The sequence below is a fragment of the Scardinius erythrophthalmus genome (assembly GCF_964197995.2).
Source record: "Scardinius erythrophthalmus genome assembly, chromosome: 4".
In the NCBI taxonomy this organism is placed as follows: domain Eukaryota; kingdom Metazoa; phylum Chordata; class Actinopteri; order Cypriniformes; family Leuciscidae; genus Scardinius; species Scardinius erythrophthalmus.
The window spans coordinates 28,330,327-28,474,505 of record NC_138224.1 but is presented as its reverse complement, the minus strand read 5'-3'; the positions used below and the strand labels follow the sequence as shown (position 1 = coordinate 28,474,505).

Below are 144,179 nucleotides of genomic sequence, written 5' to 3'. Positions count from 1 at the left end.
GTTGGTCCGATCGATTGTGCAATCGATTTTCGAACGTAAAGTGACAGCCCTAACAGTTACTGTAGTTTTTTCTAAGTAACAGTTACAAGAAACACACTTTCTGCGTAGAGGGTCCGTTTATGTTGGAAACAGCTCCCATTCATAAAATCGTTCAGTTTTCACGTGTTGTTTGTGCACCCAACAACGGTACAAGTTGAGCCACATGGAGCCATTGCTTAATCTGTCAGCATTACTACTTGTCAGTAATCAGTTTCACCCGTTTGTACCGCGACGCGAGTATCCCTTGTGTGCTAGCTTCATTAAGCGTTAGGCTAAACCGGAACTGAGATACCGTCAACAGGAAGTATCGAGTGTCATGGCGACGCCCAGTAAGACTTGCAGGAAAGTTGTGGATAGGTACTGAAGATTAACATGAGATTGACTGAAACTGAGTGTTTCACCCCCCCTTTAACACACACAGTACTGTCCCTTTACTTAACAGACACTTAAATTGTAAAAATAAGAGTAATAGTAAAGACTACTAATAAATAAACAATAGGCCTATGCTAAAGCCATTAAATAGCAGTCCCAAACTTTGTTAATACTAGGGATGTAAACGGTTAATCGAATATCGATTAATTGTCAACAAGAATTTACTCGATTAAATTAAATGTCGGCTAATTGAACATTGCGACGTGACACGAGATTCTCGCGGGCGGCGAGAGACCCGACACAAACTTGAGGGGGCAAAAAAGAAACCAAACATGAGGTGGTCAAAACGGAGTGGAGTGTGCTGCCAACTCTCACGCATTCACCGTGAGACACGCGCAATTGACACTTTTCACACGCCACACATCCATTTTCTCACGCACAGAAAAAAAAAAAAAAAAAAATCTCAGCTCTCAGATTCTGTCACTTTTATTACGAAATTCAAACAATAAATACCGTTTTGGCACTTGTAAATGTTACGTGACAGATCCCTAGCGCACGTGAACCGATCATCTCTAGCTAATAGTAAAAAAAGTCAGTGATATAAGTATTTGAAATGAACATGATTTCTTAATGTCTAGTGACATATCAGGGCCATTTTATGATTAATTGAAATACATTTCTTACATACAGCTCCTTTAAATAATAGCCTACTACCAGCTGATAGGGCTTTCTGTTTACAGCATTAGGTGAGTTGTTTTTTTTTTCTTGAGAAAAATTAACGCCTATGAAATGAAACCAAGGGGCAACATTCTAATCTGAAAAATGAAGCCTACCCGGAAGTGCGAAAAACTACAATACATTGAAAATCCGCTAGGGGCAGGTCCCAAAAGGGAGCAAATGTCCATAGACCCCATGTTAAAATGTCCGTTTTCACAGCATAAATTCATGTCTTTACAGGTTGGTCCCATGGACTTTTATTGTATTTTTCGATAGGTTCCGAGTGCCTGACAACTGTGAGGGGAGTGAATTTTTTTATAACTCGTTAGTTTAGATCGTATTTAGATATAAAATATATGAAAAATAAGGGCGTGGTTAACTTTGATTGACAGCTTGATTGACAGCTGAGCATAGGCTGCGCCGAGTGGAATTCCTGAAATTTGACGTCTCGGCCATGATCTGACACAACACATCATACCACCTCTGTATCTTTCTGAACATTTGTATTGAAATATCGTACATAAAATGGGTTGCTCTGCTATAAACTGCACTAACCGACACTGTAGGAGGACTTCGCTCCAGTTTTTCCGGTAAGTGACAATCCACAACTATTTCACATAACTAGTGAGCACTATTTAGCATCAATGTTTGTGGGCAGTGGCACTGCAACAGTTAGCATGTATTTTAACTTTTCATATACTAGTATTTAACCGAAGCTATAGTTTGTGAAATTAAACATTTCTCGTTGTTAGTGTGTTTTTTAGTTAGCTTAGACAGCCATTATGAAAGTATAAGTAGCCTAAAGGTATAAAAAGCCTTAAAACGATTTGCCAGAGGAACAAATTATAGTTTAATGAGATCAAAGATCGTCCGTTAGATATAGCCTACACAAGACAAATTATATCCCATGTTTAACCACTCCATTAGACTAGAGACATCCATCAGCGGCAAACGTAAGCAGCACTAGCCGAGGTAAGGCTGTTCCAGGCGGGATACATGAGCGCCCGGTGATCCCTTGGATCTCACAACTCCGCAAACGTCAGATAAAAATTTTAAATAGGCACTATCTGTATAAACAAACAACATATTTGAGATTAAAACAACTACAATCTCGACTGAAAAACTCATAAAACTACATTTCGTGACACAATAACAGTAGTATTTTTAAATTCCGCGGTCTTTCTCCTCTGCTGATATAACATAGCACATATAACGGCTGACATGAAAGTCCATTTTTCTGAGGTGAAAGACTTGATTGCAGCTTGATTATTTACTGGAAAGACTTGATTATTTCAGCGTACACTTACGTCACTGCCTGGTAGTTCCTATTTGTGCAGGGTTTTCTGAAGTCGTGATTTGCCTCTCATAACATAACATGCTCTAAATGCACGCATAGTGGATTTTCTTTTGTAAACGCGGCTTTGAACGATTACGTAATTGTGACATCCGTAATCGTGATTAGAAATTCGATTAATTATGCAGCCCTAACTTAAAGTGTTTACTCTTAAACACAAAAGGCATGTCCACTTTAATAAAAAATAATATTTATTAACGAATGCGGCAAAACTGATGAAACAAATGTGGAACTTTTGAAATGAACACGGCAAAACTGATGAAATGAATGCAGCAAAAAAACTGACCAATCAAAATTTTGGTCGAGCCAGAACGTATCGACCAAATAATCGACTGGGAGATTACAGCCCTAATTTAAAGCGAGCCGAAGCAAGCCGTACCGTACCGTGCAACGTTTTGGCACACTGCTATTTTACTTAGTTTTAGTCTATTTTGCGATTTAAACTTCTTGTCGGTTTTGCTTTTCCACAGTAGAGTGCCACAATGAAGGGTGCAAAATCATGGAAACTGCACAGGATTGGCCACATTTGCAGGCTTGATGATTTAAATAATGGAATGCCATCAATGTTAAAGCACAGATCTATTCGGTCTTCATGGAAAACAGGATTCTGGGATAAAACCTTCAGTACTCCTGATGCAATACCAAAGTAGGCATATTGTCCACCACACAGATCAACTACTTCCACTCTTTTAGGGGTTTTCAGCAGGGTTCTGGCATCCTTGGGGAGGCGATGTCCTTGGCGCCTTAGAATATCTAGTAGTTCATTTAGTCCAGATCGCTTACATTTGTTGGTAGCTGCCCATGCTGCAATTTCCTCTCCCAGATCAGGAGCAGTTTCCTCTGCAGAATCATCACACAAATTGTCAGCAACCTCAGAGTCAGTGTCAGAAGACAGCACTAACGCATCAGAGTCATAATCTGAAATGTTGCCATCGGCTGAAGGTGGCAAAGAGTCAGTTTCATCCTCACTGAACCGAGCCCTCAGTAACCCATCTGCATCACTGCTATTTGAATCATCATCTGCAAGAGACAGCACTTCAGCATGACGTTTCCTCCAGTTTCTGTGGTATGCCATAATTTAGCGTCACAAGTAGCTGCAAAATAAGAGGAATCCATATAGATCTCTAAAACATTTATATTTACAAAGATGTTGTGTAATAGTGACAATGCATGGGCCTTTGTTATATTTTTAAACATTGAAACAAATTATCATGCATTTCAGCAGTAAGGAATACCATCATTAATTAACAGACAAATAATAAATAAAATCTATACTGAACTTTTTGCTTCAACCTCAGTCAAAACCAGATACTTCCTTGTTAGTATTTTAATACGTTAGTTGTATTATCCATCTATAGACACTTAGGCCTAAACGATAAATTAAATTTAGCATATAGAGGTGCTAAAATAAATATTTTTACGATGCATTGCAATGCAGACATGGACACTTCACCAGTAACAGACCATAATCGATTATAGTCTACTGCTGGTTTTCTTATGGCATTCATCGATATATTGCTGTGGTTTTTTGGTGTTTACCAAAAAATAATTTACATTAAATAAAAATCTGAACACACTGCCTATGTAGCTCTGCCCTGTCTCTGTAAGTCAAGAGCCGGACTCATGCATTACTTTGTATGTATTATTATATTATCAAATATCAATATGTAATTAGTAGGGCTGGGGGAATTAACGTAAAAAAAAAAAAAAAACGCATTTAACGCAGCACTTTTTTTTTTGCCTCGTTTTAATGATTTCCTGTTGCGGCTGCTATTGAAAAGCCGAAAATATGTGCATCGGGTTTCATTCTCGCGCAGCTTTCATGAGCGGGTCTTTTCCGCTCCGTGTGCGCCGCCGCACTCTCCGTTCCGTGTGTCTGTGTGTGTGTGTCGGCCATAGGTGTAGGCGGCTGCGCTCTCTGCTCAATGTTCGACTCCGTGTTTGCGCTGCGCGTTCTGCTCTGTCGTTCACGGCCCAAACGTTTCAATGTACCGAGCACTGGAAAAGCAAAGTCCGCTCAAATAAGGTGAAATTTCTCTTTAGACTTCTGTTTGCTGAGCTGGTATAGTAGGATATTGCTGGCCAACAATGTTAAAGGGATAGTTCACCCAAAAATTTAAATTCTGTCATTTACTCTCCCTCAAGTTGTTCCAAACCTGTATGATTTCCTTTCTTCTGCTAAACACAAAAGAAGATATTTTAAAGAAGGTTGGTAATTAAACAGTTGCTGGTCCCCATTGACTTCCATAGTATTTTTTTTCCTACTATGGAATCAATGGGGTCCATCAGTCGTTTGGTTACCGACTTTCTTCAAAATATCTTCTTTTGTGTTCAGCAGACGAAAGAAAGATATAAAGGTTTGGAACAACTTGAGGGAGAGTAAATGATAATCATACATGCTCTGGTAATAATAGCTTTTTTAGGACTATAGTTTATTTTTATAATTAGTTAAAAAAATTGAAAAAAAAAAATCTTAAATTGATTGTTGATTGATTATTGAAAAAAAATAATACATTGATATATTGATGTTTAATATTATTTTAATATAGGGCTATTTTCTGTTCCTTTTTTTCCGGTGATTCGAAGTTTAATTATTGATGATTACAAGCTTGGAGGAAATGCAATTAATTGCAATTAATTACAGCAAATTGTGCAATTAATTAGTTAATTTTTTTTTATCGATTCCCAGCCCTAGTAATTAGTCACATAAAATAATATAAGATCTGTGGCAGCGCATTGTGAAATCGAATCGAATACATGAGAATCGTAATAGTATTTATGTGTTTGGTGAGGGGAAATATGTGGAACTCGGTCCATTGTTACACCAAACAGCACATAGGCTATAGGCTGATAACATTGGATCTGTGTTTTATGTGTTTTTATTTTGGCGATAACGGTCTGTGCTGTTTAGCTTGTTGCGTTTTATGGGAAATAACAGTAGACATTAGCCTACCTAATGAGGCGGAGGTGGTGTCATCCTGATCTTGACTTGTACACACACGTAACCAACCGTACCTTTAAGTGGCTTAACCAAAGTGACTTCAACTTATTATTTCTAATAAAATTAGATGAAAATGACAATTATTAAGTTATAAGTTATATAAACATTGCTTATTCAACCAAACAGGATTTATTTATTTTTTTTATTAAATAAAGCTTTTTATCATCTTCAACTAACTTTTCAGCCCACAATGGCCAACTGAATTAACCAGTCTTACTAAATGATCAAAGCTCAATCACATCTTGCATTCTCTGTGATTCATTTTAAATGACTCTCTCTCTTATATTCCCTATAGGGATCTCCCAGTCACGTGACCCCTAGCCGCGTGTCTGTCAGCCATTTTGACGGAATACTTCAGCGCACCTAACGTACATACATGAGAATGCGGATTATCACGTTTTATGGCTGCGAATTGATGAGAATAGTGAAAAGATTGAGAATTAAAAATGACACAGAACGATTAAAATGTAATATTTAAATATTTAATCCAAATAAATAAATGTTCGTGGTTCGCACTTATGTTATTCATTTGTTCTCACACACTTCAGCGTCACGGTCACTGGTTTAGACGAACACTGACCACTATCTAGCGCAGCGGCCGTCAGCTAGGCAACTCTTCACGTCATGTCATCACAAAAAGAAATATACAAGAGTAAGATAAAGGAATTAGGAATCATAGATCCTTATGAAGCTCCACAAGTTCTTTTTACAGGCATTAACTGTGTAGAAAAACTTACTGACATTGAGTTCGGTGACATTTACAGCTACCTTATTCACTTGCCATCACGCTACACCGGAGCTTCATTAAGCATACAAAAGCTTAGCAGGCTATCGGTATCACGAGTCCGGATGGGTCAGCAACTCTTTGATTTGGACGCCAGCGTCCAGAATAGGTGAATATTTCGCGACGACCTGTATTATCACCGGCGGTTTAGTATTTTCTATACCGTCAAAATGGCTGCTCCAAATGGCGTGACGTCACGCGAGACGTCCCTATAGTGACTGAAAAGTTCAATAGCTTAAATGAAGCGGTTCAAATGAGTCATTCGTGTTGCAAGTCGTCGTTCTGAACGCAATGTGTTACTGGCGAACTCGTTGTGTAAGTTACAGTATACGACGATTCAACGATCCAACTGCACTGATAAAGACATAACAATGATGTACGTCATGTTAATTTCGCATATAGTGGACACAATTTTGAATTATAATTGGTTATGTTGCGTTTTGTCGAATCGCATCGGGAAAGAGATTCAAACGTTAGGGCATTTTTATTAGTACGAACAAAAATAGTAAAACTAACATTACTCGTGACATTTCAAAATAGACATTAAAAAAAAAAAACAATAGTTACCTGCTTAATGGATCTAACTCTGTTAAATTACCTCAGAATCCTTCACAGTAACGTACATTAACTGGCGGGAAATTTCAATTAACCAAAAAGAACAAAATACTCATTGCAACGTCAAATATTTAATCAAAAAACAATCTTCTAAGTTTTCAAAGTTACCCAATTATGATTTATTTAATGAGATGTTTATTACTCACCTGATAAAAGCGCCAACCTCGTCGAGCTGCTTCGACTTCACGACTTCAGCGCGCAGCCGCGCACTGCCACTAGCCTCTGTGTTCGCAAGACGTGATGACGTGCATTTCAACGGTCATCAACGTCGTAAATCCTCCAAATATTTTTTTCTTTTCTTTTTTTTCCCGTGTATACATGTATAACATTATGTCATACTAGGTTTGCATCAAATTGCACACAAAAATAAATTAATTAATTGTAGTCCATTCTTCAGCTGCAGAAAAACCCGAGAATGTGAAAAAGGCGCCATCAACAGGTGGTATTAGGAATAGAGAATATGAATGGGCATTGTAGGCCCTACATTTTTCATAATAAAAAGAAAATAGAATTTCTGAAAAATAAATATGATTTTTTTAAGAACCTTGCATCTATCAGTTGAAGACAAGAAAATCGAAATAATTTTAAAATGTTCACTATGAAAACATTAATAAAAAATGTAAATTTTCCATAAATTAACATGTAGTTGTAACTTGTAATATGTATATACTTGGTATTACAATTTCATTATCAATTATGGCAAATGTATTTTAATTTTAAAGTATATAAAAAATAAGGATATACACATGTCACATACTTTATGTGGGGTTACAGCAAAAATGCTGCATATTTATTTTATTTTTACTTTACTTTTTTTTTTTACTGATTTTAAGCAAATCAGTATATTTTTTGTAAAATATAATACTATTCACCTCTTTCATTATCAGTAATTTACATAGGCCTACATGTTTATTTATAAATAGTTTTTTTTGTTTTTGTTTATATGTTTTTAACCACAGAAGTTACAAAAGTCCACTTTCATGCAGAAATCAAACAACATATGATTCAAAACATGTGCCGAATGGATGCATTTTGAGGCCTAAAGAAAAAAAATTGCTATTTACATTGATATCAATGTGATGTCAATATGACATCAACTGAACGCCTATAACACGACGTTGATTTGACGTCAACTCAATGTCAAACATGTTGGCCCATATACCTACATAATCAATTTCAGTATGGGATAAACCTAATATTTTCACCAATTAACCACTAGAAGGACTTGATGTATAATCTGACTTTGAAATTATGTTTTGCAGCATCTTGATCAAATTTTGTCTAATATTTGACGTCAAATTGACATCAAGGTGCCCGCTGGGTAGTCTTTACTATTAGTCATATTCTTACAATTTATGTTAAGTAAAGGGGGGAAGTACTTGTGTGTTTTAACAAATTTTGTGTAAACGTGTTATAATTTGCCTATATATGTGTGTGTGTGTGTGTGTGTGTGTGTGTGTGTGTGTATGTGTGTGTGTGTGTGTGTGTGTGTGTGTGTGTGTGTATGTATGTATATATATATATATATATAGGCAAATTAAAACATGTTTACACAAAATTTGTTTATATTAAATGTAAACTTTGATAATCATAATTAATAAATCACAATTACAATTCAAAGGGAATAATCGGCAATTATGATTTTTGTCATAATCGTGCAGCTCTAACTTAGGTGAAGAAACCTGTTTATTATTTATTCATTTGATTTTGCAACTGTTCACTGATACGCCTACTGGCAATATTAAAGCGGTTTAAAACGTCTCCCCTTAAAACGCTATTGGTCTCGACTATTTAAAAAGGTAAAGGAATATGACTTGGCCTAAAAAAAAAATTCAGTCAGAAGAATTTTTTTCACTTTAATCCCTGCATACATTTATTATCAATGTACTTATAGTGCACTTGTTAGAAATATATTAAAAGTATGCTTGTTTTAAGCATATTTCTTAAAAGTGTAATTAAGCATATATTTATTACCAATGTACTTATAGTGCACTTGTTAGAAATATATTAAAAGTATGCTTGTTTTAAGCATATTTCTTAAAAGTGTAATTAAGCATATATTTATTACCAATGTACTTATAGTGCACTTGTTAGAAATATATTGAAAGTATGCTTGATTTTAGCATATTTCTTAAAAATGTAATTAAGCATATATTTATTACCAATGTACTTATAGTGCACTTGTTAGAAATATATTAAAAGTATGCTTGTTTTTAGCATATTTCTTAAAAGTGTAATTAAGCATATATTTATTACCAATGTACTTATAGTGCACTTGTTAGAAATATGTTAAAAGTATGCTTGCTTTTAAATATATTTTTAGAAAATATACTAAAGTACTATTATTTTAAAGTGTGTTAAAAGTTGTATTATAAAAATAGATAAAAAGCATGATGCTAATATACTTTTAATATATTTAAAGATAGTATATTTTTTTTAAATATATTTGCAATGTACTATTGAAAAAGGGAATATATTTCAAATATAATAAAGTATACTTTTTTTTCACCAGGGTTATCTGAAGAAAATATTGTGAATGGCTTATTTGCTGCATGCATTTTCGTGTTGGATAGCCGCAAATGTGGAACTTCATCGCCGAGGAAGCACGCAGATAACTGTGGTAACAAAGCAATCAGTTCTATCGAACAGTATTTTTAAAATTTAACACTGTTAAGTATGTGTGGTGTGCAGGGCGTGTTTGAACCCAAAATTGTCAGATGTAGGCTAGACGAAATTGCATGGCATGTTGTAGCCGCATCTGTTCGATTGGTAAAATGTTACAAATGTATAAATGTGTCTATAATGTGATTGGCTAAACTGATTTTATTTCGGGTGCGGGTCGGGTGTCGGTTCTATTTTAAGCGGGTCGGGTCGGGTCGGGTGCGGATTTTAAGTAGTGCTGCTGTCGGAAAACGGGTCGGATGCGGTTTTAAGCACTGCGGGTACGGGCGGGTGCGGATTTACAAAATCGGACCCGTGCAGGACTCTGACATGAGAGTTCACACTGGAGAGAGGCCTTTCACATGCAAGCAATGTGGAAAGACTTATACACATAAAAAAAGACTTGATTCCCATACGAAAGTTCACAATGGAGAGAAGCCTTTCACCTGCCAATATTGTGGAAAAAGTTTCATTAGAAAAGAAAGCCTTAAAAGCCACATAAGACTTCACACTGGAGAGAAGCCTTACACCTGCAAACTGTGTGGAAATACTTTTACAAATAAAAAACCCTTGATTCCCACATTAGACTTCACACTGGAGAGAGGCCTTTCACATGCAAGCAATGTGAAAAGACTTTTACACATAAAAAAAAACTTAATTCCCACATGAGAGTCCACACTGGAGAGAAGCCTTACACCTGCAAACTGTGTGGAAAGAGCTTCTCACAAAAATGAAATCTTATGGATCACATTAGAAGTCACACTGGAGAGAAGCCATTTGTATGTGCTCAGTGTGGAAAGAGTTTTACACATAAATCAACCATGGATTGCCACATGAGAATTCACACTGGAGAGAAGCCTCACACCTGCAAATTGAGTGGGAAGAGCTTCTCACAAAAAGAATATCTTCGTAATCACATGAGAATTCACACTGGAGAAAAGCCATTTGCATGTGTTCAGTGTGGAAAGAGTTTCAGTTGTAAAGTTAACCTTACCTGCCATGAGAAGATTCACTCTAGAGAACTGTTGTAAATGTCATCAGTTTGGAAGGAGTTTTAAAGGGGGGGTACAATGGTGTTTCATGTATTCAGAGTTGTTTACAGTGTTAAAGAGATGGATTCTCATGCTAAACATGGGCAAAGTTTAAAAAAAATATTTTGGACGAATAACGGAGAATTTCTGTGCCGAAAATCTTACTTCCGGGTTGGTACAAGTTTCGGCTGTTTTTTTTCGATCGTGGATCTAATGACGTAGATGAGAGTGGAACTCCTTATATGAGCATTTCTCTCGGAAAAGCTCGCCCGCGCACACGTCAACCAGAGGAGAGCGAGACCGCGCACATCAACGCGCTTCAACAGGAAATCATCGGCAGCCAGCGCTGCATAGGATTTGTTCAAGAATGTCTCCAAAAAAGTGGGTTTTTGGATGTGAGGGAAAGCTTACCGTGTTCAGCTTTCTAAAGAACCCGGCGTTACAGGAACAGTGGATGCAGTTTGTTTTTCCGAGTGTACCAAGTGCGGTTGTGTGTTCTGGTCATTTCAGTGACGAATGTTTTATTAAAAAGGCTCAGGTCGACGCTGGATTTGCAAATCGTTTGCTATTAAAACGTGGAGCGGTCCCAGTGATAAAAGACCTTATTCATGTAAGTACAACTGGATCAGATTTCTGTCTTTTGCTGGAAATCAAGCACTACCGCTTGACTCTATAGCTCCGCCTCCAGGACCTCGGCTTTTTCCGGAGAGAATTGGAAAGCTGTATTTTTCTTTTATAAATATAATAAAACTAAACACTTTTTGGAGATATTAAGGATGCACTACTACTCTATAGGTACTCAAGATTAACATGAGATTAGGTGAAACTGTGCATGTTATGTACCCTTTAAAGATTGGAATCATGTAAATCAGTTAAAAATCATGTAATTCATTTAAAAATCATGTAATAACTCAAACTGGAGAAGTATTTCATCTGCCCTCAATGTAAAGTTTTACACTTAAAGGAAACCTTTTAAATATGTATCCGTGGAATTAAGGCAATGTTCACACTGCCACTGATTGTGGGCCAAATCTGATCATCAGTTTGGAATCGTTAATAGCATGAAAATAGACATATTTTAAAATTTGCCGATGACTCTGCTATTGTCAGTCTCCTCTCCAATGAGGAAAGTGACCATGGTCCTGTTGTGGATGATTTTGCACTTTGGTGTGATAGGGCATTCCTTCAACTAAATGTTGAAAAGACAAAAGATATGCAGATTGATTTTAGGCGTAAGTCATCAACTCCACAGACCACTATTATAAATGGGAAGATGGTGGAATTAGTAGAAACATACAAGTATCTAGGCAGTTTGATCGACAATAAGTTAACTTTTACCTCTAACACTGAAATGCTTTGCAAAAGAGGCCAACAAAGACTGTTTTGTCTTCGCAAACTGTCAAAATTTCGTGTTGATAAGACTCTCATGACCCTTTTTTATAAATCATACATTGAGTCTGTTTTAACATTTTCATTAATTTGCTGGTATGGTAGTCTCACTGTCAAGGCCAAAACTGCCCTCTCTAATATAGTGAAGGTTAGTAGTAAAATTATAGGTGTTCAGCAGAGTAGCCTTTCTGTCCTGTATGATAGACGGGTAGTTAGGAAGGCCAACGCAGTTATCTCTGATAGCTCCCATCCCCTTCATTCTGAGTTCCAGATATTGCCTTCCGGGTCTCGGTACAGATTACCTCCAGTGAAGAATAACAGATATAAGCATTCATTCGTCCCGAGAGCCATCTTGTCTATGAATTCAGCCCAGAGGAGTAGACAGACTATAACTATTAAATAGTGATGGGGTTATTATTATTATAATATGTATAGTATTGCTTGTTTTTGATGATGTTGTCGCGGAAATGGGGATGGTTATGGAAATGTTGCTATACTATGAATTGTCAGATGTTACTTTAACAAGGGCCTGTTACATTAAGTACTTCTTATGTGTTTTTTGTCTTGTATTTGTGCATCTGTGACTGTCCTGTGTTTATCTTGCTGCAAAACCAATTGCCCTATGGGGACAAATAAAAGTCTAAAGTAAAAGTAAAAGTCATCCATGTTCTGTAACACTACTCTTATTTGCTTTCCTGTGTTCTTTATACTTTGATTTTAAGCTTTGTTTTCTTGTCATGTATATATAAACTCCTGTATCTAGACTTAACCATCTTTTTTGCTAAAGTTTCTAATATTTAGCAGTTGCCTTCTAATTTCAGTAGTATTGAGCCAACGCTCCATTCTGTATATTAACAACTCAAAATATTAGTTAGTAGTATTAGTAACTTCTGTTTGCTATGAAATACCACAATATGAATGAAAGATTGAACTTAAAAGGACAAACTAAAGATGAATTAAAAAATGCAGGGCAATGTTCATTATTTAATTGAGCGGTAGATTGAACAGGTAATCATATGTTGTCAATCTGAACTTGATTATGGCTACTTTTGGGGCTCATTCTGTGAAATCTGGGGTCCATTCTTTGTATGTGGATTACTCAACTAGCTGGATTTCATTGTTGAAGATTTGCACACATTTTTTTCACTTTATTAGTTCCTTTTGTCCTGCACCTGCCAGAAGGTGGGATGTGCACACAATTACTTTTTTAATTAAAGATTTGACATGATCCAGGATTTTTAGGCTTAAAAGGTTTTTATTTATTATTATTAACACAAGTAATAACAATCAACAACAAAATAAAAAAGGGGGCATAATAACATTTTTACATATTGAATCAACCACACGGACTGGAGGGCTCAGAGAATAGTACACCAGCATGACAGTTATCACACAATTCTTTTATTAAGGGTTAAAACACAGCACAATCTCATAAAACGTTACCACCCTTTATCAGTTTGTAGAATCACACGTATTAGATGAGCCCACATCAGCAGGGAAGATATCCTTTGTCAGTGAGGCACTCGAAATACTCAGTCCATCAGTGGGAAAAATACCCTTTGTCGAATAGTCAACTCAGTTCTTTAGGTGCAGCATAATCTCTCTGCTCAATTCCGGGGTTCTTAGGTCTCTTGCCACTTTTATTCGCACCAATCAGAAGCTCACCTAACAAGAGTTATACTAACACATTTAGTATAAATGTGCTGCAGAAAAAGCAGCCAATTACAATACATTACATACTAATGGATGTCTGACAATTTCGTTGCTTTTTAAAGTTTTTAGACTTAAAAATGTCTAAAAATGTGGAGGCTACAGTCGTTCTGCGGTACCGTTGCTCTCACGGAACAGATAGACTTGATATGATTATTTAACTTTTAGTGTTAAAAAAACTTATGTGCGTAGTGAAATCCTGCAGGTGTCAGTGCTTTCTCCGTTCATGCAATAAATACACGTCCTTGAATGAGCACGGATTTCTAGCGCATTTACTTGAACTTCTTAGGTAATATCTATGGTTTGACCCATTTGAGAGGCAGCCAAAATCAGAATTTAAAATGGACTGAATAAAGCTCTTGTAATGGCTGAGCCAATCAGACACAATTATTTGTTATATTTAATATACAACAAATATCCCATCCCTCAACTAGGGCAAGAACGGCCTCAGTTACCATGACTACTCACTGATAAGAAGTTTTATTGCTCTAAAAAATGTGGTCGCGTGTAAAAAGCAGAGGCCATAGAAAAGACCCACAGCCCTAAAAACAAGACTTTCCTGCATTCATTTATAGACAACCTGATCTATAAATGAACATTCACCCCAGGACACTGAGTGAATGATTTACTGTCTTGTGTAGTGTATCTTTTGATACTATTATGTTTTTAATAGTATGTATTATGATAGTACTGTTAGGGGATAACAGCTTAAAGACCCAGGACCAGATACAATGAAAGAAGACCTGGGGCCTCATTTATAAAACTTTGCGTAGGATTTGCGTCAGAAGTGGCGTACGGATGAAACATAGGACGTACGTACGCACAGAAATATTCAGATTTATAAAACCGTGCGCACGCACATCCTACGCAGTTTTCCCTTAATAAATCACAATCAATTCTAAATGTAGCGCAGCTTTTGCGGCTTCATGTCACGCCCATAGTTGCCCATAAATAGTCCATGAAACACCCACAAGTTAATATTCATCGATTGCGAAATCATGGCAAACACAGAGGAAAACCAAGAAACGTAACTTCATGTGAAGTAGAAATTATCGTTGGCGAGGTGGAAAAGAGGAGTAAAATGTTGTTTGGAGGGCACAGTGTGGGCTGGCAAAAGGGTGCAGACGCCGTTAAAGCTGCAGCCTCACAACCTCGGACCGTGGCCGAAAAAAAAAGAAATGGTCGGACATCAAAGTCGATGCAAAAAAGCGTCTAGCGCTCCATCGCCAGAGTGTGTCTGCCACGGGTGGGGGAAAGGCGACACCGGAGCTGACCCCTCTTGATGAGAGACTGGTGGCAATTATTGGGGAATCCCTATTAAGTGGAGTGGTGACTGAGGCGGAGGGGGACACTGACGCACCAGATGCACCGGATGACACAGGTAAGTGAAATTAAAATTAATGCAGTCAAGTCACATGTATGTAGGCTACATGATTACAGTTTATTCATATAGAACAATCTTTATTTCAGTCGCTGGGTGTTCCAGCGGGGCCAGTGGTTCCGATGCTGCAGCTGAGCAGCCGTCTGGGCCCAGCGTCTCCACCCTCCAGCAGCGGCCGTGTCCTCAGCGATGCAGTCCTTGAAATGCAGAGGGAAGTCATTAACTCAATCAGAGAGGTGGCCAAGGAGTTGGGCGAAATCAAGACTGTCCTAACTGAAATAAACTGCACAATGAGGGAATTCTTGAATAAATAATATAATGGTTCCACACCTTTTGTTGTTCTTCACAAGCGACGCATCACTTCCAAACCCTGGCGCACAGCAGCAGCATTTGGCTCAAATGCCTGGGGATGGGGGTCAGGGTCGGGGCCAACACAGCCATCGGCGTCAGGGGGTAGAGGCACGTTTTGAAACTGTGCCACATTGGGTAGCACAGCACATGCCAGCACGATTTGGCACACCTTTTCAGGAGTGTACAGTAACCTCCCTCCAGTGCAGTCGAGGCAGCGCCATCTGCCCTTAAACAGGCCGATGGTGCACTCCACTATAGCGCGAGCTCGGCTGTGGCACATGTTGTAGTGCCTGAGGGGATATCCACTGTCCCCTGCAAGGATAGTGAAAGGGTTAAGACATTGAAGTACAGTAAAATGTGAAATGTCTATTAATCAAACGTACCTAGAAGCCAGCCATCACGCACAGCACCAGCCTCGAGTCTGCACCCAACACTGCTGTGTCTTAAAATGAATGAGTCATGGGTTGACCCAGGCCACCGAGCTACTACATTAGTGAGCAACATGTCTGCATCACAAATAATTTGGACATTGATCGAATAGAAATGCTTTCAATTAATGAAAGAATTTTCATTAACATTCGGTGCCCTTATGGCAACATGAGTGCAGTCAATAGCACCAATTACATTTGGGAAACCGTACATAGCTGCAAATTGAGCTTTCTTGTTTGCCTGTTCACCCGCCGTGTATGGAAACTTTATGCAATCATGGGACAAAGCTATTATGCCTTTTAACACGTCTAGCATTACCCGGCTAAGGGTCGGCTGAGATATACCTGACCTGTCAGCCAATTCCCTCTGAAAAGTGCCAGTCGCCAGGAATCCTAGTGTTGTCAGGACTTGAAGTGGGACTGGCACGGCATGGTTCCTCCGAGTGCTCCTCTGTAACGCTGGGCCCAAAAGACCGCAGAGGTCCACTCGTCCTCGTTTGCCAGCAAGTCTTCTTGCTGTCTGAAGATGCGTTCACTCCGAATCCTTCCATTTGCCACATCTTCTAAGAGTCTTTTTGCTTTGTGAAGTCTTTATGTTATTTATGAGAGGCAGTATTTCCATTTCTTTTACACAACGGTCTACAGTTTCACACACTTTCATGTGTTTCTTCCATCTGCTGACGGTTTCGCCATTTCTCATTTCACCCGTTTTTGTGTGTACGCCTGGGTCAGAGTTTGCGTGAAGGGCCGCACATTTCCCTTTTTTGCTTAAAAGTTTGCTTTTTATAAATACCAATTATTGCGTAGAGAGCGGCGTACACCGTCTTTTGTGCGTACCACTGATCTATATAATGACTGAATAGCTCATGACGTTCTAAACTGCCAGTAGGCAGTGAAGCCACCGGAAGTGTTCGAGCGGCCATCTTACGATTCCCTACCAGCAGAGGGCTCCAACGCCCGTTATACAGAGATTGGTAGCTCCGACGGCACTTTTAAGATGACCCGTTGTGCAGTAAACAAGTGTAAAACGACGTTCACAAAAGGATGTAGAAAAACTGCCCACAGGTTGTAATTCAAGCCCTATAAGTAATAATTTATATGCAAAATTGTCGCTATGCCCGTGTTGTTTTCTCCAAGGCAAGAGTAATTCTGCTGCTTCTTCAAAAAACAGCGATAAAACAGTCAACAGTAGCCTATAAGAAATCTCAGGGCAGTAATAATTACAATTACGGTAAGTGTCCAATAGCGACACCATTTGATAGCTTCAAAAGAGCTTCGTGCAGACTCCATTTACCGTTACATTAACCCGGGGGTCGGCAACCCGCGGCTCCAGAGCCGCATGCGGCTCTTAAGCGCCGCCCTAGTGGCTCCCTGGGACTTTTTCAAAAATATGAAAATGGAAAAAATATTTTTTGTTTTAATATAATTTCTGTAGGAGGAAAAACATGACAAACATTCTTAAAACCCTTTCGCACGTACGATCGTACCGGTGTGATTAGAACGGTCAGTGCATGACGTGATCAACTGCTAAATTCAAATGTGCTCTCGCGCATTGGCTGGTGCTGAGCCAGAGCAGAGAATGTCTAATAAGGGGAGAAGTTTCACTCTCAGTACACTTCCGGCTTCTGAACTGGTTGCAGTTCCACTCTGATTCCATATGAGGGCGCTCACAGGACGAGTGCAGAATGAATGGAGGTCTATGGCGCTATACACATCAAAATCCACTTTTCTCAGGATATAATTTTTTGTCTAGTAATTTGAATGTTGTATTCGAAAAGAGATGCAAAGAAATTACACATTGCTGGGTGTTAGATTTTTTAGAGTCACTTATTTGCTTTAAAAAGTCTTTTAAAGTGCCAATGACGTCATACACATCGTACGACCAAAGATACTGCTTTACGGCAGTCCTTCAGTCGCTTTGGTGCTTTCGCGCTCTGCACTTTCTTTTCTCTCGAGGCATTGACAACACAGCTGACACAGGTAAATACACGTGCTAGAAGAGTTTTTGTTTTGTTTGTTTCTGGTCCCACTTCGGATGACACGATGCCATCAAGCGGTATCTCTGGTCGTAATCAGTCCTTCACTGACCAATCAGCGTTCATTAGCAGAATGCTAGCGTGTTATGGGCAACAACAACTCAACCTGTAAGAAATCAAAAGGACTTAAGTACTCGTTGATTCAAATTTCGACCTATAACCTATGTTGAACTTGCAAAACCTACAATCAAATCTGAGATTTCTCAACGGCAATCAGGTGAAAGAGAGCAATCCAGTGGAACTACAACTAAAATTCGGTACAATAGGACTTAATAGGGAGTGGGCAGGCTCTCCGTAGACGGGCTCTGGCCAGAGACAGGCGCGCTCAGAGCTGTCATATATCACAACTTTTCAGTGTTTTCAACCACATAATGTTTATTTTAGGTTTCAGACATATAAGTACTAAAAAAACAATACATTTAGAGTTTGTAAAATACACACTGATGTTAAAGGAAGAGGCAATAATAATCCTTTCCATTATAATTAGACACGTTTTATTCATATCAGATACACATTGTGTAAGTAACTTTAAAGTTTACTCTATTCTCCTCCCAGTTCACCAGCCACTTACTTTGATGTATTTCGGGAGAAGTGGATGAATTCACGTGTTGTAAATCCAACAGATCCGATTCTCTGAACTGCGTCTGCGGCACAAACTAAGATGGCGGCGCCCATCGCGCATACAGCTCAACTAACTCGATCATTATAAAGGTGTTTAAACAACAAAACACTTCCACTTGCATATATTTGACAATCGGAATATCAGATATTTCATGCCATATCTAACAAATTTGTGAATATTTTGAATAAAAAAGGAAAATGACATTAAAGCAGATCATCATTCATTCAGCTCTGTTGTTGCTGCGGTGTGTCACGTGACACGCAATGACGCGTCACCATGGAAACCATAAAGTGACACATTCTAAATAACGGTCGCCTTGAAAAACTCACGCTGGGGGGTCAGCCAGAATATTTTAAACTTACGTGTGAAAGGGTTAAAGTTTTTCAACGTTGTAAAAATGTGTATAATAAATATTTAATTTCAACATTTCTGTCAACGAACATTTAATCATGAATGCTCATTGTAGCCAGGGCCGGCCCTGACCAATTTGCTGCCCTAGGCAAGATTTTACCTGGTGCCCCATGCATCACAGCCCATTTCACCTCGTCATTGTGTTCATGATTATTTAGCCTATATATATATATATATATTAGGGCTTGCATAGGCTAGTCGAGTAGTCGATAGATCGACTACTTCAACCACTAGTCGACGCTGTCGGAAACAATCGACTACTCGAGCGTCCATTAACCATAAATGAATTAAAAATGGCGAATGTCACCAACAGACACCACACGTCAGATGTGTGGAAGTATTTCATCAAGCATGACAAAAATATAGTAATTGGCCAACTCTGCAAGAGGCCGTTCACATATTGCGTCTAAAAACGTGCGGAAAGCGCGGCCGTGCCGCTGTGTCCTACAAGCGCTTGCGCTCCCATGGCGTCTGTCGTTGCTATGCAACCAAACATGAACTGCGCTCTCCATGATGACAACGAAGAAGTATCAGCAAAGGATTAATTGATTTCTAGCCCTTGCATTAGCTTTACTACTAGATATATTTCTGGAGATGAGAAGGAAAAACCCGCCTGGAAAAACTAGCGCACCACGTTGCTTCCATTATGAGCGCGCTCGCTGCGTGCCTACATTTGAAATGTCGACCTTGAGCGCGAAAAAGACGCGATATGTGAACGGCCCCGTCTGAAATGAAAGGCAAGAACGGCTATTTATTTGGCTTTAGACTGTTACATGAAAAATCTAAAATGAAATGTCATAATTATAATGTTTTGAGAGTTTACTTATGTAATTGTTGCATTAGGCTATGAATTAAAAATGTCTATTGATAAGATCTAGATATTTCATGTCTTTTCATTTACAGTAGCATGAACCACGAGTAGTCGAGTAACTCGAGTATTGTTTTGATAAGAAATCGACTAGCAGAAATCAGTAGTCGTGCAACCCCTAATATATATATATATATACACTCACCTAAAGGATTATTAGGAACACCATACTAATACTGTGTTTGACCCCTTTTGCCTTCAGAACTGCCTTAATTCTATGTGGCATTGATTCAGCAAGGTGCTGAAAGCATTCTTTAGAAATGTTGGCCCATATTGATAGGATAGCATCTTGCAGTTGATGGAGATTTGTGGGATGCACATCCAGGGCACAAAGCTCCCATTCCACCACATCCCAAAGATGCTCTATTGGGTTGAGATCTGGTGACTGTGAGGGCCATTTTAGTACGGTGTCTTTAGTACAGTGACTACCAAAACATGACTCATTGTCATGTTCAAGAAACCAATTTGAAATGATTCGAGCTTTGTGACATGGTGCATTATCCTGCTGGAAGTAGCCATCAGAGGATGGGTACATGGTGGTCATAAAGGGATGGACATGGTCAGAAACAATGCTCAGGTAGGCCGTGGCATTTAAACGATGCCCAATTGGCACTAAGGGGCCTTAAGTGTGCCAAGAAAACATCCCCCACACCATTACACCACCACCACCAGCCTGCACAGTGGTAACAAGGCATGATGGATCCATGTTCTGATTCTGTTTACGCCAAATTCTGACTCTACCATCTGAATGTCTCAACAGAAATCGAGACTCATCAGATCAGGCAACATTTTTCCAGTCTTCAACTGTCCAATTTTGGTGAGCTCATGCAAATTGTAGCCTCTTTTTCCTATTTGTAGTGGAGATGAGTGGTACCCGGTGGGGTCTTCTGCTGTTGTAGCCCAACCGCCTCAAGGTTGTGCGTGTTGTGGCTTCACAAATGCTTTGCTGCATACCTTGGTCGTAACGAGTGGTTATTTCAGTCAAAGTTGCTCTTCTATCAGCTTGAATCAGTCGGCCCATTCTCCTCTGACCTCTAGCATCAACAAGGCATTTTCGCCCACAGGACTGCCGCATACTGGATGTTTTTCCCTTTTCACACCATTCTTTGTAAACCCTAGAAATGGTTGTGCGTGAAAATCCCAGTTACTGAGCAGGGGTGCGTTTCCCGAAAGCATCGTTAGCCAACTATGGTCGCAAGTTCCATTGTTATCAGCATAGTTCAACGATTTGGTGTTTCCCGAAACCATCGTTCCAACGAACGTTTGCAAACAGCATCGCAAACTTGGTGGTTGGAACGACAGCTCTCGAGCTGTGGTTAGAAGCATAGTTTCTAGATTTAGATTGAGAGTTTCTAGATTTAGACTGAATAAATCCTTATCTTTAGCAAAATAAGCAAGCTGACATTCAGTACAACCCGTGTTATTTATTTAGAATACATACAAATGTAATTTACGTCTTTTAGTTTGTCAAGAGATTTAAAGCACCGTTTTTGAGGACTGCGCATGTGCGAACGTGCTCTACTATGTAAGAACGAGCCAAATATTGAGTCTGGTAATAAAGCAAAATAACTGAGAAAAATTAGAAACGGTCTTCAGATGCCATGTCTGTAATTTAGGCTATATGACAAAATCTAGCATTAATTCGATCTCAAACAGATTAATTAAAATAAGTTATTAGTCCACCACGTGCGAGACGTCATAAACCAACGTGGTTGAACGATACTTTGCGACATACGGTTTCGGGAAACAGTCGTGACTAGCTAGTTGATTTCTCCAACGATGCATCGTACTATGGTAGTTAAGCAGCAAGCTATATAGTTGTACGGGAAACGCACCCCAGATTGTGAAATACTCAGACCGGCCCGTCTGGCACCAACAACCATGCCACGCTCAAAATTGCTTAAATCACCTTTCTTTCCCATTCTGACATTCAGTTTGGAGTTCAGGAGATTGTCTTGACCAGGACCACACCCCTAAATGCATTGAAGCAACTGCCATGTGATTGGTTGATTAGATAATTGCATAAATGAGAAATTGAACAGGTGTTCCTAAAAATCCTTTAGGTGAGTGTATATATATATATACAGCCTAAACACAAGAGCAAGAGCATTACATCTAGCATTCAAGTCACCTTTATTTATATAGCGCTTTTTATAATACAGATTATTTCAAGGCAGCTTTACAGTGATAACAGAAAAATAACGCAAAAAAGTTTGCTTCTCACAGCAGATCTAGAAGAAAATAGTGTCATAGTCCAGCTTAAGTAAGTTCAGTGATGGTTTATTTTTGTTGTAAATAAGTTGTTAATTTAGTTCATTTAAATATAGCCACTCTGGATAAAATAGTGATGTCATCGTCCAAATGTCATTCATACACAAACTATTCATTGAGCACTAGCAAAAGTGTTTGTTTTCCAGTTGATGGTAGCAATCTTCCACTAAACTATGGCACGTTTCATGTTTTCACCATGAATGAAACTGAGAAATGTCTTCTTTAATGAGAATTTTACATAAAACATTGCTATTTTAATAAACATGTGTATAAATATCATTACTAATTAAAAAAAAGAAAGAAAAAAAAAGCCATTCACAAAAGTAATCCATCCGGCTCCAGGGGGATAAACGACGGCCTTCTGAGGGTAATCCGTGCGGTTTTGTCGTAAAAATATACATATTTAAAACTTTATAAATGAAAATATCTTGCTTCCGGCAACGGTCGACGCGCGTTCACGGGAGATGGATGCCGGTGTATGACATAGGACGTAGCGTTTGATTTAGCTGTACTTCGTTCTACGTCACGACGCTTCCTACGCTATTTGTTAATAAAAATTTGTTTTCTCTACCATACACAAAATCTCACACCAGTTATACCATTTCCAAGAGCACAAATGACATCAGTACACACATGTTAGCTACTCCTGATTGGCTAAGAGAACATAAAGTCTAAACAATTCTACACATATAGATAGATAGGAAGATGAGTCAACATTAATCAAGCTAGGTGTTGTCCAATTCCAAGATTAGTCCGGAGGTGACCTCGGAGGTCGTAGAAAGGCGTCTCGGGTCTGTTGTCGCATACCACAGTGTTCCCTAACTCCTGGACAGAACAGTCAACGCACATACAAAAGCACTACGGAATCGCAGTTCCTCCAAGGTTGAAGAGGGCCTGAGCTCACTCTTATCAGGAGAGACTACCAAAACATACTGATAAAACATTCCCTCCTCAGAAAACAGTACTTTCATTAAAGAAATACACATAAAGGAAGTACAATTCTGTGAATCAGATCACGTAAGCCACGTAGTGTTTGACCCCTGTAACCTTAACATGGTCAGCTAGAAACAGATATATATATATATATTCTACATATGGTGAGGGTCTTCTTCAGGCTTGACCCCTTCTGGTGGCTGGTTTACCAATACAAAGAGCGCGTTCTTTCAAGGTCCTCTTTAAGGTCAACAAAGATTAGTCACAGACATAAGAATGCACTTATGACGCTCGACGCAAAACGCTCACAGCAACATATGGCTAAAAGTACATGTGAATCACTCATTGAATATAGAAATGATGCTTAGACTTGATTATTAATTTTATAGGAATAATGTAAGCATTTAAAAGAATATATAGATCCCTCCTCCCTCTCTTGGCCTTCTTGGTACCTTCGCGTAGCTGCACCAGGGTAGCAGGCCTTGACTCACAACCAGTCATGTGCTCATTCAGAGGGACTCTCTCAACCACAGAGTCAATGACAACATCAGGAGTTTGGCACAATTTCTTCATTCAATGCAGAAGTCGTCAATCGCAAATCCAACCATCAACTCTTCCTCCCTTCTCCTGTTTTTTCATTCAATGCAGAAGAAATCGATTGCGACTCATGGAACCATAAAGATCCTTCTTCAGGAACTTCACAATGCTTTGAGGTGATTTGAAAATAATAAGCTGATGGTTATTTTCATAATTAAAGGTATCTTTTTCATATTTCCATTTCCTGCTTCCGGTTTTATTCAGTCACTCACCATTTTACCCATGTATGTATGATTGTGTGTATGTGTATTTAAATTAGTTATGTTTGTGATTTACTTAATAAAACTTAACAATACGTACACAATACATATTTGGTTCTGATTCTCTGCTTGCAATAAAGTTCAGTTTACAATTTTTACATTTTGACTACCTATTCTGAGTAGTACTGTATAGTAAGAAAAATATTTCTCTCACCCTGCAAATGAAAATTTCTTAGAATTAATAAACAATTAACACTGAGTGTTCATGGGACATACAGGTCAATTGATTGTACTATAAATTTTACTACACAGTGGGTCCAATATTGCATCATCATAATCATTTTAAAAAATCTCTAAGTTGTGCATCACAAACATAAATATATATGGTATTGTTTGAAAGCTTAGAACCTCAGCTTTCAGGAAAACCCCATCACTTTTGCATTTATGTTACATAGAAGAAGATAATAAGGTCTAAATTCGACCCCTCCTGCAACGACCCCCCCTTGAAAAAATGGTATGAGCGATATTAAATTTAATATTTATATCACATAAACTCACCAAAAATAGACAAGTCATATATCAAATGAAAGCTCTCACTCTCAAGAATATCACTGTGTAGTTTATTTCATCGATCCAACAATTACAGTAACATTATTATCAAAAGATTTACAAAAACTGAATCGATTCTTTTGAACAAGCAAACACATGAGTCATATTCCTGCTCGGATCACTTACTCCGTGTGGAGTTACTAGCCACAAACGCTATATCAGCTCGTTCCTTAGGTTGTTTTCTTCAAAATGAGAATATTTTCACATGTCTGTGAGCATGCATGGCCAACTGACACTGTAATATGTCACCGATGTCCAGATCAAAACATGCGATGCAGATAAATACTTTTAGTGGATCGTCTCTATCAGGCGCAATGTCTGATGACGTCATCACGTATTGCGTCATACGTCAAAAAAGCTGAGCTTTTTAGTGATCGATAGACATGCCGATCATGATTGTAGACCAATCAGAGCCCGAGATCTCCCTTTGCAAAGTTTAGGAGGCGGGTCGTCTTTATGAATTTCCAGCGGCTGGCAGCAATCAGAGCAGAAGAGTTTGGCGTGGTTAGTGACAGTTTGGATATTGGTTTTTCGAGTTATTGCGTGCTTTTTAGGACTGATTGGAGTGTTTGTTTTTGAACAATGGCTTCAAGAAAGTTTTTTGTCGGTGTGGAGGCTGTTTTGGCAGAGCTTGATCGAGAGAGCGATACTGAAACTTGCAGTGATGGAAGTTTTGACTCTGTTAGACAAGCAACGTACAATGCGGGCGAAGATCCTGAATTGAGTAAGTACCCATTTCGAACTTATAAACGTTGTATTTGTGTATTTCATGAACAAATGCATGCAACAATACAAAATATGCATGCAACAGTAGAAAATATGCATGCAACAGACATCGAGAAATATTATAACCCATGCACGCGATGATTCAGAATCGCATGGGTGGTTTAGTTAGCAAGCACATGCAGATTTTTTTTTGTGTCGCGTGTTTGTGCATGAGTATTTGAGAATTTTTTTTCACCTAAAAACATATGCATGCATTGCGTAAGTACCCATTTCGAACTTATAAACATTGTATTTGTGTATTTCATGAACAAATGCATGCAACAATACAAAATATGCATGCAACAGACATCGAGAAATATTATAACCCATGCACGCGCTAATTCAGAATAGCATGGGTGGTTTTGCTAACTAAGCACGTGCGTTGTTTTTTCACCTAAAAACATATGCATGCAATGATAAAATAAGCTTGGGAGCTTTTGCAAGCATTTTGTGCTGTTTTGCACCCACATGTGCTAAAATAATTTGACATGCATATTTTTAGTTTTGCACGCGTTTGTTCATCACTTGCATTGATGCATGTGTGTATGTCAAAAGCAAATACTCCCAAGCTTATTTGAACTATGGCATGCATATGTGCAGCTTTTTTATTTACATTTTTTTTGTAATCTATACATAAAATGCATTCTACATGTTTCTGTTGCATTCATATTTGAATGCACATTTATTTGTGTATCTTATGTGGATATGCAAATTATATTCTTGTATCTGTTATGTGCATATGTGAATTATTTTTGTGCATGTAATATCAGCATGCATTTCTAAATAGCAATGTGGATTTATAAATTTGTTTTGTTTTGCAGTCTGGACAGTGAGGAAGAGTGGCAGCCAGATTTGCCATGCACCAGCAGCAAGGAGGTTGTTTCCCCACCTCATACCTCCAAGACCCCCACATCCTCTGTTAGTGATTCTGTGAGGCCACAAAGAGCTGGAACTGCCAGCAAGCAAACCAGAGGGAGGTCTCATGTACAGGGGACAAAAAGGTCAGCAAGTACGATGTCTGAGCATGATGGCACAGAAAGGTGGAATGACTGCAGTGTGGAGGATGAGGTTCCAGCGCTGCCAAATTTCCTCCCAAAAAGAAACCCAGGAGCGCAGCTTGTAATGGACAGGATCTATTCCCCTCTGCAGCTCTTTCAGCTCTTCTTTACAAGCTCTGTGGTGGAAACCATTGTGAAAAACACCAACACCTTTGCACAAATGCGGGCGGAGGCTGGAAAACGTTTCCTTTGGTTGCCTTTGAATGCACACGAACTGTATCAGTACATCGCACTTGTCATCTACATGGGGCTCCTCGGTGCAAAAAACATTGTTGATTACTGGTCTGGTAAAGAAATTTCTCGCCTACCATTCCCAAAATCGGTCATGTCAAGGTCCAGATTTCAGGCCATTTCTTGGAACCTGCATCTTAGCAATCCCGAGGATGATCGAGACAACTCAAGAAAAGTGGGAACTGAAGCCTACGACAGACTTCACAAGATCAAGCCCCTGTACAATGACATCGTCTTGGCATGCAAAACCTATTTCCATCCAGACAGACAGCTAGCAGTGGATGAGAGGATGGTGGCTTCAAGGGCGCGAATCGGCATCAAGCAGTACATGAAAGACAAGCCGACCAAGTGGGGCTACAAACTCTTCGTGCTGTCTGATTCTGCCTGTGGTTACACATGGAACTTCTTCGTTTATGAAGGCAAAACTTCCCTGGCCACTGGAAAAGGGCTCAGTTATGATTCTGTAATGCAGCTTCTGGATCTGTCACTTCTCGGCAAAGGCTACCAGCTTTTTATGGACAATTTCTATACGAGCCCATGCCTTTTTACAGACTTGCTTGCCAAGAAGACTCTGGCATGTGGCACTATACGGACCAACCGGCGGGGCTTCCCCAAAACCAAGGCGAATGACATCAGCCGCAGAGCCCAAAGGGGAACCATTCGATGGCTTCGAGACGGGAAGCTTCTCTTTGTAAAGTGGATGGACACAAGAGAGGTGACTATGTGTTCAACAATGCACAAGGCATATGACGGTGATGAGGTCCTCAGGCGTGTCAAGAGTCCCGAAGGTGTATGGGAAAGGCACAGTGTCCCGATTCCAGCAGCAGTGAAAGACTACAATAAACACATGGGAGGTGTGAATCTGTCGGATGCCCTCATCGGGTACTATAATGTCCTGCACAAAACGAAGAAATGGTACAAGACTTTTTTTTTCCATTTTGTCGACATTGCAGTAGTAAACTGTTTCATTCTGCACCAGCACCACTGCAAATCCCAGAACAAAAGTCCTCTCAGCCAGAAGGAATTTAGGGAGAGGCTTGTGTCTGAGCTGGCTACACAATCCAGCACCTCAGATGCCCCGGAGCCGTCCACATCGCATGCCCCGGAGCCGTCCACATCGCATGCCCCGGAGCCGTCCACATCTGCCGCAGCAGGTGAGCAATGTTGTCCGGAGTACTTTGGGTCAGATGCCGCAAGTGGGAGGAGAATTTGTGCTTTGTGCAAACTTTCAGGCCTCAAAGTAACGACTCCATTGTACTGTACAAAGAGCAATGTATCATTGTGCTTGGTGCCATCTAGAAACTGTTTTAGAAAATGGCACACTGATGGACACTCGTCTGGATAATGTGCAGTTCCGTCAACTATTGCAATATTTCAACGTTTGCAAAAAACAAAAACTACATGTTGTCCTTTTTTCTTTTTCTTCTATAGTAAATTGTTGACTCTTTATAGTTACTATGTGCTGTATATAGTTATTTTATATCTTAGATTTGTATATTGTGTTTTTGCACTGTTTTTTGCATATTTTTCTCTTAAACATTTAATTTATTTTCTTGGAGTTTATTATCTTTATGTATAATAAAATACAAGAACTGCTACTTTCTGCTACTTTTCATTATTTTGTTAATATATTACATGACATGGGTTAAGTTAGGTGATAAAGTGATTATTCTCTTGTCAAATGTAACATGGTAAAAATAGTATTTTACAGGTAATAAGCCTGTTTTTGCACTTTGAATAATTTGGGTTTATGGAGTAAACGTGGAGACTTCAGAGAAGACATTGCCTTTCTTCAATTAAAGCTAAATAACTTTTGTTAAAGGTCCCATGACATGAAATTTGCACTTTCTGAGGTTTTTTAACATTAATATGAGTTCCCCTAGCCTGTATATGGTCCCCAATTTTCTAGAAATTTCAATCGGTGTAAATCGAGCTTTTGCTATATTTCTCTGCCTTTGAGAAAATGGAAGCTCAATCGCGCTGATCTTGAATCTCCTCCTTGTGACGTTATAAGGAGGAATGTTACCTCCCCTTTCTCTGCTTTGCCCGCCCAGGCGCCCAGAGAATATTTTCCGCCCATGAGAAAATGCGATAGGAAGTAGGAACGCGCGCGCGCGATTTTAGTTTGTCTACAAGAGATAACATGGCTTTTGAGCGATCGAAGCATAACAATTGCTCAATAATTGGATGTACAAATGAACACCGAAGGGTTAATACAGAGCTGGGCTTGCTGAACGTCTGAAACTGAAGTCTGGATCACTCTCTTTGGCTCAGCTACACACCTCGGACAAGTAAGTCAACTAATGATATACAAGTGTGTTGCTTTACTGTTTATGTTTGCCTAGATTGTTACAAGTAGAATGTGGCTGTAACATTAGCTATGCAGCTATGCAGTTTATGTGTGTGAATACACACACTGTAACGCGAGTGTTGTACACTTCTTTGTTATTTGGATAACCGTTTTCCTGTTGGTTATACGGCGCGCGCGATATTCGCATTTCAAGATCGCAGAGCTTGATGATGTAATTGTAATAAGATAAATTACAGATGTTACAGATCTCTCATGAAAAGGCAACAGTAGGTTAGCGTTAGCTACATGATAATAACTGTTAACCATCCGAATAAAGTATCATATCCAGACATAATATTTTAAACTAACCATTCGGAAACGTCCTGCTGGAGCTGCTGAGTTGCAACTTCTTCATCCGTTGCTTCTCCATCCGGATCAGATTCTGGGTCAAACTGAAATGCTTGAAAGACTGCGTGTCTTCGTGCCATTGCTATATCCAACGTAAACATGCACGCCACGGTACCGTTGCGCAAGATGGTCAAGGCCACACCCAGCCTCCACCTTGCGCCGCCTTTCTCCTCCTTATTAGTATTTAAAGCTACAGACACCGAAACGGCCTGTCTGAAGGAAGCTCATTCTGGGACTGGCTTGTAGTGGCTATAATTCTGCACCGAGGCTGTATTTTTTGGAAAGAGATTTCAGATACCGTACTAGGGACCATTAAGGCCTATATTAAAGCCTACAAAAAGTAGCATGTCATGGGACCTTTAAGAAGATGATAGAAAGATATTTCTTTTTTTGTCTATTCACTGCCACCTAGATGATTCAAAAGAAACCTTCCGCAGGGACATACACCAAACGGGTCCTAAATTACAGACTCTCAAATAAAAACTTTTTTTTTTAAATTAATCAATATCTGACTTTTCATCCTTGTTTATCATAGAATTGTGAATAAATACAATAAAATATATGACATTATCCACCACTGGGTTAAACTTTAGAGTGTTTTCTGTAAAATGAGACCATTTTTATCCATTTACTCCAATGTATGTGGGTAGGACGCTCTTTTAAATTCAGGTATGCCCAATTCTTTTAACAATCAAAAATGGAGACTGTAAATGTAGACTTGGAGACGCTAGTGACTCCTTTCAGTTAAATCTCAATAACTTTTGTTAAGAAGGGGATAGAAAGATCATTCTTTTTTTGTCTATTCACTACCACCTAGATGATTCAAAAGAAACCTTCCGCAGGGACATACACCAAACAGGTCCTAAATTACAGACTCAAATAAAAACTTTTTATTTAAAATCAATCAAAATCTGACTTTTTATCCTTGTTTATCATAAAATTTTGAATAAATACAATAAATATATATGCAATATTCCACCACTGTGTTAAAATTTAGAGTGTTTCCTGTAAAATGAGACCATTTTTTTCCATTTACTCCAATGTATGTGGGTAGGACGCTCTTTTAAATTCAGGTATGCTCTATTGTTTCAGAAATAAAAAATGTACACCGTAAAAGTAGACTTGGAGACACCAGTGACTCCTTTCAGATAAATCTCAATAACTTTTTTTTAGAAGGTGATATCAAGAAAAATATTTTTCCCCTGTTTACTGCCACCTAGTGGAATCAAAAGAAACTTTCTAAAGGGACATAGAAAAAACAGTATCAAAAAATGACTTTTTATATGTGTTTATCATAAAATTGTGAATTTATACAATATAATATATGCAATATTCCACCACTGTGTTAAAATTCAGAGTGTTTTCTGTAAAATGAGACCATTTTTATCTATTTACTCCAATGGATGTGGGAAGGGCACTCTTTTAAATTCAGATATGCCAAATCCTCTAAAAAATTCAAAATATGCTGCAGAGTTTAAGTGGTTAAGTTAATTCTATTGACTGATCCAAATATTCATAATTAATTATAACAAGTTATGATTGATTTAATATTTATTTACTGTATATATATTATATTTATTTGCTACACTCTCTACGAACTTGACGTGCAATGCCACGCTGACTGACATATATGCGCATGAATCACTGTCACATGCTCAGAGCAATATTGTAAGTTACTGCATAATACATTTTTAACTAGCAGAATAATACAGCATCACGACACACACAGTCTCGCTGTTAGCTATGTATTTGAACTATTATAGTATTTCGAAGGGCAAAAACATAAACTTTAACTATTGGCTTTACATCAAGTCAGCTGTCATTTTAGCGTGAGACACTTAGCACAGTGCATATACCATTAGCTCCTTAGCCTGAGCTAGGGCTGTAGTACTCGAGTCCGGTCTTGGACTCGAGTCCGGACTCGAGACCGTTTTTCTATGGTCTCGGATTCGCTGGTATTCGGACTCGGACTTGTCTCGGTCTCGGCCACTGGTCTTGCCAAATATGGCTTTTGGTCTCGACTGAGTCTAGAATAAATGCATATTTGGCTTGCTGTCCGAGGAGAGGGCCCCGGGCTCGGTATTCGGCCCGAACCCAAAGTACTCCCCCCGTATTCCAGGCTGTGGAAGAACAAGCCGAGAGTGAGTGTAGGGATGCTGAAAACTGTCAAGGAATGTTATGTGAGTTGACAGAGTGAATAAATATATGCTTCCTCTCATGCTGATAGGGTAGACATGGTAATTGTTTTATGACAAGTTGATTGGATTGATTATTTGAATTATTATTTGATTATTTGCTCCTCCCGAACTTTGTTTATAAAACATAATGTGTAGATTCCGCCATTGCGTCTGTTATAGAACAGTGGTTCTCAACTCCAGTCCTCGGGACCTGCTGCTCTGCACATTTTGTATGTCTCTCTTATCTGACACACTCAAATCAGTTCATGGAGTCTCTCCTAACGAGCTGATGATCTGGTTCAGGTGTGTTAAATAAGGGAGACATACAAAATGTGCAGAGCAGTGGGTCCCGAGGACTGGAGTTGAGAACCACTGTTATAGAAGATATTGACCACGATCAAGGCATTTGTCGATCGGAAACATGATGGTGTTCCAGTTCAAATTAATTGGTTCGATTTTTAAGGAAATGAAAAGCATTTTTATATTTTATTCACTCAATAACCTACGAATACGAATTAAGCTATACAAATTAAGCTAAAAAAAAACATAGCACAATAAAAAAAAATGTATAAAAAATGCAGCAGAGGTTTCTATGGTTGGTTGCTTAGTCGACTTTCATGATTGGCCAAAATAGCTGCAGTTGCAACCAATGTTTTTCTATCAGTGCGGGTTCACAGAACCGATCATCAGAACAAACCACTCCAGGCAAATAAACTGTGATGAATAAAGATTTTAGCAGAACATCTGAAAAGAAACCAATACTTTAATATATGTGACAACAGAAAATGTGATAAAACATGAGACTTGCGTTTGCGTTAATGAGACACACAGAGCTGCATGATTAATCATTAAAAGATCGCTATGTTGAGTCAAACACCCCATCAAACTAATTCCTAAATTACAGGAAAAATTCCATTATTGAAACAAGTGAAGTCTTTATGAGCAAGTCATTAAATCATTAATTCAAGCAGATTTTTTTTAAAAAAGGAGAATTTGAATCAATCAAATATTTATTTCGACTGCAGCAACTAACATTTTGTCAGAACCTAGTAAACTACATTTTATTTAGTTTAGTTTTGTTTGTGATCTCTGTGAAAAAAATATGAATTTCAATTATCAGAATTGTGCTGCTCATTGAGTAAACACAGTATCATATCATAATCTCATGTGATGAAAGGTGGGGGAGATAAACTCATTAATAATGTATAAATTCTTCTAAAAAAATACAATCAGTTAAAATTATTTCTGAGAATTCTTTCTTTCTAGAATACAACTATGTTTTTTTTTTTTGTTTTTTGTTTTTTTGTGTGTTACTCCAATGTTTATATGCTAACAGCATTAAAACAAAAAGTTTGCACATTATAGTCGGGGAGCCAAAGTCTCAAAAGCTCAATAAAATGGGTTGAACCTGACATGGTCTGCCATACTTTTTATTCGTGTTTTTTTCTGTTAACTTTGACCCTAAGAACCAATAATTGGAGGGTCTGCCGGAAATATCGCAAAAATTTGTTTTGACCATTTTAGTGTAAGCACCCCTTATTTTTTATCAGAAAAATGTGAAAAATTATTTTTTTCCTCAAATCCTCAGTGGGTTGGGTAGGCTGTCAATAAATGCATTCCAGATACACAGAACACATGTCCTGACAACATCCACTGAAAAAATAACTCTTAAAACACATTTCTACATGATTTTGCATCAATTTAATGCAAAAAAATTGCCCCAAGTTATGACATCAGTCAATAGGTCATTCTTTTCACCAAACAGTATACTCATTCCACAGAAAAAAATCATAAAAATCCAACCAAAATCAATGGATCTGTGATGATTTCACTACTAGTTGATCAACAGGCTCAGAACCTCAATAAAATTTTAGGCTACTCTCAGAATTCTGAAAAACATGCTGGATATTTAACTGGATATATGGTTTTTAATGTCCACATTATTAAGCATCATGGCCTAGGCATATTTTTAATTTCAACATAACCCTGTTCTCCCAATGGAAATGTGTCACACAAGAAATATAATACAGCAAAATGACTTTCATTATTTTATTGCCTCAGATGACAACTATTACAACTTTAACGGAACAAAATAATTTAACATAACTTAATTAACTAGGTGCAGGTCCCTGTGAGGTGGGATAATCAGGAGGGTGGCAAACTGCAGATACTGCTCTGGGGACAGACCTTCACCCTCACCACCTGAGGAGACAGCAAACAAGACTGGCAGGGTGGGTTATACAGCAGCACGTTAAAAGATGCACCCCTTGGCGCATCTCGCCGAAGGTGTAATAGGAAGGCATCTTCAGTTGGTGGAAGGCAACACGTCTCCTTTGATGCTCACAAAGAGATGGGCTCGCTCCTGTCAAAGAGTGACACCATGTATCGCCGTGCTGCTGTTATAACCTCTTCCTGAACATCCAGGCTTTCCTCAGGGTCACCGTACCTGCACAGCGGCAGAAGGTCTGTCAGGTGTTTAATAGCAGTTGTGTAGGCCCGCCTTTTTCCTCTTCTGTACAATTAGCTTACTGTGTCACATCCGGTAAGTATGTAGGTGCTGAGGAGAAGGGATGTAAGATCTGAAGCTGCAACATCATACTTCCCCGCCAGAGTTTCTGTGATGGCATGAACAGGTAGGAAGATATCCATCGTCTTCACCCACAGCTCCTGCAGCCCATCCATGTGTTTGATGTAGTACATGCACATCATGATCACATCTGTGTCAGTTGCAACCGCTACAGCCCGTTTGTGGTGTAGAATTTGTACTGAGTATGCAATATGAGCAAACATCCTGGTATCTGCCTCTTCATGTTTCTCACAGGAAAGTTCTGGCAGCTCAACCTGACAATCCACTGACAAGAGGACAGTGCGACCAGGATCACAAAAGATTCCACCAAGAATAAGTGTGCATCCTGCAGGAAGTGACTTGTTCTAAGCTTCCCATACTTCCCCCATGTAGTTCAACAGATTAGCTTTATTCAGTGGATTGTGAATGAAGCCTTTCCATTCAGGCATAGGGAGAGTATCATGTGGCTTGTACTCCTTCATTTTGCTGGGGCAGGTCTTCATCCTGTTCTCTCGTTCCTCACCTTTCAGACTTTCAGCAGGGGAGACATCATATCGATCACCAACAAAGTGGATGCAGTCACACTAGTCTGGGAGGATTCCAAGGAGCTGCCTCAGGTACTTTCCTTGCAGTTCATGGAAGGTGCTGCTCCCAAGATGATGGTAACGTTGAATGAACACCATGGCATCTACTACCAATACAACAGGCTTGTCAGATGGCGGTAGTTTGTCCACTTCCCCCCATGAGCAGCCAAGGGCTGTCTTGATTCCAGCCAGGTAGTCTGCATTGTTTCCTTTATGCATTGCGTAACTTTGGTCAAGGGACGGATCTGGCTCAAACAGGTAGGCTGGGCAACTTGTCCATTCATGGCCAAACACTTCCACCTTCCTGTCTTCCTCTAAGTCCTGAACAAAGTACAGGTTCCGCACAACTGCACTCTCCTCCTCATAGACGTACAGTGAACTTCCCATCCTTGAATTCCCTATAGACGTTTGATGCCAGTGTAGGCAAGCTTCTCATAGCTTCTAGGTAGTGGGGCAGGCAGGATACGTACTTGTAGTGGCCAGCAGCTACAAGGTATGGTAACATCTTTTCCACTTCAGCCAGGTGTTCCTCCCACAGACCTGCACACTCAGCATGGATGAACTGTCTAAGAATCATCACCATATCCATGTACATTAGCCATAGCTCTGTGGTAGGTGAGGTACGTGCTTCATCAAACTCAGCCATCAAACATGTCAGCTTTTTCAGTTGGTCAGTTGCATCAGCACACGCAGAAGTTTCCTTCTCTACATCCTCTTCTGACAGGGCATCTAGGAGAAGCTGGACTTTGTTGCTAAGCACACACATGTACTCCAGGTCTGGCAAATGCTTCCCAGTGTAGGGCAAACATGGCTGTGTAGCGACTGGGCTATTTGAATCATTCGTTCGTTTTGTTCTGAATTAACAAATTCGGACTCTCTGTGTTCTTTTCGGTATATTCCTTCACAATTACAAATCATACGCCGGCTCCAGAGAGACTGGAGCAAATGGACTTTTCTGACACTTATGGCATCTCAGAGATACTCCAGAAACCTGAAACCAACATTCTTCTTCCCTGTGGGGAGCTTCAAAAGGACCCACAGAGAGATAACGAAACTTTCTATGTGACATACACACACACACACACACACACACACACAAACATCCCTTTGTGTTTTGAATTAGGATAGAATATCCTTTAATATAAGTACAATTACATTATGCATGTGTGATTAGTTTTGCTTTATAATAGAGGTGTGGTTTTGAAATGTATTCTTTAATCAATAGTGTTTTAGTTAGAGAATGTTCACCAACATTCTCTGGCAATTGCCTTTCCCCCCCTACCCCCCATGTAATTTCCCATCTCATAATTTTTCTTTTACGTGGTGTAGTTTGTGTATCCTGGTAAACTTTGGTAATAAGGTTAGACAAATCAGGTGTGTACCGTGTTTAGTTCCTTAAGCTTCATCTCCATTTGTAGCCTAGGGTACAACACATTTTGGGTAAATCTTATTTCTAGCCATGTAACGAACTTACAAATGTTTGTAAATATGCATATCTTATGTAACTTGATATTCTTAAAATCTTCATATGACGTGTGGGATATCGTTGAAATTCTCTCAATCTAACGGAGTTGAATTTCGATAACCAACTGCAGTAATTTGTATCATTTGACACATTTCATATTTCTGGAGCCGAAAGGCTCAAGTCAAACATCACTGTAATTCGAGCCAAGAGGCTGTTCCAAACAAACAAAGGAATCTTCCCGCTCGAAAAATCTCGACAGATGATTTGCCCTTCCCGTAAAATGGGGCGGGGATGGGATTCCCTCAAAAGACGGAACTTGCCTGTTTCTCTCTCTCTCTCCCCTTCGGAAAACTCTCTCCTGCACTTGTCCGAACCCACTTCTTCAGAAGACCCATGGCTCCCTTTTAGGGAGCATTCTCCATTCTCCGTTTTCTCTTTTATTTCCTTTAAGTCTTTTCTTTATTTTCATCTTTTGACTCTACCTACGTTCAGTGAAGCGAACGTAGCCGGCAACTTCAACCTTAAAGAGATTTGAACCTCCCGCGACCGCGCTCCTCTTCCTTAAGGACGTGCACGAGCACTGCGTCTGAGAGAATTCCTGGCTCCATGGCTCCTTAGGGAGTCCTCATCTCCGTTGTATTTTCTTTACTAAGTTTTATTTTCATATTCGCCTCTCCCTCCAGAAAGGGAGATGAACTCTGAATCATTTAGTTGGTAACTTCACGTTCTGTGAACCTTTAAACCTTCGCGCGTCTGCTCGCACCGGAAGACACGAAAGACCGCACAGATCCAAAAGGACGACCCACGCACTCGTCTTTCACAAATACAAGAACCATACGCAAGTATTGATTGGCTTTGATTGATGTGATTCCTTGTTGTCTCTCTCAAAAAGGTTACATACGTGATTTTTACCACACTATGATCATTTCATATGATCTCTTTCCTTCCTCTCTCATCCTGACCTTTAGTTTCACTTTCTCCCTTTCATCCTCTCCCTTTCTCATCTGTTATTCATTTAGTCTTGTATTTGTTTACGTGTTCTGTATATACATACATATTTACTCTGTGTGTATCGTAGTTATGTATTCATTAGTTCAATTATTAAATTCCATATATTCCTGATTGTCTCAATGCTCATTTTACGAAGTCAATGATTTGTTGATCCAAGCTACATGCTTTATCTTGTTACGATTTAAGTAACCTAATTTTATAAACACAGCGAGTTGGTTTTTTTTTTCAAGGCCAGAAAAAATACTCTTTCTTGCGTTTGTAAGAAGGATAATTTTACTTGAGATTTGTTAAGTTAATCTTACGTTAATGTTTGCTGGACAAACAGATTGTTTGATAACTAAATTAATTTCATGGAAAGTTATCCCATAACTTTGATTTGAAATAAGATTATTGATATATGAATGAGGAATTATAATTCGTTGTGATTGGTTATTCATATATACATATCGATCTAGTTTCAGTTTCGATAAATTAATTTAACTGTAATATGCAAAATATTAATCATATTCATGATTAACCCTCTGGAGTATGAGCTGTTTTCTGGGCCCTGGAGGTGTTCTGACATGCTCTGACATTTGTGCTTTTTTCAGTTATTTATAAACATGTTAATGGCAAAGGTGTAAATTCACTCTATATAGCACAAACAGGGCTACCAAAATATCTGATCAACATGCATGTATATGTTTGAATTCTTAAGAGAATAATGTTTATGCGTGGTTATTGGAAAAAATAAAAAAGAAAGTTGCAGAAATAAGACCACAAAACACATACTAAATATGTGTAAATAAGACTTTTAGTCGATTGTATAAAATGTATAAAAATGATGTTATTTAAGCCAGCGCAAATACCTGTGTTTACATCCTGTTTTTCGGTTGAAGTCCAAAGTAGTCGATTGCCGAGTTCACGCGCGTGATCATAGGTAACTAAACCTATGCGCGTGAACTCGGCAATCGACTACTTTGGACTTCAACCGAAAAACAGGATGTAAACACAGGTATTTGCGCTGGCTTAAATAACATAATTTTTATACATTTTTTATAGATTTTTTTCACATCTACTGCAGTCAGATTCACTCGTGTTCACTCTGAAGGAATCACTCACATTTTCTGTGCACTTGTAATGACACATCAAGGATGTTAAGAGGCTAAAAGCAGGTTTAGTACTTGCCCCATTGAAGTCAACAGGGTGCAAATTTTAAAAATAGAATAACTCGGTGTAGGCAACACCGATTTTTGTCGTTGTTCTCTGTATTGACAGCGCTCCAAATGTACAATAAAATGAGCTCAATGTTAAAATTGACCGGAGTTCTCCTTTAATGAGATTCAGACCAGGGGTGTGACATACACTCTTCCAGTGGCTTATGGGCCATCAAGTGCCTGAACAAAGAAGAGGAGATTCAAAGGTTTTGTTTTTCAATCTGTTTTATTGTAATTCCTCTATGTAGAGGAACTAAATGTTCTAAATTTGCTCTAAGCAAATCAAATGTGAGCAAAATAAATTAATCAGTCTGCTATAAACAAAGCAATTGTGAGCGATAAACAAAAGTAAAGGCAGGTATCTCACAGTAAATTCCTGTGTTGTGGCACAGAGTTGAGACAGCACTTTCTGAAAAAAAATTAATTATATACACTTATGGGCGAATGTGAGTCTACAGGGCTCAGTTGCGGTCCAGTTTCTCGTGCAGGACGGAATCGCACAGTCTGTGGAACCATGTCAGTCTCTGTTTTCCATGCCAGAATGGACTGCCTGTTGCTTGCCTGCTGGTTAGCCTTGGCTCTCTTTGGGACAGGTGCTTGGACAAGTTCATTGTCACATCTGTAAAAAACAAAACAAAACACACTGTGAGCATACTGATAACACAATCAAAGACACTGTATTATTATCATTATCGATCACTAATGGCCATGGATAAAAAAAGACAACAGTTTTTGTAATATCACACAAGAATATGTACTTTTATATTATGATGATGTAAACAATTATATTTCATCTGTAAATATTATGTCTGTGGACTTACTCGGGAAGATTCTCCATCATACGGAGAACTGAACTGCGTGCCCCTTTGTGAGTGTGCTGGAGAAGGAGAGCTAGCTGCAGCCATATTCCTAAAAAACAACAACAAAAAAAATATTTAGCATACATTATCCAAAGTAAACTGATGGGCAATTAATTGTTATGGACGCACAATCTATGTATATATCTGTTGATATAGGACAGAGAAATATCACAGCGTCGCCGCAAGTATCTGTTGATGAGCCATAAAGACCGCACGCATTTAGTGACGCACGCAATGAACGGATCGTTCGCGAACGACACATCACTACATTTCAAACATTTACACCTGTATTCACAAACATCTGTGCATAAGGCAGTATTGAAGCATGATAAGCAGTGTGATAGTTTAACCAAAACCATAAACCATATATATATATGTAATGTCTAGTATTTGGACAGTAGGCCTAGGCTATCACATATTTTACCGGAGGCTGAAATATATTTAGACTAAATCACATTACACTTAAGCAGATATTCACAAATAAGGTACATAAGACATACGGCAGTATTTTAGCATGATAATCAGTGTTATAAGCTAATCAAAACTGAGTGAAATATATTTAATATACAAATATGTTTAGAGAGTAATAGCCTATCACATTGAAAAAGTTTACACTAGAGCACATACACAAATGTAAAGGGATATTGTTATGCAATCTTTCATGTAAGATGCCAAAAGCTAGCCAACACTAAGCAGATATAGTCTGAATTATCAGAAAAATAATTATATAACAGTAAAACTTTGTGTGTCCTCGGCGGGATCAATTCGCTCTTCAAAATGCTGCCGTTCGTCGTCCGAGTCTTCATCTTCCTCTGAGGAAAAGGTGCATTCTTCCTCGCTGTCCAGAATCATCTGAAGGGCGGAGAAGCCGGAGAAGCGTGCCATACTCAAAACGCGATGAACTATCAGTAAGTCTGATGAAGAAACTGTGTTTTTATGGCATTGATCGGGGGGCGTATGCGATGCATACTAGATCACCTAACTATTTACATGTGAATCGCGCCGGGGGCGGGGCGGCCGCAGCTCATTTAGAGATAATGAAGGGAGAAGGAAAAACGGTACCTCTCCTTGCTTTCAAACGGATTACATGAGTTGAAAACATTTTTTTTATATAAATTACTTCATTTAAAAGAAGAGATTTCAAGCTTCATAAAGACATATATCACGTGTCTGTGTGAGAAGTATTCGCTGAGTTATGATTCATTTTCGGACGCGTTTCAGAATGGACTACACGGACAGAGAGAAGGCAGAACTCGCTTCGTGTTTATTTTTCTTGATTTGGCGAAAAGCACAACACTTTGTTTTTATTGTGAGTATACACAAAAATAATACACATTTAACAGAATCGATTGATGTATGAAACTCCTATGGAAAATCAAAGTCAACAGAGTATTTCTGAGTTTCTTTTACACTGATAAAAAAAAAGCGAGCTGGTATCGCCGGCGATACCGTCGACCTCAGGGGGTTAATTATTAAAATTCCCTATAGATCATTTGAGCTAATGTTAAATGTACTACCAATGCCAGTGCGGTTACAGCTGCATACACCATAGTGTGGGCATGCAGCATTGCATAGTAGTCTTTCCCACTGATGATTTTGATTGCTGTTCCACGGAGACAGACATCAGCTTCGACCATGATGTCTTCGATTCCAGTGGACTGCATCAAATGCCCAATGGCTCCAAGGAAATTCTGAGCAATATGGAAGCCACCCATGTGCAAGATAAGTTTGGCATACTTCTCTTTGTTCTTCTTTTGCAAACTCAGAACCACCTCATAGATTGCTTGGTCACATGTGATGATGGCATACTCTTGACCATGTTTTCTCGACACATCCATGCAGTACTGAACAGACTGTTCAACCACATCTGGGTTTGTTGGTGACTTTGGGAAGAAGGGACCATAGCTAATCAAAGTTGCAGGGATATTATCTGGGATGAGAAATGCTTGGAATGAACTCCATGTTAGAGCAGCACAACTTGGTTTCAGGTCCTCCAATAGTACAGTAGGGCAGCTATGCACTAAATGCCAGAGGATGCTCAGGTAGTCAAGAGGTTCTGCTAGACACACAGGAAGCTTAGGCTCTGTTTCAACTCCAACCAGGGAGCGACTCTTTTGACAATCTTTTAGACTGAGGTGGCTTTCCTTGGTTTGAAAAGGCTGAGAAGATTCCAGGGCTGGTTGGCGGGTTTTCAGTAGAGGTAAACTAACCGTTGGTGTGGGGTCATCCTGGGCAAGGTTGAGAACTTGTTCTTGCTGCTTAGGACTGACTTTCACCCGGCCGTCCTCACCTAACTCTGGAGATGCATCTGTTATCATCCATGCCAGGTGGTTATACAGGTTAGAGCTTACTCTTCGGGATGCTTCCAGGTATGATATCTCTAGCTGCAGTGACGGGTCTTCAGTCATACTTCCAGGCATCTGGTGACTTCCACTGGCTTGAGCTGTTCTGGGTTCTCTTGCTTCCTTCAGGGTCTGCGTACGTTGCACCTGGAGCTCCTTCCGTATTCTCTTTGCAGTGTTGTAGGAAGAGACTATGGTGTCATCTGGTGTCAACTCATCATCACTTTCTTCTACATTGGTTGGTGGTTCAATCCCCGGTTCCACATGACCAAGTGTCGAGGTGTCCATGAGCAAGACACCTAACCCCAGCTGCTCCCGATGAGCTGGATGGTGCCTTGCATGGCTGACACCACCGTCAGTGTATGAATGAGTGAGTGAATGGGTGAATGTAAGGCTATATGTAAAGCGCTTTGGTGGCCATAGGTCTGTGAAAGCGCTATATAAATGCCGTCCATTTTTTTCATTCTCTGCCTCCTCAGTTTTCTCCTTAAGTTCCTTCAACTTGCATGCAGCCAACATTCATTTCTGCTGAGCAAATCAGGCTAGAACATCCTTTCTGTGGCACAACCATTATTTTACAATTGCCACCTACATCATAGTGCCTTCTAAGGTGGGCAATCAAGGACTAACATCTATATGAGGTAACATTGTGAACTCCATGGCTTTCCAAGTATTTACGGAATTCATCCCTCAAAGCTGTAACGAAGAATATGGCATTCACTTTGAAAAGGGTCTCATCTATCCGAGATATGAGTTGGTTCAGTGCAGCATCATATGGAGTGGTGGCAGTACTAGTCTTTTCCTGTGAATGAAGATGCTTTGTCAGGTAGTTGGTCATGCATTCCTTGTGGTATCAGGACCATGAATCTTGTGTAGTATCTCTTCATCTTCAAGTTTGTTTGCTTTTTCTCATACTGCATTCATAAGTGGCGGATCAAAATGGGGGATCTATTCCCTCTGGTCGTGCATGCTCTTCCACAAATGAAGCACTCTTCCTTGTGTTTGATGGGCTGTGGCATTGACATCCATGTTTTTTTAGTAGGCCTGCTGCTGTCTGGCTCCGGATTAAGTTCTGTTTCAAATGAAGTGCCTTATGGCTTATCATCTTTTTTCCTCTTCTGGTCAACAGTTTTACGATTTGTGTACTTTGCACGACATTGTGTGTGCCACAAAGGATTCCTCCCCAGAAAGTAACATTGAGCTTTCAGCTGATTGTCAAGTCTGTAAAACATCATCCTTTCTGTTGGTTTCAGCATATTAATTTTGACAGCAAATTTTGATTTAATTTTAGTCATAGTCTTTTGACTAAAATGCCATTTTAGTTTTAGTCATATTTTAGTCATCTGAATTGTTTTAGTTTTACTCTAGTTTTAGTCGACGAAATACAATAAGATTTTAGTCGACTAAATCTAAAATCGAATGGGTTTAGTTAAATTGTAATAAATTAATTTAGAATTTCTCTAAAATTTCCAAACCCATTATATACTTCCGGAGAAAACATCTATTAATTAACCTGTTAATATGAATAATTTTTAAAGTTTGAACATGCAATACAGACACAGATTTAACTGCAGTGACATAAAAAAAATTCACAGACGAAAACGAGACGATAACTAAATAAAAACCAGCTTTAAAGTCGCCATGAAATCAAATTTTACAATTCGTATTTTTATGTAATATTGTAGTGTTTATTATAAATGATTTATCTGTGCACTTCATTAATTTTTTTAAAATTCATGTGCCCTTATATTCTTTAATCAAATATGTTATCCTTCCCTCCCCCCTCGAAACGACTTCTCTTCTCTTCCTGTCATGTGCTATGGCGCGAGGGCGTGGCAACTCCCCTCAAACCGTTAGTCTGCTATGAGCGAGAGATGAAAAGGAGGAGCGCTAATGAAAAACCCTGCCCTCTATTCAATATTCAATATTTCACTTGGAAATATGTCACAACACTGGAGAAAAAAATTTGTAACTTCCGGTTCATGGCGACTTTAAATGACGACAACTATGAGGAAATATATTGACACTTTCGTCAATGTCAATGCAGAGGCGGCCTTACCTATGTTTCACCCGTTTCAATTGAAACGGGCCCCGCCCTCCAAGGGGGCCCCCAACAGAACAGGAAAATCCTATTCATTTTTTCCCTAGGATATTGATTTTCAGACATAATGTCTAAAGTGGTCTCCAACACGTCGCTCGCGAGAGTAGCTCGTGGCCTGATTGGAGGTAGCTCGCCAAGGGCCGTTCAATATTGCGTCTTTTGCACGCTCAAGTTCATTATTTCAAATAATTGAAGCGACGCGCTAATTTTTTCCAGGCGCAACGAGTCAACATGAAGGATGGGGGTGCACCCAAACTACGGGTGTTTTTTTCTTCTCCGTAAATAAATATTCTAGCAGAGCTACAGCAAGCGTTTTTCGGTGGTGGAAATCCATTAGCTATTAAAACTTCTTTGTCGTTGTGGAGAGCGCATGGTTGCATAGCATTAGCAACGACAGACGCCACGGGAAAATCGGACCGAATTTTACTATTAATAATAAAAGATAAGCTAATGTGCATTGTAAATGTCAGTATTTTGTCCTTTTTGAATCATTCTTTTTATAAAAATGATTTAAAGGCTCAAGGCTGAAATATGCGAGGTTTATCTTTTTATAAAAACTTTTTTGTCAAAACTTTATTTGAACTTGTACATGTTAGTAGATAACATGTTGCAAGACACTCCTTTCAAATTTGGCCATCATTTTTAATGTTACTATTTTAATGTTTATGTAAACAAAAAGTGCATATTGATGGTAAGTTTATTTGTTATTTTCTGATTTTCGACATAAAACTTGGTGAATTGATTTTATTGTGTAGTATTAGTAGCCTAGGCTACTTTTTGAACAGGATTATGTGATAACCATGCTCATTTTGGTCACTATAATCATGAAATTACATTTTCATACCATTTCATCTCTAGTTATGATGCATAAAATCAACAATAATTATGTGTTTTTACAGTATAATAATTTATATATATATATATATATATATATATGTCAAGATCAAGATTATGTTTAAGATTATCACAAATAAACAAAAGATTTTGATGCACGCCATTCATATTAAATTGTATATTCACCCATACCCGCTAGACGCAGTTAAGACAATTTGATGTATTCCTCTTAATACACAATAAAACAATATACTATAAGATTCGTTAACAACGTACCTCCTGGTGTTCTTCTAAAATGAGAGTGAGCCACAAATCCGTGAGTACATTTTACAAACCCGTGGGAACGGATTGTGAAAGCGTGGGCACGGTTTATGAATTAGTGGGTACAGATTGCAAAAACTAAAGGCACTGTTTACAAATCTGAGAGCACGGATTAAAAACTCGTGGGCACGGTTTATTAATCCGTGGGCACGGTTTATTCATCCGTGGGCACGATTTGTTAAACCGAGGGAACAGTTTGAGAATTCGTGAGTAGCCTACTGTTTATAAACTGGGCGCACGGATTGCAAAACCGTCGCCACGGATTTTTAAAAAATTATTTTTCCCGGGCTCCTTAATACTTCAAGTTGAGGGGATGTTTGAGCTGTTTTTTTTTTTTTTAAGTCAGCCCAGACAGCTGAAAATATACTGCGCAAATCAATTAGGCAGTGAAGTTGCCCTGCGTGAAAGGGCGAGGCTTATTCCAACGTAAAACGTTGTATAATTATATATAGTTTTAATCAAATAAGGTTGGATTATTTGTTAAGCTGCCTGTTCATTAAGCTGAAAGTGCACGTAATAAAATAATATGATGCAAAACCAACAGGAATCCTTGCTTTTTCTGCTCTATTATGTTTACATTTTATGTGGGCAGGGCCCCATATTAGTTATTGAAACGGGCCCCCAGATGCTTAAGGCCGCCCCTGTGTCAATGACAAAAAAATGTCGTTGACGAAAATAATGGCGAAAATTATAGTGTCAACAAAATTAACACTGTTCTGAGCATTTTAAAAAAAAGTCTCTACCCCATTCCTGTGAGGAGTTATGGCCGTTTAAAGAAACCACAGAAATTAGCTAAAACGGCTAAAGCTAGCTAAGTAAACCAGAAGAGAATGATTGCTACTGCTACAGGGATACGTTTGGGATGAGGAATCATCAGAAATATACTTGTTTAAAAACTGGCATGGTCCTTTCAGTTAATTACCATTACAAAATCCATATTACCATTATTTTCCCAAAACGCTGGGGCAGACCTACCGGTGTTCACTAAAGTCACTGTCACTCACCACAGACGATGAGCAGCTTCGAAGTCCGTTGGCAACTGTCGGTTACAGTTGGTTGGTTGTTCCAAGCAAACTCATTCATATTACTAAGATCATGTGTGTGTGCATAAGTGTGCCATGATGTTAAATATCCAGCATGTTTTTCAGAATTTTGAGAGTAGCCTAAAATTCTATTGAGGTTCTGAGCCTGCTGATCAACTATTAGTGAAATCATCACAGATCCATTGATTTTGGTTGGATTTTTATAATTTTTTCTGTGGAATGAGTATACTGTTTGGTGAAAAGAATGACATATTGACTGATGTCATAACTTGGGGGAAAAGTTGATTGCCAATGAAGTAAAGATGAAAATATTGGAAAAAAGTGAGAAAACGCCTATTTTTTTTGCATTAAATTGATGCAAAATCATATAGAAATGTGTTTTAAGAGTTATTTTTTCAGTGGATGTTGTCAGCACATGTGTTCTGTGTATCTGGAATGCATTTATTGACAGCCTACCCAACCCACTGAGGATTTGAGTAAAAAAAATTTTTTTCACATTTTTCTGATAAAAAATAAAGGGTGCTTACACTAAAATGGCCACAATTTTTTTCCGCGATATTTCCAGCAGAGCAGACCCTCCAATCATGGCCGTAGCCAGCTATAAGGTCACCGAGGTCCGGACCTCGGTCATTTTTTTATATTCAAAAATTAAATTTCAAGCTCTCTGAATGAATAATTAGCCGTTTAAACCGCGTCATATGTGTGTTTGCAATTCATGTCGCTGAGAGAAGGAACAGTGAACGGGGCTTGAGAGCGCGTTGTGAGTGAGGGCGCGGGTGCAGCCTCTGTGTTGCCAGATCCACCTATTATACGTCTTTTTGGACTCGTTTTCCCATTTATTGTGACACTTTAGGACGTTAATAAAGTGGGAAGTTGAATGTTAGGGCTAGTGATATATTAATTTTCTTTTCCAAAACACAAGCTTTGAACTTATTTCTCATTATTATAATTTTTTTGTTTTTTTTAATGTTTTTCGTGGCATTAATAAAAAAGAAGGAGCTTAGAAAAACTGTAATTGCTGACAGGAAGATACCAAATTCGGTAAGACAAACGCAATGATCATGATTATCTGTAAGAAATGTACAACACTATCAAAAACAATAGCATAATACAGATCTGTATCATTATTCTAACGTTATTTGTAACTTGTTACGAAATAAAAAGTCTCTCACCTAAAAAAACGTACTTTCCTGTCCCGTCAGTCTCGTTGCGCGTCCTCTTCAATTACACGCGCAAATGCGGCAGAGCGACAAGAAAAGCTGTTCAGAGTTGCGGCAAGAAAATTGTGCCCAGGGGCCTCTGAATTCTTAATCCGGCCCTGCACCTCACCCCGCTAATTTTCAAACCCTGGTTACGGCCTTGCCTCCAATTATTGATTCTTAGGGTCAAAGTTAACAGAAAAAAAACACAAATAAAAAGTATGGCAGACCATGTCAGATTCAACCCATTTTTGAGACTTTGGCTCCCCGACTATTAGATTCCCTTTCCCTCAAAACTAGATACACATTTAAATGTGTTTAATAATTGTTGATTTTCAAAGCACTAAACTGAGAGGTCCCCATCTAAAACATTCTACAGTTTTTTTTTTAACCTGAAGACAAACGTTTTTATAAGGTTTGTGTGTGAACTTATAAATTCTGGATGCACCACATATGCAGATTCTTACACAGTGTATCTTTAATTTAGCCAAAATGACACAGGTAATTATCTCCAAGCAGAGATTCTGTTGAATGAAGAGCTTGTGCCACACACAAAATTCAAAAATGTTGTTCATTGACCTTTTCTTGATACTCAAGAAAAATTAGTTCTGAGGAAACATGACATAATGTATAAAACATTTTAAAGCATTTAAAAAAAAAAAAAAAAAAAAAAAAAAAACGTTTAGATTCTAACTTAATATGTCCACATTTTAATATAAGAAAAAACACTTTTATATGTGGCTCGGTATTGAAGTGTGATGTATGAACTGTTTTATGAACTCGGGTTTTAATCACATCTGTCACTACATTTTGATTATATTTAGTAGTCTGTTATGTTTTTTTCTTTTCTTTTTTTTCCCTAAAAATAAAAGGTTTGCTGTTTAGACATAATATCACACTCTTTCAATAGTAGTTAATATTTCACAAAGAATTCAACGCATTCCTCTGATATCTATTTTACTATAATCTATGCACTTGTGATTTTAGCGTGTGAGCAGGGCCTTTATTTTGGCATCATGACATCATAAGTGTGCGACCCGCTCGTGCATCTGTTGTGGTTCAGCTGAAGAAAGGTTTGTGTTTTAAAACATTTAGTATTTAAATCGATTAAAAAATCAAAATGAAAATGCTTTATCTAACATTAATGGACGTTATTTCTGTCAGTAAAGCGCATTCACACATGAGTAATAGATAAGGTGCGTCTCATTTCTCTCCCAATGTCATGAATCAGTTTATTGTAAACACGAATTCGGTCACTGGCGAGTGGTGATGGAGAAACGGAGCTTGTAGAAACTACAAGTCAGTTGAATCAAATGTTACGAATAATAATTCAGTGATTCGAATCACCGCATACTGTCAAAACAGTGTAAATGCAACGTGAACACAAACGTGTGATTACAACTTTACCAAACCAAATGCAATGTTTTTAGGAAAGTGATAGCCTATATATCAAGTATTTTATATATTATGGCAAGCCGTTCAGGAAATAATTATATTTATAATATGAAGTCTGAATATATAGAATGAAAGTCGGAATATATAAAACGAATGTCTGAATATATAGAATTAAAGTCGGAATATATAAAACGAATGTCTGAATATATAGAATGAAAGTCTGAATATATATGAATGAAAGTCTGAATATAGAATGAAAGATATAGAATGAAAGTCTGAATATATAGAATGAATGTCTGAATATATAAAATGAAAGTCTGAATATATAAAATGAAAGTCTGAATATATAGAATGAAAGTCTGAATATAGAATGAATGTCTGAATATATAGAATTAAAGTCTGAATAGCCTATATTTAGAATGAAAGTCTGAATATAATGAAAGTCTGAATATAATGAAAGTCTGAATATATATAATGAAAGCCTGAATATCCTATATATAATGAAAGTCTGAATAGAATGAATGTCTGAATATATAAAATGAAAGTCTGAATATATATAGAATGAATGTCTGAATATATAGAATGAAAGTCTGAATATATATAGAATGAAAGTCTTAATGAAAGTCTGAATATAGAATGAAAGTCTGAATTTATAGGCTATAGAATGAAAGTCTGAATATTTATAGAATGAAAGTCTGAATATATATAGAATGAAAGTCCGAATATATAGAATGAATGTCTGAATATATCAAATGAAAGTCTGAATATATATAGAATGAATGTCTGAATATATAGAATGAAAGTCTGAATATATATGGAATGAAAGTCTGAATATATATAGAATGAAAGTCTGAAATATAGAATGAAAGTCTAAATGTATGTGAAAGTGTGAATATGTGAAAAGAAAGTGAACATTTGACAATTCTCACTGAATAATGTGTAGCTTGTTTTAGCCTTTTGAATTGTGATTCATTTAAAAATGTAGCCTAATTCCCTGAAATTTTCCAATACTTTGGTGAGCTACAAGACTTTTTTGCAACAGTTGGTCATACTCCAAACAACAAACAATTTGGAGTCTACATCACGTCATCTCGAGGATCATATTTCCATTCTTGCAACATTCTTAGCGCTTATGGGCAGTCATGTTGCTGAAAGAACATTATGCATCATTCTCGAAGGAATTTATGAATCTTATGAATTCACCGCATTCGCTCTTCCGCGATGAAATAGCGAATTAATTTCTTCATCAGTAGAACGATGTTGAGTACGGTTGCCAGTATTTTGGCCCGTACACGCATTCGCCAAGGTGTTAATTAGATGAACGTTACTTAAAATTAATGCTACTAAATTTCGTGCGGACTCACTCATTGTTCAAAATGTGTATAAAAAATAGTAGATGAATAACACAAGATGGCGCTGATAACATCAGATTTTCATTCCATATATTCAGACTTTCATTTTATATATTCAGACATTCATTCTATATATATACATACATATATACAGTCATGGTCAAAATTGATGGCACCCCTGATAAATATGATAAAAAAATGGCTGTAAAAAATAAATCTGAATTGTTTATCCTTTTGATCTTTCATTCAAAAAATTCACAAAAATCTAACCTTTCATTGAAGTAAAAGAATTGAAAGTGGGGGGTAAATCACATTATGAAATAAATGTTTTTCTCCAAAACATGCTGGCCATAATTGTTGGCACCCTGCTATTAAATACTTTTTGCAACCTCCTTTTGCCAAGATAACAGATCTGAGTTTTCTCCTATAATGCCTGATGAGTTTGGAGAATAACTGACAAGAGATCAGAGACCATTCCTCCATACAGAATCTCTCCAGATCCTTCAGATTCACAAGTTCATGTTGGTGCTTCTTCTCTTCAGTTCACTCCACTCATCAGGTCAGGGAACTGGGACGGTCATGGCAGAAGCTTCATTTTGTCCTCAATTATCCATTTTTGTGTTGATTTTGATGTTTGTTTTGGACCGTTGTCCTGATGAAAGATCCAACCACGGCCCATTATAAGATTTTTAGCAGAGGCTGTCAGGTTTTGATTTTTTATCTGTTGGTATTTGCTAGAATCCATAATACCATGTATCTGAACAAGAAGTCCAGGACCTCCAGCAAAAAAAATAGGCCCACAACATTAAAGATCCAGCTGTAAATTTAACCGTAGGCATGGGGTACTCTTCATCCCTGTTTGCACCAAACACATCTGGTGGGTTTGCTGCCAAAAAGCCCTTTTTTGTTTCATCTGACCACAGAATCCGGTCCCTTTTGAAGATCCAGTCATGTCTGACAACTGAATATGCTGGAGTTTATTTTTGGAGGAGTGAGGAGCATTTTTCTTGAAACCCTCCCAAACAACATGAGGGGATGTAGGCTTAGGGATGTAGTTTTTTTAGGTTTTCTGACCCCCAAGACTCAAGTAATCTCTGCAATTCTCCATCTATGATTCTTGGAGAGTCTTTGGCCACTCAAACTTTCCTCCTCACCGTCCATTAAGACAATATAGACACACGTCCTCTTCCTGGCAGATTCGTAACATCTTTAGTTGATTATAACTTCTTAATTATTGCCCTGATGGTCAAAATGGGGATTTTCAATTCTTTAGCTATTTTCTTACAGCCACTTTCTATTTTGTGATGCTCAACAATCTTTTGCTGCACATCAGAACTATATTCTCTATATTCAGGGAATTTGGCCTTTGTGCTTCCTCATATTTAAACTCCTGTGAAACAAAAAGTCATAGCTGGACAATTTCATGTTCCTAGTCACCCTGGTGTGCTAAAAAAGGTCAATATTAATGGGAATATACTTCAGAGATATTTTTCTCATAAAAAATTCTAGGAGTGCCAACAATTATGGCCAGCGTGTTTTGGAGAAAAACATTTATTTCGTAATGTGATTTACCCCCCAATTTCAATTATTTTACTTCAATGAAAGGTTAGATTTTTGTGAATTTTTTGAATGAAAGATCAAAAGGATAAACAATGCAGATTTATTTTTTACAGCAATTTTTTATCATATTTATCAGGGGTGCCATCAATTTTGACCATTACTATATATATATATATATATATTCAGACTTTCATTCTATATATTCAGACATTCATTCTATATATATTCAGACTTTAATTTTATATATTCAGACTTTCATTCTATATTTTCAGATTTTCATTCCATATATATTCAGACATTCGTTTTATATATTCAGACATTCATTCTATATATATATATATATATATATATATATATATATATATATATATATATATATATATTCAGACTTTAATTCTATATATTCAGACTTTAACTCCATTAAAGGCCATTAACTCTCACTCTGACTGACTCTCTTACCAGTGCACTGAACTACATTTACAGTTATTTACATTTATGCATTTGGCAGACACTTTTATCCAAAGCGACTTACATTGCATTTCAAGGTACACATTTATATTCTTATCAGTTCTTGCTTTCCCTGGGAATTTGAACCCTGAACCTTGGCGTTGCAACACTCTACTGCTTGAGCTACAGGAAAGTGAACTACTGAACTAGAGCTGATTGAGACACACACAGAGATTTAGTTTGGATTTATTTTTCTTTTTGTTAATTATTCTCATCTTAAACATGTCAAACTGTTCAAACACACAGAAAAACTCTGGTGAAGCAACTAAGATCTACGTGAAGATACTGAAGAACAAACAAAGATGGCGTTTATTAAAGAGGAGAGTAAAGAAATGAAGATTGAAGAAGCGATCAGTGTGAAACAAGAAGATGCTGAGACACAAACAGGTTGGTTTTGTCTCAAAGCTGAACTCATTATTTGATCCTTATTAAAATGTCCAGCTCTAAAGAAATTTAAGGATATTTTTTGAAAAAGGTCACATGTAACAAACCCAATATCTACTTCTGAACTGAAACAAGGAAAAAGATTCATTTATATCACTTTTAATTATGCAACCGTAACAAAACATGGACGTTACAGCAACTAAGGCCCCGTTTACATGAAGGGAAGATGCAGATATTTCCCTGCGGTTTGGCCTCTCATTCACACGAAACCCCGTTTTTATCACAGAAAATGATTATTTCTAAAAACTCCAGCCAAAGTGGAGATTTCTGATAACGCCGGTTATGTGTTGCCGTGTTAACTGGGAGAAACGGGTCTTTAGCTTCTCAAACGTCATATTATGTGCCAGAAAAGGTTTAATGTCATGTGAGCGCCCTATGTTTACAGTTTGTTTGGCTACTGGTCACGCTCGACGGCGTATTTATGCGGGTTTGATGTAAATGACAACTTTTTTGAAAACGATGTTGTGTGCACGATGTTATTATTGAAAACGGAGGAGGGGAATATTAATTTCTCTAAATACCCGGCTATGTGTAAATGTGGCCTAAAATTCAGAGGGTCAAAACAAAACATTACACATGGAAGATAATATTCAGATAATCATAAAACTCAGAGGGGCAGGGCTTGACGCTAACTTTTCTCGGGTGTGCACACAGTAAGATCTTTAGGTGCGCAATGGAAATTTACAAAAAAATAGTTTTTTCCTTAATAAAGGGATACAAGAAGACATTTATAAGCAAAATTATTTAATTCATTTGAATGCAAAAAGTATCAAGGCAATTCCAGCGTTATGGACGTGACATTTGCAGACATTTGCAGTTGCAATTCTCAGAAAATGCATTTAATACCAATATATTGAAATGTCTGTTTATACATCCATAATGCCTTAATAAAGTAGTCCAGACATTAGAAAAATATCAGTCTACACACATTTTATATTTTAGATGAGGGAAATATATATTCATTACGGACATGACAAAAAAATCTCTAAGTTTTAGGTGCCAACATATTTTTTAGTAATTCTGTGAATTACACTGCACAAACCAAAAGTAATAACTACCCACCGGATGAAGAACGGTTGAGTCTCATAAAATATGAGAGTCTCATAGAACATAAAATATTAATTTTAGTTTATTTTTCCTGTTCACATTTATGAGGAAAAAACAATGTTACGGACGTGACCGCCCTGAAAGCGCCACTAATAGACTGCTTTAAAACTTTCACAGAGACCTCAAACAGGGATATATAACACCAAATATTAAGGATTGGCATTTCAAGTACAAATAATATTCAATAATTATTCGAAAAACGCACCCCTTCCCCACATGCTCACAGGTAAGACGGCTTTCGTTTAAATTCTGCTCCGACATTAAATGTCTCTGTACTGTAGGCCAACTATACATGTTGTAGCCATTAAAGAAGGCGCGTTTAGTTTCATATTTATGTTTAAATAATATAATGTTTTTTTTTTATTTCATCTATGTTGATTATATTAAAAGGGAACAACATGGAGTGGGCAGACATGATTTTAACCACTTCATTAAGTTTTGTTTTGTAGAGAGCCTTTTTTTAAAGTGAATTTCGTTTTGTATAAATTGTATCTTAATTTTAATCAATGTTTCTTGATATTACAGTCTTATTGTTGTCATAAACTGGGGTGACATTTTTTCAGTCTGGCTCTCATGAGAGCACCTGGAGATTTGGTTTGGTGCTCACACTGCACATAGTGTGACCCATTAAATATAACTATGTAAAAATTTGTTTTAAAATTAAAAATTTAATTTAATAAATAATAGCATTATTGTAGTACTTTATTTAGCTAGTTTAAAAAAAAACATAAACAAAATAATAAATAGTGTGATCATACTAGTATTAAATAAAAATACAATTATTTATTGTACACTTAAAAATTATTTATTTTAATATTTTTCTTTATTATCGTTTTATTTTTATATGAATTTTCAACATTTTCAAACTTAAAATCAGCAAGCATTTATTTTGACGGGTTTCCAGGAAGTAAGTATATGCACTGCCTAGTGAACCACAGCACAGCAGATTTATTTTGCCTTGAAATCTTATATAGTCTATCTAAAACGGTGATTGTGCATTAACAGCTGTCAACCATGTCGGTACGCAAATGAGTGGTCTGAACTTACCTAGCACATTTTTTATTTTGGTTACTCATGCGCATCACTTATGTGCACCCCTGGTTATAAAGTTGTTAACATTAGTGTAAGAAGGGCATGAGGTTAATAGTGGTCCACTCTCAATACACTCTTCATGGCCATTGAATAGATTCAGCAGCTGTTTGCAGCGGTATTTAAAATAAATGCATATCGGTAATGGAACTGCAACCGGTTCACCGACCAGTGCTAGTTGTGACCTTCACATCTTCTATTAACTTCCAATGTGAGCACGGAGGGGAAATTGTTGCCTCTCCACTCTGCTCACATACTTTGGCCTGTACATATCTGTTCACATCTCAAAAAAGGTGTTTTGGTGTTTCATGGCCCTTATTACACTTGAATGGTTTAATAGCACTTGAATAAATGAGAGTGTGATCATATACTGTACCCAGCCCAAGGATGACAGGAAAAAACTGATGCTGCGTTAATTGCGTTAAAGAGGTCATGAACTGAGAAATACAATTTTCCTTGAGGTTTTGACATATAAAAGGTTATTATAAGAATATCCTAAAAGTTTCAAAACTGAAAACATCCTTGTTAGTCCAAAATCAGCTTCAGTGTTGCCAGATCGGGATGGTTCACCAAGCTCACCAAGACCCACCCACTCAAAAAAATAAAAAAAAATAAAAAATTACTGCCAAAAAATGTGATATAATTTTATTGCCATGTCATTTAAGGTTGATAATCACAATTTGTATCTCCTTAAAACAAAATAACGATAATAAAATAAAATAAAAAATGTATTAATTTCCCAGGAAAATGGATCAAAACAGGGCAATAAATTAAGGAGAATTAGCAAATATGACTAAAATGTCCAGGTGGACACTGTCAAAACGCCAATCAAGAAATTAACTGATGACTTTAACCCTCGGATGTACACATTGCAGAACATAACGCAGAATTTAGCAGTCAAAACTAGGGATGAGTAGAGTGCAGTCAGGATGGTGTAAAAGTTGCAGATGTCTGGTTAAGCCAGTGTGCACGTGACCATGGCCAAGAGTCGTCCCATATTCGATTTCAAGTCAAATCAAGTCACATTAGCCCCTTTCACACAGAGATTCCGGAAAATACACGGATAAAGTGACCCTGGGATTTGACCGGTTCGTTTGATTTTGGTTCATTCACACTGCCAGTGATTTTCCGGAATCAGAGAGTGCATTCACACACAACACGTAAAATTCCCGTAAAGACACATGATGACTGATTTTATGGACTACATGCACACTTTAGTTTTGTTTATTGACGATTAGACTTTAAAATGTAGATGTTTGAAAACCGCAAACTGACCCCAAACCAGCCAAAATTTTGTCCACCCGACCAAACCCTTTTTAACCTGCACAATCAAATTCAAAACTGGTAACCCGCCCAATCTGGCAACACTGCTACAGCGAACGACTCATTCTGGAATATGCCTCTTTATGACGTAATAAAGTTGTGAAAGGCCGCCTCTTTAGAGCACAGGGTCTGGAGCACTAGTCACTGGACAAAAAATAACATTACCTTCTAAAGGATCCTAATGCTGGGAATGTGGTTGTTTATTTTAAACAATGTGACTGTCTCATTACTGTCTCTGAACATTATTTATTCGTATTCGGTACATTTCACTGGATTTTTTGGTAAATCAGTCTGCAAGTTTCTCTTAGTAGGGTATGAATAATCTGTTATTTAAATTGATTGAATGATATATAGAAAGCGCTCAAAAAAAGCTCAGTTTAGAATAGCTGTAGCTTTCAATCAAACAGTGCGTTTATCACTGACTGAGTTCTGGACTTGAGTCCAAAACTCCCATAATAATCAACGAATCTCTGATTAACATTGTGTTTGCACTGTTAGTAATGATGCAAGCATTCGTTGGTGCGCAGAAATCGAGTTGCAATGAGAGATCGCTGCATAAATGTCTATGGCAATGCTCATCACTGCAACCTTGATATCTTAATATGATGCCATAGATTTGCAAATATCCTGCAAAATTAGCCTAAAATGCTTAAAAAGGCTTACCCAAATTAAATTGCATGCTGTTTTTTTAACCATTTGGAGTATATGCATGCTTTTGGTCTCTTTTGAAAGGGAACACTCAGAATCACTGTAACTCTTACTGGTATTGAGTAGTAGAACTTTGAACACACTGAAAAAGGACCAAAAAAAAAAAATCTGCCTTCATTTTTTTTTTGTAAACAGATGCCTGCAGATTCACTGTCATTAATTGCTGACACATAGTAACTGAAGCATAAACACATTATAGTGTTATTTTTTCTTCTTCCAATTCTTGAAACCAAACTTTCTATAAATAAAGAGACAAAACAAGTGCTATGGTATTAAAACACTTTAATATTAGAATTCACACTATATGTACATGTACATGTATGTATATGTATTTAATCTATTTACAAATTATGTAATTCACAACTGGGGCACAGGTTATTGGCAACATGCCAATCATTATAGCAATCCCGATTTGGGACAAAGCACAGAGGCACATCACAGGAGGAGAACTTTACTGGTGTCTTTTGCTTTACTTTGGTCTGCTGCTGCCAGCTCCTCAACAAGTGTCTCTCTAAAGGCCTTCTGGTGCATTGGTACCTCTCCTTTACCTTTTTTGATGTCCTTGTAAAGAAGGAAGGCATTCACAACAGCAATGTCCATGAAGTGATAAACAAAATGTCCTATACCACTTCTGGGTCTTGTGGATGACTTTGTAGTAACTTATTAGGGCATCAGATAGATCCACCCCACCTGTTTGGACATGTAAAAAAAAACAATGAGATATTTTATTTAATTTCAAATAGCATAACACCCAATGCCCATCTGGATCTCTGACTCTCCTCTGAACAGTGTCCCCCGCATGGGCTGTGTGGAGTGTGGAACACATGAACACGTCCCTTGTGTCTCGCCACTGGACAAAGAGGAGGGAGTCCTTTCGGATCCATCTGATACTGCCACAGGGAGATTTAGAGTCCAGACATTTATTTTTGTTTTTGGAAAAACAATTCTTTTCGTGCCTATGTTTCCACACGCCCAGATCCTCTTCTGAAGGAGGTCGCAGAAAAGAGAGGGACTGGTGTAGAAATGATCTACAAACAGCTTGTAGCCTGTGTCAAGCAACTGTGTCAAGAAGCTCCATCACAGACTCATAACTGAGCCCCTTGCCACTGTTTCCTTGCAGCTTACAAAGAAGTCCCAAGTGTACCCATTGCTTGAGCCTGCAAGAACAAAAAGTTTATATTCCCCAGCGAACAGGCTTATTTTTCATGTGCTGTTTTAGCCCAATACGTGCTTTAGAGGTAACCATCCTCTCATCAATGGAAATTTCTTGGCCAGGGTGAAAGTTCCTTTTGCAGGCATCCCTCACCTCCATGTACAGTGGCGTTATTTTGCAGAGGCGATCAAATTGTGATGTTCCTGTTCTCTGCTCATTACCAGCATCGTCCACCATGCTACTGAGGTGAAGGGAGCGGCAGATCCGAAGAAACTTCTTTCCTGTGATGACCTTTTTAGGGAACGGCAAGCTGTAGAGATTACCCCCTCGCCAGAAATCCGCTAATGAAGGGAGTTTCACTTTAATTATCACTTTTCACGAGTAGATAACATTGAGAGCAGTAATAATAAAAACATGCTAAAAGTTTTCGAGAGAGTTCCACATGTAATACTAGCTATTTCATTTACAAAGCTGTTAGTCAATCACAGCAGTGGGCGTTTACACTGAAATCTCACACAGACACGCCCCTTCAAAAAGAGTGTTCAAGTCAGAGGCTAAAATCAGGCTAAGAAAAATGCCTTCTAAATTATGAATTTTTTTTTAAGTAAAATCATACTAACATTATAAGTGCACCCCAGGAAACATTTTGAAACAATAAAACAATAATTAATTGACCCCTTTAAATAATTTGAATGCGTTAAAGCACTCATTTTGTCTGCTTTCTACAAGCGTCTTGGAGTCGTTGCTACCGTTCTTCTGGATTTAGATAAATTTAACGATTGTGAGATCAGATCTCCATGTGGAGCACCGGCTGTTGTCGGACTCCTTGTTCATTCAAAAATCTCACTGGATTATTACAATTAATGGCAAAATAAATGTTTGGAAATGTAAACTGATATTTCCCACCGACACACTACATCAAAAGATGTAAATGAGTGGCTTAAAACCATTTTTTGGAGTAAAAATACTAATTTGACAGTTTAACAGTTGAGCCCAAGCCTCCGTTACTACTTCTAAAACATCATTTTTGAACTCAGTAATATAGGAACATTGAGTCTCTTCATTGAAGCTTATTGTATTATGTAGATTAGAGTAGAGCTGAACAATTAATTGCATTTGCTATAATATCGCGATATGATAAAACACAATTTTTTAACGTAAAGGCTGTGATTACACCCTGGTCACGTGACACACGAGAGTAAACAGTCTGCAGAGGAAACATCAACTGGGCATGCTATGCATATAGGCCTGGCATACAGGAAAAAACAGTTTATGTTAAATCTATCTAATATTGTGTTGGTCATACAATACGATTCTCTTTTTCCAACTATTCTGTATTATGAGCATAGTTTTTCACCACAGATGCGCTATGATGCTGCGTGTGTTTAAGAAACACCTGTTTTCTGCTTGCTTCCAACACACCACTCAAACCTCCGTAAAATAATATGTAATAAAGTTTGGAAAGGCTGAAGTGAATTACAGTGACATTCGCACTCTTCATTGCACAGGATATGCGTTGTGAGAAATGCCTGCTTTGCTTGATGTTAAGCTTGCAAATGCACATTCTTGCCCGCTGGTATTTTCCTTACAAATGCTCTATGAAAGCATAATTTATGTTGTTTGGATTGAAAAATTTGGATTGTTGTTAAAAATATGAAACTCACTGACAGAAGGCTTAAAATTTCAAATGCTGATGCGTGCTTTGTGAAGAGCGCTCGCTCATGCGGCTGTGCGTGACTGTATAACTGGTTAAATGTACTTACATCTCAAAATGCTTTCATGACGCGAAATTAATGTAAACACAGTCAGTTATGTCTTGAGGGATTAAACAAACAGGACAAACCACATCTTATATTTCAAAAGAGAACTGTGCATTAGTGTGGATGCCGCTTATTGAATGCCGCTTATGTGTTATTGGCAGCATCACCCTCTGGTTACATGAACGCGTCACCACCGCATCAGCACCGAAAACATGGAGATTTTATTTTAGAGAATAATCGCACAACCTATTCGATATTCTATAATTAAATAAAGTAATCGAATCTTCAAAAATCGTGACTCATCCCTGCATGGAATCTCTTGTTTCTTTTCCCAAATCTTCACTCATGTCTCACCCATTTTCGTAGGGGATTATAAACGTTTCTTCCTTGGTTTGCTTTTAATTAGGCCTATTATATTTGTATTCTTTACTGTGGTAAAGTAGAAAAACGCTGTAGGACAGATAGCCTACATTTTTACTTGTACATCAAATTCTTTTTAACACAGTTTGTGCTTGTTATTAGATATGGTAGGCCTAATTGGTAAGGCGCATCAAGCTTATTTGGGTGATTTTAGTTTTGCTTTCTCTGGCAGCGCAATATCAAACATAGCCTAAATGCCTTGCCCTTGTGGAAGATAAAATTAGCTCTTCATACCTTTTACAACAAGTAGAAAACATGAAGATATCCGAAAAGAGATCGATGGTCTCGCCTGCTCGTGTCCCACATCCCTCTCAAAGCGCAGAGTATCACGCGTCTTTGTGTGGAAGTATTAAACAATTGTTTTTTTATTTTAAGTTTTTGTTTTTTAATAGATTTAACTTTATTATATTAAGTTTCCAATATTTACTGATATTTATTTCAATACTTTACAGGCTTTTGTGTGTTGTTTCTTTGACAGAATTGCTCAAATAAACACTTTTTTGCTCAAAACAACCCCCCAACCACCGCCGGTAGTTGGTCCATTACCACCGCAGTGGAAAAAAACTCCCACCGTCACAGCCCTATAACCCAAAAGTAAAACAGATAATTTTAGAATTAAATATTGCAATACTTTGCACTACTGTATCGATATAATTGCGTGCGCAAAATATCGCAATACTGAACAGAATTGATTTTTTCCCCCACCACTATGCTAGGCAGACATCTTCAATCAGATACCTGCCATAAGCTATGTGCCTCAACACCAGGTGTGCGCTCAGCCAATTCCTTCAGCTTTGAGATTGGAAGGTGTGGCTGAGATGGGGAGATGGAGAGGGTGAGATGGGTGTGTCAGCTAGTCCTGCAGGGCTAGAGAAAGAGAGAGAGAGATCAGTATATTGGCTTCCATCTTCATGAGCACCAAATATAATTAAATGGCAAAATATGGACGCAGTATGTAAAGGTCTCCAGCAGCAGCCCACACCACCATCTCCTGATAGAGAGCCTGAAAAGTAAAGTTATGCTTTAAATGTCTTCACAGCCTGACGTCGACACAACACGTCTTCACAAATACATGTTACAGTACTGTTTACTCATTGATGGGAACTATGGCAGTGTACATTTTTACAGATTTTAGCCATCTCCTCTAGTAAGTACAGTACCTGCAGACAAAGTTAGGTGTATGGCCTTTTGGTTCATGTTAACTGTAGCCTCCAGATAGGACTAAATTATTAAAAGCCTTATATTTCACGCTACACATCTGATTGAGATTTGAACGAACACACCTCACAGAAATCATATGGCTTTTGGAGGGTAGCATACATTGCGTACTGAAATGAACATACAAATGTGTTAGTTGTTCTGCAAACCAGTCATCACACCCGTTTCACACATACTCCATTTGCAGTGCGTATTTTTTTTCCGTACCCATGTTAACAGGTTAGAGCTTTCACACTGCACGCGAATGCAGTCCGGCGATCTGTTCCAGGAGCTGTGCTCTATTTTTGCTGTGCTACACATGCTGAATTAAAGTGACCGCGCTTGTTTCGTGGTCAAAATGAACACAGATTGACCTGAAAATGTAGTTATCTCACCATATTTAATTACATACTACTTTTTTTCACAGTCATCTTTTTACTTTAAGACCAGGGTAAGCAAGGAAAACTACAATTTACCTCAACAAGGCGACATAATGAACAACACTTGTCTCATTCGTGGAGGTGGAAAAACAAGTTCTTTGTGATATGCAAGATTTATTGTATTAATTTAAATGCAGAAGAAAAGGCATGAGAGTCGACTGTTTTTTGTCAATTTTAAGTTTTAATTTAAAATGTTTGTGTTTTTAATATAAGTACATGGTTAAATATTTGACCACTTGCAGGAGCAACTTAATATAAGTAGAAGTAAAGCATGGAATAATAGGCCTACGTTGTTTAAATTGTGTTTACATTAAAGAGTGTATATGTGCACAAAGAGAATCGCAATGCTGACAAAACTTTTTTTAATAAAAGTTGCTGCATAACTTCTGTGTAAGTGTGTGTTTGTGGTAAAGCCATGGATCAGTTACGCACTGCAAACGCAGCATATGTGAAAGCACTATAGCGCACTGCACACAGAGTATGTGTGAAACGGGCGTCAGTCATCATTTCTGAAAATAATGCATCTCACCATCAGCATAAACACCCCACAGCTGTTGCTCTGATGCTGGGGAGATGCGCCCTGTGGTGGTAAAAGGGGAGTGTGATTTATTCTCAATGATTCTTATTATATGATGCCTACTGATATCCACCCTCATTTTGTAGCTTTAATCATACAAAAAGTGCAACACAATGCGCTTTAAACTTGCATTTAGCAGTGACCAGGGTCCATCAGCGTCACATAGGATCTCTTCATCAAATCATAATAAACAATCAAGGGGCCTGCCTATGTACCAGTGTATGCTACTCTACTAAATGCAATGAATAGCGCTCCAGCCACACGTTTAACCTCATAAGCTAAGTAAAAAGCCTTCCATGGTCCATTGGACACAGCATGTGCCAGGTTACTGAAAAGGTTTGGAAGACGTGTAAGTTGCAATTCATGTCTTTCAAATTTAACACTAAACCCTGTTTAGGAATTGCTGAATCTCTACTATGACTACACATACCCACCTTGAGCCCTAAGAGCATGGTTTAAAAATGGGGCTGAACTACACCTCCCAGTGCTTAAAAGTGACCTGGGAGTAGCAGCAATTCCTAGTAGGGACTTATAAAACGTATTAGGGGTGCACGATTCAGAAAATGTCACGATTCGATTCAATATAAATTTTTAGGCTCAAGATTCGATTAAAAAAACGATTCACAGTAGGTAAATGTAGTTTACTTTTTCCTATGTGATTGCAGTAGACATACAATTTAAAAGAAAAGAAGCACAGCAAATTAAATGTAGTTTGATATTACTTTATATGTCTTCATACAAAAATAAAACCTTAAAAGTTGCAAAGTGCCAAGCTTTGGCCAGCTTTCAAATACATTTAATTCAAGTTTAAAATAAAATTTAAATAAAAAAAGCTTTTACATTTAGCTTTAAAGTGCTGTAGTCAGATCATACAAACAATACTGCTAAATGTGGTTTAAGGAGTACTTTAGCTACCAGGTTGACTGTTGAAATGTGAACTCGACTGGGAACATTGAACTTCCTAAAATTAGGCCCTTTCTTTTTTGAACTTTTTTGAACTGTGGCAACTACAGTCCATTCAACAGAACTTGTTGATATATTATGTGCATCATATATCGAAAGCCTTCATTGTCTACCATGCTGTAGGGGCGCAAATCTTTTGAAATGCAATAGGCTATGGATTGAGTTATTTCCATAGCCTATTGGATGAGTGTTCAATAATAACAGCACAGTATTTCAGATAAAAAAGCCACGTCAAAGTGGGTTTACTCACACACAATGTCCAGTGCCCAGGCTGCCAGGCAGGGAGAAGCACCACACCTTTGGATGCCAAGTAACACTGAGGAAAACAAAAAGAGTTCGAAGAGGAACTTAAACATGAGGCTAAAGCTGAGGTACAAGTTTTGTTACATTACTAAGCCTCATATGGAAGAAGCCAGGTGACCACCACATAGGCATCCACAGCCATGGTTGCAATGCCCTTTATATGAAAAAAGATGCATATCACATACTTTGTGTAGGCAACATAAAAGTATACAGTCAGGAAACACGAATGCACAGATCATGTAAAATGTAATGAATGTAACTTACATGTGCATTTGCAGTCTTGATGATAATGTTGAAACAAAAATTTGCAATCTTAAAGGAAACAATGATTAGATAATTAAAAGCAGGGTAGGTAGGATTTTTCAAAAAAAAAAAACATTCCAAATTTGTTTAAACTGTCTTTATATCAATACATAATTAAAATGTAAGTACTCTGAAAAAGAGAGTATAAAAATCAAGTGTCTGTAGACCTCTCACAACTGTTGTAAACACAGCTAATTATTTCCATTCACTCCACCCCCTCCCTTCTGAGCTCCTTCCAAAGCCACGCCCCCAAAACACATGAACGCGTGACGCCAAACGCTCAGGCTCAGCTGGAAGACGGCGCATTTATTTACCTGAGACGAGTGGAGAGGAAGGAGCGCAGTGCATGCAGTGACATCATGTCAGAATCACATGTAATAAAATACCTAACTTTATCACTATAAATATAAACAAATAAGATTTCTTTTAGTACTCACTATCAAGCTAGCATATCGATACTGGTAAAGTTTAAAATATACTTTGTTTGATTCGGTAACGAGCTATATTTGTAGGTAACGAGCTATATTTATAAGGCAAAGCTAAAAACAGGTTGCATTGATACACATTTTTCCATTACCATCAGTTAAACTGTGATGAAGGGGAATTTCGTGTAAGATTCATAACATATACGGTGTTTTGCATGTAAGAGGTTCCGTGATGAAAACATGGTTGACTCTGATGAGGACTAACGTTACACTCCGGAGACAAGTACCGCTTCGAGGACAGGTCCGGGGTCGAGGGCGAAGCAGAGGAGGTCGTTCAAGAGTGCGGGCAACCAGAGTCCAAGGAAGTAGTTTTTGCCTTGTTTGCCTTCGCTGACTGCATATGCAGGTGCTTTGAATTTTGAATGCTCTTTCTCTGCCATAATTTTACTCTTCGTAGGTTCCGCGCCCCTCTTGCACTCCTCAAATCAAACGGGTGCGTGCGCATATGGGCAGATCTAGCAACAGGGGTGGTAGCCATGGTTGCGAGAGTGAGTGACAGTCGCCCAAACCAATCAATTGTTTCGTCCTGAATGGAAATAATGAAAAGTGAAAGTGAAAGTGAAAGATTAAAATTGATTATTAAAGATTATTGTAGATTAAAAGGTCTACAGTCACTCGATTTTTATACTCTCTTTTTCAGAGCACTTACATTTTAATTATGTATTGGTATATAGAGACAGTTTAAACAAATTTGAAAAAAAGTTTTTTATAAAAATCCTACCTACCCTACCTTTAATAATCCCATACAATGAGGAAATACAGTTAAACACACTTGGTTCAGATTTACCGTTGCTTCAACATCTCGGCCCAGAGTCCAAAAGTCAGACCTTGTGAGTATCGAGTTGTGGGCTTGGACAATTTCCTCCTTAGGGTCACCCTTACTATCCAGTACATAGTCCAGCTATGGGGAAATATACAGAACATTATGAATGCATGTAGGGCTGCATGATTAATCGCAATAAAACCGCACACGATTTGGCAAAGGCTGCGATTATCTTATGCGCAGCTTGTCAGTGGAGTGCGGCTGATCGGTAGTAAATAATGCTCCATCTGAACGCCTTTGATTAAACATGACTTATAAATACATGACTGCCTTCTGTGTAAGAAGCCACATCATCTCACAGAAGGATGCTCAACTGTCGTTATGAAGTGAGTTTGGAGTAAATGCATGTTATTAAATGTTGTCTTTTGTTGGACAAGAGGTTCATAAATGATACTCGTGTTTGGAAAGATGTTTCACGCGTGTTGCTTTTTCAAATGCACGTTATAAGTGACTCAAACTCACAGTGCTTTCAGATGGAGCAGCGTTTACAGAGCCGTACATCAATGACAAGCTGCGCATAACAAATAATTGCAGCCTTTGCAATTTCAAAATCGCGATAAGCCAAATTGATTTAAGTGCGATTATATGTAAATTGTGATTAATCGTGCAGCCCTAAATGCATGCATATTTAAAATTTCTAATTCAGAAAAACTAATCTCAAACTTACTAATTCACAGAGTCTTGCGTTTGGTTCTCGTTTCCAATTAGCAACTGTAAAGTTGGGATTAGTACTGTCAACAGCTGAGGAGAGCACCTGTAACCTTGAGCCTAATTCAAAATGAAGAGATGAGACAAAATGAGAGGAAACGTGTTATTGGATACATATACACAATCACTAATATAATGCATAAAATATATAAATGTTCCTTACGTTTAGAGGGTGGTGAAAGATCTGGGTCTGAGCTAAACTCCATTTCTGCTGGCTGAGAGGAGGTGGCAACAACTGGGTCGGGGCTAAGCTCTGTTGGCTGAGAGGCACAGAATTCTGCCTGACCATGCTCATTGAGACACAGCAGAATTTCAGGAGTCACAAGCTTCTTTAATTCCTCCTTGATCTTCTTGTGACCATTGGATGCGTACTGTATGTTTTCATGGCTGGGGTCCAACAGGCTACCCTCATGAGGGCTGAAAGGCATCGTCTCGGGCTCTTAGACCTCTTGCAAAGTTATATATGCATATGTTGGGCATGTGCTTCCAAGATAGCTATAAATCAGTGAAGTCCCTTGGACTTTCTGCCCTAATGTTAAATATTAGCAAGACAACCTGTCCACAGGGGCACATAACAACAGCCCAGCCACCTGAGGAGAACAAGTAAGGAAGTCCAAATAAATTACCAGCAGTCACCTAATGAGAAAAGATCAACATTGTTGGGACATTTTTTTTTACTTTCCAGATCCTCCCCAAACCTTTTGAAAGATTTTATCAAATTTGCTTCGGGTTTTCATTTCTTCTCTCAGCCGTAGAACCAATTCTATTTTGGAACCTTGGGAATCAATTCCGCACTCGCTGCAGAGCTTTCGGATGGCATGGACCTGTAATAGATTACCAAAATAAAGGTGTACACTGTCAACACATTTATACTAGCTATATTGATTATATAGAATAAACAAAAAAAAAACACTAGGGATGGGTATCGTTAAGGTTTTAACGGTATTACTACTCTAACCGATACACCTTATCGATCTGGTACTTTAACAGTATTCTTATCATTTCTTTTTGTTATATTAAAAAAAAGGGAAAAAAATAATTTAGAACATAATTAATATTGCTTTATATTTTGACATGTAAAATAAATATCTATAGAAAAAGAAAAAGCAATGCTTTAACAAAACAAATAAAACATGTATGTTATGCAGAAGGGTGCAGGGTTTTGTGTTTTATATACAGAAGACATAGGACACCAAAAACAAAGTACAAACACATGGTCAAACAAAAAAAAAGTATACAATAAAACAAATATACAAATTATATACCCAGTGCTTTAATTTCAGTAATGTCTACTGGCATTACTGTTCAGAAGTAATATGGGCGAAAAAGACATCTAATAAAGTCAGATGTAAAATAACACTGCAAAGTTTATCATAGATAGATTAAAGCTTATAAAAGCTAAAATTATTCATTCAAGAGCTGCGACTGATTTTCTCTTTGCCTTTTGTTGTTTGATTCACATTAATGGAGCAATCGTCAGCAGGTTTATTAGACTGCTGCCTCTTTAAGACCAAATGCAGATCTAATCATTATTACACCATATTTTCTCCCAACTATTTACGTCCATTTAAGACATAAACTGTATTTAAGTGAATAAACTGTTTAAGTGAATCTCCAAGACGTCCATTTTGACATTTTTGTGTATATTTGATCATTTAGATGCGCACACGAAGCCCAAAATATACGTTGCTTGTCTCGTTGCGGTGTGTTTCGGAGCACGCGCTGCATTTGGAACAGCGTCTATTGCATCAATTTTGGTACTTTTAATAGCCTTTTATTATCAAACGCGTCCCGCAGTTTAGCAACAGTATAGACTACATTTTACAACAATCACAGATCGTGCAGATTCTGAAGTTACGTTTGGGTTTTAGGGAGAAATGACAGCGCACTGCTGTAAAGGCGAAGGAAGTTGCGCTAGACAGAATAAGGCTTTAGTTTTTAATGGTTACACCTCAAATATCATCTTTTTTATAATCATTGGAAGCCAAAATCTAAATCTGAAATAAAATTAGTTTAATATCAAAGATCTTAAGTTTAACCGTTTGAATGTTTAGTTCTGTCCTCATCGTCATTCATTAAGCAGGGCTGTTGTGTTGTGCGCGCCGTGGCTCCTTGTGAAAGATCGCTCTCTCACACACACTCTCTCTCTTTAGCAAAAATGCATCACAGACAAATGGTTCAATATTATTATATATAGAAGTGGGTGGCGAGATTAAATTTGCAAGATAATAATTTCTTAATAGCAATAATAAATAGCACGTGTACTTTCTTAATTTCTCCAGTACCGACAGCAGAACCGATAACGTCCGAGCTTTTTTCATAACGTCCAGCGGTCTTTCATAATTCAGCACCGGGGGCCGTTTAATACCGGGTTTCGGTACTAAAAACACATAGACCTGTTTACCTTCAAATTGGATACTTCATCCAGTAGCCTGTCCTCTGTTACGTCAATCTCTGTCTGTTCTTTTGGGTGCCTTGTTGAGTGGACCTTTTCATGCTCCGTATTGTGCACCTTGTTGGATTTGCGGGTGGATCCTTGTTGGATTTAACCGCAAAAGGATTTTGTTTAGGGTAAACGTACCTATTAAGCTCAAGTACCCATTAAGCACACTACCATCTTGGAGCTCAGATTATAAAAAGAAACAGCAATGTATTATCCTATTTGATGTATTAACCAATTGATGTGTTTGTTACTATATACCTCCTGTAATTTTAAACCAATCAGACCATTGCACACTGAGATATGTGTGTCCATGTGTTCACACTGTCTGGCGGCTATTTTCAAAGCTGTCTGAAAACTTTCACCAGAAGAGGAGCCCCTCAGATGTGCATTTTTTATATGTTTAAGCCTTTATTTTGAAGAAGTACATCTTCTTATTGCAAAATTAAGAGATTAATGTTTAGACTTTTAAATATTATAACCTGGAACCTGGATGTGGGAAATAATTACAGTTAGATCTAAAAGATAGTTTTAGCAACATAGCCCAGATGCTACGAACATAGCTAGCTTACTAGCTGTATAAGATTGTGTGCTACATTAATATATTACTTCACAGGAATTAATGGCTTGTACTTTTAAATCCATAATATTATAATTTTACATTTTATTGATAGTCTGTGGTTTTAAACTGCTGTAATTTTTAAAGAATTCATATTATTGTTAGGTGAGCTTAAAGGGTGCACTACTATGACAATCACACAGCTTCAGTGTGACATCAATTAGAAAAAGCATAATTTCATAGATATTGTCTATAATAGTTGTTCATATTAAAATTGGTATAAACTTAATACATTACCTAGATTATTAATTTAGCTAAATATTTTCCTTTAAATTTTAATTTAATATTTATTAATTAAAAAATGTTTTTGCTCCAATTAAGCACAGTGTGTGCTCCCTTTAAGCTCACCCACATTAAACGTCTATGTAAATACTTAATAATCAGAATTTAAATATTAACTGATGGTTGTCACTGTTAATCTTCAAAAAAATGATTAATAAACTTATTTTAACAGTCTTAAGATGACAAAAGCTAGACGAAACTATAGTGTATGCCCAAAGATGAAAGAGGCATGTCATACAAAGAAGGAGCCATCAGAAACCTGTCGTATCTGTCCAAGAAGTTTGGAGTAGACAGGAAAGCTCTGACCCAGAGAGTTAAAGGGATACTCCACTTTTTTTGGAAATAAGCTCATTTTACAACTCCCCCAGAGTTAAATAGTTGAGTTTTACCGTTTTCGAATCCATTCAGCCGATCTCCGGGTCTGGCGGTACCACTTTTAGCATAGCTTAGCATAATGAATTGAACCGGACAAGACCATTAGCATCTCTCTCAAAAAAATGACCAAAGAGTTTCGATATTTTTCCTATTTAAAACTTGACTCTTCTGTAGTTACATCGTGTACTAAGACGTACGGAAAATGAAAAGGTGCGATTTTGAGAGTATAGTTCCTAGCCATATCAGCCTAGAAAATTTAAACTTTACATTTTCCGTCGGTCTTATTACACGATGTAACTACAGAAGAGTCGAGTTTTAAATAGGAAAAATATCAAAACTCTTTGGTCATTTTTTTGAGAGAGATGCTAATGGTCTTGTCCGGTTCAATTCATTATGCTAAGCTATGCTAAAAGTGGTACCGCCAGACCCGGAGATCGGCTGAATGGATTCGAAAACGGTAAAACTCAACTGTTTAACTCTGGGGGAGTTGTAAAATGAGCCTATTTCCAAAAAAAGTGGAGTATCCCTTTAAGGAGCACATTGGTTTGTTTTGTTATTTGATTTTTCAATATGGGTTACATAGCTGAACGTGGACTAGTCTAGATGTTGCAATGAGTTTGAATGACACGTCACTATGAATAGGATAGGCTACCTGATCAAATTGAATGCCTTGTTGCTTGATTTTAGTGTTCTGTTTTTTTGTGATTGACTCTGTACCTTCAAATAAAACTTTTTTCAATTATTCCTTAAAAAGGTTGTTTAAAATAAACAAGAATTTTTAATAAAACTTGTTGTGAGCTTATTGGGAACAGGGGTGTGCTTAAAGGGTACAAAACGTACCCATTAAGCACAGCCAGACTTTTTATATTTAATGATGTACATCTTAATTGAAATACTTTTGTCATTTAAAATAAAATGAAATATTATAGTGTGAGAGATTGATATTTTATTTTAAAATAACTTCTTGTACTAAAACCAATATCTTGTGCACTAAAAATGTCTCAATGTAGATTTTGGTGAGCTTAATAGGTACGTTTACCCTATCACTTGAAAGAAAAATAGTCTGCATCGATGGCTCAAAATTAACTTTGTAATTCTGAAAGTGGAGTGAGAAAGACAGGGCAAAAAGGTTACAAAGGAATTATATCTCTCTGGGTAACATGATAAACAAACATTATATTTAAAAAGTCACTTGCTTGGAACAAAACCACGTGCAATCGTCTCTAAACATAGAGAGTCCCAGAACTCAATGTCTACCTCCCCATCAAATCCATCTGGTGGATCCTCTAGTTCACTGACTAAGATAAAAATAAATATCAAAATACTGTAGTTAGGACACCTGGAGGGTGGAGGGGTGGAGGGGTTCACCATGCAAATAAAACCTGTATTGTACCTGCCAAGCTGAAGACACAGCTCTTGTGGAGATCCATGAACACCACAGGAGGGTGATGTCCACAGCGGACACAAGATAAGTTATATTCATGGTACTTCAGTGCTTCAAAATGTAGGTATCCATGTATTAGGCTGTTTTTGTTTGGGTACTGCTGTCCCGACGTCAGCTCCCATGTCTCGATGTCTCGACCCAGAGCTGTGTGAATCTGGAATAAAACATCAATAATAAATTAGAAAAAGTAATTCCATGCAAGTGTGCAACTGGGAAAGTTCCAATTATGTATTTAATGGTCTAATGTCATGACTGTCAACTTAGAAGCCTCATCCTGCACCTGAGTTCTGATTGCTTAATGAATGGCCTACTGTGCATAAAGATATGGAATATCAGAGTTTTGCATTTAACATGCAATATGGTCACATAATATTCATAAATCACATACATTTCACATATTAAATTCTTGAACATTTGACCTGGAGGCAGTTCCGAAGATACAGGCAAAAATGGAGGGTTAGAATGACTTTGTCAATAAAGTTATCTAAGCCATCCCCCCATTCCTGGTATAGCACCATCATTCCACATCTACTGCATTTTTTCTGTATAAGTAGATCATTGGGGCATTTAGTGGTATATACAACTTGGAAAAGGAATAATAACTGTCAATTTTAGTTTAAACATGACATAGACCCTCAATGATTCCCTTGACAGTGATGATTTTTGCTGATCTATTGATGATCAGAGGTTCACCAAGGGAAAGATCGCCAGGACATTCAGGACAAACACACTCTTTGGGTATCAGATGTTTAGGCACTTCTGTCTCACTTGTCAACCCATACACCTTTGCAGGCAAGTCTGCAGGAAGCCTTTTCTTGTTGTGAATGTACCTAACAATTCACCCCAAGTCCTGATCTTGAGGGGGATACTGAAAATCGCTTGAGGTGACAGTTTCCACCTTGTCTTCAGAGTCCTGACTCTCTTGAGTATCCTCACTCTCATCTGCTGTGAAGAGCTCCTTTCTTGTCTGGAAAAAGTATCATTTTGCAATGGCCTTGTGGACACAGGCCTGTTTGGCTTTAACACAATGGCAATGCCACGTGTTATTTGCTGTGTCAAACATGACCATCAATCTGCCAAACTTGTTATAGTAAGACAGATTTGCCTCATAAACGGAAACATATCTTCTTGAGAAAGAGCTTCCCACCTCAACACTGAAGGGGATCCCTTCAGCGTTTTCCACCATTTTTTTTTCAAAAGACATGCCCTCTTCCGCTCCTCGCTGAACCACCTGCTACTGACAATGTCCCTAAGAACATCCTCCCTTAGTTCTATGTGAGGGCTGAGGGGTGGTGGGCAGTATTGCAGGGACTGCAGATGGGCACAATCAAAGGATATAAACCCACTCCTGTGCATCACCTCAGTGTTGCAAACACAGGCATCCAGCTCACAACGAATTTGATGGCTTGCCCCCAACGTCTGCTTCTGTACTGGATGGGTGCACTATTGCTGCTGAAGGACTTTACAACAGGGAATATTCCCCTTTCAATCTCTATTGGATGACATGCCAGATGACGGTCGGCTGTAATGTCCTCCTTGACAGTTGAGTGGTGTTGTCTCATATGCTGCTTTACATTTTTTTTATTCAGCACTAACTCACACTTTGTGCACTTAACCTTTCTGACCCTCGAACGTAGGCCAACTGCTTTTTTTGGTTGCTGAAGCTCTACCATAGCCTCCACAGGGTGAAGCTGGGCTTCTACCGTGGCCTCCATAGGGTTCAGTTGGCCTTCTAAGGCTTGAGGTGAAAAAGAGTGCAGTGGGCCTTCTGCTGGCTGAGGGTGGCGTTGGCCTTCTGCTGGCTGAGGGTGGCATGTGCTGAGGTGTCTAAGCAGTTTTTTTTTTCTTTGAAACATTAGAATACAAGCACAGCAGTGGTAGTAGGACTCCTTTCTGCAGCCACATTTGCAGGTATACATCACAAACTCTGAAAGGAAGGTAACAAACAAAGCAGGCTTTAATAACTGGTCCAAACACAAGTGCCTTCTTGACCAGGCTTAGTGTCCTCACCTTCTTCATATCATCAACACAAAGGTTATTAATCTAAACCAATGAATCACCAATCAGTAAACATACCTCCATGCTGTACAACTGCTTTCAGACGTGACTGTAAATGTGTTTCCACTTTTGAGTAGTCAACCCTTATAAAGTGGGCAAAAGGGGCAGTGGAGAAATTGGCATCCTTGCTCAAAACATCTTGTGGCCTGGAACTTGTGGCCGCTTGGCAAAATTGACAGATGTAGCTATAGATTAGAGATATATGGGGAACATTAGCCAAGCTCAACTTACTTTTCTCACCATGCTAGCACTAGCTACTACCTGCTGCGTTGAATCCAAGGAATCCTCACGTGAGAAAGCTAAAACTCCGTTAGTTAGTAAACAATGTGCGTTTATAAATTCTGTACCTGTAGAAGACGCCCAAGCCACAGCTGGACCCTCCTCCCTGGAAGGGGATGCACAGTATGTGCAGGCTTGAGTATTCCAGGAGAAAGAGGTTTCCACATAACATCAGCTATGAACAGAGTGTCACGTTCCCTCCTCTCAGAGAACCATTGTTACTTTAGATAAACAGAGACATTCTTAACTATAGAAAACATGTTTACAGTACATTAACATGTTACAGTACATCCACTGAGATCTAGTATCCTATGTGGAGGTTTTTGGTCATATACTTAACATCCTTGTCTTGTCATAATTTAATTGTGGAAAATTACATCACATCTTTGTTTTCATGAATTCCATCTGTTAACTTAAGGAGTTGTGATGTTTCTAAAAACTGAGTAGTATTGGCATAACATAATGAAATCTAATGATAATGTCTCTCAGGGGAAACATATAAAAAGAAAAGCAGAGGCCCTCATACTAAGCCCTGTGGCATAGTTTTTCATTCACTTAAAGTGGCAGCGGTCAGATAGACAGGACCTAAACCATGCTATTGTCCACAAATGCCAACATAATAATGAAGCTATCCAACAGAATCTAGTGATCCATGTTGTCGAAAGATCTTATAGCAAATGCAGAGAGATGTAGCCACAATCAGGTGCCAAAAACAGGTAATTTGTAACTTTTTTTTAAAGTCCCACCATTATAGAAATGATTTTACAGAGACGGGAGCTATTCTGGAGAGTAACAGGGCTCTCAAGTCTCATGCATTCACCGTGAAACACATGCATTTCAACCAGTTCACATGTTCATATTTTGATAAAACTTGAGAGTTCTGTAGTAACTATTCAGACTTGATCACCGATGGGTTTAAATGATTAAGCGTTATTCAATGTGATGTTATAAAAAAATGGTATTTGTATTTTCAATGTATCTGTTTATGTAAAATAAAAATGTTCTATGTGATGTTATGATAAATTCTTGTCATTGATTGTTGTTGGTGGTGATGTGTCACGATGGGGTCAAAAACGCAGTGATTGGATAATTTTGTAATAGTCATTTTTTGTATGCCTGATTAAAGTCATGGGACCAAACTTTGCGCTTAAAGGACTAATTTTGATATATTTGCAAGTACAATTATTGTGCAGGATTTTCTTGTTTTAAGATAAGAGGTTTGATAATGTCCCGCTTCAGAGTTTTAATGTTCCAGAGTGATATGTTAACCAGAGGTTCTGAGATTATAGGTAACACCTCTTTAAATAGCATACATGATGATTTTGAAGCTTTAAATGTCAAAATCTTTATATATGTTGCTTTGTGTTAACTTGTATTTCCTTTTTGTTGTAGCCCTGATGCAGCTGAAAGAAGAGAGTGAAGAACTTAATGAAATGAAAGAGAAATATCAGTATGTGAAACATCATGATTTCACAACTGGAGAAAAATCTTATAGTTTTTCACGGACCGAAGAGGCCTCCTCACGAAAAAGAGCTCGAAAGACAGTTGCTAAAGGTCATATCACCTGCCAACAGTGTGGAATTCTTTTTGATAAACTCGGAAACCTTAAAGTCCACATGAGAATTCACACTGGAGAAAAGCCTTTCTCTTGCCAACAATGTGGAAAAAGTTTTACTCAAAAAGGAAGCCTTAAAAACCACATAAGACTCCACACTGGAGAGAAGCCGTACACATGCCCTCAGTGTGAAAAAAGTTTCACCCATAAAGAAAGCCTTAAAAATCACTTGAGAATTCACACTGGAGAGGATCCTTTCACCTGCCAACAATGTGGAAAAAGTTTCACTCAAAAAGGCAGCCTTAAAATCCACATAAGAGTTCACACTGGAGAGAAGCCTTACACATGCAAACTATGTGGAAAGACTTTTACAAATAAGAAAACTCTTGATTCCCACATAAGACTTCACACTGGAGAAAAGCCTTTCTCCTGCCAACAATGTGGAAAAAGTTTCACTCAAAAAGGAGGTCTTAAAAGCCACATACGACTTCACACTGGAGAGAAGCCGTACACATGCTCTCAGTGTGGAAAAAGTTTCACCCATAAAGAAAGCCTTAAAAATCACTTGAGAATTCACACTGGAGAGGATCCTTTCACCTGCCAACAATGTGGAAAAAGTTTCACCTATAAAGGCAGCCTTAAAAGCCACATAAGAGTTCACACTGGAGAGAAGCCTTACACATGCAAACTGTGTGGAAAGACTTTTACAAATAAAAAAAACATTGATTCCCACACGAGAATTCACACTGGAGAGAAGCCTTACACCTGCAAACTGTGTGGAAAAAGTTTCACTCAAAAAGGAAGCCTTAAAAGCCACATAAGACTTCACACTGGAGAGAAACCTTACACCTGCAAACTGTGTGGGAAGAGTTTTACACATAAATCAAACATTGATTGCCACATGAGAATTCACACTGGAGAGAAGCCTTACACCTGCAAACAGTGTGGGAAGAGCTTCTCACAAAAAGGAAATCTTATGAATCACATGAAAATTCACACTGGAGAAAACACGTTTGAGTGAGTGTGGAAAGAGTTTCAGTTGTAAAGTTAACCTTAACTGCCATGTGAAGATTCAACTTTTGTTTCAAAGATTGGAATTACCTTAAAAATCATGTAATAACTCAAACTGTGGAAAGAGTTTCACACTTAAAGGAAACTTTTTAAATATGTATCTGTGGAATTAAGGCAGTGTTCACACTGCCACAAAAATCTGATCATCCATGTTCTGTAACACTACTCTTATTTGCATTCCTATGTTCTTTATACTTTGATTTTAAGCTTTTTGTTTTCTTGTCATGTATTTATAAACACCTGTATCTAGACTTAACCATCTTCTTTGCTACAGTTTTTAATATTTAGCAGTTGCAGTAGACACCTTCTGATTTCAGTTGGGGAGACCGGGTATAATTGTAACACGGGGAGAGTTGTAACACTACCAATTCCACGAATCAGGGATAAGATAGAAGTCATGTGAGAGTTTCAGCTTCCTCAGGCTTCCTTTGCGATCCCACATGGAGATTTTCCAGTCTGTGTTGCTATCTCTCCTGAAGAACAGCAGAAAATCTAATTCTGAGGTAAGAAAGTAAAAAAAATAATATTTTGTTTTGTACTTCTACTGTTCTAGATAATGTTGTATGAGTTATATCAGGTCAGACTGTAGTTTCTCTAGTAAATAATGGTGTATCAACCTCCTGTTAATATCAAAGCACCATGCTAATACAGCTAGCTAAACAATGGGTGACAGTGGTGGGGTAGATTGTAACACATGTTTTGAAAGTGTTACAACCATCCCCTTACATACAAATAAGAACATTTTTGTGGAAAATCTCTCCTTGATGGCTGACGTGGCTGCATCAATGACAACGTTGAAGAATCCAACCTCCCAACTTGCCAAGTGCATCACTGAAAGACTCATCATGTGATTCATATGAGAAGTGGCACTTTGTGGACCTCAGCCTTTTTTGTTTTAAAACAGCCTCCACATTAATTTCTTCACAAATGTCTTTGGCCGCCATCTGTGGAGTCACAAAGCCACTTGCCCTGTAGCTCTGGAGATCTCGCTCAGTGATCTCTCAAAAGACTCACAGCTAGGTCCACATGCATATTAGGAGACTGCATGAGTTTGCTGGCATACTGTATTGCAGATAGCATGCCATACCAAACAACCGTGCAGATGCTGAAGCATTTCGACCCACCTCCTGTCGTAAGAGTTGCCACCTTCACAAGTTCAGTATGGCGTACCACAAGGCTCAGTACTAGGACCGCTGCTGTTCACTCTGTACATGCTACCCTTAGGAGATATCATTAGGAAACATGGCATTAGCTTTCACTGTTATGCCGATGATACTCAGCTCTATATTTCTTCAAAACCTAACGAAACTTATCAATTCACAAAATTAACGGAATGCATAGCGGATATAAAAAATTGGATGACTTGTAATTTCCTACTTCTAAATTCTGAAAAAACAGAGTTTCTAATTATTGGACAAAAAACTTCCTCACGTAATAACCTAGAATACTGTCTAACACTTGATGGCTGCTCTGTTAAGTCTTCGTCGTCGGTTAGGAACCTGGGTGTGCTCTTTGATACCAATCTTTCATTTGAAAGTCACGTGTCTAGTATCTGTAAAACTGCATTTTTCCATCTTAAAAATATATCTAAATTACGTCATATGCTCTCATTGACAAATGCGGAACAATTAGTTCATGCGTTCATGACCTCAAGGCTAGATTATTGTAATGCTCTACTGGGTGGTTGCCCTGCACGCTTAATAAACAAACTACAGCTGGTTCAAAACGCAGCAGCTCGAGTTCTTACCAGAACCAGGAAGTATGACCATATTAGCCCAGTTCTGTCAAAACTGCATTGGCTCCCTATTAAACATCGCATAAATTTTAAAATATTGCTGATTACTTACAAAGCACTGAATGGTTTAGCTCCGCAGTACTTGAGCGAGCTCTTAACGCATTATAGTCCGTCAAGTCTATTACGATCTCAAAATACCGGCCAGTTGATTATACCTAGAATATCAAAATCGACTGCTGGCGGTAGATCATTTTCCTATTTAGCACCAAAACTCTGGAACAGTCTTCCTACCATTGTCCGGGAAGCAGACACACTCTGTCAGTTCAAAGCCAGATTAAAGACACATCTCTTTGACCTAGCTTTCACATAATACATTATAGACTTCTATAATTTAATGTTATGCTGCATAGATTAGGTCAGCCGGAACCGGGAACACTTCCCAAAAATCCTGATGTACTCGTTACATCATGAGAAGAATGGCATCTACGCTAATTTTAGTGTCTGTGTTTATCCCAAGGTTTTTCCTGCAGCCTGCCGGATCCAGGCCGTATCCAGATCTGACGAAGGACCTTCACCTGGACCGATGACAACGCAGTGCTGAAGTGCCAACTAGTCTCTCCCTATGGAGGATCCCACTACCACTCTACAGATAAGGCGTTGTCGGGAAAATTTGTCTCGCGGTCCTACCCCAAAGCAACAAATAAAATTCCTTATCAAAATTTATAAGGAAAAACAAGTATTTTGTTTAGGCTTGGCTTGTAGGGAATTCCAAACCTGCGTATATTCTTACGCACATAACTATAGAACCCATTCTAAATGCGCATGTGAACGCCATCAGCGTTTCTCACAGGTTCGCGTTTAAAGTCTGTGTAGAGAGAATGGTGTCGTCTTAGCGGCCCCTAATTTAATAACAAATGATCATTGCGACGGAACCAAATCAATTAAAACTGACTTTAGATGGAAATAACTTAACTCTGCTGTAAAGCCGAAACAATCTCTGTTACCTTAAATTATACGCTTATCTCTGTAAAGCTGCTTTGAGACAATCTACATTGTTAAAAGCGCTATATAAATGAAGATGACTTGACTTGACTTGACCTTGTTTGTTGTTCAGACAAAGACTGGGCCTCAGCCTTTATAGCAGGGTCTTTGGTGTGGTCTCTCACCTCAATTAAAGCCTCTCTCACGGCAGCTCCCTGGTACCTCATGGGCTCGACGCCCTTGACCTTGCTCTCCCACCTTGTTTCTGCCCACATCTTTAAGGTAATGCTCACATGGTTCTTCAGCATGGCCCATCTTTGGGTGGAGACTGAAAATAACGTGTATAGCTTTTGCAGGACACCAAAGTAACTTATAGCATCAACAGATCCCTTAGCAGCATCACACACAACTAAATTCAATGTATGCGCCACACATGGCACAAACAGAGCTCTGGAATTATTTTCTAAGAGCCTGGCTTGAACTCCCTTATTTTTGCCTTTCATGTTTGCTCCGTTGTCATATGACTGTCCTATGCAGTCTTCAAAAGGAATTGTCAGGATCATGGATGTCAAGTGATGGCCTGTGGACTCCTCTGCCTCCAAAAATCCCATAAAATGTTACCTAATATGGGGCTTCTCCATCAGTGACACCACTCTAATGACCACTGATAACTGTTATGTGTGGCTTATATCTGGGGTTCAGTCCAGAATTACTGAAAAACTTTGCCTGCTTGATGTCATCCACTATAGCAGATATGATTTTGCTGCTCAACAAATCAATCAGCTTATTCTGCACATGATGGCCTAGGTAGTTGTTGTCACTTGCTGTTCCTCTTTTGACACAGTTAAGGTGATCTTTCATAATGGGATCAAACCTGGCCATAAATTCGACCTCTTTGAGAAAATTCCAATTTGATGGTGTGAACAGTGTTTCTGTGTGTCCCCTTAGAGCCAAATTTCGAACTGCTAATGACTGCACGATAGCAGTGAGACGTATCAGCACTTCTCTCCATCTCACCCTCTCAGCCTCCAGAAGTGCCATCTCCAGCTTATCAATAGTTTTCCCAGTTTTTAACCGCACTGACAGTTCCTTCCATGCTTTCATGCAAATTGAGGTGTTCTGGATTGTTTTCATGTGATGTGCGGTAATTGCCATCTTTTCATCACTTACTAATGTCTTCTTAAAATATTGGTGGTGGCAACTTCTCCCATCACTCTCATTCCTATGGAAAACAAAGCCAGGTGGCACCTAGTCTCAGCCTCAGACGTCCCGCCCACGGAACGTTGGCTAAATGTCTGATGCATATGGCACACTTTTCTGGAAACACTTCAGGAGTTTCAAAGTCGCGACCTGATTGGTTGAATTCTACAGGATATCCGCAAGACGTGTGTGTCGCGTTCTTTAACGGTCCGTCTGGAAACAAATGCCGTGATGCCAAAACCCCTCGTGGAAGAAGAAAGCCGTTGTGTTTACAACTGAGACAAATGAGCGCTTACCAGGATCAACTAAACGCTGGATTTTCAAAAGTATGTGAAGTTTGCGGCTCCATTGTTGCAGTGAACTTGCACAACGTTCTTGAATGAATAATTTATTAAATGCACGCCGGTCTGTTATTGTATGGACATCGACATTACATTGGCACGCCCCTAAACATGACGCGGAAAAAAACGAACTGTGATTGGTTGCGTTACATGTCAGTCAAACGTCCTCTTGGCCAAGAAAAGCTGCGATAGAGTCCAGACCTTCAGCCGTCAGTCTGAAGGTCTGGCTACGCGAGACTAGGTGGCACCTTACTTGGTCCTCTGCGAACCAGCTCAGTCCGAATCCTGTCAGTCAGTTGTGAGGGCCAGTTAGCAGGGTCGGTTGACAGAGGCTCATCCTCAGCAGTGGGGCTCAGTGGGGGTTCAGGTCCAGGCATTTCTATCAGACAGCATATTGGCACATTACATGGCACATAGCAGTGGAACATAACACATAGGCCTACTCAGAAATGATCAGAAATATTAAAATTACATTAAAATGCAGTTGTCTTGTAGCCTAGGCATACCCCCTCCACACACACACACACACACACACACAAATAAAGACATATGCAAAAACCCACCTGAAGGCTCATGCTGGGTAGAAGTCGAGGCAAAGAGGTCTTCATCCTCAATATCAGATATTTGTAGAGATATTTGTGGAGACATATGTGTAGCTGAGGACATAGATGGTAGCTCATTCTGAAGGGTCGAGACCATTCCAGAAGAGGCCTTTGTAGCGGGGGAGGTGGGTGGCTCATCCTGACCAGTGGCTGAGGATGCTCCAAAATATTTTAGAAGTGCCCCTGGAATTGCAATTGAAATTGAAATCAAAAGACCGTAGGATTATGTTTTATACAACTAAAACAGCCTGGTGTCAAATTGACCTCAAACATAATAGGAGGGTTACATAAACATGCACTTACACGCTAAATGTCTGTCATTACACGCTATATTAATCTAACTTTCAGGGAGGAACCATTAGCTCCTTGGTCACTTCCTCGAATTCTATGCATGGCACACTTTTAGTTATGACTTGTTAAACTATACTTTGTCACGAAATAGAGTTGTAGCAAATAAATGGCAAATGTTCGTCTTTGAAACTACCTACAGATTTGAAAATTCCGTTGGCTAATTACAGGGTCTAACGTTAACCCAACTGATGGAAATAAATAATAAGTGAACTTGTAACAGTTTTGTTGCAAAGCACAATATTATGGTGAAATTAGATCTCGTGTTTGAGTTAAAACCAAATTATTGTTGGATAAGCATAGCAAAAAGGCTAACAAACGTAAGAGTTACACCCACCAATTAACATTAGGCCTTCCTTCATGACATGATTCCATAATCATACAGAGAACATAGTTGCATACGTTTATCTTTTGCTCATTTCTCCTCCTCTTCTTTTTTTTTTTTTTTTTTTTCTAAAATGGGCACCTGATGGCTTTGACCTTTTCCTGCTGGCTCTGTGTTTATTTGGCACTCGACAATCAACAGATTTCCCATCCCCCCAACACTGTCACTCACGACCAGAAGTCAAGACTATAGAGCTGGTAAGTCCCGCCCCTTCCGCTAATCCCCCTGGACCTCTAGGTTGAAAAATCGTCAATGCAAGTAAATGGGAGAAAATAATTATTTTCTGGTCCCGTTTGAGTTTTGCCATGAATGTGAACATATGTTGTCTGTGAATTTTTTATATAACTTTTCATGTAAAGAATGCTACAATTTAGCGGGTAGAAGTTTGATACGGTTAGACTTTGTGTGAGAGCACTTTGTGGACTACAACTCTTCGCTGCTTTCGACGCGTTTGAAACGTCAACACCACTAGCACACGGACACTAGCTCACGGATCCCGCTAAACATGGCTGTGTCTTTGGTGCACTTCACCGCCTTCTTTCAGGGAGAGGACAAAATCGTTGAGGTTGGTGAAAACCACGGGTAAGTCAACTTTATGGGGTGACGTCACATAGGCGACATGTAGTCTTTCCCGTTATGTCTTTTCCACAACTGCTAGCCGAAGAATCATACCATATACTGTCAAACTCGTAACATGAAAAGTTATATAAAAAATTCACAGACAACATATGTTCACATTCATGGTACAATTCAAACGGGACGAGAAAATAATTATTTTCTCCCATTCACTTGCATTGACGATTTTTCAACCTAGAGGTCCACTTGGGGTTTTACGGATGGGCGGGACTTACTAGCTCTATACCAATTCACCTTGGTGACCACATAATTGTTTTTGTATTACCTATTTTTATTAGCCATTTCACACAATTCAGAAAAACAAAAATGTGCAGGAACTATAGGCCTGTATTTATAATATTAACTATGAAATGTGCATTATTTGGAAGAAAGTCGAGGTGTGACTGACTTTAGACCACTAATTCCATTAGAGTATTGCTCTATACCGTGGATCCCCCGTTCCCCCCCATGTCCGTTCCATTTGGGAGAGACCCAGAGGTGAACTGTCCCCCGCGCCCCCCTCCCCTTTCCCTCCCTCCCCTTTCCCCTTTCCCCTTTCCCCTTTCCCCTTTCCCCTTCTCACACAGCTTCTGTGCACCATTGTGACTATGATTAACAATGCATTTAATTTGTTTGTTCTTGTCACCATTGTGACTTATAAGGGGAGACACGCAGTGGCGGATCTAGAGTATTTTTCCTGGGGTGGCAAAGGGGTGACATGAGGTTTCAGGAGGGGGGCCATGGACATTATTCATAATTTAAAATGCTACGGTTTTCATTGAATGTGTTTTGTTCTCTACACTACATTACACATAGTGGGAGTCAAATCAGAGATGTAGCTGGGTTTTTGGATGGTGTGGGTCTTAATTTGTGAATTGTGGACCCTTTCTCTGTGTAATCAGTATCAACAGTCTGTGTAGTCTATACTTAAATTGTATTGTGTGAAAAAGCAATTCTTGGGGGGTTTGGGGGTATGCTCCCCAGGAGATAAAAAAAAAAGACCCCTCAAATGATGTCTTCTAGTGTGTTTTGGGGAAACATGGACAGATTTAGTCATACAACATAAGCCATCAATAGATTTAGGTTATCTGGATTGAAACAAGATTATAATGCAGGATTGTTGCAATGATAACCGTGGCTGTCAAAACATTTCCCTCTGATTCAATAAAGACTCAGTGAAGTACCTTTTTAGTCAAACATTATTTTTGGATTTATTACAATATAACATACAACAATTTAAAATGTACATAGGAATGTCATTCATAATCTCTCACACACAATCTCTCTGTTTCTAAACTGCTGATCACTTTAAACTGCTGATCACTTGAGGGCAAACATCAAAAACACAATTTTCTGATGCAAGACCTCAAAATCCACAGGAACTATGGAATTCATATTATAGTTTGGGCATTTATGTCAAACATACGAAAAAGAACATCTTGAAATGAAAAACACTAACTTGATAAAATTATAATCTGATGCAATTTTCTTATTTGCAAGATGCTGTTATTTTATTGCACATCACTATTAAACTGTACAGGTTAACCCTCTGGGGTCTGAGGTGTTTTCTGGGCCTGGAGGTGTTCTGACATGCTCTGACATTTGTGCTTATTTCTGTTACTTGTGACATTTTCATGGCTAAAGTCTGATTACACTGTATTCAGCACAAACTCTGCTACAATAATATATCAGCAGCATGTGTGTAAAAGTTTGTAGTTTTGAGATAATGACGTTTATGCGTGGTTTGTGAAAATACAAAAAACAATTGTCACTGAAATAAGCTCATGAAACCCATACTGATTATTTCTTCACAAGACTTTTGAAAATTGTATCACGTAGCCTAGAATATTTGATCCAAAACTATGTGAAAATCATCCTGACTGCTCATTCAGAGAAGACAATATATTTATTTAAAAACTGTAAGACGTGTTTTGTGTGAGAAAGCTTTATGCGGGAGGCGTGATCACATCATTAATATGTATGGTTTTCACACCTGAGAAAAACAAAGACACTCCCCTAATGGCTCTATCAGGAGCTATCAGGCCCTGTCATTCTGAGCAACCTTGCACAAAGAATGAGGAGATTTAAAAAAGAATGGCTTTTTGATTGTTTGGATTTATTTACAACACAACATAATCCAAAGATACACAACAAATGACAAAAAAGCACTTATTGAAAACAATGATCCAAAGACAGAGACCTTTGTGCCATTCCTAAAAACATTGTACATACCTTTAATTTCCAAGGTGTTTGATTTTCACTTTACCATGTTCATGTACAGAGACTCATGTGAATGTTGAAGTCAGCAGGACTCAGTGGCATCTGGGCCCTGTAAAAAAAAAAAAAAAAAAAACTGTGACCATACTGATATCAAGAGAAACTATTTTGGGAATAGATTTTAGATTTTTCTGGTTAAAATTTCTTTTTGAAATTCAAAGAATACACACACACACACACACACACACACACACACACACAAATGTTTCCAACAATAATGAACACCAGGTTTGTTGTGCCTTGTAGGCATAGGCTAACGTGCAGTGCTGCATAAAATAATAATTTTATTATTACAGTAACAACTACGCTAGAGAAAAATATATTGATTACAATATAAAAACATGAAGCCTATTGTTTGGTGCGTTTTGCTTTTCAAACGCAGAGCTCGCTCCAAAATATGATACATTCAAACGCAGAGCTCGCTCCAAAATAGTTGCCATATTATACATATCTACGTTTGAGCAGATATCCACAAACACAGTAACGGTTCAACTGCAATTTTATGCAACAATAACATAAACTAATAATTAAGAATTTCTTACCTTACATCTTTCTTGTCTTCAAATCGCGTTCTTCTTCTGAGGTAAATCCAATGTAAGCTCATGGCGTGTCTTCCAAACTTGACGAAAAGCAGAGACTTATGAAGTTTGGTGCTGCTTTATTTTTGAAGTAACGAGCGCGTTCGCGTTCCATGTGGAGATTTACATGTGAATCTTTTTTGCGCGCGTGGGCTTGGTCAAATTAAAAATAATGAGCAAGCGTTTGAGAAGCTGGATATCTTGTTGGTTTTTATACAAATTACTTAAACAGAGAATATTTGTTTTCAGTTTGAATCCGATCATTTAAAAGTACACACTTAAATATTTATAAAGATATATGGCTCATAAAGTGTGACAAGTATTCGCTGAGTTTTGTTTCAGTTTATAGACGTGCTCAAGAAAAAAAAGTTTACCGCGACGGAGAGGCAGAACGCACACCCTGTTTATTTTCTTTATTTTACAAAAGCACAATGTTTTGATTTGATTGTAAGTGGACACATACAAAAGTAGACATATCATAGATTATTTTTTCATGTTTCTTTTTTCTGTATGACCATAAATGATGGAGTAATTTAAGTTTATTGTGCTACTATGTGAAGAAAATCCAGCAAAACGCGCCAGCGCGTTTGCCGACCTCAGAGGGTTAAATCAATTGCTAAACACACACAAAGAGCTAGACTAACGTTAGACCCTTATCTGACCTGACGATCATAGAAAAATTCGATGAGACAACAAAGTATCGCGGATGTAAATAACGTAACAATGTGGTTGTTGCAGGGTTAACTGTCTCCTTATGGACTTTTTCGACTTGGTGTCAAACTTACCTCTAAACTCACTGCTAACTGCTTATCAGCCCCTCTTCTCTGAGACACTGCGTACTGCAGACAGATGCACTGTGCAGCCTGCCCAGGCTGCCCTGCTGCCTCTGGTGAAATTTCGCGGGGGTCGCTGCTGTGCTGGTGATGGGTGAAACCATTGTGAGGGGGAGGGGATTCTAAATCGGCGATTTCAGTTTGAGAGGAGTTTGGTGCGGGCTCCTTGGCCTTCAACGTGTAGGCTATGAACATAAAATATACTTAAAAAATATTATCTGATTTATAAATGGGGTGGCAACAGGGGTGCCTAGATCCGCCTCTGGAGACACAGACACGGCAGGCAAAACATAGTTTTTTTTTTTTTTTCACTGGTCAACTTTGAGATTTTGGGCTATTTGTCTTCAATAAACATGTCTTCTTTCAGACTTGTCAAAAAAAAAAAAAAATCCAAAATACACATTATTTTATTACACTTTGTCTATTTGCGTCTGGAGATTTCTCCTAAATTCAACAAAAGTTGGCGTTCTAAATCAACATGTTGATCTGCGATCGCTGTCTGCACCCTGTCCTTACATATACTTTTGGAAAACTCTCTCTCTCTCCTGTGCAATGTTGTCGGATGCAAATATGGTCATTTTCTTTTTTAACAACAACCAATCATGAAAGTACAATGGAGCATTTAATTGTAAAAGCGAAATCTCTTTGGCTGATGTCAATTTCTGACAACGTGATTTGTTCAGATGCATCACGTGACGTGCTCTGACATCTAACATGGGACCGTTTGTGTGTGTTTTTGACTGGTTTTGATGGGTTCTGTTCAGTTGAAGGCCATAAATGCTGTGTTATAAGTTTTGATGTCTTTTAGGTGGTTTGTATTGTTGTTGCTAGTGATTTGATAAGATATTGTGTCTGTAAATTAGCCTGGAAATCCAGACCTAAATCTAAAAGATTAATGGTCTGGCGTCGACTAATGAAAATCACCCAGCTTGAGGGGCGGCACCAAGCATGCATTTGAAAATCTCACAGCACGCAGTTGGATAACACTACGACCAATCAGCTAACTGGTAGGTTATATTCTTACCGTATCTGGTCGGCAAAACAGCAAAAACGTCCTTCTTGCAAAGGAACGATTCGAGCGCTGTCTTCTGTTCCTGTTTTAGATAAAAAGCCAAGTCTAACTCGTTCATTGTAGCGGCCAAAGCCGTTTCAAACATATGGTGTTCATCCATAGGCATCTTGCAATGTTTACTAATGACTTCAACGTCACAGCGCTGTCATCATCTGTTTAGCTCACCTCTGGCCCAACTATATAAGATAACCCGATGTGATTGGTGCAGCTCAGATCGAGGGGCATATTTAATGAGCATCATTACTCGACACCAGAGTAACTCGCTGAGCAAATTCAACTTGTGCTTTGGAGAACTCTGGAATACCAGGGTATCTGCAAATAGTTGTTTCCACTAAAAAAGTATGAATTTTTACAATACAAATTTTTAAAGGCCGTTTTCTCAAAATGTTTTTTTTCCTCATACTCTGAGCCAGAAATCTCTACTTCAGCAGCACTTTCATACTCCAAACTTTCCAGTTGTATTCCTATCTATATTCTTAAGGTTTTTACAGAGGAGTTTGTTCACATATCATTCAGATTCTGATTTATACAACATTTTATACTTAAAAGTAGGGCGAAAATGTATTTTTTGTGATAAAAAAAAGAAGAGATATCCAAAATCTCCTCTGTAAAAACCTATGACTCTAATATGTCAACAAAATGAAAGAAGAATTTTGAATCTGGCTTTATCCAATGTTCAGATTTCTCTTCTGGAAATATATGCAAATTAGCACATATAGGGACGTTTCATGCTGATATCTATTAGTTCATTTTTTTTTCCTATTCACCTGGGGTGTCTCCCCTCAAGAATGCATTTCATTTGTTTGTTCTTGTCACCATTTTGACTTAAAAATGCATTTAATTTGTTTGTTCTTGTCACTATTGTGACTTAAGAATGCATTTAATTTGTTCATTCTGTGGAATGGGGGTAAATATGTTTGTTAATTTGCTCTCACTCACTCACTCACTCACTCACTCACTCACACACACACACACACACACACACACACACCCATATGAATTCTGCACGTACAGACATGCACACACAAACGCACACGTGTGCATGCACAAACACACACAATATGCACATACACTCCCCATATTCACACATATTTTATTGTTGCAGCCATTCATTTAAAATAAAACTGTTGTTGTGGCATATCACTTGGAGTACCCTTAGTTTTTGTGCATTTTTTTCTACCTGTTACAAATTACCCCAGTATGTGTTACAACCTACACCAGTAGTGGGGTAGGTTGTAACAAAGGACCACCTTGTATTTATCTCACAAAGTCTGTGATATAGACCCCTTCACGGTCGACGTCACAGGAAAATTCTAAGTTCGCAGTGCGCATGTCGGGGTCAGAAAGTTCATTCCATCCCATTGAATTGTGTGTTAACCAGAGAATTTCTCGTCAAGAAAAAATGCCTTATTGTTGCGTCGTGGACTGTGAAAATCACACCAGTTGTGGAGTCTAGTTTTTCCGGATTCCTGCAGGATCTCATCCGTTAAAAAAAATAAAAAAATAGACGACATCTGACTGTTCAGATCTATTTTTTTACAGTCTATGGTTCAGATACTGCTGCTATCTGCTAAGTAGCATGACACAGGTCACAATTAATGCCAGATATCGAACTTCACCTAACTATTAAACCAGTCTACAATTTACAGAAAACATTTGTTTACTTACCAGGGCTTAACTATACCGTTGTTGTCACAATAACTGTCAATAACACTAAACACGAGCGTCTTTGATCGTAGCATTGTCCCAGTCTGCCCGTTTATTATATAAAAAAATACACATACTTAACAGTGTTAAATTTGAAAAAGTACTGTTCGACAGAACTGCTTGGTTTGTTACCACAATTATCTCCGTGGTTCCTTGGCGATGAAGTTCCACATGTGCGGCTATCCAACACGAAAATGCATGCAGCAAATAAGCCGTTCACAATATTTTCTTCAGATAACTCCAAATTTCTCCCACACACTGGACTTGATTTTTGATGACTGTCGACAACTTTACAATCTCCACTAGCTATTCTTTCTTCAACTCCTCAGCATCCATCTCGACGACTGCAAGCAGGTCGCGCGCGCGCGCGGTTATGATGCATTTTTAAAAGTGAAAGATCCTGGGAGGGCGTGGCGCGTGGGCAAATAAACTGATGTGGATTTTAAATTATTTTATCAACTTGAAATACAGGCAATCAGGCATATTTTTGTAGACGTGTTCCTAAAAATCTGAATATATTTTTACGTTTGCATGTGATTGTTTTAAACCCGTTTAGACTCGTGTTTACCCCGTGTCCGACCCGACACACTTTGGATATTTTTCAACCGTTTGAGCAAAATTTGCGGGTCACTCGTCCGAACCTGTGCAGGACTCTAATCAGGCAGACAATCGCCATTAGCTAAAACAAGTTTATTATGGTTCCGTTCCCGTTCCTGTGATGGCAAAGACAGTGCATATATGCCGGTCTATTAGCCGCACCATTTTTCTGACCCCATGCTGCGCGCGCACCCAACCTAGGCGTTCGATGTTTACAAACATTGAAGGGGTCTATAGTTGAGGAAATTTAAATTGTTGCCATTTGTAGTAGACAAATGTGGGTACTTTGCCTAAAAGTTTCAGACGTGTAGCTAAAAAAAAAAGTACTTTTAGGTGCTGAAGAAAAAAGTGTTACAACCATACCCGGTCTCCCTTGTTCTCAGAATATTTAATTGAAAATAGGTATTTTTTAAGTTATTTCATAAAAACAAGAGAGGTTTCGCATTTAGATAGTTAGATATGTGAATGTGGAACTTTGCAAATAACAAATATAGGGTTGCTAACTCGCACGCTTTAAGGCTGTCTCACATTCTCACTCTGCCCAAGTAAATCGCACGTCACGCCAAATTGCCAACCCTGCTTTTGATATGAAACAAAATCTCAGCTTTCATATTTTGTAAGTTAAATACAAATTCAAACAATAAATACAGTTTTGGCGCACTTAACGTGGCATAACAGATCACTTTAGTGACAAACAGAGTCTCGACATGCTTTGATCTCACCGACGTTGCCGACGACACGGTCACATGGTTCGTGGAGCTCTCATTAGTTCCAAACAAGCTCTGTCAATACATTTGATTGGCTTTAAGCAGGATACAGGTATATGCAGCAGTTTTTGGTAAACATTGCAGCATAGTGTGCATTTATTATTACGTCGACGACATTTACAGTATCATTTTATTCTGTAGAGTGAATGATGGAGAGGCAACATTAATGTTAATGTTTTACTTGTATTTAACCCTCAGGTATTCCTTACTTATTGGTCACACTCATACTCATTGGTGGTCAAATGTGACCATACACGTTAACTTTTTTAACTAAATGTTTTATAAATTTTAGTTCAATAATATTTATATAATATTTGATGAGATCTTTTGGTACTAAATACTTTTTGTGCAATAATGATGGTCCATCAATGACAAAAAATAACTTTTTTCTACTATTTTTTGTTATTTATATTACAGTTAGTGTAGTATTAGGGATAAAATGGAGGAAATAGTTTTAAATTCCAATGCAAAGAGACAAATTAGAGTCATTTTGTGGCTATATAATAATTTCCATTTGTAATGCTATGGTTTACCCACTAGGTGCCTGTATGGCTCTTTAATAAATATATGTATTTACTAATCTAGTTGCTTGAGTATCGAGTATTGCAGGTCATAACTGCTAACTTTTTTTTTAGGTTTTGCATTTGAGTAAATTGTGATAAGGTGTAGAGAAGGAACCAAAAGCAGAGAAAGCATTCAACAGTCTTTAATTAGAGATGCTGGCAGAATGAAGCGGTAAGAACAAAACACTTCTTAATCAGATAACACAAGTTCTTCCGTAGACTTCGGGTAATCGAAACAACTTTCTTCCGTAGACTCAGGGTTGAAAGCACAAGGATAACATAAAGTCCCGTTGCACGAAGTGTGCGTAAGAGGTACTCGCCCAGATGCGTGGGCTCACAGATTCGCTCCAGCGAACGGGATAGAACAGCTACAAGGAGCGGCCACCAGTCGGAAACTCTGCACACAGTATAGCTCAGTGGAGATGACAATCACACGAGTAGATACCTCTTAGACAGGACACGATCACACGACAAGATGCCCGTAGACAAGACACGACAGGATTTGCACAGATGTAACGTATGCACAAACACATGAAATAATCTGGCGACAAGACAAGGGAAGGTCAGAACAATAAATAGCAAACCCTATTAGGGAAAGAGAGAGCAGGTGAGAAAGTAATGAGAAGACAAAGAGAAAGTAATGAGGTTCAGCTGGAAATGACCAGAATGTAAAGGAGTGGCATGAATGAATGCGTGTAAAGCGTGGGAGTGTGTAAGAGTGTGTGTGTCCAAAAGGGGGAGACAGAGTAAAGAAAGGAAAAGCCAGGATCATGACAGGATCATGACAGTACCCCTCCTTTAACGAGCGCCCCCTGGTGCATCTAAGGGAGCCTGCTGACGGGTACGGAGGAAATCATCAATGAGCGAAGGGTCCAGGATGTCCCGGGCGGAGACCCAACTTCTCTCCTCAGGACCATACCCCTCCCAGTCCACTAAATATTGGTGCCCACGACCTCGGCGACACATGTCGAGGAGCTTGCAAACCCTATAGACGGGTGAATCAACAATACGGACCGGAGGAATTGAGGGACGCACAGGCGCGCGTAACACTGGTTTTATGCATGAAACGTGGAAAACGGGATGGACGCGGCGTAGATTGGGAGAAAGCGAAAGTTTAACTGTGACAGGATTAATGATCTTGACGATACGGAACGGTCCGATGAAACGAGGAATAAGCTTGCGAGACTCAGAATGGAGAGGTAAATTGGATGTGGATAACCACACTCTTTGACCACAGACGTAACGAGGACTCTTTATGCGACGCCTATTTGCAGCGATGCTCATGCGTTTCCTAGAACGACAAAGGGCAGATTTCACCCCTCTCCAAGTGCGTTTGCATCGATCGACAAATGACTGGACGGACGGAACATTAGATTCTGCACTCTGCAAAGGGAACAAAGGTGGTTGGTAGCCTTGGCAGCCCTGGAATGGAGAGAGACCCGTAGCAGACGTAGGAAGCGAGTTGTGCGCGTATTCAGCCCAGGCGAGCTGGTTTGACCATGACGAGGGATTACGATGCGCTAGACTACGAAGAGAACGTACAACGATTTGATTGGCTCGTTCGGCCTGACCGTTAGTTTGTGGGTGAAAACCCGAGGAGAGACTAGCGGACGCTCCGATGAGACGACAGAACTCCTTCCAAAATTGGGAGGAGAACTGTGGCCCTCGATCGGAGACAACGTCATTAGGTAACCCGTGTAGTCTAAACACTTGGTCGATCAAAATTTGAGCCATCTCCTTAGCGGATGGGAGTTTTGCGAGAGGAATAAAGTGCGCAGACTTGGAAAAACGGTCAACGACAGTAAGGATGACGGTGTTCCCAGCCGACGAAGGTAGACCCGTAATAAAGTCCATAGCGATATGGGACCATGGGCGTGACGGAACTGGTAACGGACGTAACAAACCGGCCGGAGGAGAATTACTGGACTTAGTTTGGGCGCAATCTACGCACGAGGCGACATACCGACGTGTATCATGATCCAGAGTGGGCCACCAGAAACGTTGACGAACGGTAGCAAGAGTGCCCCGTACGCCGGGATGGGCAGTGAATTTAGAAGCATGACCCCAATGAAGGACAGAACGACGGAGATGAACCGGAACAAACAGAAGGTGCCTGGGACATTTACGCGGAATGGAAACGCGGGCGAGAGCGCGCTTAACTGACATCTCGATTCCCCAGGAAACTGCTCCTACCACTCTACCTGGAGGGATAACCCCTTCAGGTGTTGTAGGAGTGGAGGAAGAGTCAAAGATGCGAGAGAGAGCGTCAGGTTTTACGTTCTTAGAGCCCGGACGATACGAAATCGTGAAATCGAACCGCGTAAAAAACAAAGCCCAACGTGCTTGGCGAGCATTCAATCTTTTTGCTGTTCGAATGTATTCAAGATTCTTGTGATCTGTCCATACTAGAAAAGGAACAGATGACCCCTCTAACCAGTGTCTCCATTCACCCAAAGCTAAACGAATGGCTAGTAGCTCACGGTCTCCCACGTCATAGTTACGTTCGGCGGGCGAAAGGCGATGAGAGTAAAAGGCGCAGGGATGAACCTTTCCATCAGCGGCGGAGCGCTGGGAAAGGATAGCTCCGACCCCGACCTCTGACGCATCGACCTCGACTATGAACTGTCTGGAGACATCGGGAAAGAGCAAAATAGGCGCGGTAGTGAAAAGGGTCTTCAGACGATCAAAAGCGCTTTGGGCAGGAGCAGACCAGTCGAATTTGGCTCTCACCGACGTTAAGGCAGTGAGGGGGGCGGCTACCTGACTAAAGGTACGGACAAAACGACGATAAAAATTCGCAAAGCCCAGAAACCGCTGGAGCGCTACACGAGAATCAGGAACAGGCCATTCGGTGACCGCCTGGACCTTGACCGGATCCATGCTGATACCTTCCTCGGAAATAATTGATCCGAGGAAGGTGACAGACGGGACATGAAACGAGCATTTTTCATCTTTGACAAAAAGTTTGTTCTCAAGCAGGCGTTGGAGAACCCGACGTACGTGTTGTACGTGCACTTGGAGAGAGGGCGGAAAAATTTAAATGTCGTCAAGATAAACGAATACAAAAATGTTCAGCATGTCCCGAAGCACGTCATTAACGAGTGCCTGGAACACTGCCGGAGCGTTGACGAGGCCGAACGGAAGAACCCGATATTCAAAGTGCCCCAGGGGTGTATTAAACGCGGTCTTCCACTCATCCCCCTTCTTAATGCAAACGAGGTGATAAGCGTTTCGTAAATCGAGCTTGGTGAAAATCTTTGCTCCCTGCAAGAGTTCGAAAGCTGAGGACATCAACGGCAAGGGATAACGGTTCTTGACTGTGATCTCGTTCAGCCCACGATAGTCAATGCAGGGACGCAAAGAGCCGTCTTTCTTCTTAACGAAAAAAAATCCGGCGCCCGCGGGTGAGGACGAAGGAACAATAGTACCCGCATCAAGGGATGCTGACAGATAGTCTTCGAGTGCTTCGCGTTCGGTGGCGGACAATGAAAATAACCTGCTCAATACTACAATCATATGGTCGGTGAGGAGGAAGGGATACCGCCCGGGACCGGCTGAACACCTCACGCAGATCGTGATACTCCTCCGGTACCCCGGACATATCACCTGGCTCTTCCTGAAAAACAGAGACAGATGACACCGGAGGAATGGCAGAGGTTAAACAATCAACATGGCAAGACAATTTCCATGACACGATAGAATTCTCAGACCAATTAATCTGGGGGTTGTGTTGGGCTAGCCAAGGGTGTCCTAGTACAACAGGGCAAAAGGGAGAACAAAAAACAAGAAAAGAAATTGTCTCTTTGTGATTCCCAGAAACTATGAGGGAAATAGGAACGGTCTTCTTACGAATCTTTGGCAGTGAACTGCCGTCTAAGGCATAAAGTGGCGTAGAGTCTGCTAGGTCAATAAGAGGAATACCTTGCTCTTGTGCCCAAACTTCGTCAATGAAGCACTCCTCTGCCCCGGAGTCAATCAACGCCGAACAGGGGATGGAAGAACCAGACCAGCGGAGACAAACAGGAACAGTAGTACGGGCCTTTGAAGGAGGATCCTTTGATGTTGCGCTCGCCAGTAGCCCTCCGTTTACTGACGAGCGTTGGCTTTTACTGGGCATGACGAAACGAAGTGTGTAGATGCGGCACAGTACATGCACAGGCGGTTTAGTACTCGCCGCTCTCGTTCCTTGGCGGAGATTCGCAAACCTCCCAGCTGCATAGCTTCGGGCTCCGGTGCCGCAGGAGGCAGAGAAGAAACAGCGGGTGGAGACTGTCTAGCAGAATACTGACTGCGCGCCCGACAGCGCAGATCAAAGCGCTTCTCAATTCGGATGGCCAGGTCGATTAACAAGTCAAGCCGAGTAGTTAGTTAGTTAGAATTTATTAGGATTAACCCCTTGAGATGTATCATTTCGTTTTCTAGGGGGTCCTTACAATGAAACACAATTACAACTTAGAGAACATAACAAGATTACAAATAACAATACATCAACAAACAGACAACAATAAAACAATAAAACACCACCCCAAAAAAAAAAAAGGCAACAGTACACATAACAACAACGACAGTTTCAATGATAGCATGTGCAATCTACTTTAAAATAAGATAATAAAGATTGTTTGAACAACCGAAAAGAAGTAATGGATCTAATATCTACAGGTAAATTATTCCAGTCTAGTACAGCTTTAAACATAAATGCTCTCTTACCAATTGTTTTTTTTTAACACGAGGAACGAGAAAATAAGTCTGGACAGAATGCCTAACTTGGTAGTTTGAAGAAAAGAGTACAAAGTATTGTTGTAGGTAACTAGGATAATCAAAGTAAATACATTTAAATATAAATTGGAGCCAGTGAGTCTGCCTTCTCACATTCAAAGATGGCCACTGAAGTGCATCATACATTGTACAGTGGTGAGTGGAAAAAGAACATCCTTAAACGAATCTACAAATTCTATTATATGCCGAATTAAGTGAGACAAGATCAGATTTTAATGCCGTCTGATAAACCACATCACAGTAATCAAAAAACGGAAATATTAATTGAACAACTAGTTTCTTACGAACACTATAAGAGAAGCAATTTCGAGATCGATGCAAAATACTCATTCCAACATTGACTTTTCGTAAAACATGATTAATGTGTGGTTTAAAGGAAAGTTTAGAGTCAAGCCATACACCAAGATATTTAATAGTGTCGACTCTATGCAGGGGAGTACCGTCTTTACATGATATAACACAAGAACAGGTTTTAGAATTAAGTGTATGTCTAGAGCCAAAAATCATAGTATATGACTTGGTTTTATTAAGCACTAATTTGTTAGCCAAAAGCCAGTTTTGTAAACTATTAAAATCCGATTGAAGAGATAATTGAATTTGTATAGGATCAGAATTACATGTATATATGACAGTATCATCCGCATAACGTTGAACCTGAGAGTTTTTAAGAAGTAATGGTAGATTATTTACATAAATAGAAAAAAGAAGTGGTCCCAGAACTGAACCTTGAGGCACACCTCTTTGCTGAATCAGAAAATCAGATTTATTCCCATTTAGGACAACGCATTGTTTCCTGTTGTGCAGATATGAATTAAACCACAAAATTGTATTTTTTGAACAACCAATAGCATGAAGTTTATCTAAAAGCAAGTAACGATCTACCAAATCAAAAGCTTTAGTCAAATCAAGAAAAATAGCACCTGTGAGCTTTCCATTATCTGAGGCTGAAAACACATCATTTGTAAACTTAAGTAATGCAGTAGTTGTGGAATGATTAGACCTAAAACCAGATTGAGATGATGATAGAATATTATTGATAGATAAATAATTTGAAAGTTGTTTATAAATTAATTTCTCAAAAACTTTAGATATAGAACATATAATAGATATTGGTCTATAGATATAGAACATATAATAGATATTGGTCTATAATTATTAATATCAAGTACATCAACTCCCTTATAAAGCGGAGTAATGCGTGCACATTTCCAGATCACCGGCAACTCATATGTAGACAAAGAAAGATTAAATAAATCAGCTAGTGGATACATAAGAATATGTGAAGTTAATTTAAGATACCTATTTTCAATTCCATCTAATCCTTCACCACTAGTCACTTTTAGTTCATCAATAGCACTCTGAACATCAATTGGAGCAATCTTCTCAAATGAAAATGAACTATTACATGATTCAGTCTCATTACAAATATCAGTATTCAAGTAAGAGGCAGATACTAAAGTAGACCAAACTGAAGAAAAATGCTGATTAAATTCTTGCGCAATAGATAAGGAGTCATGAAGTATTATATTATTATTAACTCTAATTTGATTAACTGAATGTTTATTTGATGTATTAATAATGCTTTTAATTTTATTCCAGAATTGTTTAGGATTTTTATAATGAAAAGAAAGACATTCTTTATAATAATTAGACTTTGCATTTCGAGTTTTTGTTTTGCTCAAATTTCTTAAATGCCTATAGACTTCCCAATCAGCATTACTTCTTGTCTGACGAAATGTTGTCCATGCTTTGTCCCTTTGCCTAAAGAGACTAATAAATTCCGAATTAATCCAAGGAAGATGATTGCCCTTAACCCTAACAATTTTCCAAGGTGCATGCTTATCTACATTTATAAACTCAGTATAAAAAAAATCCCAAGCGTCTTGTACATTAGGAATTAAATGATATCTATTCCAATTAATAGAAATCAGATCATGAATAAATAAATCTAAATTCAGTTTTTTATATTGTCTGATTTTAATTAATTTTGGTGGCAATTTAGGTACTTTAATTTTCCATACACAGAATATAATCGAATGATCACTAAAGCAGTCAGACATCACACCAGACCTTGAAAATCTATTTGGGTGTGAGACAAGTATCCAATCAAGAAGAGATTGTGTGCGAGAAGTAATTCTAGTAGGCTCAGTAATTAATTGGGTAAGATTTAAATTATTAAATATATTTTTCTCTTTATTACATGACATATCCAACCAATTCTTATTGAAATCGCCTAATAAGATTAACTCATTTTTAGCAAAAACTGAATTAATAGTGGATATCAGACAATTAAAGGACTCCACTGGTGAAGAGGGTGGCCTGTATATGCTCCCGATGATTATACATTTATTTAAATGGAAAACCACCTTAACAAAAATACATTCAAAATATAAAGGATCAATCGAAGGTAGAATTAATTCAGAAACAAGACCTGTAGAAACATATATAGCCACACCTCCACCCCTGGAGCACCTATCCGATCTGTAAACAACATAATTGGTTAAGTTAATTTCATTATCCGAAACATTGCTATTAAGCCATGTTTCGGAAAGCGTGATAATATCAGGCTTATTTAAATCAACCCACACACGAAGTAAATCAATTTTACACACCAGACTTCTAATATTCAAGTGAATGATTTTTAATCCCTTAACTTTATCCATCTTGAAAAATAACTAACAATGATACTGTCACTGGTCAAATATAAGAACAAAAATAACTGAATCCAAAAAATCATTACAAGGGTGCAAAAACTATCAAATAAACTGATCACAAAAGAACAAACAGACAGGACATTTAAATACAAAACATATAAACATAAAAACATGACACCCTTCAAGATTAACCCAGCTGCCCCAGAGACCATGTTCCAGGGCATTCCAGTGAGTAAACCAAATAATAGGCCCTATAGGTCAAAAACCGTCTCATCAACTCAACTCAAACAGCAATAATAATAAAAATAAATAAAAAAGAATATAACTTAATGAAAATGACATCAGAAAAAGAAAGAAGAAAAGAAAAAAGAAAAGAAAAATATAGGCTATATGCCAAACAGTAGCTCTGTGTGAGGTAATACAGAATCCAACGCTCCAAAATAGTATTTCACATCACAAAACTACCTCCACACAATAGTAATAATTATGCTACTAACAAACTTCGGTTATCCGAAAAATCAAGCTTCTCTTCAGACAGTCAATAAATTATTCTGGTGAAGTCTGAGGTGACATGTAGACAGCTTCAGCATCTTTGTGGCAGCTATAACGCTGCTGTTTGCCATCAACAAAAACACACAACGTGCAAGGATATCTAAGATAGTATTTCATATTAAGTTCGCGAAGCTTACGTTTAACAGGATCAAAGCTCCTGCGCTTCTTCATCAGGTCAGCGCTGAAGTCCGGATAGATATATACGCGTGTCCCGTTGTACTCGAGCTTCTTTTTCTCCCTCGCAATGCGAAGAATTTTCACTTTGTCCTGGAAATTAAGGAGCTTGATCATAATAGGTCTAGGACTGGCTCTATCGCTTTGACGAACTGTCGGAGAGCGATGAGCCCATTCAATGATCAACGGAGTGGAAAAGTTGTCTTGACCCAAAAGCTGTGGAATCAAACGGGACATAAAGCCGGCAATATCACTGCCTTCCGATGACTCTTGAACTCCAACAAAGTGGAGATTAGAACGTCGACTTCGATTCTCCAAATCGTCAACTTTGTCCAGCAGGTAGGAGTTATCTTTCTCCAGTTGTTGAATCCGATCGACACATACTTGCACGTTGTCCTCATTAGCCCCAACACGTTGCTCTAACAAATGAACTTGATCTCCCAAAGTACTTAATGAATTCTGAATACTAGTCAGTCTGCTATGAATGACGTCCATTTTTACATCAAAATGATCCAGCATATCAGTCTTACTCTGTGTAATGGCGTTCCACAAAGTTTGGAGTGAGATATGTGACTCATCCATTGCGCCAATCGTGTAATCCAAACAACAGAAAACGTGAGGCTGTATGAAAAACTTTAACGCCAGTGTATTGAAAAGCAGTCAAAAAAGAAAAAAGAGGAGATCTTACAAAGCTACTATGATAGCAATAAGCATGCTTGAGTAGAGCTTGACACACGTTCACTCACGCCGCGGCCATCTTGAATGTGCGCGGATGTAGATCTCCTCTTTCACATCAGAATTAAGCCCCTCCAGGAACCGGGACACTAAAGCTGGTTCATTCCAGCCCGCAGTGGTGGCGAGGGTGCGAAATTCAATCGCAAAGTCTGCTGCGGAGCGCCTACCCTGTCGCAAGGCGGATAGCGCCCGTGAAGCCTCCTCCCCGTGAGTTGACCGGTCGAATACCCGAATCATCTCCTCCTTGAACCGGGGAAAGTTGAACACACAGTCCGCCTCAGCCTCCCAATTTGCCGCGCCCCACTCACGAGCTCTCCCAGTGAGTAACGAGATGACAAAAGCGACTCTGGCTCGATCCGTGGCATACGTAACAGGCTGCAGAGAAAAAACAACCTCGCATTGAGTCAGAAAGGGGCGGCATTGCGTTGGCTCACCCGAATAACAAGGAGGATTGTTGATACGAGGCTCCGGTGCCTCGCGGTGATCCTGCGAGGCTGGTATTTCTCGGGGAGAGTGATGGAGGCGGTTGGAGAGGTCCGTAACCTGGGAGGCGAGAGACTCAACGGCGTGTCTGGCAGCCGACAGCTCCTCTTCATGTCAGCCTATCATCACGCCCTGTAACTCCACCGCTGTCTGAAACGGATTGCCACCTGCTGGGTCCATGCTGGCCAGATTATTCTGTGATAAGGTGTAGAGAAGGACCCAAAAGCAGAGAAAGCATTCAACAGTCTTTAATTAGAGATGCTGGCAGAATGAAGCGGTAAGAACAAAACACTTCTTAATCAGATAACACAAGTTCTTCCGTAGACTTCGGGTAATCGAAACAACTTTCTTCCGTAGACTCAGGGTTGAAAGCACAAGGATAACATAAAGTCCCGTTGCACGAAGTGTGCGTAAGAGGTACTCGCCCAGATGCGTGAGCCCACAGATTCGCTCCAGCGAACGGGATAGAACAGCTACAAGGAGCAGCCACCAGTCGGAAACTCTGCACACAGTATAGCTCAGTGGAGATGACAATCACACGAGTAGATACCTCTTAGACAGGACACGATCACACGACAAGATGCCCGTAGACAAGACACGACAGGATTTGCACAGATGTAACGTATGCACAAACACATGAAATAATCTGGCGACAAGACAAGGGAAGGTCAGAACAATAAATAGCAAACCCTATTAGGGAAAGAGAGAGCAGGTGAGAAAGTAATGAGAAGACAAAGAGAAAGTAATGAGGTTCAGCTGGAAATGATCAGAATGTAAAGGAGCGGCATGAATGAATGCGTGTAAAGCGTGGGAGTGTGTAAGAGTGTGTGTGTCCAAAAGGGGGAGACAGAGTAAAGAAAGGAAAAACCAGGATCATGACAGGATCATGACATAAATATTTAGACATGATCAAACACTAGATTTTTCAAATGATACATTTAAAAAAGTTTATAACTTGTTTCCTTTTATATTTTAATGACACTTGTATAAACACACACGAGTGAATATTAATGAATGCAAGAAAATACTGAATTTAACCCAAGAAAAGTAACAAATTGTGCTAAAAAGGCAAACTGCATTCAACAAAATATATTTTCCTTATATGTACAGTAGGCTATATACATGTGATTTGAATTAAGATCGAAATTGAGCCAATGAGGGTATGATTTAAATAATATAATTTAATATATTGTTTGTATACTAGGGTAGGCATGAACAATACAGTAGGCTACACTGCCTATCAAGTCAATCCCTGGATATTGAATTCATTGCTAATCATTTTAAATAACCAGCTAATATAGACAAACTTTATATTACTGTAATGGTCTTACTGTAATGTTTTAAACACCCATTTTTCGTGTGTTTTGCTAAATTATAAATAAAATATTATAACAAATTTTAGCAATTTTATTGCACTGAACTATATAGCAAGAATAGGAAAAAAATTACAACGTTTAATGCTATTTAGATTAAAGGAACTTCATAAAATAAATAAACCCAGATTTGACAGTGAATGGGAAACCATCTTGAATTGTTCCCGCATCATATTATGTTAACTGCATTTATGACAAACAACTACACAGACAGATGCAGATTTAATAACAAACTATCAATAAATGCACACACATTGTCTTCTGCTTTTGACACTGGCGCTGCTGCAGATTGCTGCTGCAGACTAAAATACGGGGATGAGCCGAAGCCTGCCGCCGTTTTCATGTGAATTTGAATGGAATTTATCACTAAATTTTAGGGGGACTGGATTGAAATTTAAAGGGGCTAAAGCTGCTGTCCTCTGTAACAGATGAAGATCTGGTCTGAGGTCCTGAGGCTTTGCGTTCTGTCCACGTATAGGCGCAGAGCACGAACAGGTCAGAGAAAAGCTAGCGCTGGGTCTGCCTCCTTTGAGGTCAGCGCTTGCAGGTTCACTATCTGGTTCCGGAAGGGAGTGGTAGGAACCGTGGGCACAAATCCAGGAGAGTATAACGTGAGAGTTGGCCAGCCCAAATTCCAGGCGTGATTTATCGACCGAAAATGCATGCAGGTGCCCTACACTCTTGATGGAAGCCAAAGCAAGCAGGATTTAGTCTCCTCGCGCCCCTCAGGAACCTGACGATCTGGTCATGCTTTCCCAAGGATTTTCTATTTACTACATCATGATGTGCGAGAATCGAGGCAATATACTCTTTGAGGGTCGAGGGAGACAGCCTTCGCTCCAACCCATCTTGCAGAAAGGAAAGAACAGAACTAACCGAACATCTTGATGAACCACTCAATGAACAGGTTCCACTTCCGAGTGCAAGCGTGTCTCATAGAGGACGCTCTCGCAAAAGTGATGGTGTCTACGACTGCTTGTGGTAGATCACCTAAGTCCTCCGCATCCCGTCCAGGTACCAGGCAGAGTGTCCAGAGGTCTGGATGTGGGTGCCATACGGTGCCCCGTCCCTGAGAAAGGAGGTCCTTCCTCAAAAAAATGGGCCATGGAGGGGCTGTCGAGAGGAGCATAAAGTATTTCTTTGGTAGTTTGCGCAATGGCATTACAGCCAATACATCTTTTATTCTACATTTGAGAATTGCACTAATCTGTTCTGTTCAAATCTTGTTGATTTTGCACAGAGTAGCAAGGCATTCTAAGGCATTTAACTTCTCTTGAGGTACGTGAACATTAACAGTAGTGAATTTTTTTAATTTAGATGCCTTGTGCAATGGCATTACAACCAATAGTTTTATTATTATTTTTGAGAATTGCACTTTATTTTTTTTTTATGTTTTTGATTTTGCACAGACAGTAGAAGACAGTAAGTTCAGAGTTAGGTGGTTATCTATTGTAATAATATTGTACTTCATCTTGAAAGAATGTCATATGCATTGCATATCATTCAGGGAGAATGCATATCTTTTTAAGGGAGTGTTGTATTACAAATTTATTAAAATGTTTAATTTAGGTTTACATTGAATTTAGCATGTTAAGGTTAGGTATAAATTATTATTATCAGAGTTTTCTAGCAAAAGACTCCGGTCAGTCCTGTTTTACTGAAACTCTTAATGGCTCTTGGAGCTTGTGTTTTAGCAAGAGAGTCCTGCCAGTCCTGTACTCGGGTCTCAGCATTTGAATAGAGATGTTGAGTGGATTAGGATGGGCAGCACTCTCAGTCTGGAACAGGTTCCTAAACCTGTCTCATCACAAAGTTTTGGTTCCTGCCCGTAAATGTATATAAACTGTAAGAGAACGTCCACTTAGTCAGACTTTTGAAGAACTGCAGCCACGTAAACGCGAAGTCCTCAATAAAGAATAACTTCTTCAACGTGATCCCAAAAGTCTCCTGGTCTTCGATTCTGAGTTCCCAACAGGAGCATGTATATTTTTCAGGGAGAGCAGGCCTCATGCTTATTTTATGTGAGATTATCTTTTGTGAAAAAGCCACGGTCAGTGTTTTTGACATTAAGAATAAAATAAAATACATGTTTTGTATTACAACCGTTAAATCTGTGTATGTATTGCATATTCAAACCTTAATACCATTCCATAACAGATTGGTGGATACTTCCAATGACCGGAAATTCTGGAGAAACATTTAGTCTACTAAAACTAGACTAAAACTAAAAGACTTAAGACTAGACTAAGACTAAAACTTTTATGATATTTAATCGACTTAAACTGAAAGATTTCAGATGACTAAAACTAAATGGTGTGTTATTCAAAAGACTAAGACTAAATCAGAATTTGCTGTCAAAATTTACACTGATGTGGCGATGCGCAGACCGAATGGTGTATGACATCAAAATAGCGCAAGAATGACTCGATTCTTGATGTTATGTCAAACCCGCACAGCATGTTGGCTTTTTAATTTGCCGTGAGATTTACTTGGGCAGCTTGGAAGACAGAGAGTTTGAGAGCTTGAGACAGAGCCTGAAAGCGTCCAAATGCATGAGAGTTGCATACAACCCTGCATTTGTATGATTACTAGAATGGTAATTAAATGTCAGGGAAGGAACATTTGAATTCTTATGACCCCTGTAATGTTTCTAAAAAGTAGAAATAAGCTGTTTGAGCGCAAAGCGCGTCCGGTGTAGACAATATTACTGATCGTAATCAATGCGTTGTTTAAGCACAGTGGCAGGCTAACCACTTTCACAACAAATATACTTCAAAACAAACACCAGAGACTGCTTAAACAAATGTTTCACATGCTGAGAGCGCTAACCTAACATATAAATCATAAATGTTTAAGAATCAATTACCTCCGGGCAATACATGATCAGGTAGAACAGAATAACGACCTCTTGAACCACCAAACCTGTGCCAGAAAACACTACTGCAGCTCTGATATTGGACAAAACGCTCTGTTCTACTTTTCTGAGACCCTCTACTCTTCCCTGTGATGACCTCTGATCTACTTTCTGTAGAATCTGAATTTTTGCGTTTTGAATTTTAGAATAATGATTTTGATGTTCCGAATTTCTTCATCTTGAAAACTTGAAGCTGAATTTTTAAAAACAGATATTTGCAGTCTAAGAGAAAACATCTGTTTTTTTTTTTAAATGCTTGTTTCCAGATTTCCATGAGGAACGTGTTACTGATGAATTCAGACATATTTATGACTATTGCTTTTTTTTTCTGTCCTTGTTTTCAGTCGTAGGCAGTATACAGTATATCACTCATTATAGTACATTATAGTATGTTGACTCACAGATGCTTGTTTTATTGATTAAATGTCCAAGAACAACATTTAAATGTTTTTTTCAAGCTTGTTTTTCAGTTGTTTATTTCCCTGTAAAAAAGTTCATAAAGTCATTAGTGTTATGCTGTATGGAAACTTCAGAAGTTTAAGCTTTATTTCTCGTTCATTTAGCCACTGTATCAAATAAATACCTTTACCGTGGTTGTGTTTTTGTTTTCTTCTAAGAGAGTAGGAAAAATAAGCAGATCTAGCAGTTTTTAAGGTCTTTCTGTACGCAATTGTGCTTTCCTTCCACAAAATGTGAAAAAACTCTTTTCTTCCAGTTGCGCTACATTTTTCTGGCTGCTCTCTTGAGGGCCAGAGTGTGCTCGTTGTACCACGGTGTTGGACTATTTTATTTAATCTTAATTTCAAAGTGAACTATCCCTTTAAAGAAATTTTGGTATGTTTTAGCTTACCTCAAGGGCATCCAAGATGTAGGTGTCTTTTTTTCCGCAGTAGTTTCAATTTTGATATTTTTAGGTCAAACCGTTCTTGTCTGACAGTCATATAATGCAGGTCTATGGTCACCCCCTCAAAGAGCATGCACAGAGTCCAAATTAAAACAATTCCCCATCGTAAGTACACAATGATGTCCTAAGACACGAAACGAGCGGTTTGTGTTTGAAAACGAACAGTATTTATATCGTTTTTACCTCTTATAAGGCTGTGTTATAAGAGGTAAAAACGGTATAAATACTGTTCGTTTTCTCACACAAACCGCTCGTTTCGTGTCTTAGGCCATCAAACCGTTTCGTGTCCAATCAGCCTTTTGGTTGTTTTTGCAGTTTTCCTTTTGCAGTTCCTCCATACCCAAAACAACGAGTTTATGCTGTTTTCACACCATGTCAAACTTACCGTAATTCAGAGATGGCAACTTAATTTGGGTTTTATTTAGCAAAATCTGTGTGGCTAAGCTGCGTGACCCACTGGACAGCACGGAGATCACTTGATTTAAGAGTAAATACACAGTAGTCATAACTTTTATTCTGGATGGATTTTATTTATTTCATGAGCAGAATGGGCTGATCTTCGGTTGAACCAATCAGTGGAAAGGGGCGTTTCATGTACATGTGGAAATCAAGCTGTTTTCTTCCTCCGTTTTTTTTTTTTTTAAAGAAAAGAGAAAGATAATTTTTTTTAATAAATATGCCAATTTCTGATTTTTATACTTTCAATATTAAATAATAAAAAATAAACGAATTAATGCAACATACACGGACCGAAATAGTTCCTTTTTCTAAACCTTTTGTCACACTGAAGTACACTGTAATGTATTTACAGGATGAGTTTGCAAATGACGCTTCAGGTCTTTTTGATATGTGAAACTCTTTTTACACTGAAGACACTTGAAAGGCTTCTCCCCTGTGTGAACTCTTATGTGCCTCTCAAGGCTTAATTTAACTGTGAAACTCTTTCCACACTGACGGCAGGTGAAAGGCTTTTCTCCAGTGTGAATTCTTACGTGAGTCTTCAGGCTTGTTTGGTTTGAGCACGTCTTTCCACAATAATGGCACATGAAAGGTTTCTCTCCAGTGTGAGTTAATACATGATTCTTAAGGTGATTGCTGTCTGTGAAACTCATTCCACACTGATGACATATAAAACAGTTATCTCTTGAATGAATCCTCTTGTGGTTATTAAGGGTTACTTTATGTCTGAAACTCTTTCCACACTGATCACATGTGTATGGCTTCTCTCCAGTGTGAAGGTTCATGTGACATCTTAAGTTTAGTTCTGCTGTGAAGCCCTTTCCGCACTGGTGGCAGGTGTAAGGCTTCACTCCAGTGTGAATTCTCATGTGCCTGTTAAAGCTTCCCTTTTGAGTGAAACTCTTTCCACACTGAAGGCAGGTAAATGGCTTCTCACCGGTGTGAATGTTCATGTGGATTTTAAGGTTTGCTTTTTTAGTAAAACTCTGTCCACACTCCTGGCAGTTGAAGTAACTTATAGTTTCTGTCTTAAAAGCTCTTTTTTGTGAGGAAGAATTTTCAGTCTGTGAGCAACTAAATTTTTCTTCAGTGGTGAAATCATGATGTTTCTCATACTGGTCTTTTTCCATTTCATCTAGTACTTCACTCTCCTCTTTCAGCAGCATCAGGTCTAAGGTGAAAAGAGACAAATACAAGTTTAATGCCACTAACAGACATTAACACATTTAGTCATGTAAAGCATCAAAACCAACAACATGTACCCTACAACATTAGATCCTATACCCACAAAGCTAATAAAAGAGGTGTTACCTGTAATTAGGCATGTGCCGGTATTCGGTAATGCGATAAATCGCGGTAATGAATATGCACGATATTGTTATCGTGGGCACTTCAAAATACCGTGAAAAATAATAGATCAGAATTTATATTTATAGAACGCGTATTAGCTTATTTTCCATCAACCGCTTAAACAAACACTGCGTATATGCTGCGCGAAACACGTGCGCGCTCTGATGTAAACAATCCCCACATGGAGAAGAAGCATGGCGGAAGGAGGCACGCTGCCGACGATCTATCCCCCTTCTAAAAGCAGAGCTGTCAATACGCATTCAGCGTGAGACTCACGCAATTTACACTTTTCAAACGCTCTCGCGCCACATGCAGTTTCTCACGCAGAGAAAAATCGCGGAGCAAAGAGGACACGGAGACCGACAGACTAGACAGAGCAGGTTATTATGGTATGAAAACAATTCTCAGCTCTCATGTTCTGTCCATTTTATTACGAAATTCAGACAATAAATACTGTTTTGGTGCTTGTAAATGTGACTTGACAGATCACTGTAGCGCCTCAGTTCAAGTAAACCGATCATCTGTTACTTTTTATTTAAAGATACAGTAGGCTACAATTTACCGAAAGGTAGGCTATATATGCCTCATACATAATATCGATCATTCATTGTTTTTCCACCACGGAAAGAGGTCAATAAAACTGCAGGTGAACTATTATGTCACAGAACTTTACATTTACCTCAGGAAAGCCATTTAATGACCAACACGTTAGTTGACTAGAAAAAAATAGCTATAGAGTGGAGTATTTTGCTAAATATGTGCACTATATTACATTTGTATTATATTTTTACTTGTGTCATAATTGTTATTATAATGAAAACCAAATTATATTTAATTTAATTAGTTAATTTTTAACCTTTAATAATACCAGCAGACAGGGCTCTCTGTATGTTTACAGCATTATGTGAGATATATTTTTTCTTGAGAAAAATTAATGTCTATCTACTGTAGCCTACCTAATAATTATCCAAAAAGTCAATACTGAATCAAGATTGAAATCAAATCCCAAGAATTGAAAGCGTGAAAATTGTGTAAAATTCTATTTAGTTACCAAATGTTTTGACAATCACTATTGTAATGCAAGTAGTTTTTTTTTCTACATCCCCCCCACCAATCCATCCATTTCTCTTGAGCAATTAAAATATCGTGATAATACCGTATACCGTGGTAAAAGCTCAATCAATTAATCGCAGCATGAAAAGTTGATACCGGCACATGCCTACCTGTAATCTCAGAACCTATTGGAAATATTTATTCTTTGCTTTGTTTATGACATATCTCAAATAATTTCATGCTGGCAGTTATCCAATCCGATATTATTTATAAAGCACAAAATAAAACAACAGTTGACCACAGTGCTGTACAATGTAATAAAATAAAATTAATCACAGAAATTAATAACCACAAATGTAAAACATCAAAACACACCATTCAAGGACATCTCAGACGAGTAGCTATAGTGACAATACCACAACGCTCATACCTGATCAAAAGCTAATGTAAAAAAATTAGGACCCTGACTGAAGATTTTCTAGTCGACTAGCAGTCGTTCATTCAAGTCATTAGTCAACTAATCGCATGTTTATATTTGCTTAATTACTCAAATAGCCTACTGAGGAGAATCCTAAACCATAATGAGCGTTTAATACAGGCGTCATATTATAGAGTCTATATTCCGAGCTCAAGCGCACTCATAAAGTTTGACGGCTAAGCATCAGCAACAATAGCAAGGAGACATTTTAATTATTTATTAATAAACTAGTGTTTTCTGTCTTAGTGTCGCTGCAAAGATGAAGTTGATGATGCTGATTCGCCATCTCCACAGTGGACTATACTTTATTTTCCACACTCCGCACAAACACGGATATGTGCCTAATATTAGCGCACATTTATAGGTTAACGTTAGAGTGAGTGACCATGTAAAGTTGCTACTTGCATGTTTGCAAGCCATATTTGAGGTCAACACACTGTAATTACCACAATTCTCTCCGTGACTGCCACAATTTTTTTTTTTTCTGCGACTGACTGACTAATAACATTTTGGTTGACTATTAGGGGGCAGCCCTGAAAAATATATGTTTTTAAATGTTTCTTAAATTCATTCAACGATGATGATTGTCTCATGTACTCTGGTAAACTGTTCCTTATATTATGTTCCTATTATTTTATGCACCTCTGGACTTTAGTTTCGATTGAGGAACGTGTAGGAGATTTTGCGCATTAGATCGTAAAATTTTCTCTTTGACTCTTCCGATGACCCAGTGCTTTGGCCTGAGAAAATAACTGACCAACAAAGATGCAGCTTTGTCAAAAGGGGACCAGTTCAAATAAAGGATTTCGATTTTCCCAAAAATAGTAACAAAATTCCTTATTTTTATTGTTATTAAAAAAAAAAAAACGGGAAAGCTGAAAGGACTACATTTTTTGAATGTGCAAGACAGTGGACAAAAAGCAGACTCTTGCTCAAGGTAAAACCAAGACCTTCAATTTCTTATAAAAGGATTCTGAATGGATTCTGAATCATTTGTCCAAGACAATGGACACACATTTTTTATGTCTTATACCAAACTGTAGAAAATTTTGTGTGCTGTTCAAAGTAAAATAAATACGTTTTTTTTATGTCTCACTTACTTCTATATACTCAATATTACTGTTGTGCAATTAAACGCCCCTGCCAGTACCGGAATACCGATGGAAAACACACCTTCACCCCCTGGGGGAAAACCATGAATGCCCTTCCCAGTCTTTGGCCTCTTAAAGCAGCCTCACCATTGCAATCTGGTTAAGTCGTGACGTAACCACTCTCTGATAATAGTGTTTTCGGGTCCTCTCTACCTACCTACTGCTTTCACTCGTGTTTTTATCTGTGTCCCGTGTTGTTTCAATAGATAAAAAACAAGTGACATTCAACTGTCATTTTACTGCTTTCCCTGTGACAAGAAAGAGAAGAGGAAATGGCTGCAGTTTATAAGGTAAGTATCAAATCTTAAACGAATGAAGAAACTTAACCAAAGCGAAACCGGCCCTTTGAGAAAAAGGCTTAAAGTCCGCCTGAACCGGAAGTTGCAAACGACTTTTCTCCAGTGTTGTGACGCATTTCCCAGTGAAACGGAATATTGAACAGAGGGCAGGGTTTTACTCTAGCGCTCCTCCTCTCCATCTCTGCTCATAACAGACTAACGGTTTGAGGGGAGTGGTTAAGCGTTGCCCAAACCAATTCCTCAAACCTACGTCATCAGAGAAGGTCCTCCAATGCAGAGGGGAGGGGCATTTTCAGATTTTGATTAAAGATTATGAAGCCAAAACATTTTTTTGTGTGGATTGACTTGCATGGATGAATTGTTCACCACAAAACGATCAATTTAGGCAAACAAAGTAAATATGGTCAATTTTGATTTCATGAGGACTTTAAGCCCAATTTATACTTCTGCCTCGAACTTACGCCGTAGCTACGTCGTAGGCTGTGTAGCGCGCGTACCTTTCGGCGTACCCTGACGTGCACCTCTCCAAAAATGTAACAACGCGTCAACTCTACGCGGACGCAAGTGCTGTGATTGGTCTGCTAGGACCGCTCCCTCGGGTTTCACATGCTCCCTCTGCGCGCATGAACGCGGACAACGACGCACAAGTATAAATGAAAACCAACGCGTTGCCTACAGCGTAGAGGCTCCGGCGTAGGTCCGACGCAGAAGTATAAATTAGCCTTTACGTAGTCTATGGGTTTTATATGTTGTTTGTTGCTATAAACCCAAATCTCGCATCATGTTTCAGTTGTCAGGCCGTGTTCTGTCCCGCCTAGTTAGATGAAACTAGCTACCTAAGGCTAACTAGTTAACGTTAGCTTTGGCAACAATCTATAGACAAGCTGAAGATGTGTGTAGGTTACGTAGCAAGAAAAATGTTCCCTGAACATCCCGTCTTTCCTTGTCAATGGACAGTTTACACAGGAGGAAGTGAACAATAACAGATTAATCTCAAGAGCTAGGATACATGTGGAGCGTTTAATTCAGCGACTGAAATTGTTTCACATTCCATACCAGTTGGAAAGTATAATATAAAAAATATAAACAAGATACTTAAAGTGCATGTGTGTGTGTCTTATCCAATTTCACGGAGAATGGGTGTTTGCAAATTTGTGAGTTAACTGTGTTGTACATACATGACTTTCTGCATATTTGCTTGCAGAAATCGAATTAAAAAAGTCACAAAACAGGTTAATGGGTGTAATACATATGTCTGTATATATTAGGGGTGGAACGGATTGCAGTTGATCCGTACGGATAAGGCCCCGCGGTTCGGCACGCATGTGATTCGCGGATTAACTGCTAAACTTTACCTACATAGAGTGAAAGTTTATAATTTGGACGCGTTTTGTCTTGGCAATTTCCGTATTCAAACAACAACGGAACTCGCACGTTATCTGTGTGCGCCCAGAAAGCGAAACGTTATGTATGTATTTTTTTTTTTTTTTTGCTGATGCGAAAAAATTATCCGATCCCTGGCTCAAAACCCGTAAATGAACTGAACCGTGAATTTGGTGATCCGTTCCACTACTAGTATATATATGTATATAAATAATATTTTTTTGTTACCATATTCTAATACACATTTAATTATCTGTTATAAGTTCTGTGTGAGTAGCATGAAGGGCCTACAAACTTGTATAATAAGTAAAATTGCCTTGATTGTGTGAAATGCCAAATACTCATTTATTATAATTCAGCTTATTTAAAGGACAACAGTACAGCTTATGAATGCAGGGTACTACGAGCAATTACCGTAAAAAAATTTTTTTGGACAAAACATTTTGATCAGTGAACCCTTACAGAATAAAGAAATATAAATAATCAAGGTAAACAAGAATACAACAGGGAGACTTCAAGTTCAATAAGCTGCAACAGAGAAAATTAACACTGACCGACATATCAACTTGTCAGTACACATAAACACTATTTTGAATTTAAAAAGTTTTACAGTTCTTACAACTGTGAGAGAATGTATGGTAGGAAACAATCTTTATAAAATATTTCCAGAGTGTCAATATTAACAGTCCATGTAGGGTCTTTGAGCACTGACAGAAGGACAAGGTCAAGAGGAGGTGACAACTGTTAGCTCCGGTAAGGTGTAGGTTTCCCTGGATCTGATGCCAGTAGTTTTGAGTTTGTCAGCTAGGACAAAACCTGGGCTGGTCACCAGCCCATCAAACGTCTTGATTGGGAGAGTCTAGATTTAAAGTTAGGCACAAGTTGTGAAGTACATAATTAGCCACATAATTTATACAAAATACATTTGAAATGAAAGCAATGGTTTACATACATAGATGTGTAGTTAACCACATTTTTCATGAGCCAAAATTATGTAATGTTAGTTTTTAACTATATTACACAGTTTGAAACCCCTGGTTCAAATTTTGAGAAATTATTAAATATAACATTTTACAAAATTATTAAGTGTTGGATGACAACACCCTAGCTAAATTGTCATTGGTTTACTGTAGAGTAATTGTGATGTTTCTGCTAATTTTAAGGGTACATGAAATAGGGCTGCACGATTAATCGCAATTTACATGTAATTGCACTTAAATCGAGATGGCTTATTTTTTTATGCGCAGCTTGTCATTGATGTACGGCTCTGTAAACGCTGCTCCATCTGAAAGCACTGTGAGTTTGAGTCACTTATAACGTGCATTTGAAAAAACAACACGCATCAAATATCTTTCCAAAACATGAGAAACATTTATGAACCTCTTTTTAATAACATGCAACATTTAATAACATGCATTTACTCCAAACTCACTTCACAACGACAGTTGAGCATCCTTCTGTGAGATGATGTGCCTTCTTACACATTGTGTATTTATAAGTCATGTTTAATCAAAGTGTTTCAATCTTCTGTTTATTCAGCTACAGCAATAGGAATTTCCTGGAATGATGCGCATTATTGTACTTCTGCAGCGGGGCATATTTATCTTGTTTGCGTGAGAGCGCCCTCTGGCGTTCAAATGGGGCAGTATTGACCACCAATCAGCCGCACTCCACTGACAAGCTGCGCACAAAAATAATCGCAGCCTTTGCCAAATCGCATGCGGTTTTATTGCGATTAATCGTGCAGCCCTAACATGAAAGTACAAAAGTTAAAAAATCTTACCTGGACTCAAAATCCACCCCATCCCAGTAAAACGCCCAAGTTGCAACAAGGATGCATGAGCCCATTCTTTGTCCTCCTGGGTGACAGATCTTTTGATGCCAGCTGAAATAATAGTATAAAACTGGTTATAAAAATTAGTAATAGTATTTAAGATCATTTCAAGTGATGGTAATATCTCAATTTACCAGCCTTTTATTATGATCATTCATTTATAGCACACAATCAAAGCTTTTAAAAAAATCAAGTGTACACCTCAGCCTCACTTTAAACATGGTTATAAAGCTTACGATCATGATTTTTCACCTGCACTACATCACACTGTGAGTGTGTTAGAATAATTTTATAAATATGATTAATCTTATTAGCAATAGCTTTAAACCACATTACATTACGTAGTTAAGAAAATAATTAAAACCATGCAACATCAACAAACTTATTACAAACCTCGTGTTGTGGATGGTGTCATCTCAGAAACTCTCTTGACTGCAATTTGGTCCCCCTTCAGAGTGTTGGTCTTCTTCCACACTAGAGGTGGGACAAAGCAAAAAAAAATTCGATATGCCGATTTGTCGCGATATTTCCGGCCGCGAGACGTTAACGCCACTCTGGCACCAAGTATCGATATTTTTTTTAGGCATACAAAAGATCCAAATTCAGATACCCACACTGTGGAGTTTTCCCACTTTGGCTTACCAGAGCAGCAATACACCCAGGCTTCTTGTGGTGGCGCTTCCCAGATTGCAGATGGTCAGATGAATGGAAATTGTAATTCACAACAAAGAAGAAATACAAGCATAATGGCGGACCGACAACAAATCAAAGATGCACCGGTGTCTTTTAAATCAAAAGTCTGGGCCAAGCAGCAACCTCCCTGTCTCTCTCTTGAAACCAACACGGAAGTGAATTAAACGGCAATTCATCAACTGGCCGCTTGAGGCTGGCTGCAAAAGTGAGTCAAATCTGCATCTCCCCCATGTTGAAATGCCCAACTTTACAGCATAAAAAAACATGTTTACAGCCTGGAGCAAAAAGTGGCTTTGGTCTACACAGCTAATTTTGCCCTTCAAGACAACTGTGAGGGGGTGATTTTTTTATAATTCATCTGTTTAAATTATATTAAGCCTTAAATTTCTGCATAATTAAGGGTGTGTCCACTTTTGAGTGACAGGTGAATTTCTGCTGCTGTGGTCATTAGTCATCATTAGCCGTTTGTCTGCTGTCTATTAGCCGTCACGTTACCTCAGCTAATTCACTGACTGTAAAAATAAATAAATTCCAGCCACTAATCTTGGCATCTCTGCCGTGTTTGTGATTTTTTTTCACAATTATAATGTCTTGCTGTGGGGTTAATTGTATTAACAGACCGTCCAAGAAGCTTGGACTCCATTTTTTCCGTGAGTGAAATTCTAATATAATTAAATTTATTCATTATTTATAATTGTATTTAAAACTTTATTACACTCCAGAATCCAACAAACTGTGATTAGATGTAGGCTGAAACCATAGACGTCTGAAACATTTTCATATAATGTTACGCCTGCATTTCATAAATAGCGCAACATTTACTAACACTGACTATATTGGAAGTATTTTTTGACATGTCCTCAAAGATATGTGTAGGAAATAAGCCTGTAATTAATCAATAGACAGTACAACGAAACAGAATGAGGACTGTGATGTCCGCCACAAATTTTTAAGATAAAATACATTTATTACAACCTTTTGAACACTGTAGTAATTTAAGTTCTATTGTTTGCATGTAAAGTAGTCTGTGAAGGATATAACTATCTATTTATTTGTGTAAATTTTCCATTAGGTGATCCAGAACATCTCAGGCTGGACCAGTGGATGCTCAACATGAAACGACAGAACGTTTCATACCTTACAAAGAGTCAAGCAACATATTGGTTGAAATTGGTGAAGTATTGACCAACATACATTCATTTACGTTATATTACTAAATATTTGATTAGGTCACTGTTAAGGTGAAATTAGTGACACATCAGTTAAGTTTAGTTAAGTTGTGTTTTCACCGATGCAAAAACCCGAGTGAAGATTTTACCAATCAGGCAACATGACCACTTTTTGCCAACCTTTACATTTCAGTGCATTTAGGACTACACGATATTGAAGAAAAATGCGATATGTGATAACTCATTAAATAATGCGATATTTAGCCAAGAGCAGTGAGTTATTGTCTCTTTGTCTTTTGTTCATGACCCCAGTTATTGCAAGCTGTTGTGGTATGCATATCGCGATATATACATTTGCGATATTTTGATATATTGTGCAGCCCTACCTTTTATGCAAATACCATAAAATAAAAAAATTAAATAAAAAAATTCTTTCTATGAAATTCATGTTTGAAAAATTATTCTCCAAGCGAGACAGCGGAACACAGAATGATTCTGTAGTGACAGTTATTGCGAACAGTTACATATTCTTTTAATAGCAATAATAGTTTTAAAATGTAATCTATACATTCATACTAGTGTTAGACCGAATAATGAAACAAACGCATCTCTGTTATGAATAACAGCCATTTACAGCCAATAACAGCAAATATGACCAATAATGTCATTTTTTATGCTTCTTGTATTTTTTATTAGGGAATGACATGCCTGAAGGACACCAATGTGCCTACCATTTTCTCTTTCTCCAAGGGTAAAGAACAACAGCCAAAAAGAAGACACTTGGTAAGTACTGATGAGGTGGTAAGTGGCATCCCTATTTCAGCTGTAAATAGTAATGAGGAGGTTGCATATGTAGACAATAGGAGTAGTGCCAACAGCCATGCTGTCAATCAGAGCAATGTCATGATGATGGAAGACACATCTGAACAGGCCTTTGTTGCTCAAGATGTCGTGCATGATGACATTGCTCTGACAGCGAATGTGTGTGAGGATTTTGGTTTGGGTAGCAGAGTTCAACACACAAATCGGAGTGGAAAACAATCACACTTTGGTTCTTCGAGTGATCACTGCTACTATATTCCAGAGTCTCCGAAAACAATTAAAAGGAAAGCTTATGAGGTAAAGGACAAGCTATGTGTAGCTCGCAAAAAGCTGAGGTTGAAAAGGCAACAGACAAGGAGACTAAAGGCAAGAGTTTATTCCTTTAAAGGTGTAATCAAGTGCTTCAGAAGAAACTTATAATTTCAAGTGAATGTGCCTCTTTTCTTGAAAGTCAGGATGATGTTCCCCGGGAGATATTTCAGAGAATCCAAAAGAAGAAAAAGTCTGTGTTTTCCGAAAACATGAAGCAATTCGCAACTACACTGCACTTCTACTCTCAAAAGGCCTATGACTATGTGAGAGAGAAGTTTCTCTTGGCTTTGCCTCATCCTCAGACCATACAGAAATGGTACAGTAGCATCTCTGCAGATCCTGGATTTACTGTTGCTTCATTCACAGCTTTAAAAAGTCATGTTGCTGAGCACAAGAAAGTTGGTAAAGACACAGTTTGCTCATTGATGAAGGATGAAATGTACATTCATAAGGAAACTGAGTTTGGTGGGGACCAAAGTCATGGCTATGTTGGCATTGGAGGTGGTGAGATAGAAAATGTTGTGGCAACACAAGCACTGGTCCTCATGGTTGTTGCAATCAATGAGTCTTGGAAGATTCCCATTGCTTACTTATCAACAGCATGACAGGAACAGAGAGAGCAAGCATCATCCGAGAGAGCCTTGTTAGGCTTCATGCAATCGGAGTTAGGGTTGTCTCCTTGACGCATGATGGACCCTCCCAAAACATAGCAATGATCAGAGAGCTTGGTGCTAACTGTTAACGTTTTCTACAAGTCATCTAGTGTTGCAAATAAACGTTACCACATGTATTAAAAGTGCGGCAGCGTTTTCAACCTTGTGTAGGTTAATATCAATAACATATAAATAGTTATTTCAAGTTTTGTTGTGTAGGTTCAGGTTAATTTACCTCAATAGTAAGCTTGGTTCAAATCGGTTCAAAATCAACCGCCAATATCTTCCATCCATAGACAACTTGATCGCGTTGAGCTAGGTGGGCGTGGTTTCAGCACCAGGCTCCTCAGCTCCACCCACGTCCCACCTCTTTGCCCATTTTCGTTTATCCGGGAGTGACGTGCTGCCAAGATGGCGACGGTCGGCTACGCCCACTTTAGGCTGCAAAAACGGTCTTCAGAAACCTACGGGTGACGTCACGGACACTACGTCCATATTTTTTTATTACAGTCTATGGTTTGGGCCCACTTTGGATTTCATAGTGGCGATTAGGGATGTCAATTTTCACAAATTCCCATGATCGATCGTCGTTTAAATTAACGATCAATTAATCGATTAATCGTTAGCCTTAATACTGCGATATGCATCAACTGCAGTGGCATGTGGCCAACAGCATGACAGGGTCTGCAAATGCTAATGTTCCTCACCAAATCAATTAGAATGGCTTTAAATATAAATAAAGGGCTAGTAGGATTGTAAAATGTTTCGATGTGATTGATAATTAAATTAATTATTTAATAATCAAATATAACTACTAAAACAACGCGTCACCAACGCCGCCTCATATGCGCTAGAATGTGTGACTGTTGTGGACGCGCTCTTCCTGGAACAACTGCACGCGCTGAATGAAACGCATCCTATATGAGATTAATCAGATATATTTAAAATAAACATAATATTACAAATTATATCTGCACAAAATGACGCAAATTCATGCACAAGTGAACTTGAACTAAGTTACGTGCCATTCATTCAGAACTACTCATGTTGTGGACGCGCTCTTCCTGGAGCAACGCGACACGGCAACTAAACCCAAATAATTCACAATGTTTTATTACAGTATTGTTCTCTTTATAATGTTATGTAATATTACAGTCCCAATAGTCATTATTAGTCGTGCACTGCCGTTTGAGCTGCGCGCGCTGAAGCTGACGCTTTACTACAGAGTTCTTAACCAAATGCATCCAATATGAGATAAATCAGATATAGGCATACACAAAATAAACAGTATTACAACTTACATTTGAACAAAACAAAAGGCTGCGAATGCACACGCAAACTTACATGATGATGAAGGTGTAAAATGGTCCCAAACATAACTCCGGCGCGCTCGCTTTACATGTTTCGCGGTTGAGCAGCGCGCCGCGCACGAAGACCTGATTAATCGATGATCGATAAGTTCTATCGATTAAATGTATTATCGACAATTAATCGATCGTCGATTAATCGTTGACATCCCTAGTGGCGATACAAAAAAAATCTCACTAAAGACTGTAATCTGCAAGAACTGTCTCAGAAAAATAAAATAAAATGGCAACACAACCAACCTGCATTCCCACCTCGTTCGCTATCACTCCGATTTGTGTGTGAAGACAACCAAGAACAATGCTTCGGTTACAGTAAATCAGTCTACGCTGGGTGACATTTGTAAGGCAAAGCTTCCTTTTTCATCGCCAAGGGCGTACTAACTTTCTGGGCCGGCAAGTTTCAATAACATAGAACCCTATGGAGGAGTGATCCAGCTCTAAGATTTAATCAAAAATATCTTAATTTATGTTCCGAAGATGAATGAAAGTCTTACGGGGTTGGAACAACATGAGGGTGAGTAATTACTGACATAATTTTAATTTCTGGGTGAACTATCCCTTTAACAACCGGAGGACAGTCGATACAAACAAGACTAAATACCAAAATTCTCTACACATCTAGATCCCAATGGCTGTATGTACTGTTACAATGTTTTCTACGATTAAGAACCTGGGTTTTGTGTTGGCAGCAATTGGTTCTTTAATAATGACACTTCTAATATTTATAGAACAGCCTTCTTCCACCTTAGAAATGTTGCAGGATCAACAAATCAACTATATGATCAAACAAAACATAGAGCACATACTTAGAGAGCCTAGAGCACATACTTAGACACAGTATGAATGAACAGTTAGGGTGCTTTCACACTGGCAGTTAAGTTGGTGAAAAACTGTCAAAGTGAATGCTGTAGGCCTATTGCGGACCATGGAGCGCACCGGGTTACTGAACCCAAGACTGGCACTACCACTGGCACTACTCATGCAGCATAAACACAGATAAATATTTAATGTAATATGTATATATATATATATATATATATATATATATATATATATATATATATATATATATATATATATATATATATATTAATTACATTATGAATGTTTATTTTTAAGCTGGTTAAAAAAAACACACCTGCATGTGGGTGAATGACGGATAAGGATTTAAAATGTGAAGAAAAATAATATTTCTATACTTAGAGTGTTGTGTATGTAATGCAATGATATTTACACATTTCAAGAATGTAATTAACCATTTTTTTGGTGAATCAGATCTTTTTCCCCATGAAATTGTCATTCCTGGGTAACGTAATGAATTTTTAAATTAATTACATTTCTACCATTGTTGGCATATAAATGTACTGATCTCAAGCCCGTAGGCAGGGGGGGTTCGGGTGGTTTGAACGAACCCCCCCTTCACTGCCAAAGGTCCAGAATTTAAGTCGGGTTTTTTTTTAGATTATTGTCATTGTTTTAATCAATGCTTGTGACAAATATTCTGGGTTGCTGTTTCAAATAAATATGATTATTGTAGCTGATTATATATATATATTTTTGCATGGGAGAGGACCGCTTGTCATCCCTGGCCCTCATCCATACACACTATGACATGGCAGTCAACCTGGATGAAGCTGTGAACATATTCTCCAAATTGCACCCAAGAAGATTGGAACTGACCAGTGTACTAAATCCATAAGTGTCAAGACAAATACAGCAACAAGCAAAGAGGCATTGACAGAGAGTCAAGAAATTATGATGAGAAGAATTATTATTAATATTTCAGTAAAGTTCATTAAATCTATTCTGTTGTTAGTGTGGTTTTTAAACTTATGAACTGTGTATGGACTAACAGAGGTGTTACATGAGGAAGCAATTTGACAACAATGCAGTAAATATTTTAGGTGCATTAAAAAGCGTGCTTGTTAAGATACCAGTAGACAGGCTAATCCAGCACAAATTAGTGCATAAAAGGTCACCAAAATGAAGTATTTGAACCTCATAATTAAATACAAAAGGAGGAGAAAAACTGCAAAAAGGTCCACTTTTTGAAAAAAAGAACCCCCCCTTTCAATAGGCTGGCTACGGACCTGGATCTCCATATTTGGAGCTCAACAAACAATTAGTGCTCGGAAAATTATATTTTAATCAATTAATATAATCAATTTGGGATTTCATATAGACATGGGCACATATTTGGCTGCTGATAACTCAAAAAAAAAACTGGAAAATGTTTAAAAAAGTTTTCCAATAAAGTAAATAAGACTTGTTTATCATTAACTCAACAAAAAACTGAATTGTGTAATCTAACACACAAATATGAGTTAAATTAATTGCCCGTTTTATTGTTAGCCGGAATGACATACTGTTAGATGGAAGGACATTCTGCAATATTTTTCAGGATTACCATAAAAACCATCCTCAGTGTCATTTTTCTTTCCAACACTCAAAGTTTAATGATTTAAACATCTGTAAAATGTATAGTAAATCTGTAAAATTATAATGCTTAATAAACAATGGCCAAGGGTATAGTCCAACACATTATACAGCTAAAACATTTAGGACCCTATTTTAATGATCTGAAACACAAGTATCAAATGCGAAACACAAGTAACTTTGTGGGCGGGTCTTGGGCGCTTTTGCTATTATAGCGGCGGGATAAATGACTTTTGCACCTGACGCAAATCTAAAATGAGTTGGTCTGAAGTAGCTTTATTATTCATAGGTGTGGTTTTGGTGTAACGTGAAATAAACCAATCAGAGCGTCATTTCACATTCCCTTTAAGAGCAGGCGCGCTTGTTCCATGGCGGATTGCTATTATAACGGCGGATTTGCCAAGCGCACGCCAGGAGCGGTTCACAGCCGAGGAGAGCAACGTTCTCGTCACGGCCGTAAAACACAGAGAAGTGACATTGTATGGAGATGGGAGAAACCCACCCAAATTAGCTTCGGTTAAACAGGCGTATAATAATTTTACTAAGGGTGTATTCACACCAGGAAAGTCCGATAGTTCACTTACTTTGGTCCGGACCAAATACAATGTTGATTTTTTTTGTTTGGTACGGTTCGCTTTCACACTGCTCTTTTTGCAAGTGAACCAAAATGTGTAAACAAAACCACACGTGTGATAAGGTCGTCCATTCATTGGACAGGAATTCTCAAGCAGGGAAAAGCAGGAAGTGCACAAACAGGCTCAGCATGGAGATATTTCGTAATGTAATATTTGTTATTTTACTGATTTGGTGTTATTCTCTACAAACGCAATATGAAGAAACTATATGGTATAGATAAAAGCCCGCCCGCACTGACTTGGGTCTTTACATGCGCTTCGTGAGGCACGGCACACACACGCAAGGTCTCTCGCTCCCTCTCTCTGCCGTGCGCGCGCTCTTGCTCGCTCGCTTTAGACCATTATGCCAAAATGTCCGTTTTGTTAAGTATCCTCATAAGAGCAGTCAAATAAAAAGACGCAGTTTTCTGCAGTTGGGTCGGTTCATGTTCACACCATAAACGAACCGTACCAGAGTTCGTTTGGAACCGTACCGAGACCACCTCTTCAGCTGGGTCTCGGTTCGATTGTTTGGTCCGCACCCGAGTTCGATTGCTGTATTCACACCTGCCCAAAAGGTCCGCACCAAGGGGGGAAACAAACTAGAGTTCGATTCAATCGAACCAAACGAGGCAGGTGTGAATACACCCTAAATGTGTAAGCTAGATTTATGCCTATTTTTTCACATCTTCATGGCCACAACAATGATTTCCCTCGTGTGGAATATTTTTCCTTGTAATTATGTATGGTTTGCAAAAATGGCAACTGCTGCGTCTGTGTAGAGTAGAGAAGCAAAGTGTATGCGCGTTGAGCTCACGCTACATTATGGCCAAGCATGCGCCCTTTAAAATAGCATCTGAACGCACCACTGACTTTAGACTAGGTTTTTCCTGGTCAGTGGCGGAACTGTTTTCTGAAACTGCAAAATAGCACCAGGGAACGTTTGCGCCAGAACACACCTCCTCTTTTCGCTGAACCGCCCCCCGGGAGCGCAAGTTCATTCCCTAATTTACCGACATGCGTCTGTGGAGGGAAAAGTCCGCTGTGCGTTGGGTGCAAAATAGGAATGAGACATGCGTCGGTGTACAAAGTCAATTGCGCTGGGTGCAAGATAGGGCCCTTAGGCTTATTGCAAATTAGTCAAGTCAAGTCACCTTCATTTATATAGCACTTTTAACAATTTAGATTGTTCCAAAGCAGCTTTACAGTGATAATAGGAAATTAAATTAACAGAGATTGTTTTGGCTTTACATCAGCTCTAGAATAAAGTTATTGTCCAGCTTAAGTTAGTTTTGATTGATTCACTTTCGTCGCAAAGATCATTAGTTAGGGGCCGCTAACATGACACCGTTCTAACAGAAAACCCTTAAGTTCTCTCTGCGCAAACTTTAAAAACGCGAACCTGTGAGAACGCTGATGGCATGCACATGCGTATTATGTGTTTAGTTTATAGGAATGTTTATAGGAGTGTGAACCTATTTCGATTAATATTTCAAGTTTGCTTGTTACTGATACATTATCATTCCACCGAGTCATCACTATAATACCTTGCTCTCTTTTGTCCAAGATACTCAGCCCTAGCTTCTGCATCTGCGTTTATCCTGGCTCTGAACTGTCTCTGCCTCTCTTAGACAGAGGCATCTGGCAGGACAGAATTGACCTTAAAACACCAGAAGCTATACTAAAGCTTTAATAAAATGTTGATATATTAATCAGTATGATTACATTATTCATGATTTGACCATTAACATTACAAAATTCAATTCAATGATGATTCGATGTGACTCATTGAATCATATGAAATCAAGATGAATGACAGCAAAAATATGGCAAAAAAAAAAACATACAATTATGTAAATAATGTTAATTTTAATAATATAACTATAATAACTATGCCTAAAATAACGGATGACATGTCCTGGCTAACAGGTTTTTTGTAATCCAAGAATGATATGTTGTTATCCAGGAATGACAAAACAAATATTTTTCTTTATAATCAGGCACTAACTTAACCACCTATGGAAAACTACAACTTAGCTATCATCGCTTAAGGTAATCTTTTAGATCAAATAAATAGTTTTTAAATATTAAAACATTGTAAATGTTTTATTAGTGTTATCCAAAAGGACATGATATTGCTACAAAGTGCACCAGTGACTGAAAAGGTCAAAAGGTCAAAATATCAACATTTTAAGAGACGCTTCCTGACCTTTGCACATGTTCTGGTGCTCCTTCAGGGTCGTCTTTTTGATACAATATTATGTCACATGACATACCAAAATGCATTATGGTATAAAACGGTCATTGATGTCTGTTATCCAGGACTGACATTAGAGAAATCACAATTTGGAGACAAAAGTCTTTCTGTCATAAAAATTTAAATAAGCTTAGTATTATCACTATATTTGTAGGTATCGTTGAAAACATCAATACAATTAGGCCCAAGTAGATTTTAAATACATTTATTTATATTTTTTACATTTTTGTCGTATTTTTGTATTCAGATTTTAAGCCGGGACAGTTACCCGGAAAGACATTTTAGGACTTTTGAGTTCAATAGTTCTTTAAAAATTAATTATTTATAATAAATGCTCACATGAGTAATTAAAGAGAGGGAAGTTGAGTCACTTGGGCTAATGAAGTGCATTTAAAAAAAAAATATTATGAATACTTGGACACCAGAATTGACACGCCACGTCATTGACCCATGTATTGAAGTAATTAGCCAAGAGACTATCTCTGTGCTGAGAAGTGCACAGTCATTACTTTTAAAATATAGTAAATATGGTCTTTAATGGTTTTTCGGCCAATCATCAACCGAACCACAGGCTCTACTTGTCAGCACAATGGTAACCCCAAAAACTCAGACATACCAGAAAACCTTTTAAATTAAAAAATATTAGAACATTAACAGATCATGCAGCTTTGAGAATAATTAAACCAACCTGTTTGTTCCTCAGTATCTTCATGTTTCACTCTGAATGTTTCTTCAATCTTCATGTCTTCACTCTCCTCTTTAATAAACAACATCTTAGTTTGTTCCTCAGTATCTTCATGTTTCACTCTGAATGTTTCTTCAGTCTTCATGTCTTCACTCTCCTCTTTAATAAACGACATCTTAGTTTGTTCATCAGTATCTTCTTGTTTCATTCTTAATGTTTCTTCAATCTTCATTTCTTCACTCTCCTCTTTAAGAAATGGCATCTTCATAATAATGTCACGTGGATCTCAGTTGCTGTGTCACTTTTTCTGTGTTTGGAGAATTTATTAAGTTTAAGATGAGAATAATTAACAGAATATTTTTTTATTATAAAAATAATTTTAAATAATTTTTAAAGAAAACATTAGCAGTTGGTTTGTCTGTTGTCTTTTGTGTGTGTGTGTGTGTGTGTGTGTGTGTGTGTGTGTGTGTGTGTGTGTGTGTGTGTGTGTGTGTGTGTGTGTGTGTGTGTGTGTGTGTGTGTGTGTGTGTGTGTTTGCATTGCATTTACACAGTTTTGAACAGCATGTGTCGTCAGCGTGCAGCGATTGGAATCACTTTGTTAATAACTGATTCGAAGAAAAGTTTCATTAATATTTCCTATTGACCTAATTCGTGTTTACAATAAACTCGTTCACGATATTGGGAGCGAAATGAGACGCACATTTTCAATAACTCATGTAAGCTTTGTTGACAGAAATGACGTTCATTAATGTTAAATAAAGCTTTGTAATTATTATGATTTAATGATGAATAATTCATATAGCAATGTTTAAAAACTTTAAATGTTTAAAAAGACAAACCTTTCTTCAGCTGAACCACAACAGACGCACGAGCGGGGGCGCGGTCATATGACGTCACCAGACCACAACAAAATAAAAGCCCTGCTCACACGCTAGCACGAAAAAAGTGCAAAAAATAGTAAAATAGATGTCAGGATAATTAAGTTGAATTCTGTGTGAAATATTAACTGCTATTGAAAAGTGTGATATTTTCTCTAAAAGGTAAAACTGTTTAGGGTAAAAAAACATTTATACCAGATATCCCTGTATTAAAATGCAAATAGTGAAAAATGTGATAAAACACACTTGATAAAAGAGTGTATTCATTCATCATACGTCAGTATTTAAACATAAAAGTCAGTGTGTTTTTTTCCTAATATTAAAATGTGGAAAGTTATATTAAAGTTAATTTGAATCTAAAAATACCTGAACATTATAAAATCACTAAAAATAATGATCTTCTGAGAATCAGTAGAAGACAAATAAAAGAAGCAGCAAGAAAAATGTCAATAATAAATGTGATTCATAAAATACCAGAAAGTACTGATAGAAAGGTTGAGTCTAATTTTAAAAATGATGCCTATGTAGAGTGATTCAAATCGCTGGGTACATTATGATGAAGATGATATGTAGGGCGTTGCAGATCATATAAACAGCTTAATTTTAACAAAACAAAAGAGTGAAAGTCAACATGAAAAAAAAAAAAAAAAAACAGTGTGATCCATACAAAACCAACACAAGACATTGAACTATAAGGCTACATCCAGATTGCAGGTAAATGTGGCCTAAATCTGATTTTTTTGCTCACATGACTCTGATCTGTTTTTGTTTTCATGACAGTGTGAACAGCACAAACCACATGGAATCTGATCTTTTCAATTCTGGCTTGTGCCACATCCATACATGGTCCTAAATTCAATACAGGTCAGATGTTTTACAGTGTGACCGCAGTCCAAACAGTCATATCGGAATTCATGCGACTTTTACGTAATTCTAGAGCAACATTCATTTCAGTTCTGCGCACATGGGAGTCACTTCAAAAGTTTTACATACCCGACGTTATCAGACAGCTGTGAAAGGTAGTCAGTGAAGGACAGTGATGTGTCAGAAATCACAAGTATTACAGTAACAGCTCTATATACAAGCAAAACACATATCATAGATGTTTAAAAACTCTGCTCTTTTTTTGCATCCTCGCCTTTTTAATATTGCCTGCGTATGCATTTTTTTTAAATCACACAAGGTCCCCAGATAATACTAATCCAGTGTGAATAGGGCTTAAGACATATTACTGTCTGAGAGACATAAAGTGACAAATGGTATTTATTTGAATTTTATGTAAGTGGTCTGCTATACTGTTATAAATCTCTCATTGATTTACATTTCTGGCCATATAAATAACAACTGAACCAAATTGCTATTTTCAGTTTGGGCCTCTGAATACAGTTGAGCTGTAAGTCTTTGGTTATTGAGTGCAAACAGTGTATATTACAAACAATATACAACTCTGTATATTCGTGCAGTGTGCGCATGTCAAAAAATATATTTCAATTTAAAGCTTGTGACATAAATGCGCACATCAACCCGAACACATGTTTAGCGTTGATGCATTCAGATTCATCAATCGTAATGAAAAGTTGTGCATGTAAACAGCCAGTGACTCACTGCGGAGTTACCAGTTTTGGTGGTCTTTCCAGCTCTTAACGCCAAATATGCTCTTGTATGGTTAGATACATGATGGGCTAATGTAGAAAAAATATATTCTGGGATGAAGGAAAATCATCTTGTCTCAGTTACAAATTTGACTGGTAAATGATAAAGAATTTACATTTTCATTAAGCGTCTCCTTCACTTGTTCGCTCCTCAAGTGTGCGAGCCTCTTTTATGCAGCAAACAGGCACAGTTGATATTCTGAACCAATTGATAGAAACAACGTCAATCAGAGTGTGTGTGTGTTTGTGACAGAAGTTTATCGATCAATTAAAGATTAACGCAGGTAGCCTACTTTGAAGTGGGCTTTGTCTGAATGTGTGTTGTGATGACGTCACACGATGTGTCTAGGCCAAAATCTGCAGAAATTTGAGAAATCAATTTAGATTCTTATTTTTATTTTTATATGATAATTCTTATTTGTTTGGATAAACTATCCCTATGATATCTAAAGAAATAAGGTTCTTACATGTGATTTATTAACTGGATGAGGATCAGTTTTATGAGATGCAGAGTGGACAGGTTGGTGCAACAGATCTGATTATATTTGTATTTGGCATCAACTCCTCAAATCTGTTAATAATATCTAAATATAAACAACAATAACAGAAAAGTTCACATGACCTCTAATCAACACCAAAAGGAAGTGTTTTTCATTTTTATGATAGAAACATCTTTAACAAATTTAAAGTTCAGTGCCTTTAGCTCCAGATTTTTGGCTTTCAAGCCTTAACCTCTCTTCTAAGGTCATTCAGTTTGCGGTTTTCTTTGGATTTCACGCTTCTTTTTTGTAGTATGTCTTCATGTGGTTCTTCAACCTAAAAAAAGAATGTGATTAATGTTTGATGCATTTGTTTAAAATTTTGTTGATATAATTTGTGAGGAAGAAAGACTTTACTCTTCTGCATCTCTTCTGTGATGGCTGTTTTCTGGACTAAATATTTCCTTCCTTTTATTGCTCTTTTGTCAGGCAGTTGGCCCTCCACTTTTTGCTTTCTCTCTGACTCTATCTGATGAAGACATTTCAGGTGCCTGACCTTATTTTCTAAACAGGAAAATAAAATCATTGCTTTATAATATACAAATTCCATTCATGGAAATATAAAAATAATTACAATATTTTAAAATATTAAAGTTATTTAATATAAATAACTGAAATACAACTGAAATTCTCAAAACTACTTGTTCAACCCCCATATCATCTAGTCATTTGTGCACATCATAAAAGCAATTTCTCATTCTTTTAAACAAATTGCAAATGCTTTGGTATAGTCATGTACTTGATTATGTACAAGGGTCTGCTGTTTCCTACAAAATAAATTACATGGTTCCCTGTTGAATAGTCTTCCCCTCAAAACATCAAGGCATTAGTTCCCTAAGCATAACCCTTCCAAATATTAACCATGGTTTTACTAAAAATAAATCTAATTATAGTTAAACCATGGTTTTGCTACTCTAACCATAGTTTATTTAACCATTGTATTTGTGGTAAAACTGTGGTTATACAAATGGTAATCAATTAGCCAGAAAAACATGGTTACTACATTTTTACTATAATAAAACCATGGTTAATTTTCATTTTTCGTTAAGTTTAATTTAAGGGAAGTCATTCAATTCAAAATGGTTGAACTATTTGTCTGTCAAGCATATTTTCTTCACATTACTTTTAAAAGTTTTGTAAATGTGCCCTGAATTGATTAATTGTGCAGGCGAATCTTGACTTTACACTAATGAAGGTAATGTAAAGTGTTAGATCAACCAATGATCAACCAGTTCTCTGAAATAGCTAAAAAATTCATCTCATGAACCTTCATTGGCAAGCATATATAGACAGAGCACAACACAGTTACAAAGGGTGAACAACCAGAAAACGAACAGGGTTAACAGCCGAGAGGAAGAAGAGGAGTAAAGATGCATGGTGGAAAGGTACAGGGGCAAAATAGAGGAAGAGATCGTTCAGCATTGAGTCAAGTTGTGAAAGAAGCCGGAAGTCTGTCCTCACCTACAGCAGCGTATGACCTACGAAGTAATTTCACTTAAATGGCATTGAAGATTACCTATTAATTGTCATTTAAGTGAAATTACTGAACTTAAATATACGAGCTTGATACAAATTATCATTCTAGAAGAAAATTTCAGATGGCACTTAGAGGCTTTTGCATCTGAACTCTTCATATATATATATATATGTGTTAAGAGATGGACAGGTGTATGCGATATACGGCGATTGTTTTGTTTTTTTCACCTCTGCCGGGCGTTAGAGAAAATGGTCGCATAGAATGCATTAGAGAAAGAGAGTATTTTCAGCTTGACACTATAAATCGCTGTTTTTCTGCACTAAACAAAGAAATTTTGCCAAGATATTTTCAGAGATAAGAGAAAAGATGTTATAGAATAATAATTTAATGGAAAAAAAATTTGACAAAAAAACTGACATTCAAAATATTTTGGAATTTACTGAAAACAGCCCAGCGCGACATCTGACGGGTTTTCCCAGATCGCATCACATATATATCCAAGCTGGTCCTTCTCAGGAACCTTATGGCGCCTCTTCCTGCACTTCCTGTCATTGTCAGTGAAGTCGAAGGCCTCACGCTCCTCTGGAAGTTTCTCTGCTTCAGTCTTACTTGAGAAAGGTAATTCCCTGAGATCTGGTTTGGATCGTACGACAGTTTGTAAAACCTCAATAGTCAGACACCTTTTTTTTTTCAGTCTACTTATGAGAGTTACGGCAAGTTGCCCGGACAAATATGGCGGCACCGTCGAAGATCAATCGACAATTGGGGCGTCTATGTATTTATTATGTCTATGGCAACACCCCAGCAACTACATAGCAAGAGCCTAGCAACACTTTAGCAAAAACCCAAAACATCTATCTATTCTGGCCTAGCTGACTAAACTTTACATTTTTTTAAACCAAGACTTTAATTTGGCTTTAAGAAAAGCCAGTATAAATTTGTTTTTCAAACTTTTCAATGTAGTTATTACAGTTACTAAGCTGTACACACACTTCATGAAACAATTCACTGTTTTCTCACAACTATAAAATCACAATCTCAAAACTATATACCAATTTTCTAAAATCTCAAACTTCCAGGGTAAAATAAAATATTAGTCAAAAACATATTCTCTTCTGTCAAAATCAAACTTCCAAAACAGATGACACACAACTTACAAACACAGGCTTACTCCACTGTAGATTTCAGTAGATGAAAAGAATTGTATTTGAACTTGGTATGCACCACAATACAGAACAGTACAGTAAATTCAGCATCCTCTGCACATTTGGCCCAGTACTATAGCAGTTTATTGGTCTTCTGACACAAGACTATGGGGCCCTATTTTAACGATCTGAAACGCAACTATCAAACCCGAAACACAAGTAACTTTGTGGGCGGATCTTGGGCGCTGTTGCTATTTTACTGGCGGGATAAATTACTCTTGCACCCGACACAAATCTAAAATGGGTTGATCTGAAGTAGCTTTATTCATAGGTGTGGTTTGGGCGTAACGTGAAATAAACCAATCAGAGCGTCATCTCACATTCCCTTTAAATTATGTTTTTTTAACAAAGTTCGGGACGAGCACGTTCAAATAATTGATCCAATTATCACATCATTCCAACCAGCTGTCAACAATCAGTAATCAACATGTCTATCCAATCAGCATGAGTGGAGACCTATATACTCATTTGACTCACCAATGTTCCTCAACAGTTTTTCAGCATCCCTCCACCACCCCGTCTCCTCACACTCACCTGGTTACTTCCTAACCAGCAACACGGGGGGAGTACTCTGGGTTCGGGCCCAATTTTCCGAGCTCGGAGCCCTCTCCCCGGACAGCACGCCAAATATGCATACCATTTATTCTATCTAACTTATTTGTAAGTGTGAACTCGTGAAAAGCAGGCGTGCTTGTTCCATGGCGGATTGCTATTATAATGGCGGATTTGCCAGGCGCACACCAGGAGCGGTTCACAGCCGAGGAGACCGACGTTCTCGTCAGGGCCGTAAAAGACAGAGAAGTGAAATTGGTGATGGAAGAAACCCATCCAAATTAGCTTCGGTTAAACAGGCGTATGATAATTTGGGTAAATGTGTAAGCTAGATTTATGCCTATTTTTTCACATCTTCATGGACACAACGATGATTTCCCTCGTGCGTTAATATTTTTCCAAGCATGTGTCCTTAAAATAGCATCTGAATAACATGCGAAACGGCCATTGACTTTAGACTAGGTTTTTCCTGGTCAGTGGCGGAATTGTTTTCTAAACCTGCAAAATAGCATCAGGGAACATTTGCGCCGGAACACACCTCTTTTCGCTTAAATGCCCCCGGGAGCGCAAGTTCATTCCTAATTTACCGACGTGCGTCTGTGGAGGGAAAAGTCTGCTGTGCGCAGGTGCAAAATAGGAATGATACATGCGTCGATGTACAAAGTCAATTGCGCTGGGTGCAATATAGGGCCCTATATCTCTAGGCAGTCATTTCTCAGTTCTGCAAAAATATAGAAGGCAACACATAAAAAAATGGCTACAATTAAAGTTGACAATTACATGTGTGAGGGTGTACATTTGTTATAGTTTACTGTATATAGAATAGTGAAATTTCCCTCATCTAAAGTACTGTGCCCGGTTGCATAAAGTACCTTAAGTCTTGCCCTTAGGTTTCCCTTAAACTTAAGGGTGTTGCAAAAAATAACCGTTAAGTGTTACATCATGCACCCTAAGAATTTCCCTTAATTATGTATTTTTCTAATAAGTAATCCCTTAAAAACCGTTAAGTGTTGCATAAAGCTCCTTAATTGTCATTTTCCTAAGTAAAGCTTAAGGTTACGATACCTGAGAAAACATGGCTCAGTTTATCGATCCCGTTCAAGATGTTGATGTGCCAAGGTGAATTTTACGTGATAGGGAGAACCCTCTGAACCATCTTAGCCATGAAAAACTGTTGCAAGAATATCGATTTGGTCGTTGCACAATATATGAGATCGCTAACAACCTAGAAGGTGACCTTGAACATGTCACCTATCACAACCACTCACTACCCTCGGCGCTACAGCTGCTTATAGCACTTAATTTCTTAGCAACTGGGAGTTTTCCAGTCTGTAGTGCGAGATGTTTTCCACACATTCATAAATCGTCTGTTGACGATTCAACAGTAGAGTTATTCACCAGGTTGCAGGGGCCCTTTGCCATCATTTAAGCCAAACCGTGAAGTTCCAACTTGTGTTGAACTGGATATAATACAACCTTTTTTTTTCAGAAAGCGGGGTTTCCACAAATAAGTGTTGTCATTAGCTGCGTTTCCATTAGGCCTACCCTTCAAATTGAGCAAATTGAAATTGGAAATGCGCTCAATGGAAACACGTCAATTTCGCAAAAACTCCCATTTATCGCAAAAAAGTTTTCCCGCTCGCATGAGGTGGTTTTTCAGGCAATGCGAAAAAAGAATATTTCGCAAAACTGCAATGGAAACAGTTTTTGCGCATTTACAGGACACCTGACTTGGACAGCGCGGTGTGTTTGGACAGAATACGAGACAGATTTCTTTATTAAATTCATAAAAGACAAAAGAATTACAGAAATACTGGATTCTAAACCTCATAGAGGTGCCACAATCAAGACCTCGGAGCAGAAATGAGTGAGAAACACCCAGAAACACCTAATATGTGCTGTAAGTAATAGTCTTTCCTTGCCATTAATGCTTGGATAACAAGCCTACGTTCCCTTCCATTAATAATAATAATAATAATGTCTAGTGCGGTACTTGGCTGTGATATATATAAACCTACCAACGTCCGTTGCCATGATTTTTGGAATGACTTATCGCGAGAGGAAAAAATGGCGCAGTAGTCGCATAACATCGGTTAATGGAAACGCCATAATTTCGCAAGTTTTTTATCGATATAAAAAAAAAAAAAAACGCAAAAGTTTTGTGCAAATCTGTAATGGAAACGCGCCTATTGACAGCACACATGTCAGAATCCAGGCGCCCAGCACACATGAAGATCAGTACGTGAACAGAAAATGATCAAAACAAACTATCATTCTGTTAATGTGCAGTTAGTGTGTGACCATCTATACAGAAAAAGAAATGTTGTTGCATCTTGGCCAGGGAGTACACATGACTCTAGGATTTTGGCAGAGAGCAAGATCGGGAGAGATTTTGAGGCTGGAATGCTGGCATGGTGGTCTCCAGCTAGGAGACAGTGGTTAACGTGGTTGTGCATTGACACAAACAAGATCGATAGCTGAGAGGACGATCGGACAACTTGAATGCAGATTTCACTGTCTCCACAGCGAACTGCGCGTTGAACCTCTAAAGGCTTGTAAAATTGTCACCTGTGTTGTTCTTTTTAACATATCCAAGATATGAGCTCGAAGAAGAGGCTCATGAAGCAGAAGAGGCTCATGAAGCAAAGATTTGCTGTCAGATGCCGTGAATGCATTCTTTAATTATTATTAGACAATAGTTGTAGCAGAAGTAATATTACAAATAAAATGTATTAGTAGCAGTAGTAATATTAATGAAATGTATTATAGCCTATTAGTAGTAATGTTAATGATGAAATATAGGATAGCTATTTATTAGTGTTAATATTATATGAATGTATTAGCTATATATTATTAGTTGTTATTATTTATTTTGTTAATATATTTGTTCCCTATAAGTAGCACATAAATAAATAAGAAAACTTTTCAGATCTGTCATAAAATGTATTTATTCATCAATTGATGTGACTGTTATTTTCCCTTCACTTTGTAGCAGCAGAAGCTAATTGTTAAGAATGAAGTTGTAAAGGTCGTGATTTTCCTTCTCCTTTTTGAGTTTTTCGATCTCTAACTGCAGTTTTGTTTTTAGAAGCTGTAGGACCTCTCTCTGCAGTTCCAGGACTTCTTCTCTTGTAGCGACTGGAGAGATGTTTTGCGTCTTTCTGCAGTTCACATGTGTTTTGGAGAAATTATAAAATAGTTCTAAGTCAAATTAACAAAAGACTAAAATAATTGTTAACAAAGAAACAATAAAACCTCCTTTGGTTGCTGCCTGGTTTGGCGAATTTCTGGTGCTTTGTCTGTGTTGAAGCTGTTTTAACTGCTGGAAAGGTCACGCATGAAACAAATACCAATCATCATATTATTTTGTTGTCATATATTATGCCTGTCATGATCTTTAAATAATTTATCCACAGAAGTAATAAGTTTTATTTGATTTCAAGACAACATTCTCTCCCTCTGTGTTATACTGTTCCTCTGGTTCAGCTTCACTCTCTAAACCACCAGGGATGCCAGCCAGGACAGGTGAGTCCGTCCCAATGATGTCTTGGACCATTTTAGTAGAGTCTGACAATTCAGTGGGCGGTGGTCCTCCGTGTTGTTACCATTAACTCTCTGTGATACAGCAACAAAACGCACAAAACGGTGCGGTAAAAACAATCAACCAGTTTTGTTGGACTGTTCTTTTTCGTTTTTTATTACCTCTGAACCCGGCTTCTTATAGATTTTGTGCGTTAATTTTCTCTGTTATTTCCTACCACTGTTTTTTAGCTTTAGTAGCAACAGGATTAAGTTTGCTTTTTAAAATTGCTTTTCTTTTCCCATATTCATCAAGTCAAGTCACCTTTATTTATATAGCACTTTTTACAATACAGATTGTATCAAAGCAGCTTCACAGTGATAACATGAAAATAATAAATAAAGTTTATTAATAATAAAGTTAAAATAATAGAAAAATAATAAAGTTTGTTTCTAGAAGAAAATTGCGTCATCGTCCACCTTAAGGCAGATCATTAATATTGTTGAATATTAAATGTCCCCAACTAAGCAAGCCAAAAGCCAAGGCAACAGTGGCAAGGAACCAAAACTCCATCAGGTGACAGAATGGAGGAAAAAAAACCTAACCCTAAAACCCTAACCTCTAACCCTAACCCAACCTTACCCTAACCCTAACCCAGTTTTATTGCTTTATGGCCCTCAAAGCCCCGCCCCTTTTGACCGTGGGAATTTCCCACGCTAGCTCCTCCCACTTATGGGTGTACGTACACCGTGGGAAAATCGGACTTACGCCACACCTCCTTATGGGTTGAACATCTTCACCGTGGGAAAATTTCCCAACGTACAGTAGTTCTAAACAGTGTATATTAAAACTTTTTTTAAGAAATGTACAATAAGAACATAGTCAGAGATGAGATCAGTGTTTTTATTAAAGAAGACAGATGTACATTATTCACTTTTAAAACATTAAAACAGCAGTGGAATAATTACGTTTTTTCTCTAAAATAGTTATTAAAAAATGAGTTAGTGTTATTTCAAGATGTTAAAACATTAAAACAACTTTTTTTATTTACAAAAAGATCTTTTTTCTCTAAAAACAGTTATTTAAAAATGAGTTAGTGTTATTTCAAGATGTTAAAACATTAAAACAACTTTTTTTATTTACAAAAAGATCATTTTTCTCTAAAAGAGTTATTAAAAAATGAGTAAATGTTATTTCAAGATGTTAAAACATTAAAACAACTTTTTTCATTTACAAAAAGATAATTTTTTAAAATGTTGACTTGTAAGCATTTAGCTTTCACATAGTATTTTGTAAAACTTTTACATAAAACACAAACACTGTTAAAAAGCCTTACGTTTTTACATACCCAATTGTTAAAGGACTCAGAGTTTAAAGATGTATAAGTGTTTCCTTATGCTGGAGTAGAGTGGAGAGCGTCCACACACTCCGGAGGTCTGAGAGGAATGAAAGTTTCTGAAGGTAGCAGAGAGACACACGCAAGCTCCGCTCCTACCCCCGGCCACAACAGATGTCACCGTGGGAAATTCCCACAGTCCCTTCAGCTCCCAAATAGAAAAAGCGACCGTTCGTTTTGTAGTTCGAACTTAAATGACCATAGAAAACCGGTGCAACGGCTCGAAGAGACCACACCTACTAACACACCCCTCTCAAAGCTGAGAGGTCAATTTCGATTAAGGGCGTTCCTAAAATGACGTCCCTGACGGGGGATTCCCCCTCGCTCCCACAACGTCACAGTCATATGAGATGTTTAAAAAGGAACGCAGACATGACAAGAGATACTTGTGATTTTACAAATCAGATAATCTGCAATGGCAACGGCTGCACCCCCGAAAACACCTGAAAGAAGGATTAGTGAGGCTATGGAGGATTTGTCTTTAGCTCCGCGAAAAAAAACGAGAAACGCATGGACCATGCTTAACGCGATTTCTTCACGAGCCGGCAGATTCTGTGAAATATACTTTTCACTTGTCTGAAGGACGTGCGTGTACATATGATTATGACAAAATCAACAGAGAAGTCAGATTTTTTAACGTGGATAACGACGAGCGATTCACCACAAATTCCACGGATGATCCGGCATTAAAATTCACTGAAAGGGATTGGATTTTATTCTATTCAAAAGTATGGCGAGATTTGCAAGACGGAATGGATATGCCTCTTTTTATTGGTGAATGGGCTGGATTAACCATGGGTACAAGATATCGAATTTTGGCGGACCAGATAAATAAACACCCAGACGATTACGTCTACATTCTATGTAGTGATTTTGGAAAGAACGCAGAATACTCGTGGCCAGTATCTGAAAAAGACCATTTAAAATTATATGATCTGAAATACATGTTCCAATGGAAGGATCTACCAGTTATGCAAAATATTTTTTCCAAGATCAATCAGCTTTTCCAGTTGACCAATGTGTATGAACGCTATAGCAACATTAAAGTGAAGCTTTTCCACCCCGAGTGGGCCACCCCGAGTAGGCGTGGCGTCCAGATAACCCCGCCTACTCTCTACAAGCATTAAAAGGCGGCCTCTTGAAAGCTTACCTCATTCACGCATCATGTCTCAAGGAAGTGACTCTTCTTCATCATCTCAACTGCTTGGAACTACTGATGGATTACCGGCTGGAGCACACGGATTACCGATTATGACAAATGGATTACCTCAGAAAAGCAACGAATGGATAAATAATTTCTGTACTGAACTTGGTTATCACAATCTGGCTTTCCTCACAAACTACGGAGTTTCAACACCTGTCGCAGGCGCTGAGACCCCAGACACAACCGTCGATGAGACGGACGGATGCCTAGGGGAGACAGGCCACCGGATCATCAAGGCTATTTTGGCTGTAATTTTAGAAATTTTGCTGGATAAACAGATGAAAAATTCCTGCGATGGTTGCAGTGTTGACCATCCATCTCAGACAAGACACAGCTGTTTGTTTGAACCCTCTGCTTATTATTTCTTCGGATGCTTTGAAGAGATCAGACTGGAGCTTCTCACACCTGAGTTAAAAAACATATTAGCTCAGGCCTTGAGCCAGTTCGGACCCACCCCGAATCTACAGAGAATCCTGGGGGCTGTTGAGACAATTTTATTTGAGCTCCGGGACGAGATGTATATAGTGGAGAAATTATCTTCAATACGTGTCAAGATGATTGACGAATCATGCGAGGAAATAATCTACACAGCCGTGGACAAGTGGAAATTCGACGTATCTGAAGATCCAGAGATCACTCTCGTTTTAAAATGGGAAACTTCTTCTACGCCTCTTGGATTACAAAATATTTCTTTAATTCACGTGTTAAATGTGGAATATCTAACCTGCTTCACAAGATTATCCTGAATAATTGGACTACAAATACCGACGTGAGTCCGGATGAAAAACGACTAATGGATTTAATGAAAGGCGTACGTGGATTATCGGATGAATGGAATCATATGGTAGACATGTCTCTTACCTGTGAGAACACCCCGTGTGTGGTTATTAAAAACATTCTCGATCTAATGTCTGATGATCACAAAGCTGTTAGAATAGGAGATATATTATGTATTTGTACGTATGTAACTGATGTGTGCAGTTTGTTAAGTAACGGAAACCCGGATGTATGTAATATTATTGATTTTTTAGAATACATTCTGGAGAAGAATTTTGAAATGTCTGTGAAATTTTATTTTGTTGTTTGTGTGATATAATTCACATTATACATGTATGTAACTTTCTACTTCTTACATTCTAATAAAAGAAAAAATATTTTTGTTGTTTGGAAATGTTTTTGTAACGTTATATTGAAGAAAAAAAAAGTTTGTGACTTTTTATATTGTGAAATAAAAAAATGTTTGTGACTTTTTTATATCGTGAAATAAAAAATGTTTGTGATTTTTATATTGTGAAATAAAAAATGTTTGTGACTTTTATATTGTGAAAAATAATAATAATAAAATAAATAAATACTGAACAAATTTGCAACTCGATTCATTATGACTGAAATCTCATAGCGTGGACATGGCAGAACTTATGAAAAACATCTATTACGACCCTGCTAATTATGGAGCTTTTGGGGGTAAAGATTGATTAAAACAGGCTGTATTAGAACAACACGGTGTAAGACTATCTGATAATGAAGTGTCCAAATGGCTCGCTAGTCAGGACACATACACTCTTCATAGAACTGCGCCAATAAATTATAAGCGGAACCGCGTAGTGGTGTATGGGAAAGACCAACTATTTAAGGCCGATTTAGTTGATATGTCCGCATTCGCAAAAGAGAACGACAATATCAAGTTTATAATTACCATTATAGACGTTTTTAGCAAGTACGCGTGGACACGGGTGTTGCGAAATAAATCCGCGTGTGAAGTACCTAAAGCATTTTTGTCAGTTTTGAAAGAGGGATGAATTCCCATCAAGTTACAGACAGATAAGGGTACAGAGTTTTTCAACAAGCCTTTTCAACAGATGATGAAAAAATATAATATAACACATTTCTGAATTAAAAGCGAGTGTAGTCGAAAGGTTTATTAAAACTTTAAAAGGACGAATGTGGAGGTATCTTACATCGATAAATTCCAGACGCTACTGTGATATTCTGCAAGATTTGACAGAGGGGTATAACTCCAGTTATCACAAGTCCATTAAAATGCGACCGTTGGATGTAAATAAAGAAAACGAATCCATGGTATTCAGCAATTTATACGGGAAAATGCGTAAAGAGACACCCGTCTTTAAATTCTCAGTGGGTGACGTGGTCAGAATATCTAAAGTCCGGAATATATTTGCCAAAGGCTATGAGCAGAACTATACCGAAGAATATTTTACAATAGCATCCTGTATACCCAGGGAGGTACCTGTGTATAAATTACAGGACTATGATGGCGAGATAATACAGGGCTTTTTCTACGAAAAAGAACTCCAAAAAATTATTGTGAGCGATGATAAATCATTTAAGGTCGAAAAAATTCTCGATAAAAAGCGACGTGGAAAAGCCATGTACGTTTTGGTGAAATGGTTTGGATGGCCATCGAAATTCAATAGCTGGATTCCTGAAAAACAGGTGATCGATCTTCACTCTCCTTTAAAACCCTAGGGAGAGTCGCTCGCGTTCTCATTCAACCAAAAACATGTCAGAGGAGGAGGGGTTTTACGTCACCCTACCTTGCAATGCATCAGGTCATGTTTACCCTGAAAATCAGATAGCTAATTACAGAACTAGACTGGCAAGAGCAATACATTTAAAAGGATTATGGGAAGTGGCGTTGGTTGAGTTCCACTATCCAAAAACTTGGCATACTTTCAACGAGGAAGACGCTACTTTTATTATTGAATGCAAACCATGTTTGAACGACGATGAACGTAGCAAAGTGCGAGGGGATAGTATTCAAACTTTTCGGAAAGACCTCAAAATAAAATACGGCTATTTTGAGGATATTTCAGTATTACTCAAGGAAATAAACGCAACTCTTCCACCGCGGGTGCAGCTCAGGTACGATAATATAAAGAATAAGATATCTCTGAAATCAAATCAGAGAGCATCGCTAACGTTTTACGGAAAGCTGGCCATTATTCTAGGATTAAAACCTGGTGTTCCTATAGAAAATGTAGGCAGTACGGATGAACACGAAGACGCGCGCACATACGCACCACACCAGGCTGATATAAGCGGAGGATTTTACACTCTATTTGTATACATAGATATAATAGAATATCAAGCAGTCGGTGACGCGTATGTTCCATTATTAGAGACGATACATATTGAACCGACCACTAACAAAGCAGTCTGTGTCAGGTACAAGAAGTCTCATTACGTGCGTCTTAATAAAAACATCATATCAGATATCGGGATCGAGATTAAAGACAATCAAAATAAAGACGTACGATTCACCTACGGCAAAGTTGTGACGAAGCTGCACTTTAGACCAGTGAGAAAACATTTGTTTTAAAAATGGCTTATCTCCATCCCTACCAAGAAGACCCCCACCGCTACATATCATATTACCAGGCCCAGACGGGACACGCCCTACCGGGCTATGCCGGAAGCGGTGTCATGTACGGTTCCGGTTTTGCGTCAGGGATCGGGGGTCTATTTCGTGGATTATATCGTATGGCAATACCGTTTCTAAGAAGGGGTTTTAGTATTGCAAAGCCACACATAAAAGCTGCGGCAAAAAATATAGTAAGTGACGTAGTTACCAGTGCCTTGTCAAAATCATTTAATAATAATGATAACACCGAGGGACAGAGCGGTCACAGTCTTATGGTCATGCGCAGAGGGTTGAAGCCCCCTGGGACCCGTATGAGGAGGGGGCGTGGTCACGGTATAAAGAAGACTAGACGCGTCACTAAGAAACACCCAGTTGCAAAAAGGAGACAAAGAAGCCGGACGAAGCGTGTAAAAAGATCTACAAGTTTGAAAAGACGAAGCAACACTATCTTCTAAATCATGTCGTTGATTCATGCAATGTCAGACGAATGTATTAAATCCGAACTGGATATTTTTACCCTTCCTTTAACTCAGACAGCTATTGAGAAAAACTCTTATGTGAAAATCCCGCCTATGTCAGCGATTAATGATGCTTCTCCGATTGAGTTTTTCATTGCAGGGACTGGCGAGGATTACACTGATCTGAATAACACATTATTATATACTCGCGTTAAAATAACTCTGCCAAATGGAGATGATGCGCCACAAGGAGCTCCGGTGGGGCTTGTTAATTATCCTTCCGGAAGTATTTTCTCTCAGGTGGATGTGTCCCTAGGAGATCGGTTGGTATCACAGTCGTCCAACACGTATCCTTACAGATGCCTTCTGGAGATGCTTATTAATTATGGAAAAGATACCCTAGAGAACAACTTTTCAGCAGGATTGTTTTACAAAGATACAGCTGGTCATATGGATGCAACAGACCCCGCTGGAACGAATGCAGGTTTAACAAAGAGAGCTGCGTTTACAGATGGGAGCAGTGTTCTTGAGCTACTGGGTCCGATACATAGCGATTTTTTCAGCCGAAATTACTATTGAACGGTGTAGATATTCGTATTCGTTTAACTAGAGCAAAAGACGCGTTCTGTCTTATGCGAGGGCACGCGATAGATTATAAACTAAAAATAATCTCTGCATCTCTTTTTATCAAAAGAGTGTCTGTCTCACCCTCACTCCGTGTAGGACACGCCCAGGCCCTGCTGTCAGCCACAGCGAAGTACCCGATGATACGGTCTGTCTGAAGTCTTTTTCTATACCGGCAGGTGCCCGTGTCTTAAACCATGAAAATCTCGTCCTCGGGACTCTACCAAAATCCATTATTATTGCACTGACGGATAATGATGCGTTCACTGGCTCATACGAAAAAAAAACCTTCGCCTTCAAGCACTTTAATCTTGAATATTTAAATCTCACCTCAGATGGGGGGGCACGTCCCAAATCGTCCGTTTCAGCCACAGTTTAATTTAGGAAGTGCTGTAAGAGAATATTATCAACTGATTACCGCCACGGGGAGACATCTGAAGAATCAGTCTCTCGCTATAGATAGGGAGGATTTTCTCAACGGTTACACACTGTTTGCCTATAATCTTACGCCAGATGAAGAGTGCGAGCAGCATGTATCGCTGATTAGATCAGGGAATATTAGGTTAGAAGCCTCTACAAAACACAGTAAACATTTTAATTTATGCGACCTATGATTCTCTGCTTGAAATATCAAACAGAAGACAGGTGCTGGCAGAACACTACTGAAAGGGATTGAAATGAACACTGTGGAGCTAACAGAGGTTATGGATAACATTACGTGTAATGTAAATTTTTTAGGAGTACTCGTTTCTAATCATCTTCCCAAAGAACCGCTCATAGATGTCCCGGCTCTATTAATTTGTAATACGGATCGATCGGACGAACCGGGACGCTACTGGTTGGCTATGTACATGGACCGAAACGGGGTCGGATGTTTTTTTGACAGCTTTGGGAATCCTCCGGATTCAGATTTTTTTCCTCCATCCATTCTCTACTTTCTAAAAAACAATTCTACACGAGTTCATCATTCTACCAGACAAGTACAAGATTTTACATCAGTCACCTGTGGACAGCATTGTGTATTTTTCCTGTATCATATTTCACGGGGTGTTGAGTATAAAGATATAATGAATTTTTACCATAACGATAATCTATTAAGAAATGATACTATGGTGTCTCTTTTTGTGAAAAAATTTAAACCCATGGTCTGTGTTAGTAAAAGATTTAAATGTATCCAGTGTGTACAGGCTGGTAAAATGTTCCAGTCTTATTAACACCTGTGTAACGAATAAATAAAGAGTATGTAATGAATAAAAACGAGTCGTAAACAGACAAATAATTTAGTTTTCTTTTATTTGACATCAAAAACAATAACACATAGATGTTATAACCAACATCCTGTAGAATAACATACATAGTTTTAAAAAATAAAACACAGATACAAAATCCCATACATGATAATATTTGTAAAAAAAAGCACAACCATGCCATTACATATAATTGTTAAAAATCCATCCATTGTTTTGCATCTACTCTGGGTGAGCTAAATACGTTTTCATCAGAGTCGTGTGCGTGTGTGTGACGTTTTTTCAAAGACTTGGTAGGTAGGCCTACAGTACCAAAGTCATCCGTGTGTGTTTTTCTTTTAATCGTTTCAATCATCCGTCTTACATTATGATTGGTCACAGTCGAATAAGGAATCTTTAATGCCACAAATGCATCCAGAAACTCATACCAGCCTGCAGGGCGTCGACTGTCATGCTTCATCTGTGGTGAAGTTACACTCTTTACCAGATCAAATATATGGGATCCGGGAATGATTCTCCCTTTATAAACAAATTCTCCATCATCTGTCCATGAAGACACGTGTTTGGCTTTGGACATTTTATCCATAATATATTTTAAATTTTTTAAGCTTCTCTGAGGAATATCCTTAACTGTCACCGTCCCGTATACGGGACGCCTAACTTTACTTCACTATATTACTATTTAATCCTAATCTAATTATGACAAACTATATATCGTTGGAAAGTTCTAAGACTCCTAAATAGATATTTAGGACTGTTTTTTTGTTATAAATTATGTAGGAACAGAAATAGATGAATTTATGACAAGAGTGCACCTCAAAAAATCTACATAGTAACAGGAGTTCTGACATTCGTCACAAAAAGTTGACGCACACACTTTTAATAATTGATATGTTGGTTTTTATGCTAAAATTTCATTAGAAAATATATAATCTAGTATTTGTCAATAAAAAATTATAAAATAATATTATCTTCTAAAAAGTATAATATATATATATTATCCTCTAAAATATTGTATTATATTTTTTTATCGCTTTTTTATCATATTACACATTTTATTAGTTATCATAAATTAGGTATCATTTGAAAGCTTATGATCTCAGAATTCATCCTGTGAAAACTGTTTTGAAATTGGACATTGTGTTACCATAGAAACGGTACTCTAAATTATTTTATTAGGCTCCTCCCCTTTTGGGCATCCTTATGTTTCATAATTTATGATCAAAATATTTTCTAATCTTGACAAAACACATATTAGAGTTCTCAACGGGCCTGAAAATTACAACCCGACCCGACCCGGCCCGTGGCTTTTAAAGCCCGGACCCGATGTAACCCGACACATAAACATGAATTATCTGCCCGAACCCGGCCCGCGGCCCGATGCCGCGTCGGATTTTTTTTTCTCTCATACACATATTATCATGACGAGCAGTAGGGAATTCAAATCAACCTTTAATGTTCACGCCTTTTAACAATACAAACAACTGAAACAATAAACTTTAAATATATAAATAGGCTGTAGTAGCGACGGTGAATTCACCCGCGGCAAGTTTACTTCTCACCAACTCCATCTTCTTCTCCAGGCTATAAAGGCGCGCACGCAGCGGCGTCAGGTCTGCCCCCGCCCCTCTCCATGATGCACGTTACACGCAGCAGCCAGACTTTCTTTACGGTGAACAGCAGCGATGTCAAGCAGCGATTAATAAATGTTTTTTTTTTTTTTTTTTACTGAGCGGAAAAGATTAAGCCCGAGGTCCGACCCGACCCGAATCATTTGATTATATTTTCGACCCGAACCCGGCCCGAACCCGCGGGTCCCGTCGGGTTTGTCAGGCCGACCCGACCCGTTGAGAACTCTAACACATATTGTCAGAAAGGTCTGAGTCTCAAGGTTCCATATTTTGTGACAGAAGTGATATTTGGACAGAAATTTATTAATTTGTTATGGTGGAATGCATACAGTAAAATTCAATGGAATTCAATGACACCCGGTGGCTATTTTTGGTAATACGCCTAAACAAAATCTCATGGGAACTTAATTTTTTGTGATATCAACTTCAAATTTGGAACACAACTTGGTTAGATATTTGGCTTTGATTTTATGGTAATTTTTTTGTAAAACATATTTTGTAAAATATATATTTTATATAAAATAAAAATATTAAATAAATTATATTTGATTTAATGTAAATTTAAACTTCCATAACTTTTCCATACTTTAAATTTTTTAAGTGCTTTCACTTCAGCAATAATCTGCTATTTTTTACCTTTAAAACAAGACCAAACTTAGG

The 144,179-nt window shown here is 38.3% G+C and overlaps 2 protein-coding genes across 4 annotated transcripts; one reads left to right on the top strand and one right to left on the bottom strand.

The window, feature by feature from the left end:
• The first annotated feature begins 47,849 nt into the window (after positions 1-47,849).
• Positions 47,850-75,825, top strand: LOC308690090 (uncharacterized protein). Its single transcript, XM_081364362.1, has 3 exons — positions 47,850-47,904; positions 51,892-52,032; positions 74,338-75,825. The coding sequence occupies exons 2-3, from the start codon at positions 51,948-51,950 to the stop codon at positions 75,519-75,521; spliced, it is 1,269 nt and encodes a 422-aa protein (XP_081220488.1). The 5' UTR covers positions 47,850-47,904; positions 51,892-51,947; the 3' UTR covers positions 75,522-75,825.
• A 29,428-nt stretch (positions 75,826-105,253) lies between these two features.
• LOC308690091 (uncharacterized protein) lies at positions 105,254-124,657 on the bottom strand. 3 transcript variants are annotated; one of them, XM_081364364.1, is made up of 6 exons: positions 124,594-124,652; positions 123,756-124,059; positions 113,387-113,422; positions 113,138-113,218; positions 112,694-112,795; positions 111,233-111,769 (listed from the first exon to the last, which is right to left on the bottom strand). In XM_081364364.1, the coding sequence occupies exons 2-6, from the start codon at positions 124,018-124,020 to the stop codon at positions 111,747-111,749; spliced, it is 507 nt and encodes a 168-aa protein (XP_081220490.1). In that variant the 5' UTR covers positions 124,021-124,059; positions 124,594-124,652; the 3' UTR covers positions 111,233-111,746. The 3 variants fall into 3 exon arrangements, with proteins under 3 accessions (XP_081220489.1, XP_081220490.1, XP_081220491.1); XM_081364365.1 differs by lacking the exon at positions 113,387-113,422 and having other exon boundaries at positions 111,234-111,769; positions 124,594-124,657; XM_081364363.1 differs by lacking the exons at positions 111,233-111,769; positions 112,694-112,795; positions 113,138-113,218; positions 113,387-113,422 and adding an exon at positions 105,254-106,367 and having other exon boundaries at positions 124,594-124,647.
• Between the last annotated feature and the right edge of the window lie 19,522 nt (positions 124,658-144,179).

Bases quoted from the DNA above. Each gene is read 5' to 3' on its own strand.
- LOC308690090 (XM_081364362.1), top strand. From the start codon at position 51,948: ATGGCGTTTATTAAAGAGGAGAGTAAAGAAATGAAGATTGAAGAAGCG. The intron at 52,033-74,337 runs GTTGGTTTTGTC...TTTTTGTTGTAG, and splicing joins AGATGCTGAGACACAAACAG to CCCTGATGCAGCTGAAAGAA.
- LOC308690091 (XM_081364363.1), bottom strand. From the start codon at position 124,020: ATGAAGATGCCATTTCTTAAAGAGGAGAGTGAAGAAATGAAGATTGAA. The intron at 106,368-123,755 runs GTTGGTTTAATT...TTTTCACCTTAG, and splicing joins AGATACTGAGGAACAAACAG to ACCTGATGCTGCTGAAAGAG.